This window comes from Sylvia atricapilla, chromosome 11 (genome assembly GCF_009819655.1).
Source record: "Sylvia atricapilla isolate bSylAtr1 chromosome 11, bSylAtr1.pri, whole genome shotgun sequence".
NCBI lineage: Eukaryota > Metazoa > Chordata > Aves > Passeriformes > Sylviidae > Sylvia > Sylvia atricapilla.
This window is the reverse complement of record NC_089150.1, coordinates 5,721,932-5,866,110: the sequence shown is the minus strand read 5'-3', so window position 1 is coordinate 5,866,110 and position 144,179 is coordinate 5,721,932. Positions and strand designations below refer to the sequence as shown.

The 144,179-nt window shown below is 40.0% G+C and overlaps 1 protein-coding gene across 1 annotated transcript; it reads right to left on the bottom strand.

The window, feature by feature from the left end:
- Positions 1 to 27,254: 27,254 nt before the first annotated feature.
- SUCLG2 (succinate-CoA ligase GDP-forming subunit beta) lies at positions 27,255 to 142,184 on the bottom strand. Its single transcript, XM_066327221.1, has 11 exons — positions 142,067 to 142,184; positions 120,610 to 120,751; positions 91,573 to 91,672; positions 91,358 to 91,448; positions 85,147 to 85,299; positions 84,095 to 84,184; positions 81,528 to 81,624; positions 77,985 to 78,146; positions 76,457 to 76,599; positions 36,488 to 36,608; positions 27,255 to 29,213 (listed from the first exon to the last, which is right to left on the bottom strand). The coding sequence occupies exons 1-11, from the start codon at positions 142,148 to 142,150 to the stop codon at positions 29,098 to 29,100; spliced, it is 1,299 nt and encodes a 432-aa protein (XP_066183318.1). The 5' UTR covers positions 142,151 to 142,184; the 3' UTR covers positions 27,255 to 29,097.
- Positions 142,185 to 144,179: the final 1,995 nt, after the last annotated feature.

The following is a 144,179-nucleotide window of genomic DNA, read 5'->3' as shown; positions in this document are numbered from 1 at the left end:
ACAGCTGCCAAAAAAAATGAATTTTAATTAATTCCACAAACCAACTAAGGCAGGCCTACTTTAAGAGTGGGGGAAATGAAACACTGCAGCAGTGTTCCAAACACAGTTTTAGAGGTTTAGCCAGGTAGCTTTTACATCAAAGAAACTTTCCTGAGTAGCAGCTGGATGATCTCTTTGCTCTGTAGAACCTGGGGATGAAAAACTCCACAGAAGGTTGAATCCATTCGTCTCTCTAAGATTACTTCTTGCAGAAACATTAAGTTCTCTTGAGCATAAAAAAAAAAGAGAAGAAAGCAGCACTGGGGTCAAAAGATTCTTTGAAGACTCGTGGAATTCAGACTGAGTGAATTCCTTCTGTTTCTCCTCCTCATGACAACGTTTGTCACAGACACACTCAGCCCACATCTCCCTGGATACTGATCCCTGCAGTGTGAATTTGGTTTGCATTCTAGCAACATGTCCTCAGCAGATATGTCCAACCTTGACTAAACCAAAGGAATCCAACAAATCAGTGGATCTACATCCAACTGATAAAAAATTCTACATTTTTCTTCCCACAGACTGCTTGCAATTGCCACCCACTTTCTAACCTTTCCTGTTTTGAATAAAAAAAAGAGAACACAGCAACCAGAGAATCGTATTACAAAATAGTGAAATAAGTCAGAAAAATGCAAGGCATCAGTCAGAACAGAACATTGTCTGTGACACAGGAGATTTTTGATGCCTTGTTTCCATGACAAAGAATGTGCAATCCTAGAGCCATCCAATGTTTTCACAATGCTCTGGTGAGCTGTGGAACCACCATAATGAGTGCTGGGCACTTCACCTGTCCTCAGACTGGACTTCACACCAGTAACACAAAAAGGGCTATAGCAATTCTGCCAGAAGTAAATTGTTCTCTCTGAAACAAGCACATGGGCAGCAGAGGACAAATCCTTTCCATGTAGAAATCTGTAAACAATAAAACCAAATCAGTCACTCTAAAACTATTTGTGTTTTACATCTGTGTCTAATAGGATCTCAAGTGTTTGTACAAACTGAGCTTATCAGTTTAAAGCATCTTCAACTCAGGAATTCTAGAAATCAATCAGAAACTAACTCAGTCTCTAGGGCAGATAAATCTCAGAGGACGTTTACAGAACTCTGTGCTCTTGAAATAAAATCATTTTATATATCCACATGCCAAAATGGGCCACCATGTATCCAGAGGTAATGAGGTCTTGGTAGACAAGCTGGCATAGGAATATTTTCCAATTAAGATATTTATGTGTATCTTTATCTGATCTTGATAAACAGACATCAGACATTTATATCAGGTATAGTGACAGAGAAACACACCGTAGAATTTTTTAAATGATCCCACTAAAAGTCTTATAACTGCACAGTGTTATGTACATGCCATGCACAGCCTGAACATAAGACATCATCAACACATTCTCTAAAAGTGTCATTTTCAATTTGAAAATAATTACTGGCACTACACTTTATATGATTTTAAATAATTTAGGACATCAGCTAAAACTTCAGTGCTCTCTTAAAAGTTACAGCTCCAGTAATTTCCAATTCATAAAAAAAATCTGAAGGCTTTATTACGCTTTGGGCTCTCAAATACTAGGAATTCCTCCTTGCAGAAGGACTTATAGGGTCTGGGATGAATAAGACATATGTCTGATTTATTGATTTACACAGGTTTTTTTGTAAAATGGAGTTGGCTGCACTGATTGCAGATATGCCAGGCAGATTATTATTCTCAGAGGCATCCCCAGGCCTCCAGGTTAAGAAGGGCAAATGTATTTTTAAATTTCCCAGTGTATTTCTTAGCATTTAGGCCTGCTTTTGGCTACTTGGAATGGCTGTCAGAGAAGGGAATCCTTGAAGGAGCAGTGTGCCAAATCAATGGCCCTGGGAAGGGAATCTCTGATCCTCTCACACAGTCAGTGGCAGGTGCTAATTTGCTCCTGAAAACCTCCCACAACAGAGTTTCTCCAAGGTGGTTTTGCTTTGTTTTGTTCTCCTTCTCTTCCTGATTTGCAGGCTGCCCTGGGATTCACCACAAAGATGTGCACATTGAGCAGAACAACTCCCCCCAACCTGCTGAGGGACTCTGCCCCCTCCCCTCTGCTGGTGCCTGCCAAGGTTACACTGAGCACAGGCAGCCTGGGACATGGGGACAGAGAGCAGCATCCCAAAACTTCCACCAAAGTCTTAATTTTAAAGCCATTTACCGAGTCTTTCACTACAGAAAGTCCAAACTCTTGCCAGTGACTCAACCTGGGAACCCCAAAACACAGAATGACACATACCCCTGGAGAGTGTCAGCCAGGGAGTGCATCATACATGCTCAGAGAAGTCAATGTTCATTGAGGCAATTAAATATCATGCTTTATATTGCTGTCACTTGTAATTTAGTTATGCTGGAAATGAAGAATGGGTTGTCTATGCAATTGCTATCATAAGCATCACGGAGTCTGTGTGGAAAGATTCACAATAAAACACTAAGTTGCCATTATCTCAGTGGCAGGTCTGTCCTCTCACAGAGCAGTAAGTAATAACTCTTTCACATTTGCAAAAGAAAGCAATATTTGCACTGCAAGGATGTGTCCTGTTAGTTTGAAAATAATGTCAATAAGGTGCTCTCCTTAGAAACATCTCCACCATCCAATTGTCTTCCAATCACAATTCATTTACTCAAGGACTGCACTCTGCTAGAGAGTAGGAATGATCCTGCTCTCATAATTACTGCTCCTATGTGCAAACATTGACAGCACAGAGGCAATTCTGGCTGATTTAGCCAAGTGAAAGGTTAATGCTTGGGAGCTGCAGCCAGAATATTTCTTCCAGCAGGGAGACATTCAGTGGGCAATAAAACCTTCTCCCCAGCTCCTGTTAAGCCCTTGTGCCAGGGCTTGGCTAAACACAGCCTTAGAGAGACAGCAAGTGCTGATCCTGAGGCCAGGAGCCTCCCTGGATCATCCACACTGACATTGCACAACCAAAAACCTGCACAGTGAAAATCTTCAACAGTTCTGATTCCCCTTTTTGTGCTGAAATGCACCTTCCTGGCAATGCACCAAGAGGGATTTCAGATAAAAATAATTATGTTTAATCCAGTCCAAGAGGAATTTCGGCCAGAGACAAGATATTTTATCAGTTATTGGTTTGGGTTTGGTTTTTTTTTTTTTTTTTAAACCTGTGGACTCAAATACAGCACTCTCACAGTAACAAGGCAGTTACTGAACACTGGTTTACACCTTTCAAGATGCTCCATCGAAGGAAAAGCACTCAAGGGAGTCATGTTACAAATTTCTTGGTGGACAGTTATTGATCTTTCTCAACTTTTAAGGTCATCATTGTTATGTACAGAGTATTTATCATGTCTGAAACATACTAGAGAAAAAGACTAAATTGAGTGATTTAAAAAAAAAATATAGTAACCAGCTTCTTGTGCTGTCCCAGGCTAGAAATAAATTGAATTAACAGCTATGCAGACAGACAGGTTATGCATCACACACACACTGGCAGCCCTCCCATATCACCTGGTGCAGGTACAGAGTTATTCACACTCACCCTGCAGCTCCATTCACACAAGGCTCACACTGAATTTCAGATGCTGCCTGCCTCGGATGCTACACACAATCCTGTCCTCAGGGAGGTGAAGGATCCACTGGGATTTCATTCTAATCAACATCTTTTCAGGCAATAGGAGATCTCTGGTGCCCCACATGTGATGGTTTGGAGGGGACTGATCTTTAGAGAACATGATCCAGTCCTCTAAAAACCACTTGTGTCGTGTCTCACACTGAGAAGCCAAAAATGGGTAGAGCTTAACACTCCTTACTCCCAGGCTGCATCTTCAAAGAGAGAGGCTAAATCACATCTTGCCTCAGGAAGTTAATTCAGGCTGTTGTAAACCAAAATAAACAAGAAGAGAGCTCTAATATTTTGCCATGTTTATTGAAATTCTCAGCATCTTTCCAAGGAGGTGACGGCACCTTTGATAAAAGGCAACTTTAATTGCAATAGGTGTTAGGTGGCTGTCTGCTGTATCAATTGCTCCATCCTTCTCTAGTGAGATGAAGTGAAGGGAATTGAAGCTGCTAATGATCATGCACATGAATACATTAGGAAACAACTAAGTTACTGCTCATGTGCATGTGCTGTGAGCAAAAAGAGCATTATTTTATTATTATTTTTTTTTTAACAGTAGCCCTATTCACCCATCAGGCCAGTATTTTTTTATCATTCTTCCATAGCCACTGATAATTACCTAATATATTTTGTAAACTGCCAGTCTGTTTTCAGAGCAGAAAAGGCACTTAGGCACAGATTGACTCCAATTGGCCTCGCTGGCTGCTCCACAGAGGAACAGCCATCACAGGACTTTTAATCTCCTATGAAACAAAATGATTAAACTGTCAATATCAGGATGAGCCACCATGACGGCCACCCTGATGGAATGATGCCTCTGAACTGCTCCTAATAATATGTATGCAAGGAATAGATTTTTCTTTATAATGCATGTAATTAGAGTACAGGACAAAATGTTCTGTTCAAATTCATGACATGCACAACTAATAGAGAAGGAGAGAATGAGGCCCTTGGCTATTTATTTGCATGAAAAGGCTCTAATATAGGATATACTTTAGAGAAATTAGTTTTTAATCTAGGTGACTAGATGAGATTTTAACCCTGAACTGGTTTTGAGCTGGCCTGGGAGAATTTATGCAGACATGAATGTGATGCCCTGGCAGCCAGACGGGTGTCACTTTTTCATTAATTTTTGAATATCTTGTGCAGTCAAGGGGAGCGGAAAATCAGTCCTTTTAGAGGCTCACCTTATGTGAATTTGCTCTGGTGAGACTGACTCAAAAAGAAGCAGACAGAAATTTTAGAAGGAACGTATTCTTTGTAAATTTGGGCGTTGGAGGAGTTAGGTGCATTGATTCAGCAGTGATTCCCCCTGCTTGACCTGTACAAAAGCAAAACCTACAGCTGTGGCTTTCTATGAATACATTAAGTAGGGCAAGTTACTCTCCCAGCACAAGTCTATTACAGACACTATTGCTCGGCAATTTTAACATAACTGATCCAACAAGTCCTTGAAGGAGCATTTCAGAACGCAACTGCTGCTTAAACAGCGCTGCTCATTCCATGGCTGATGCAGGAAATGTGTGTTTTCCACTGCAGATTTTGGATCAGGTCAGGGCACACAACTCTCATCCCCTGGGAAAAAGGACTTTGAACACATCTGAAAAGGACCTGCGGCTCCACCACCTCACTCCTTGATGAATCAGTGCTAACAGCATGAAGTAGGGACAACAATAATTTCTACTGTGCCAGACCATTAAACTATTGCCCATTCGGCATCTTATTAGCAACTCTCAGCTTGACTCACATCTTGCAAGTTATTTTTATACAAAAACAATCTTTTAAACAATCAGCAGGGACTTGGGAGGCACCTCAGTCATTGCTGGTGGTGTTTGAGGTCCTGGGCGACCCTGGGCATGCATCAGGGCTGGGATTTCTGCTTTCCTGGTCCTTTTCTCCCAGCAGTGCACACAAGCTCCTGCAAAAACCCAGACTCCAGCAGTTCTAGAAATTCAGCATTTCACTCTTGGGAGTCCATAGCACAGTGCTGGCCACCCCTGGAACCAGCAGCCCAATATTTCAGACAGGGAAGGAGCAACCTAATGAGCACAGAAGCCTCACAGCGGTGAAAGACGTGGAGACATAAATTATTTCTGTAAAAATCAGCACTTTAATTAGGGGGAATGCATAATTTCTTTCTGGTTTTAGGCTTTGAGGAGGGTGGAGAAGAAAGAACCTTTGATGACTGGGGAAAGACAAGGGCAAAGTGTCTTCTAGTGGCTTGATGAATGAACAGGTCACAGCAGCAGGGGGAAAGTCAGAGTTTGTGTGATGAAAAGGGGATTTCTGTGAGCAACTGCAAGGTGGGAGCAGGCCAGAGCCATTTTGGACCTTGCCTAAGGCTTGGGCAGTTTCAAAGACAATCTATCCACAAATTTCTGTGCTAATTGCTAAATCTACTTTTTTTTGGGGAGGCCCAGCTTCTAGGGTGCCATTACTGAAAAGTAATAAAATTTTTTTCCAATATTTGTCTGCTACTGAAAGCTCTTCCAAGTCAAGTTCTTCTGGAGGCTCATATAAATGAATGTTTTCAAAAATTACTGTGAAAATATGTCCAGAAAACTGTGTCAATTCTCATTCACTTTTCCAACTTTATCTTCCAGCATTGCCAAGATCTTTTGTGAACATGCGTATTTTTTATCTTGGAAAATAAAAGCTAATAAAGATGAAAGATAATTAGAGAAGACAATGCAATGATTGATTCCTCATTACACCAGATGAGGAAGGTGAGTCCTGAAAGCATTTTTTCCTTCTTGGAGAACTGAGTCATGGCTTAACTAAGAAAATAAAATCATATAAAGAACCTCAAAAATTACCATGAAAGGAAGATTAAAGACTCTTCCCCCGACACTTTATCTGACCATGTGTAAAGAGAAGGAATAAAATTAAAGTGTGGAATATTGAAACTATGTGAATTCAGAGGGAAAAAATAAAAGAGAAAATAAAAGAGGGAAAGAAAAATACCTGTAAAAGTGTAGTTCAGGTGTTGTGAGACCTATGACTATCCAGAATAAAGCTGACTTAGCCCAGAAAATCCCTGACAGTAGCATCCAGCCCTTCAAGCTGCCTCTCTGGAATTCAGTTTTTATAACAGGTAACCCTTCAAACCTCAGTAGAGCTGAGCAGTTCCATCACCTGGGGAACTCAGGGCTGACATCAGAAAAGGGGCCTCATCACCAGGTCCTTTGCACCTTTGACAATGGCTCTGTATTTGGTGGCTGCATGTTCCTGAGTCAGGGCTCACCCTCTATTGCTCTAGAGAAGAAATGTAAGAAAAAACCAATAAAGTTACTTGTGAGCAAATCCCTATTGTGTAGAAACTGGGAGGCATTTCCCTGTAACCACATGTGCTGCCCTAGCCTGGAAAAAGTGGCCAAAAAATACCTCCTGACTGCTGTGAAGCCCAGAAGCAAGAGAAGAGCAGCTCGAGGGCTCTGCTGAGTGCTGAGCACATCTGCACAGCACCTGGCACATCTGGGAAATTTCCTGCAGTGAGCATGCTTGTGCCACTTGACACAGCTGGATTTTTGTTTTGTGTCTCTATTCTATAATTCTATGATCTTGGCTGCTGGAAATGCTGAACACAGACAGAAATGCTTTTGGAGACTGGCAATGAGGGGCCATAAACGCTTTGCTAACACGGTTCATACACTCCTCGTATCCCCAGCCTTCTTCATGGGCTAATTACTATTCAGGCTGATGGTTTGGTTTCTGAGCACTTGGGAAACTTGTTGGAAGGTGTGTGCTGAAGCTACACTGTCTCATTATGCTGCTTGCTTCCTCGGTTGGAAAAATCATCTCTGACAAGCCACTTTCCTGGGTGCAGAGCTCAAAAGACGCCAAGAGGCTTGGGGCTCGATGAAAGGTATTTGATGCCAATTGCATTTGACATATGCGGGTTTGATATGTTCCTGGCTTCTAAGTGATGCCAAAAATGCAGTTTATGAGAATAATATAAAGGCAGAGGACAGAGATCTAACCTCCTTCAGATAATTGCTCTGAGTTGTTGCAAGGTGACCTTCATCCCCACACAGGCGGCTTGTTGGTGAGAGTGCAAGAACATTTCTCTCTCCCAATTTTCCATGGGTACATAAAAAGCAGCTGGTGCTGTTAAAAAAACGTCTCTGACCCTGTGTGTGCTGTGCAGATGGGTGAGTTGTGGCCTTTATCCAAGCACAAAGGGAGCTGTCCTCTGACTCCCCAAACAATTACTGTCTGGGCTGCCTCCTTGTTCCCTTGGTAAGAACAGAAATTTGGTTTGTAAGGAGAGAGACCTGCAGCATGAAACTTTCCAAAGGTATAAATCCACCTCTCCTGTCAGCTTTGTCCCGTCAGGCAGGTGTGATCTGGGCACTGACAAACGGCCAACAGATCCTTCTTCTGACGTTTTGGGAAGGCTGACCTGAAACAGAGACTGGACAGAGCTGGAGAATAATGTAGATATTTACTGAAAGGCCTCCAGGATCCACATTGGGCAGGACAGGAGCCCGACCAGTGCTACACCCAGGGTGGACCCAAAATGGTCACAAAAATGGACCACTGGTCACGAGGTCTCACACTTTTATAAGTTTTGATCCATTTGCATATTGGGGTTTAATTGTCCAATTCCAGCTTCAGGTTGTGAGATCCCATCCTTCTTGTTTCTCTCAGTCCACTGTTGTTTGTGCTTTTGGGCTTGAAAGTTGTCCTTGGTCTTTAGCAGGAAAAGGATTTGTTTTGTTATTTACTTTGTGAAGGAAGCTTACTAGCACTTAATATGAGGCTCAGAACTGCACCCCTAGGCAGTGCAGAATCTGTAAAACATGAAAGCTAAAACTTAAGGCATCACTTCCTCAAACAAACAAGGAAAAAGGCTGTGAGGGGTGGATCCTGCAGAGCCCTGCTCTGCATCCCCTTCCAAAGGTATGATTTCCCCCAGCTGAGTCCTGAATTGCACCTTGAACTGATTATAATTGAACTCGAGGTGAGACAGGGCATTAATAACATGAAAGCACTCAGTGCCTGTGTGCTGAGCTGGAGGCTCAGCCTCTCCCCTGGCAGTGACGGGCTCACATCACCAGCAAGGGCTCCATCTCCTTGTCCCCAGGGCTGAGGAAACGCTCTGGACATGGAAACAGAAACTGGATCTACCTAATTCCATCACATTATTTGTCTGCTCAGGGGACACACCTTCCCCGTGTCAGCACCTCTCTCCCAAGAGGCAGAGCTGACAACCCACATGATCCCAAACCCACTGCCATGTCTCCAGGGGGAGGGAAGGACCCCAGCTCTCTCCTGCCTGCAGGACTCCATCCTCCTCAGTCCCTGTTGTCTCTGTAGGGCTGGCTGCCACCTCAGCACCTCACCCTGCTCCGAGGAGAGCCCTCCAGGGAGCTTGGACAGCCACACTGACAGCTCTGCAGCTGGAGAGCAGCCTGCTGTAGTCCTCACAGGGGGCACCACTGGTGATGGTTCTGGCTTCTCTTTCTCTGCCAAGGTCGGGATTAACGCACAGGAGTCACAGTTTGTGTTTGGACTCGGATGTTGATTATTTCTCATCTATTTACAGACTCACCAGCCGTGAGCTCTAACTAGCAAGTTAGAGAAATGAGGGAAAATGGAGTGCTTCTAACTCCTCCCAAGGTTATCCAAGTGCCAATTACCCAACAACGAGGTGACACCCACATCATTTACTCTTCTGACCCAAGAATGACCACACAAGGTCCTCAGTGTGGGCCTCTCTCACCTAATCAGAAAAAAAATACCTGAAACCAAGAAGAATAAGAAGAAGGACCCAGACAAAGCCCAAACTCCTCCATATTGCTTCACACACACTACTATACACTAGAACACCAAATTCCCAGTTTCCAGAATTCCAACACCTGAGGAGTGTCCTGAGGATCCTGGCATTGTCTGTTTGAACCTCCCAGTCACACACTGCTGAATTTGCCCTGCTGAGTCCTCAGCTGCCTCCTCTCAGAGTCCCTCCTGCTGTACCTGTGCCCAGGTCAGCCTCAGTCCCATGATGGCAGGAGAGGACAGCGCCCAGAAATCACCCCCAGACCCTTCTCCTGTGGCAGGAAAAGTGATCTCATCCCTGAGGATGAGGCTGAGGAAGGCCAAGAGCTCTGAGTTCCCATTGCCCACCCTGACCCAGCTGAGTGGACACATGTCACTGACACAGTCTTACACGTGGCCAGGGTGTAATGAGCCCCATGAAGATGTTTCAAGTCTGAGAGTTGACCTGCAACTCCCCAAAGTGTCTTAATAATATTGTGAGATGGCTCCTTGGTTTTACTTTGTAAAGCAAAGGTTTTAGTAAATGGTAGAATGACAAGAGATACAGAAATAAAAGAACAAAACCGTGTGCAGGTGCCAGAGAAGCATCTGACACCTGACTAAGATACTCCCAAAAAGCCCTGAGCACCTTTGTGCTCCTTCTTAAATACTTTATGTTTCAGGAGGGACAGTTTGGCTTGCTGCTAATGGAATCTAGCTACATTTCTGAGGAACAGTTAAAAAGACCTATCAGTGTTTTTATCTTGGCGTGAAACCAATTACTGTCAGGACAGCAAAGACGTTTCTGGAACAGCAAGGGGTGAGTCTTAAACCTTTCCCTGTGTGGAAACACCTGCTCAGGTGTGGGGTGCATTCCTACATGTCACAGACTGGGGGAAGCACAGAACCTTCCTGTCTGAACATTTGGACATTTCCACAGCATTTTTCTCCAAGGGAAAAAAGAGCCCTTCACACCATGCTCCCTAATGTAGAAATCAACAGGAAAAACAAGTTCCTCTTTTCCTGATTCATTTTCCTCGGTGTCAAAGCAGCACAGAGCCACAAGTCAGGAATATTAATGATGTTCTGTCTGGGCTGGGCAGCACTGACAGCCCCAGAGCCCCTTCTCAGTACCAAGAGGGAACAGAGAGTGAGTCTGTGCCTGCCTCTGCTCACTGAGCATTTCCACAGGTGTTTTCCTTCTTTCAGCACTCCAAGAGTGACCTCACCTCTCCTCCAGTGTCATCAGCTGCAGTTTGTTCTCAGCAAATTGCTCTGCTGTTTAATCAGGGCAATTTCCATGCTTGCTTAGAGTTTGCATCTCTTACTTTTGGACTCAAAATTAATCTGCCCTTCCTTTGGGAAGAATACCCTCTGCACTTCCTCTGGGAAGAATACTTTCTGTCCTCCAGCTGTCCCTGTTCATGTAGAGCTGCCTGCTGAAAGCCCATCTTACCCTTGTGAGATGCAATTGTTCCCAGAAAAGACACAGAGAATTTAAAGATGTCTTTGAAACCTCGTTCACTTAAGAACTTTGGAAAACTGCTGCCCTAAATCTCACAGCTGGAAGTCATGGATGGAGTCTGGGATGGACCCACAGCTGCTTTTCAAAGCAAAGTGTAAATACCACAGCACACTTCAGAATCAAGGCCTGTGCATCCCAGAAGTGGCACTGCATTCCAGGGATATTTTGCTAAAATCTCCAGAGCAGAAAATCACTGTTTTCTACTATAAAATTCAAAATTCTAGTCTGTTTTTGCAAGCTGCAATTCCCAGCTATTCAAATTCATGTCTTTTACCTATCACTGCAGTATTTTACTGGGAGTATGTATACTTTTAAATGCTATGTCTCATCCAACTGTTCACATTGGGTTTGGGCTAGAAATTACATGTGCACATAAGAAGACATAATCTTGGTTTGAAAGATGCAGACAGATAAATGGTAGGGTACAAAACTCCAAAGTGGAACTGCTGCATACAGTTTATATATTTCACACAGGTCCTCCAGGAGCTGGAAATGCAAACATCTAACCTGGAGATGACTTTTGAAAACACAGGCCAAAGAGAATAAAGAATTTGAATAGAGACATAGAAGGAATTTGCAAGAGCACCAATAATGGGAGCAACATACCTCAAGTGAAATTTAAAATGCTTGTCCTAAAACTCTCCCTGGTACAACATGCACTTTCTTTCTTAGAAGCACTCCAGCTTCTTAAATATCTTTTAATAGCATTAAAAAGAAATAACAGATATGCAGGTGCTTCTATTTATGAGTAAGAAACTTTCTTAGAAGTTCACAAGAACGAAAAAAGCAACGTGTGTTCCCAGGCACAGTAAGATTTCTGAGCCAACCTTTTTTTATTATTCAATTTAAGCACAAGTAAAATATATAGCTGTTTCAGATTTGGTTCCTCTCTGAAACACGCCTTGTAGAACAATGTTCCTCTCCCCCTGTAATTCTGACTCCACAACACCAGTTTTATTTGCCAGGCCTGGCAAACAATGATCTATCCATCCACGTCATGCATATTGTGTCAAATTTATTACGACAGCTTTCCAGCATATTTCCAGCCGAGGTTTCATTCTTCTCACAGATTCTGCAAATGAGCAACAGTTTTAGTTACAAATGCCTCCCCATGAGGCAGCACTCCTGACAATAGAAGGGAACTTACTGTATTTCTTGCAGAATTGTGACACCCATACAACCAATCATTGTGACACACTGCTGAGGAACGCTGTTTTGCTTTGTGGTTGATATATTCCCAACTCAAAATGAACAGGAGGGATACTGGGAGTCATTCAAGCCCTGATTAGTACTTGACTGGATCAAACATACATCTTCACGTCCTGGTAGGAGAGGACAACCCAAAGAACCAGCTGCTCACAACCAAGGGAACTTTGGGAGAGGTTTGACCACAGGACAAAGGGCATTTGTGGAAACAGGACGACCAAACATGCACGGAGCAAACCATGGAGCAGAGAGAGCTGCAAGATGTTCTTGAAAAATGGTGGCAGTGCTCATGAGTGCCTGGACTAAACGATTCTGCTCCCTTTGTGTTGGAAAGCACTTAGAGTTTTACATCAGCTCTGACCCAGCAAAGCTTTAACACCTGCTTAGAGTGAGGCTCATTGACTCAGTGCAGCTAGATAAATGAATCGGGGTTTGGGCAGGAAAATGCCTTGCCTGGTTCTTCCCATCTTTGGGAAGCACCCAGTGTCAGTGGGATATTATTTTCAATCAGGGAAATGAAATTCAGTCCCTGCCTTGCAAAATTCTAAGCTATGGAACGCTGCAGAGACCAGCTCTGAGCTGCACCAGGAATAAAAGAACTGTCAGAGCAGCCCCCCACAACACTTAAAATCCTCTCCTCCCTGCTCACAGCACTTCTTCCCTTTCTGTGCCCAGGAAACCTGGCCATGATGTCACCTCTGCTTTGGTTTTGCCTGCAGAGGAGCCTGGAGCCAGCCCTGGCCACTCCTGTCTGCTGGATGTTGCTGGACAGTTGTGTCCAGGCACCAGGCAAGGGAAGAAATGTTTGGGAAAAGCTCTTTTAGCTTCTGCTGAAGGATTTCCCAACCCTTGCAGCACTGCAAACCTCACAGTCCATGGAAATTGTAACAACCCTGGGATTTCTGTTGGCAGAGGTGCAACAGGGGGCTGAATGCTTGGGAGCATTTATTATCCCTCCCATTCTCTGCTGCCCTGACAAATCTGTATCTCACCAAGACACAGCAATGCTGCATTATCAGCATCAGACCCAGAGAAGAGGATTAATGTGATTAGTCATAAATGGGCAGAGAAAAACTCATTTTGGAGTTTAGAGGAGTTCTGTTGAGAACTTGCAAGTGCAAAGCATCCAATAACTATTTAACCGAGTGTGCCAACATTATTCTGCTTTGGAAGTTTATTCCAGCATCTGAAAAAAGCTGGATTTAAATAGCTGTCAGAGAAACTGAAAAGGCTTCAGAGCTCTAAAGGTCTGAAGGAAATAAATGCAACTACTAAGGGTATTTTTTAAATCATGGAAGAATGACATTGAATAAGCTAACAATGGTGAATTTCATACAGCAGTAAATAGGAGTATCACTCTTCAGCCTTGGGTTTTACAAAAGAAACAAATGTCCCTTGGCAGATAGCAAACTGAGGTACAAAGGAATTAAAAGGGGTTTTGTCCGGGTACCCCAGGGGACCAGCTGGGAGCCACGAACAAAAGGCAGCTCTGCACAGCACCCCAGTGCCTTTCTTAGGAGCAGCACTGCCCATCCACACAGCCTCGCATCTGCTGCTGATGCCCAGGAGCACAGCAGAGCTCAGACCTGAGGGGGCTGAGTGGGGAGAGCCCCTGAGCTCTGGTCCCACTGCAGCTGGGACCCCTCCCTGGTCAGAGCCACTCCAGGGCTGACAGTGGCTACCTCAACCACAGGGCAGCACTAATTTCATCCTCCAAACCCCAGGCATCTCAGGGGCTGGAGCAGATTTTCAGCACAGTGTGGGAGTCACTGAGCCCTGTGGATGTGCTTTGAGGGGTGCCAGAGCACATGGAGTGTTCACAGCTTCAACTTGGAAGGGGATTCCCAGCAGGTCAGATCACCCAGCACTAAGCCAGGGGTGCAGCTTGCCAGAATCAGTTCTCCAGCAAAAACAGCACCAGGATCTAATCCCAAAGCAGCAGTGCTGGGTGACAGCTCTGAGAACCAGGTCCAGGGGGACAAGGGGCTCTCTCAGGCTGGTGTCAGCAATAAACTCCTCTGCAGGTCCCGGTTATCACACAGCTGGAAGTAGGTGAAACCTTAATAAACCCCTGGGAGATAAAAATGAACTAAAAAACCTCATCAGCACCTCTCCATCGCTGCTCAGGGAACACAACTTCTCCTTTCCATCCCTGCTTACAGTAAAGCACAGGCTGAAGTGGTTTCCTGCTGTGGGATGTCTTTGCTGAGCCGGGGCCCGCAGGAGACATTGATCACTTCCACAGATAAACAACTTTGTTTTTCACCAAGCACAGAATACAGGGATACAAAGATGCAGAGGGTTTTGCAGCCAGAAAATTCAGGGAATAATTTAAGTATAAAATTAAAAAGAAAAAAAAGAAGAAAAAACCCCAAACCCAAAAACCCCAAAACCCCCAAAACCACAAAAAACCCAATCCCTCCAAACAACAAAAACAAATACAAACAAAACCCCCTCAAACCAAAACAACAACAACAACAAACAAAAAAACCCAAGAAAACCCAAAAAAGGGGAAAAAAAAAAAGAAAAGAAAAAGAAATATGTTGACCCCCATCTCTCTCTGAAATCCCTTGGAACCTAAGAGCTTCTTTTCCCATAAAGAACACAGAAAGCTTCCAAAATGTAACATCACAAGTTGAGTACAATCCATGCAGCCAAAGTCTTTTTATTGGAACAAAATAACGACAACAGCAAAAAAAAAAAAAAAAAAAAAAAAAAAAAAAAAAAAAGTGTTGGCTCTACCACAGGAAAACTCAGATTTTGCCATATGAATCAATCAAACCCAGGAAAAGATTCCTTTGGTTTCAGTATATACTGTTATTTCCTAACTTTCAGTGAATAACATCCATTCCAAATGGTCATTTATCTTCAAGAGCAAAAAATAAATCTACAACCACAGTACTTCAAGTGCAGATTATTGTCCTCAGAGGGGAAAAAACAAGTCCCTTTGCCAGTCACCTGTGAGTAAAACAATTTGCTTCCTAATTCTAGAAAGGACTCTACTGAGCAGAAGGCTACCTGTGGCTACCAGATCATGGATTTCAGGTGGTTTAAATTGGGTTACTTTGGGTTTTGTTTTTTTTGTTGGTCTTGTTTGTTTGCTTGTTTTTTTTATGTTATAATATTTAATTTTGTGGTCTCTAAATGTGGTGGTATGTAAAAGATCAACATTTTTAATTAAAACCCCCATTAATGGAAAAGCAAATAATTCCAGAGCCAGAAATGACTATAAATTTGCTGAATATGACCAGGATCATACAAAATATTCTCAGTTTCTGAAACAATGGAGAATTCTTCTTGACCCTTCACATGATTTCCCTCTAATGGGATTTTTCTTTTAAATTTTCATATTTTTGGATATTTCCAAGACTGACCAACATTACCCAAAGTATGAGAGCTACAGGAAATCAAGGCTAAGGAAAATCGATTAAATCTATGTTTTCATATAGATTTTTTTTCCTTCAGCTTCAGTGAAAGCAGCAGATTGACCTCTCACTTTAGCAGCCACTGAGTATCTAAGAGACCATCAGGAATTTAACAAGCCAAGTGCTGTATTTATCTCATGATTAAAAGCTGCCCTTCCCAGAGGGCACTCCCTTGAACACATAATTTTTCAAAAATGCATATCAAGATGTTATTTTCTCTTAAATCCCCTTATTACTGTCCCCATCTGTCAGTGGGTGCAAGTCTCTCACACCCTAAGGAAAGGATGTAGCTATGTTTTGGTTATCCCTTGTCACACCAAAACTGCAATGTTTTTAAACAGCAAAACGCTGGGATTTCCTGTTTCCCATGGAAATTGGAACCTGTGCTATTGGAAATTGGAACCACAGCGCCCTGGACAGGAGCTTGGCTGGTTTGTCCTTCCTCTTGGTGCCTCTTCCCCTTTTCTCCTGTGGAGGTGGGGCAAATATGGAGATCAGAAAAAAAAAGCCAAAAACATTTAAAAAAGGGGGAAAAAAACCCCAACTCAGGTTTCTTGAAATAGATTCTGCCTTGCTTTGGGCTGGTTTTGATTGGCTTCTGTATAATTAGGTCTTGCTCACAGTTTCTGTGATAATTGCACTCTCTATTAATTGAGCATACATTGTACTCCATGCAGTCAGCAAGTGATGAAGCTGTCAGTATTTTGTTAGCTATTACACTGCCTGATTCTTATGGGCTGTTTGATATTGGTAACAAATTAGCCAATTTATACGTCATAAATAAGATTCAAAAGCCCTGCTTTCAAAAGCCCCTCAGCTGGAGAGAAAAATACTGTTATCTTGGGTGACAAAATGCTTGTACTAAGATTCCAAGTGCCTTTTGGCAGGAATTCATCAGAGCAGATGTATTCCTTCTATCAGGCACCATTTGGTTCAATTATTCTTAATGTTTAATGGCAGAATAATTGAACCAAATGGTAATATATACCCCCATAAAATACTTTCATCAAATGCTTTAATTGCTGGATCTCTCTAACCGCAGAGGCTGAGCGCTTTATTCTGCTTATTGACACTTGACAGACCATGATGTTAATACATTACTTTCATAAATCTCTTGATGAGCTTTATCAGAGGTGAGCGCTAAACCCATGCAAACAGGTTCTCCCCTGGTGAATAGGCTGGGGAGCAGGAACAAACAGAGGGAAAAGCAAAGTGAAGTGAAGCTGCTTCCTCCCAATCCCAGGCACTCCCGTGCAGACACTCTGCAGGAAGGATGAGGGTGGCCATGCCTGTTCTGTGCCTCCCAAACCTACTCCAGACATCTTCCCCCTTGCTAGGGAGCATCTTGGTGTGAATGGCAAAGCTGTTTCTTGTTTTCTACTTGCTAGGCATTTAAGTGCTTGTGCTCAACAATTCTTCCTCGGGCAGAATCTCCCCAAACCCACAAGAGTTGTGACAGCAATAACGTGGGGTCTGACCCACACTCCATGGACTTGGCAGAGGCTGAGGATGAAAACCATGGTTCAGACCCTCCCTTGGCAATCTGGAACACCTAGACAAAAGCAGCAGGAGGATGCCAGGAGATGGGGTGAGCAGGAAGGGGATGCAGAGCCGGGGGAGAAGTTGCAGGGACGGGGAAGGGGGGGGGTGTCTTTCTGCACTCCCCGCTGGATGCAGGGAATAAACATCTGTAACTAAGGAATAAGCATGATAGGAGGGAAGGTGTTGGAATCCTGGTCGCTGAGAATTTTAGGCTTTGTGTGCTGACAAGCACTGACCCCCAAGGAAACACTGCATTTGACCTGAGGCCTTGGAATAGGCTCCCAAAATTGTAGTTTGAATAGAGGTGTGCAATATCACAGGGTGGAAAACTCAGAGTTTAATGTTTTAGAATATAGTAATATATATATAAAGCAAGATGGAGGATTTAGGGCATAGCATTAGTCCTTCTTTTTCACCTTCTTCCTCATGGGTCTGGGTGGTGTTTTGTAACTGGGTAGAAAAATCTGCATTGCAGGCCACAGGTGGTTGGTTATTGGATTAAAAGTAATAATAATTTAGGTGTCATTTCATAACTGGACAGTTTGTTCTTAAAAGGCTTTGTACAGAGATAGAGACAGAGCCATTTTCTATCTTGTTAGCTAGAACTCACAACTTGTGAGACCGTGCTAGAGATGAGAATTAATAAACATCTGAGTCCGAACACAAAGTCCATCTCTCGAGCATTCAATCCTGGCTCTAAGAGAAGAAAAGAAGATAAAAAATGCACAGGAAGCATTTACAGGTCGGGGAGAAGACTTACAAAGCAGCAGGGAATCTCTGGCTCGCCAAGGCACTGCCTGGCTATAGTGCTGCATGTTTGGCTGCTGCTGACTGCAGTGGTGGTCACTGAGCAGGGCTCCTCGCTGCCAGGCAAAGGATGTGATAATCCAGGTGTTGTGCATCCAGAAATGGCCAGAAGAAGCCACCTTCTGCCTGCTTCTGGGAAATTCCCAGGCTACCAATAGCAACAGATTTCAATATTAAACTGAGGTAAGGGAAAAGCACAGAAATGCCTGCCAGTGTGTCCTGGGTTGTAGTTTAGGATGGATTCTATCACCATCTTCAGTTAATGGCCCATCAATGCCTTGTGCATGACTCACAGATAACTCCATCCTGGGGGTTATCTCTCTTTAATGGGCCATCAAGGACTCATCATATGACTCATCATCCCATTGTGAGATGCTCTGCCCAGGGGGAGGAGCCAAGCATTCTCACCTGGATATAAGCTGGGATTTGGGACAGTAAATGCAGCCCTCCCCCACTGGAATCCCAAAGGACCAGAGCTACCAGACCTTTCTATGGGATCACTGCTTTAGGAAGACCACCTCACCTGGACTGCTTCCATCACCCTGCTCAGGTTGTATTCTGACTTTGTCAGTGGTCTTTTTTGTATTATTGCATTTACTTTATTTTATGTTTTTTTCCCTTTTCTTCTCATTAAATTGTATTTCTGACTTGGAGTCTCTCACTCGGTTTGTTTTCAAACCACAACACAGTGTTACAGGTCCACGTCCTGATCTCCACACCACCAAGATCAATGCAGGCACTGGACCTGGACACACTTGTGCAGGCAGGTGCCATCCCAGCTTGTGCCAAAACAGAGAGAGCCCAGGAGGACAGAGCAGCAGAGAAAACAGCAAGAAATGTGAGTTTCTCCCAGATCCCCAAAGAGCCCCACTCAGCCGAGACACCTGCTTTAGCTGCAGACACTGAGCAAACACAAACATGCTGCAAAATCCCTTGTGAAGAATTCTGCTGGGATTCGGAGAGGATTAAACAGAGCAGAAGGAATGGGGAAGAGATGCATTTTTAAAGCTTCTCAATTAATTCCTAATTGCTGGCATGCAGCCAGCCTGGAGATGCAGGGAAGGGAGGGGAATCAAGGGGCCAAAGCAGCAGCTCCCAGGCCAGAGTTTCCCCAGTGCCAGCAGATTAGAACCACCAGGGCTGCAAGGGCAGCCTTCACCCTGCACGCCTACTTGTGCTTTAAGCCAGAGAAATGAAACATTGCAGTATTATGGATGTATTCACTATTTTGTTTTTACCAGTCTGGGGGTTTTTTCTGGGTGAAGGCAGAATTGAATGAAGATTGAAGGGCTGAAGTCTGTGGAAAAATTCTACCCACTGAAGTTTTCATCATGTTATGGAATTTATGTATACTACACGAAAAAGCCCCTTCTGGTGCCTAAAGGAGGTTACAGGAAAGATAAATGGAACTATTCCTCAGGAAGTGTAGGTTTTAAACAGAAAGATGGAAAATTTAGATCAAATATTGGGAAGAAATTCTTCCCTGTGAGGGTGAGGAGGCTCTTGCACTTGTTGCCCAGAGAAGCTGTCGCTGCTCCATCCCTGGAAGTGTCCAATGCCAAGCTGGATGCTTTCAGCAACCTGGCCTAGTGGAAGGTGGTTGGCAGGGAAGGTTTGACTGGATGATCTTTGAAGGTCCTTTCCAAGCCAAATTGTTCTGTGGTTCTGTGAATGGGAATTATTGCAGACCATTAAAACAGCACCTGCTCTTGAATTGCCAAATGAATGTTTCACTGTGATTCACATATCCAGAGATGGGGATCCTGGGACATCACAGAGACTACACAGCTCTGTCCTGAAGGCTGGGAGTGACACAGGCACTTTCTGAGCCACCTGCTTTTAATACCCATCTTAGATGAGGCTCCAACACAGAGTGTGTGTGGTTCTGTTACTCCAGTAACAGACAGCAGGACAAAAGGAACCGTCCACACAAGCCCTGCAAACGTGGGATTTCCTGCTCTTGCTGCATTTTCTGATCTTTGAAAGATCTGGAAACAACTGGGGAAGAACTTAAGGTGTGATGTGAAAAAAAGCTCAAGCTCAGTCATGAAACCTGGAAGTGAGCTGTTAGAAGGAGGCACTGCTCTGGCAGACCCCTCTGTGTTCCTTTCAAAGGGAGCCCTTTCCAAAGGGCAGCCTCGTGCCACGGAGATGGGAATTTCCTAACATGAAAATCCAATGCACAAGCCACGTTCAGCAGATGGAGCATGACAGTGAGAATCCTTCAGGTTTGAGAGCAGAAATTTCTGTAATGAATATAATCCAGGTGATAGTGGGGAAAAAAAAATGATGACTTCTGTTAGGGGAATCTATAGGACTGAAGTTGGGCATATGGAGAGCTGACAGTGACACTGCTTTGCTGTTGCCCTCAACTGTTTTGTCTTGATGAGGAAGCACTCAGCATTCTGAACACTGGAATGAGAACAGCAGTGTCCTGCTCCTGCCATGGTAAACACAGAAAAAAAAGATTCATTCTTTTGCAAGTGACATTCTGCACGTCTGAGAAAATTTACTTTGTACTCTGAGTATTCTCTGAAGCGAATGTAAGGACTGACTGACAGATGTGGACAAGCTGTGGAGGTGTGTTATGTCAAGCATTCCACCAGGGCTACAAAACAATAGGTATGGAAAATGAAATGCAAAATAATGTATTGCTTCATTTTCCCTGGATTTTGCACACACTTGTTTAGAGCACAGCTCAAGAGGGATTAACATCTTCATATGACATTCCTCCTGCTGTACAATATGGGAAAAATCACTTGGGAAAGCAGCAGAAAAAAACCTCTGGCACTGAGGGCTTTCCAGTACTTCAGGAATACAAGATTTAGGCTGAGCAGTGCTAATCAATGAAGCTGAACTTCCCTGAATGGACAGGATTAAGAAAGTCTAAGAGAAATATTGGGAGTTTGTCTGACTTTGCATTAATACTGGATTCTTTGGGCAAGCCCTTACAATTTCTGTTGACATCAGAAAGGAATGCTGCAACCAGAATTTCTAAAAGGCCCTTTTTCCCATGTCTGCCTCAAAAAATGGAAAAAAACAGAAGGAGCAGAGAGAAAATCACCCCACCAGCTTCACTGTGAGGAGAAAATGGAGGGACAAGTCCACAGCTCATCTTGTCCAAGCATCTCCAGGAGCTCCTTGCACAGACCTGCCAACACCAAGCCACTTCCCTGGCACCCATTTCAGGGGCAAAGTCAAGGCATCCTAACCGCCTGTGCAGAGTCAGAGGATGATGACAAAGAAAAGATTCATGTTGGAACTCTGGAAACTTAGATTTTGGGCTTTTAGTATATAGTAATATATATGGGGCAACATGGAGGATTTTGAGCCTTGCCTAAGTCCTTCTTCTTCACCTTCTTCCTTCTTCTTCATGGGTTTGGGTGGTTTTCTGTAACTGGGTGAAAGAAGTCTGCATTGTGGGCCTTGGGCGGTCATTATTGGGTCAAAAATATAAATAATATAGGTGTCACCTCATTATTGGGTAATTATCACTTAATTAGCCTTGAAAATAGTTAGAAGTATTCCATATTACCTCATTTCTCTAACTTGTTAACTAGAACTCATGGCTCATGAGCCTGTAAATAGATAAGAAATTATAAACATCCAAGTCTGAACACAAAATTTACAGTTCCTGTGTATTCATCCCCACCTTAGCAAGGGAAAAAAAGGAAGCAAGAACCTTCACAGATTCACACCTTCCTAGTAAAGTCTGAGCTTGTCTGTGCGCAGCACAGAGGCCATGAGGGCAGGACAGGGCTGGTCTGCATTCACCACACAAAGCCCATCTCCCCCAGTGCTGGTGGAAGAGGGAGGATGAGGAGGGAGGATGAGCCCTTTGATGCTCAGTGGCAGCTCTGCTGGGGTGCTATTGAAGAGCAGCAGTCCCTCCACAGCTGCAGGGGGTTCTTTGCTCAGGACTGGCTCCCCCCAGCCCAGGATATTACAGCAGTGGGGGGTCAGCTCCAGGCTGCTGCCAATCCCTTTTGAACAAGGTCTCTGGCCCCACACTGCTCAGCCTCAAGGTCAGCTTTGCTGAGCAGGCAGCCAGGTAAGGCAGGGCAGCAAATGCCCTTTGCTCCCTGGACTGTGCTGCCCTCCAGGGTAAGGGCTTTGGAGGGATGCTCAAGGAAGGAGAGTGGTTTTGGGGATTGAGCTGCTGAGTGTTGACCCATGTTCTGGCCACAAAGCCAAATAGAGCAGTGCCCCTGAACTCAATGGCATTTGTTAACCCCCTTTAGTGACCTGTCTGTGCAACAAGGCAGCAACATCCCTCCCAAGGACTTGCTGCAATGCCCTTTCTCTCCTGTTATTTTTTGTTTCTGTTCTGGAGCAGCGGTCGGCACCTGGCTCTAAAGAGACTGCCACATGCAATTACAGAGGGAAGGTCTTGAAGGACACAGGGCTGAAGCAGAGAGACATTTGAAATAAACTTAAAGGGAACAGCTTTGTTTAGCTGTGTGGCCTTTGGCTGCCCTGTAATTCTTTATGTCCATTATAATAGAAAGATCAGATTTCTCATTTTCTCACCTCTGTATCGAGAGAAATGCAAAATTTCTTACACTTGATCTCTCTGAGCCCTCCTTCCCCAGATTTGCTAACCAATACTTTGTCACTGTCACCTCCTTTATGATGACCTGCTTGTATTCATCTGTGCATTCAGAAGAGTTGCTCTGGTAAATACAAAGGTCCCAGTTTCCAAATCCCATCATGCTGCACGTCCCAACAGCACTTAATCCATGGAGCAACCTATTTCTGTCAGTTGCTTCCTTCTCTCCAGGCTTGGCTATGTCTGTTGGATTTCATTAAATATTAGCATAGATTTAATTGTGAATTGAGGGTCAGGATACTCCCCCATCTTTGAAAACACAAAGAGGTCCAGAATGAAGCATCTTCTGTACCAGGGAATACTATCCTCATGGCATTGCTCTTACTTTCTCCTTCTTGATGATGTGTGAGGACTCCAAGTGATGCCTTGGGAATGCTGACCTGAAACAGAGACTGAACAGAGCTGGAGAATAAAGTAGGGATTTATTGAAGGCCTTTAGGGTACACCTTGGGCAGGACAGGGCCTGATACCCAAGGTGGACTAGAATGGTGACAAAATGGCTGACTGGTTATTAGTTCTTACACTTTTATAAGTTTTGGTCCATTTGTATATTGAGGTTTAATTGTCCCATTCCAGCTCCAGGCTGTGAGGTCCCATCCTTCTTGTTCCTCCTTTCAGCCCACCCTTGTTTGTGCTTTTGGGGCTGAAAGTTGTCCTTGGTGTGCAGCAGGAGAAGGATTTGTTTTGTGTCCCTGCTGTGTGCAGAGCTGAGTGACACTGACTGTGAGCTCAGAGCTGCACCCCTGGGCAGCACAGGATCTGGAAATATTGAAAGCTAAAACTTAAGGCATCACAAGGAGGGCAGCTGTGGGAAACCCTCACAATTCCAGTGTGGAAGGTTTTCCTTGCAGGCAGAGTGAGGTAGAGCAGACATGAGAAGCAGAGCCCTTGCCAAGGGGCAGTGAGGATCCTCCTGCCATCCCCACCCAGCTCTGGGAGCTCCCTGCCCTCTGCCTGCCCACAAGGCCCGTGGTGCTTATGAAAGAGAACGTGGCAGAGGGAACCCAGTGGAAGTCTATCCACACACCAGAATGGACACAGGTCCTGTCTGCAGCCTGACACCATCCAAGGTACACAGAAACCCTTTTCCCTCTTCAGTGCTCTCCGTCCTGTGGAAGAGGAATGTTCTCAGGACATGGGGAGCTGATAGAGCCTTGGGGGTGCAGAGTGTAATGAGCCTCCTGAAGATGCATCAGGTCTGAGGGTTGTCTGCAACCTCCCAGAGTGGCTTAATAATAGCAGGACAGCCTCTCGGGACATGCTTTGGGAAAGAAAAGGTTTTAAATAACAATAAACAATGACAAAATGACAAATATTATCGAACAAAAGAAGTAGAAGTCGAACATACTGTAGAGAATATTCTTACACTGCTAAGGCTGTCCAAAAAAAGCAATTGAGCAGTTCTATGCAGTTTTTTTAAGTACTGGGTGGTCCAGGTGGGCTTTTTCACTCTTTGCCCAAAGAAATTTTGAGATTTTGAGGTACATTTCCAAAGCCCAACCAGTGCCTCTGTGCTGGCACTGGGCCAACGCTGATGAAAAGGGCACAGAACTTCCTACTTTGGCTTCCTTATATGTTCCAAGGTAAACCAACCCCCTTTTCCTTATGCAGAATCATTTGCTTGGGTGTGGAAATGCATTTCTACTGGGAGCACCACATGCTGTGCAATGGTCACTGTCCCTGCACCACCCAGCACCCACCAACATGGGCAGAACAAAAAGGCCAAATCCACACATGCACTGGAGACTCTTCTGCAGGTCTTGGATAAGCCAAATCTTACCTCACAGCAGTTCTCTCTGAGGAGCAACATGCAATAATCCATGTATACTTTTATTTTTAATCGGTAGCTGGCACTTCGGGAGACTGAACAAAGACACAGACGTGTGGAGGATTCTACCAAGGGTGCATCTGTCTCCAGATGAAAGGATCCTGACATCAAACCGACTGCAGCTGGGCTGGGAAAAGTTTTAAATCACTGCGCTCAACACAAGTTTTGCACCAAAGTACAAATACACATGCCATGATTTCCTCTGGGTGACAGGCAAATCCTGTTATTCTACTTATGAATGGGCCTCATTAAGTAGGAAAAAAAATTGTTGGTGCAACCTGTTCCTTTTAAAATTAAACATATTAAAGTTGATAGATACCTCTAATTCTCTGCTCAGCCTTTTATGCATTGCAATAACACTGCTCCCATTGTTAGGGAAAGTCTTGAGTTTGCATAATCTGCTTTTCATTTCCCTGGCAGCTGCAGATCATTCTTGGTGGCTAAATTAAAAACAATCTCTTTCAAGAATACACCAGATCTTGTCCTCCTTTTTCTTCCCTGTACCTACAAGTTAGGGAGAAAAAAAGAAAACAGAAACCTTCCCAACAAGCATTAAATCCTATCAAATGAAGCTGGAAGGTCACCTCATCCATCCCTCTGCCCTGAGGCAAAAATCAACTTTCCTTAAGCCATCCCTGGCAGATGCTCACCTAACTCTAAAAAAACATCGATTGATGATTTCACAGCCCATCCCTTGGCTTACCTCATGCCTACAAGTCTGACCCAAATGTCCCTTACCACAGCCAAAGCTCCTCACTGCGTGTCCTGTCCAAACTCAACTTGAGCAGACTATTTCTCCTTGCACAAGAGCAATTCTCACTTTGAGACAGACCTTAACGTGGGTGCCAGCCTTTCCCAGGCTTTTCACTCCTCTCCTTTATTCCAAATGTGTCTGTCTACAGTGTGGTTTCAGAGCCTCAAGTCAAACACTCCTCAGCCCATTCCTGCTCCTGCTTTAATTCCTGTCCCACAGAAGGGAGTGGAGAACACAGGAGCTCGAGGTCTTTGCCTCCTGGGACAGGCACTGAGAGCATTCCAGGATGGATGGATGCAGGAATTCAGGCTGGTGCACCCTGCCACTGGCTCCAGACAGGCTGAGCAGGGCATGCCCAGCTCCCAGGTGGGCAGCTGGGTGCTCACACAACTCCTGCAGCCCCAGGCCAGGCAGCCCAGCCACACAAACCCAGCAAAGCCCAGAGCTGCGGGCTCAGCCAGCCTTGAGGACAGCAGTGAGGAAAACACAGTGTAAGCTGGGTGTGGGGAGAAATGGGGAAAAACCCCAGGAAGGGGAAGGAGAAAGAAGCTGGGTGGTAAATTAAAATGTGTAATGACCATCTTTGCCCCATTTTGGCCGTGCTAGAGCTGGCCTTGACTGCAAAACACACTCCAGTTTCCAGAGAGGCAGCAAAAAGAAAAACAAGGAAAGAAATCTCACAACCAGCTGAGGCTTACAGCAGCACTGAGAACATTCTACACGCCATGTGATAAAGCCCTAAGCCTTGGAGGCTTTGGGGATTTCTGTAAGTTGACAGTTTTTGCTCTAGGACATGGTTTGGCCACTGCCTGGCTCTGTGCAGAGATTTCCTGGCTCTCCCAGCCCAGCCAGGCTGCTCAGTCCTGTGTTTTGGGCCACCCTCAGTGCACTCAGCCAGTCCTGGCTCAGCTCCCAGAACCAGGGAAGCCTCCAGGCCAACCTGACCCATAAAAAACAGGGGATTTGTAGGTGCCTGAAACCCCCAGGCCACCAGGCAGAGCTCAGCTGGGAGCTTGGCATTGTTGCTATACATGACACAAAAGAATTGCACTCACCCGACAGGCTGAAGTGAGGAAAAGAATAAAACAAAAGTTTATTATGGTTTGGGGTTTAAATAGGATTTGGAGTTCAATCAAGGATTGGAGGACAGGGAGGACACCTCTCCGACCCCAGTGGTCAGTTCAGAAGTCTATTACAGGAATGAAAGGAATGAAAACAATCTCCTTGGTTTATGGTACATGCATGAGAATCTCCACTAGAAATATGTAAATAATCATCAGAAGGCTGAAAATCAGGGCAATGTGGCATCTCCTCTGGTGACTGATCTGCCCTGCCACGCTGCCCCAGCCCAGCAGTTCTGCACCACAGCAGTTGCTCTGCCCCACTGACAAATAGGATGGCAAGTGCTCCTTAAGGACATTGCTCCACAACTCCCAGCTGTTGCACTTGGGCTGGGAGAATTTAAAGGTATCTTGTTAAAGATGTAACACAATGTCAGCATTAATGGTTTCCTCCTGTTTTGCCTTCCAAAGTGTTCTGTCCTACGGAGTTTTATTAATACAGGTTGAAATTTCCAGATTTAAAGGCTAATTAAAGCCCACTTAAAGCTTTCACAGAGGGGATTAGCTGGAACTTACCCACTGCTTATGCTGCTGTGTGGTTTGTTTGGGGAAAATGCAACTAAAAAACGCCTTTCCTGGTGAGACCAAACCCAACTTTGCACATTGTGGAGAGAAATGATCCACACAAATAAAAAAAAACCAGTCCACACCACCACAGCAAGCCTCTGGTTATAGCCAGTGCACAGTGCCTGTGAAATACCAAACCTTCAAAGACACCAAATCTTAGGGAATTTTCCATATTATACCTGAAAAATCAGAATTATATTGTTCCATTCTGTCTATGGCTTAAGAGGAATAAAACTTGAATGTATTGTCATTGGACTATATATGAGAAAAGATATATAGAGATAGATAAAATTATCTACATTTGTAGATAAAAGGCAAGTATCTTGGAGTATATCAGTATCACCCAATTGAAACTAAATTCCAGTGCATTTGATTTCACCCACTTGTCACAAAATGCCAAATGGAAGAGCACAGACAAATTAAACATTTTTTTTTATTTTATAGAAAAGACAAAGTCAATCAACCTGTTCATTTTTACATTTATTTGACAAAAAGGTGTACACAGTATTAATCTCTGCAAAATAATAATTGTGTACGCACAGTGGATGGTTTTGAGACCAGAGTTGGGGACACAGTGTGTGACAACATTGCACAGACAGTTCTCCCACGGAATCTTATCTTTCCAGTATTAAAACGTAGAAAATAGGGTGTGACTCTTTTATTTATTGTGGTGAGGTAAACATTTCTTCCTTCAGAGCAGTGTGGCTTTAATGCACCTTCAAGAAAGCTGCCAACGATACCCTTCTTCTTCATTCTGTCAATAACTACAGACTTAGTGGCATATTTATTGCTGTTCTAGTGGTCACACATTTTCTCCTTGAGCAGAGAAAGGAATGGAGAAGGAAAAACCTGCAGGAATTGATGATAGCAACCTATCTGCACTATTTGTGTCAAGAGCCAAAGATTAGTGCAGATAATTTGTTTTGAATGTAACAGTTCTAATGGAAGTGCCAAGAAAAATTTATTTACATTTTTCTAAGCAGAACACAGTATTGATTGGAGCTGCTAAAAAAATAAAATCATAATTAGGAATTTATTTCACAAATTTTTGTATCTCTGCCCATTTACAAGACCAGATCATAATATCCTCTCATTTGTTCACTGTTCAAATTTATTGACGATTTTCAGCACATAATTCCTGGGCAGAGTGAGACTTGTACAAAGTTATTTAGTTACACAAGATCTTTAGTACTGCCTCCTGTTCCCTGAATGAATGGTTTGTGTAACTAACAGCTTGAATTTTGACAAAGGAGTAAATAATCAAAATGAATCTTGGTCAATACCTGAGTACTGAAACATAGGGGATTTTTTTTCCCTTATGCGTATTTTTACTGATGCCTGAGAAGTCAAATACTTTAAAAATTGGCAAGTTCTTTTGTGTTTTATTGCCAATAAATTAGAAATAGTTGTTGGAAGTTAAATCAGCTGAAGAATTCTCTGTGCTCCTGAGAGAAAACTGCTTCAGTTTCTCATCTTACTTTAATACCTCACAGCAGTGACATTCTCACAAGAGGTGATTTTAAAAAGTTAGCAGCCCTTTCCTTAGTGGCAGAAACATCCTCCTGGAGGCCCCTGTATGGCATTGTTACACCTGGAAATACTGCAGGGCATTTCCAAAAACTAGAAAAGAAATGGATCACATTTCAGTGGTTTATAGGCACGGTAAGAGTGGGAGCTCCTTTCAGTACCAGCTACTCAATCCCCTTTGCCCATTGTGAGGTATCCATTGGCATCAACAAAAGAGAATCATCTTAAGGCAAAACCAGTGATTTAAAAAAAAAAAAAAAAAAAGAAAATAAACATCATTCATTTGAATAAAAATAGGATTGTAAGCACAGTTTTTTACATTATTGTAAAAGTCCATAAAAAATATAAACCCACTGCTAGTTCTCTGACTCTTTACAATACAAAAATATGAATGAAAATATTGTGAAACAGGTGACCTAAAAGTGTTTGATTAAAGAACAATTCTGTTGACAGAAGTCAATTATTACTTATTTTGTCTGATCATGAATTTATCAGTGACAATTTTGGAAGGAGAGGCAAAAAAGACCTCTAGGGAGTGAAGTATTACTTATTACAGTTGCGACTAACAAAATTACCAAAATCAAATAATTCATAGAAACTTTTGAAGATTATAGCTGCAAAATTTCTGAAGGCCAGCCTGTGGCCTGGGTTGGCCAAGAATCTCAATGAAGCCCACCAAACCTGATGACTGCTCAGGAGACTCCAAGAATCCTCTGGAACAACAGCAGGAATTCTGCCTGGTGAAACACAGGCGCTTCCCACAAGAATCATCTTCAAGGTGTTATTTTCTGGCCACACTCGCCACTGCCTTCTTGGCTGCATCCTCAAGGTCACTGGCAGATGTGATGGGGAGCCCACTTTCACTCAGAATACGCTGGGCTTCGTGGACATTTGTTCCTAAAAAATAACACCGACTGTAATTAGTGATTAAAATTAATGAATAAATAAACATCTCCTAGCATTGCTCTGAAAAAATCAGGTAATGCCTCAAACTGCACATCATTTCAGTTTAGCAGCAGATTAAAGGAGTGTCTTGGATTGAGCTGAGAAGAGGGAGCTCTTCATCCCAGTGACAATTGTGACAGACAGTGCAATCTGATAATGGCACTTGTGTGCACAACAGGGGCTCTGGGAGGATTAGAGGGTCAATGCAGCATCCCCCAGAGTACCAGCAGGGACATCCAGCAAGAGCACTGGATAATGGACCACGTACCAGGCTCTGTTCAAGGTATTTATTAGCCACAATTAGCTACAGCTAATCAGTGAAGTCAACAAAAACTAAAATTCACCTGTGATAACTGGAAGCTGCTGTTGAAAGGCAAAGATTTGGGTAATCCTGAAAATTTAACCAGGTTTAAGCTGTTCCTGAACATGCTTTTGCATTTTTAGTAAAAACAGGGAATACAAAGGTCTCTGAGGTATTCAGCATGACACTAATCCCTCCTTTATTTATAATTATAAATTATTATAATCCCAGAAACATTTAGGTTGGAAAAGACCCTTAAGATCTTCAAGTATGACTGGAGGCCCAGCACTGCCAAACCCACCAATAAATCAGGTCACTGAGTGCCATGTCCACCCCACCTCAAGGAGAATATCTGATTACAAAGCACAAGGGCTCCACTTTGTATGGAGAAAGCTCAACTTCAGTCAATAGACTAAAGCATAAGAAAGGAAAAAAAAATCCAAAGCTGAAAAAGGTATTTCAGGAAAATACATTTTCTCCACTTTTCACACTTATCTAAAAGACAAGAGCATCACCTTCCCATTTAGTCTGGGATGATAGATCATTCTTTTTGGAAAACTAAGACTAACAGAAAATCTGAATTCTCCAGAGCTTTCTCCAGCAAAGCCAAGTGACACCTTTGATCACTGCTATGCTCTGCACCACAGAAGAACCTGGAGTCAGGCATCCTGCTGAAGAATCCACACTTTGGGTTCACACGCTAGTCACAAGCACCCTGAGCTGATCCTCTTGAGAATCATTTCTATCCTCCTCCTCCTCCTCCATGTCATGTTCCTTGTTCATTTGCCATGTCAAAATGCTTAATTACTTTGTAATTCCTAGACCTAGCAAAATGAATTTTAATTATATTTGGAGCTATACAGTAATTATACCCTTAATTATTAACCAAGCAAGAAGCATGCTCTTTACTGAGCAACTTCCAGAGCGCTCGTTTTAAAGGACGATTTTTAAATTTTCTTCTTTTCTTTAGCAGACTTCAGAAAACATCTGAAACGGCAGCACAGAGGCAGAGCATTTCAAAAGCCTGTTTCATCAGCGTGCTCAAGTCAGGATTCCCACTGAAAGGGACCAAAGACATCCCTGTCACAGCAGTTTGTGATGGGAGAGGCAGGAGCAGGGAGAGGAATGTGGGACCCCATCTGCTCCTTCTGCAAAGGCACTGGCAGAACAGGTCATGCTCCCCATCCTTGTGCAGAGGACACGCTGTAGGGTTTGTGTAGGAAGGTCAGAGACATCTGAAATATTTGACAGAAGGGGGATTTGGTTGCTTAGTAACACCCAGAACTGAACAGAACTTTTTCTACAGTAAAAAAGAAAAGAGCATAATATTTGATTTTTGTTCAAGTATCCTATATAACATAATGTGGAGGCTGCTACTTGTCAGCCCAGCACTGCACAGGGGAGGAAGGAGCTATTCCCAAGGTTCTCTTCTCTTTGGAGACCCTCACATTTGTACAGTGATTCCCAACGTGCCTTAAAGGTTTTGTCTTTCATTTAGATACAAGTGTGATAAACATTTAAACAGTCAAGAATGTACTGATGTCTCAAATAGGATTCTACAAGACAAAGTGTTAAGAGGAGAAAAAACCAAAACCAGAAAGAGGGAAATTTTCCCACACAGAAAAAAAATATTGTGCTGTTTGTGATAGCCATGTATTTAAAACTAACTTTTGCTCTTCACTAAGTGGCCAATATTAATTTACTAAGGGGTCAGAGAGGGAACAATACATTGGATCTGTTCTGCACTGCATTGATTGCTCTCCACACCACTTGTCTAACATGCATTACAAAATCAATACAAAACACAGGCCCCTGAGAAGGGAAGGGGGAGTTTATGCAGGGAAATGAAATGATGAAAGCTGAAAAAAAAAACCAAAACCTCACACCAATCAAAAGTGTATGAGTACATTTTGTATTTCTTAAATAAAATACTTTTATAGGCAGGCCATACAACTAAACACACTTTTCAGCAAGCATTTCCTTTGCTTTAATTCTCTTTTTTTTTAGTGACAGCCTTTTATCTCATTGTGATTAAGTATTTTAGCTATGTGGAGAATATGGAAATTATAATGAGCCTGCTAAAAGCAGAGGTAAAAGATTTAAAATGAAACATTCTGAAAACACTGGAAACATTTAGGAACCTACAAAGAATACCATCTTGTTGCAACAGATGTTAAAATAAACAAATAAAGAATCCCACTTTTCCAGCATTAACCTCCTGCCACTGGATGGTGTCAGAGAACTGTAAACAGAATCCCATATCCAGGCTATCAGAATAATCTGCCCTTCACCTTCCCTGCAGCCAACTGAGAAAAGGTGAAAATTCACAGGGCTGGAGGCTGTGGGGCTTTTGTTCTTGTTGGGTTTTATTGTTTGGGGGTTTTGTGTGTGTGTGGTTTAGTTTGCTTTGGTTTTTTTGAACTGGATTCTGTGAAGAGAATGGCTTTCTAATTAGAAGTTTTTGTCTTCTGACACATAGTACTGTCAACAACACTCCACAGAAAACCTGGAAAGATGTAATTTTATCAGCATGGACCTCCAGGCTTTGTAATCTACATATCTCCCTGCTGAAAAACTGGGTTCTGCAACAACCTCCCAGTCTGTGGAAATGCAGTCTCACACTTACACTTCTGTGGACCTGAAATCCCTGCTACCAGTAGCAAAGCAAATGTGTTCAACTCATTACAAAAAAAAAAAAAAAAAAAAAAAAAAAAAAAAAAAAAAAAAAAAATCTCAATACTAAATATTCTAAGCATGTGTCTGATTACACCAGCACACACTGTGAGAGGGGGAATGAAAATCAAACAAATAAAACACGCCCAGTCACACTCCACATGCAGTATTTGGATTATATTCCCTTATTCACTTGGACTGCCAGAAACCCAGGAATGGGCTAAATGGTCACTGGGTAATGCTGATGGTTAGAGGGGATGCAGGATTCTGCAATGCCATTTCTGGCTGTTCAGGTAAATAAGCTAGAAAGGGCTAAGACACAGTTATATACATTTCCTATGTACTAACAAATAGATAAATAACATTTAAAAAAATACTCTGATGGACCCAAAACATTCTGCTACAATAAGAAATGTCACAGCCTGCAGAATGTCAATTATTATTAGTGACATGAGCAGGTTGTGCCCATGCTACAGCCAGGGGCCAGCTCTGACCTGCTGCAGTGCTGAGTGCACTGAGCCAAATCTCCCCTGGCATGGATCCAGGCAATGCACTCCTGAATCCCCACAGTCTGGAAACCTGTGGCCTCTCAGGTCCCAAACACAGAGACCTACTGGAGAATCAGGCTGGAAGTTCATCTCTAGTCAACCTTCTTCAGCAACATTTGATTTGAGGTTTGGCTGGTGCCAAGCTTTCATTAGTGAGCTTTAGGCAGGGGACATACAAAGTTTTGGTGGCTTTCACATCTCACACCTCTTGGTTCTGCAGTCAAGAATGGACTAACTTCCACTGCCTACCTGTAAGAGACAACTAAACTTTATTCTGTCCACTCCCTTTGCCCTTTCCTACCTTAAACATTCCCCAAAGAATATTTTAATCTCTCCCTCTGCCTCATGTTTACATCCTAACGGGGAAGGGCACATTTAAATTTGTGCTGAATGTTTAAACACAATATGTCTGAATAGGCTGATCTGAATGAAGTTGTAAGTGGGACTTTGCAATATCCCATTCTGCTCTCTTGACAGGCAATTTGGGATACTAAAAATCAAAAAATCAGGCACACATAGTAAATTATACCTGCAAAGCTGGAGCAAAATTTCAATTGTGTGTAAAAGACTTCTGGAGATACTAGAATATTTTAGATTCTGAAGAACACACGAGGTCACTAATCACATGAATGAAAAATATAGAAAAAATTTGCATTCAGACACGTGAATAAAAAGCAACTTGTTTCTATCTGAATGCCAACATATTAAATAGTTATGATTTCTCCCAGTCTTTCTTGCCCTATGACCAGAGAAAGAGAGAATTCATTTTTTGAAAGAGAGAGGATGTAAAATTTCCAGCACAGGAAGTAGATCTCTAATTCACAGTTCTTTTTTATTCTTCCCTCTTTCCATCTAACTCTGAGCTACATAAATGAGAAGCAAGGTTTGGCTTCCCTTCAGCACTCCTAGTCAGTTTTCACAAAATTTAACTGAATTGTATTATAAAGGGAAAAAAAATCCTGCATAAACCCAGCAGCAGTTACTTTTCTATCTGCAGAAGATGAAATCTGGAATATGTGGTTTCTCCATTTGTCCATGAGCTTTTTAAATAAAAATCCTGTGTCTCAGCTGGTGAGTTCTTTACTGATAAGGCAAGCAAACATACGTAATTATAAAGTTACCATTTTCAAAGAGGAGAGTAATCCTTTCTTTATCCACTGGTAAAACGGCTTGTAATTATTATACGACTGAGAACAAAGATTTGTCCACAGAATCCTACTAAATCAAGACAGATTTGACTGATTAAAACTCTAGTCATCAAGACACTTGTAGTACAGTGCATGTGGGCAAAGAGTCTTTAAAGTGCAGGTCACAAATCTGTTAGATTTATGGGAATAATCACAAACCTTCTGCTGGGGAGTGTTCAAAATGGAAACCCAAAAGAGTGCTTGTTCCTTTCTCTCCTTTTGAACTGTAAAATGTTATCAGTGATGTTTTAAAAAAGTCTTGGGTAGTCTTATTACTTCCACAGTACTCATTTTTGATTCAAAATCCTTGTAAGTTTAAATAACCTGGTGTGAGTTCAAAGAACAACAAAGACGATTAAGGATCCAGAGGGATTCATTTCTGAGGCAAGATTAAAAGGACCAAACATACACATATTGCTTGGTTAGGTGATTAGGGAGGCAGAAAAAACAGCAGTGACTTGCTAACAGTTCCAAAGTACAACATCTGAAGGTTGTAAGCATCATGGCTCTTTGTTTAGGCTGAATATGAGGAATAAGAGGAGGAATTAAAAACCTTTGAGATGAAGATTATGTACAAGTGGGAGTTTGCTGTATTATTCTGAGAGAGAGCTTCCTAAAGAAAAAGTGATGCTGCCAGTTCCAGAGCCAGCAATCAGTCTAGGATAAACCTTATTAGAGCTCTAGTAAAGAGTGAGCAATCCTGGCAAGATGGTGACCCAAAGATCTTTGCATTCAAGTCTGTGTTTGACACTCTGAAGATTCAGCTTCCACCTCTGTGGATGGAGCAGCAAATGACTCAAAGGCTGCAGGCACAAGAGGAACAGGGTTTTCACTCTTTCCTCTGTACAATCATGGAATGATCAAAATTACAGGAGAAAGGCCAAGCAAATGCAGTGGCAGACCCAGCAGACTGCAGTTTAAAATGACCAAATTGCTTTTCTTGTTTCTTTTATAATAGTTTCAAATATCACAACAGAAACATCTTGTTCACAGGAAGAATTAATGGCTTTTTCAATATCTTCTCCTAAAAAGCAGCAGTTACAACAGTTGAGAAGTCTCACAGATCTGACAGATAAAGCTTTCTCCCAGCTGTGAAAGACAGGAAAAGTTTTTTGTTTTTTGTTTTTTTTTTTTTTTTTTTTTTTTTTTTTTTTTCTGTGAAAAAAAGTGAAACAACATAGCCTCGAGCTGATAAACAATGAGATTTTATATAATGAGACTTTTCTGCTTCTAAGCAACATCCATCAGTCTCTCCTTCATCCATATTAAACTTTTTACTCAATCTCTTAAGGTGTTGACTGGTGCTGTGCCATCCAAAGAAAATTTTCACTATTTATTTCTAAAATCCATTTTAGGGTATCTAAACTTCCCTGCACTCAGCACAGCAGAAGTCATGCCAGCACGTGCAGTGCAGCATGAGAACGAGGGAGGGGAAAGCTCTTCTTCCTCCTGAAAAACAAAAGGAGCATCCCTCTGAACAAAGGGCTCTGTGGGCAGCCTGCATCCTCAGGAATCTTGGTGAGGGTAATTTTTGAAAAATTACAAAAGCCTGAGTATTCAGAACGTATTTTCCTCCCCCTTCTATCACAATGTGAAAAACCACCTCAGTATTGCATCTCAGGTCCATAAAGGAATGCATTTCCTCCCTTCGTCACCAATGCAGAGGGACAGGATGTTTTATGCTCTTTACACACACACAAACATGAATGTGGATGGTTTTGAGTAAGAGGCGTTAACACTCAGCCACAAATCCCTCTGTTTTCCAAACCTGCTTGGCCAAAAAGAAATATTTTCAGCTTACCAGGGCCGTGTGCTGATTGCAATCAAGGCACTTTTCACTCAGTGGCAGGAGACTCTTCCTCCTTCAGGGCACTTCTCAGAAATTAGAGGCAGAAGCAGAACTCCACACCCACTGCCATTAAAGTCTGTAACTGCCAAAGAGTGCTTGTCCTCCCCTCTCTATGGATTTTTTGTTTCTTGTGAAACAATGCTGGATGCACTAAAGAAAAAAATATTCTTTACCATTACCAAATCTTCTGGATTTTATGGATTTTAGCTGGACTGGGTGTTTTTGGGCAGAGAAACATGTTGCAGTCATTTCTCTCTCAAAAATACTGTTTCTAACATCTTTCTTTTAATTATGGCACTGGTGTAAATTTAAGAAAACTATATTTTGCTGCAGGTTTAGCAATAATAGAATTGCATTCAGTAAAAAAAAAAAAATGAAAAAGAAATACCTTCCAGTAAACAAAAACTTACATCAAAAACAACTCCTATTTGCATTGCAAATCTTACAGGCAAACTCGTAACGCTTCCATTGCAAAATTTCATTGCTTCCAGTACCATCAGGGACCATAAATGAAGAAACATGAGTTTATTGACTTCAGGTTGTGTTATGGCTGAAGAATTGTAGCTATTCTTATTGTGTGGGACCAATCTGCTTTGGAGGAGACGAAATTCTGATTGAATTACTGAGAACCTGAGGGATGATTTTGATGTGAATCCAGCAGCACTCACCTTCCAGCCTGACCACCAGAGGTACTTTCAGCTCCAGCTCTTGGCAGGCTTTGGTGATTCCATTGGCTATGATGGCACAGTTCACAATGCCACCAAATATGTTTACAAGGATTGCTTCAACCTGTAGGGAAGAAACCAAGGAGGAATTGAGTGGGGGCGTGATTATGTTTTGACTTTGTTTTTTAAATAAACACAGGTAAAAGATCCAAACCAGGAAACCAATTCCCCTCTGTCAGGCACATTCTCATTTATGGAAGGTACATGCTTCATCTCTGCACTCAGAGAATTTGAGTCTGAGTCTGTCGTTGCTCCAGTGTACAGCAGTGATAAATTGTCTAGGTCTAAACTGGCATGGTAATTAATGTCATAATTTAAATATTTACAAAAAAGGGGAATTTCTAGATATAAATATAAATATAAATATAAATATAAATACCCTAAACAATCTATAGTTAGATTATTTTTAAAATGTATTGAATAATCATCAGAGATTGGAGCCCAGAAAACACAGGGTATGAATGTGTGATGCACATGCAATGAAATATTCATGTGGATACTTCACAAACCAATCTGGATCTTCACTTCATCACAAGCACGACAGAGGAAAAGGTAATATACTTGCCCTGACTTGATAAAGAGGAGTAAAAATCCCTTCTAATTAACAAGGAGAGGCATGTAATGAAGAGCATTCATTACAACAGGTTAACTGATAACCTCAAAAAGCTGCTATTCTTCAGTTTCTGGGAACTGCAATTTCTCCACTCAGTTTACAATTAAATTGCCCTTCACAACATACAAGACATTAATACATAAAAGATATTAATATGATTTCTTCCCACTTGGTAAAGTAGCATAATATTAACCCAAGCCCATACCCCAGGCTCCCAACCATGCCTTATTGAGGAGGGCACCACAGGGATGCTGCTCCTCATTCCACACTGGGGCTATCCCACAACATTTTTGGGTGCTCTACAAGAAGCTCCACTGGGTGTCACAAACAAGCTCTGCCAGAATTGTGTTGACTCAAACCCCGCCAGGATAAAGAAGGGATTAGGTGTGAAGGAATGAAATATCACTGCACTGGTGCATGATGTCAGCTGCAATTATGCTTAACTCACTGCACCAGAGGGAAGGGTTCACTTTGCCCAGCCCCAGGTAGCCAGGCTCATACCAGCACCAGGAAAATTCCCTGGGGCCACACACGTTTATAGCTCTGCACAATCAGGTTTTATGTCTCTCCACAGACAAAATGTGACAATTAACTCCTGTGATGTGCACTCACACACACGGAGTTCAGCACTGGTAGTAATACTGCCATCCACAGTACAAAAGGAAAACAAAACATCTCAACAAATGCTTTACTTCCCATAAGACAGGGACACCTTTCAGTAGACCAGGTTGGTCAAAAGATGCACCAAGTGCGTTTTGAGTTCATGGAGCCTGTGTATGGCTCATGGAGTGGCTTCCTCATCCCAGGCAGAGCACAGGCACCAGAAGGAAATCTATACCCCAGTCAAACAAGAACATACAATTTAATTGATCTTATAACTCTTGCTTATAGTCATGTTAAATGCACGCATTTCCCAGTTAAGGGTTTTCTGGATTTTCACTTGGTGATGCCATTGCAGTTATTTATTTCACCTTTGTGTCACAAAATCCTTAACTCTGCAGAAGCTATCAAGAGTAAAACTGTAGAAGAACCCTTCTCTGCCCTGTTCCCATTGCTTGTGCACACACAGACATTCCTGGTGTTAGGAAGTAAAACCAAAAAGTAAAACCAGAGCCCTCCCAACTCTTATCCCATTAACCCTTATGGCAGAGGTCTCTCTATGCAAAACACTTTGTTAAAGCATCCTGGTGATGGATTCTAACATTGGGCCACGCCACAGACAGCCCTCCACCCCTTCTAATACATCCTTCTAATTCAGGGACATTGCACCAGACATGTGACAGATCAACTTAACCAAGTGTGTTTACATTATTAGAGATAAGGAGGAGGATTTTATGCCCACTACAGATATTTTAATTCCTAGCACAGACTTTTTCATTTAGGGATCTGCTTTTCAGCTTTCAAGCTGAATTCTAATCATGTCTTCTAATCCATTGGCAGCAAAAGGGAAAAAAAAAAAAAAAAAAACCACGAAGGAAATTAGATGCAGCTTGGATAATTGATGTTTGTGTGCTTGGCTTTAATAAAAATACACTGTTAAATTAGAGAGGAGTCTAAAAGGATTCAATCAATAAGAAACTGAATCAGGTAGGGAATTCGATCTTGGGTTTTATCGTAATCTTCCCAATAAGCCAGAAGATCAGTTCAAATGATGCTGAGATTCACTTTAACTCTGCTGAAATCTGTGAACATTGTTTATATATGCTTCTGTAGCCTGACTAGATCTTGCATTTCCAGCTGAAAGAACTTCAGCATTCAGACACAGTGGATGGATGAAAAGGTTTTCAGTGTTTCATGTGCACAGAGAATGCACTATCTCTGTATTACTTAAGTCTGTGAGAAAACAAACCTCCTGTAGCATATCAGAACCATTATATATCCACAAGCTCAGCATCTAATGCCTGTGGACTATCAGACATATCAAGGAGAGAGCAAACTGCCTGCATACAAGACAGGTTACTAAATAGCATCATTATTCCAATAACCATTTTTACCGACCAGAATGCCTTATAAATGTATTTTGTATTTCAGCAACATTACTAAGGAAACAAAAGGTAGTGGCATATCCATGGGTCAAGCTTTTTTAATGCAGCAAAACAACTGACAGATGTGAAATCCCCACAAAAGGTACTTGCAACTGATTGTGGATTCCTCTGGAGAAATAAGGGAACCCACAATGGCATGGAGACATCTCCACCAGTGTTGGTAAAACCCCACAGTCTCCCAGGTGTCAGCAAATCTGTTAAATCTTTGCAAATACAGGAATAGCCATTAATCCCACAGCTCCTAATTGCTGTATGAAGAGCTGTGCAGACAGAGAGAGTATTTTCTCTATGTATGAAAGTAGATATATTTGTAGATAGCTATATCTATGTAAAATCTATGTCACTTTATTACTAAAATGAATAGTTTTAATTTCCAGTCACTTTTTGGTAACACCAGCCTTGACAAAGCAAGCCTGCTTTGAATGTTTGGCACCAAAAGAAGCCTCAAACTGCAAATAAATGTAACTGTGTAGTAACCAAAGTAATGGTGTTGGAAGATTACTGCTAGAATTGCATTGCATGACCCCCATGATCCACAAGGCTGCCAGGTTCCACAAAACCAAGAGCATTTTAGGTAGAGTAGAAGCAGCTTTAGCATAGCTGGCCACTTTCTAAAATCAGTTAGAGTGAGTGTGCATTTACTGTATTCTCTTCTCATTATTATTTCCTCGAAAAATATTCCCAGCCTCAACAAAACACACACTGGGATGTGACCATCACACGCTCAGGGATGAACAGGGGCAGAACATTCCACCTTCCCACAGCCCATCCATAAATCCACACTGGGGGAATTTGGCTGTCTGCAGCCACTGCTCCTCACCCTGCTGCACCACCCACACCAGCTCTGCATGCAAAAAGAGAGAGGACAAAAGCTTGACACTGGCAAGTTGTTGTTCCTCTTTGATTTCCCACTTTTGCTGTCAGCACAAAACAGCTACAACAGGTGTAGGACTCCAACGTGCTGCTGGACAAACAGCTCCTTCCTACAAGGCAAACTCTGAATCTCACATAAAGCAGACATCCAAACAGGGATGCAGTTGAATTTGATGAGGTTTCATCAGCACTGGGAGATGACTCAAACATGAGCAGCCCCATAAAGAAGTTGTCCTGCTTTCCTTCTCCCTCCCCAGCCCAGAAACCCTTCTCCTGTGCCTCATTTCTAATTTTGAGAACCTTTCTCACAAAACCCTCTCCACATTATCTCATCTGATGACATCAAGGACTTGCAACAGTTTCCAATTATTCACAGCATCCAATGCATGCCTTGAGACTTCGTACACATCTTTTCACACAGATGCATGAACGTCCACAGAGTGAACTATAAATATCATAAAATCACCAGTATAATCTCTGACCCTGCTGGAAATTGTGACTTTGAACTTCAATCCATGTATTTTAGATGAAAACAAGCTATTCAGCAACTGTCAGTAAAACCACATCTGCAGCACATTAAAAGCTGCAGCAGCAAAGAAGGTGCTCACGGTTTGTCTGACTGAAGCCTGAAAAAACCCCCACCTTTTATTTCAAGCAAACTGAATTAATTTATTGACCCCTCCTAACTGTTTCATCAGTTGGAAGTGTACCCAGACAGCATGAAGCAGATTACATATGTCAAGTTTCTTTCTCCAGGATGCCACAGGGCACATCTATGTGAAAGACAGTGGGTTTGCATGGTACAGCTGGCAAACATGCTCCTGCCTGCAGGCTCCTAGCATTTTTTGAGGTTAAAACATGCTTCATGTCTCCCAGTCTTTCTGGTCAGCAGAGTCGTATTTTGTGTCTACAAAAGCACGTTCTTTTACCAAATGAAGTCATTCATTTGCCAGGAAATAAGTAAGAAAAGCAAGCTGGCAGCTCACTGCCAGGGATTTGTTTCTTCCCTCCTCCTCCTCCTCCCTTCAAGAGAATGAACACCAGTGGAAGGTTGATACCTCGGATCACTCAAATGTGTCACAGACTGGGGGATGCTCACGCAGCTGGATGCTGGGACACAAGCAGTGAAGATCCAGATGTGTTCCCAGCCCATGGAGGGAAAGTAGAGGGGCTGGATCCAGACATCCAGAACTGCAAACACCCAGAAACCTGACAATTACGGTCATGTGAAACTTTTATATTCCCATTTTGATTTTCAGAGATGTTTTACACCTCAAATCCCAGAGAATCCCAGTTAAAAGAAGGGCATTGTCTTTTAAGATAGCAATAATAAGAAAAAAATCGAAAGCACTGGGTAAAATGGGATACATAGTTCCTCACTTTGAGTCTAATGTGGTGCATTTAATCCTTTCTACTAGTATTAAACACCGGTGTTTAATATTCATTCATTCATAGTTTATCAAATTTGTTTCAATGTGAAAGAAGTAGATTATATCCAACTCTCAATACAAAGTAAAAAATGTCATAAAAGACACATGCTCACACTTGTGTCATCATTCTTTATCCTTCTGCTTCAACAGATAAGTCAGATGCAAACATTTTTATACATCTCTGTATTATTACAGCTTGGACCACAGGTCAAATGTAACTTTTTCTTATTCAGTTTTGAAATATTACTCTAATCCTCTGTCTTTTTATATCAAAGAACATTTATGGTTCATTTGATAATAAAGATGAAGCTTTCTGTATCTGAGCAGTATGAAAGATTTACAAACACAAAAACATTTGCCTAAAACACCCACTAGAGGACACTGCAATTCAATGTGGAAAAGGGACATAAAAATCTCTTTGGAGAGGAGAGCAGGGTTATTTTTTCTACTTAAAGCCAAACTCTATGATTTAACTTTATAAAAATTATGCAAAATATCATTCTGCCTCTTTGGGATGGAACTTTGAAAGTCTGAAAGTGATAAGTTTAAAGAGGTTGAATCAACAGACAGCAAAGTAGGAAAGCTTGCAGTCAGATGAAGAAATAGTGACACAATGCAGTTTTGAGTGTCTTGCACTATTCTAAAACAGGTCAAGGTTTAAATTTCACAGGCAATGCACCCTGTTGCCCTGGCAGGAAAGGAACCCTGATGAATCTCCAAAACACAATTCAGATTTTTCTGTCTGAGGCACCCCAACTGTTAGGTAGGAAAAGCAGATTAAGGATTTTGTCCAAAGCTGATTTTTGGTCTGTATTCAAAAGGCTGCTGAGCAATGCAAATCTCACTGAGAGAAAAATATCTGGTTCTGCCACATCCCACTGCTGTATTCTTGGCTGGCAGGTGAGAGGGCAGTACCTGGCTGGCACTGGAGAGAAGCCTTTTTTGAAATGCAATTCCTTTAGTGCCATGCTAAGAGTCCCAAATCCCACATTTTTGCGAAGTCAAAACTTTGTAGCTCCAGTTTCTGGCATGCTGAAACAGCCACCTACAGTTTTCAGTCCTTCCTGCTTACAGCAAATCCAGGATCTAGAACAGGAATTTATTGACTTTTGCTTGTCTGAAAACAATTCAGCAACAATCCTCTGCTAACTGACCCAAATTCCAGGTTGTGGCTCTTCCTTGGGGTATGAGAAACAGGCAGACCAGGAGGAGTCTGGAGCAGGGAGAGCCCTGGTAGTCTCCAATACCAAAGATACCCCCCAGAATGGACCACCAGGAACGTCCCCACTGTGGGATTTTGTCTTAATTCTCTGTAGCACTGACACAAAGATAAAACTTCAGGGATCAGAGCTCATTAATGGAATGAGATGAAATGACGACTGGCAAATTACACATCAGAGTACCACAGTGGAAACAGTCCCCAGAGACATTCCTTCATTCCTTTGCCCAGCTCCAAGCAGTGCGTGTTTCGGGAGCAGAAATATTCCAATTTCACACACCAGCCTCCTTCAAACTCCAAAATATCATCTCAGGAATCTCCATTTCGATGAATTTCAGTGGGAAGTCTCACGCCAAGCCTGTTTTGGGAACGTTTCCTCATCCGCAGGACACGCACTCTGCCCACCCTGAGCTCTGACACATCCATCACAATAATCCATCATTCCTGGGCATCCCTTGGTCTGGGATCAACTTGGGATGTATTTAGGAAGCTGCAAACCATTCCCAGTTTCCTATCTTCCCTGTATTTCAGCTGCTCAGGGGTGCAGCTCTGAGCTCACAGTCAGTGTCACTCAGCTCTGCACACAGCAGGGACACAAAACAAATCCTTCTCCTGCTGCACACCAAGGACAACTTTCAGCCCCAAAAGCACAAACAAGGGTGGGCTGAAAGGAGGAATAAGAGGGATGGGACCTCACAGCCTGGAGCTGGAATGGGACAATTAAACCCCAATGTGCAAATGGACCAAAACTTATAAAAGTGTAAGATCTCATGACCAGAGAGCCATTTTGTGACCATTTAGGGTCCACCTTGGGTGTAGCCCTGGTCAGGCTCCTGTCCTGCCCAAGGTGTACCCTAAAGGCCTTTCAATAAATCCCTACTTTATTCTCCAGCTCTGTCCAGTCCCAGTTTCAGGTCAGCCTCCCCAAGGCATCAATCCCACCTGCCCAGGCCTCAGTCAGGTCCTGTCCAGAAGCCACATCCCCCCCACATTAATGAGAGCAGAGTTAATTAATCCCAGCTCATGATCCAGGCAGAGCAGGCGAGTGCCTGCAACCATGCAGGAATGTTCTTTCCCTGAAAGGAAGCACAACCAGCTCCTAAAATAATCCTTATTTATGATAATAAGAGAAAAGAATAAAGAGAATAAAGAGAAAATAAAACGTTGTGATCACAAAGTATCATTCTCAGAAAAAGGACAACAGCCTTTAGTACTGCTTTGGGGACACAATGCAGCAGGTAACTGATAGAAAAATTATATTTTTAGTGTAAATATGGCAGGATCACTTTTCTACCAGATCATGGGTATTTGGAATAAATTTGTTCTGACTCTCCTTTAGATATCTAAGCTTCAATGTGATGAACCCAGGGATGAGCAGAGTAGACTTCAGAACAGTCCAGGGAAGACAAATACCTGAACAATCACATATTGCAAGACTGAAAAAAGCAAACACTATAAGTTCTTGTGTGTCAGATGAGAGCACAGTATTTCAGATTGCCCTTAAATTCCTCTTTGTGCACCCAGAGCTAAGGGCAGATGCATGTTTGAGCCTGATTTGGGAGATAATAATCCAGCAAAACCAAGATGCACCCACACCACCCCTCTTTAGTGCACACTGATCATTAAATACTCAGGGAACTCCTATTGACTGCTCTATATTAGCATGGAAAGTTATAAACACCCTCCAAACCCACTCATCCAAGACAGTTTATACAGCAGCATGACTGCAAGTAGTTCTTCCACAACAGCAAAGTCTATAAAAATTGATCCAATATTTGCTGAATTTTGCCTCTGCACTTCGGATTAATTTCTCAGAGGCACATCATACACTTTCTCTAATGTTTTTACTGCCTGAAGTTTCAATTAGATTTTTTTTTTTTGCTAAGCAATAATCAGCTTTCTGAAAAATAATGCAGCAGTGTCATCATTATTGAAGCATGTGACACAGGACGTAGCAAGGTGTCCCTGTTATTACAACAACATGTTCTGCCCTGGGGTGCCTCTGTGCACAGTTTCATCATCCTTTATGATGTGTTAAAAGGCAAAAAGGTCAGACAAGTTTAAATTGTTTGAACTAAAAAAGGTGCAATGTTCCTCAGAAGGGGGAGCTCCTGGAGAGCATGGATAGAGGATGGAGAGAGGATGGACAGAGGATGGATAGAGGATGGATACAGGATGGAGAGAGGATGGATAGAGGATGGATAGAAGATGGACAGAGGATGGACAGAGGATGGACAGAGGATGGATAGAGGATGGATAGAGGATGGATAGAGGATGGATAGATGATGGATAGAGGAGAGATATAGGGTGGATAGAGGATGAAATGGAGCTGGTGCAGGACACAATCCACAGCGTGGGCTGCTGCCAGATGAGTTCCACAAAGAGTAACTTACACTGGGTGCTGTGTTGTGGCGTGTGGCAGACACCTGGCAAATTGCAAAAGCCAATGCTGTTAAATGGCACAATCATAAATATCCACAACAGGGCTTGACTAAACAGAGCTGCTGATTTGATGGCTTTCTGTGCAAGACTTTCTGTTTAATTCAACAGCCAGTTAAAAATGCATGTAATTATTAATTTGGAGACATTTCAAGGTTTGCCTTCTCTCTTCCTTCTGGTTTGACTTTCTCCTAAGTCCAGAATGTGCCTTGCTCCAGAGAGTTATTTTATAATTCAGGCAACAAAAAGTCCAAACCCAAGCCACCAAAAACCAAAGCCCCACTAAGATCTGAAATCTTGATGTGAATAATATTTGAGGTCTACTAGTGAAATTTATTTCCCTAAATGGAAAGTCACCAGAACCTAACTTTATTTCCTCTCTAGGAATAGCCTCAGAAATACAAATACTATGTTTATTTGGAATATGAAAGTACTAAGTAAAAATACCTATCACATGGGAGGAGAGAGATGAAGAACATTATTCTTGTGCTCTGGAAAGACTTGGGATCTTCCTTTTTGTCACCTGAGAAACATCCCTGACTTCTACTTCCCATGCAGAAATGAATGAAATGCTGTAGAAGCCACTATCTAGGTCAGGCTGCTTTTCTTACAGAGACAATGGAAACTTTTAAAAAGGGATTCTGTACTTCAAGAGGCTTAATTAAAGTACAAAAATGCATTTTCATGGGTACTGCACTGCATATACACATCTGAAATCTCCAAATAATTAAAGCACGTTCTTTTACAGTAATATTGTAGTCATCAAAAATGTGAATTGCTGTTGTCATTAGGTTCCAAATTACTACCACATAAAGATCAGCTCACTTTTAACATATAGTAAACCCAAGCAGGACTAGTAAAACTCAGAAAGGTACTTAGAAGAGTGATAAAGACACTGGACAAGTTTTGTATACAGAATATTCTAAATAAACCACAACTTTCAATCTTAACAAAGGAAACAGAAGGAGGATTCAGAGCCAAGCCTGCAACTAGCAAGGGAAAAAGAGAACCAGGTGCAATTATTTTGTACCTGCCTCCAGGTAGTTTTATTTCTTAGCCCTTAATTCTTGTAATGAGACAGTGAAAATACAAACGAGGGGCTTTTAGTGTTATTTTCAAACACAGCAGACAGCTGTAGTTAGAAACGCTGCCACAGGACATTGGTCATGTCAAAAGCTTAAATGAGTTGAGAACATACAGCAACAAATTCCCGGGAAGAAAACAACCAAAGGCTTGTAAATACAAGAGTATCAAAGATCACTGGGAAACGTCCTCAGACACTTGTCCTCTTCTTGTGCTCCTCTTCACCTGCCTCTGTCTGCTGCTGGAGAAAACATCAGATCAAGACATGTCCAAATCCTACTCAGTGCAGCTACATTCTTCCAGTAACACACAGCTTACATTTCTTTAATTTACCTGTCCAACCCTTTTCCAAATTAAATCACAAAATAGTTGGTGTCTGAGTCATATGCTCCTTTATCAATTTCACTGATTACAAAACTGTCTAATCTCAGCACCTACCACGTAGCATCAATCAGGGACGTGGCACTGGAGAAGTGATTTGTGATTTTGATTATTTCTTTTATTTCAATACAATTCATTTCTTGCTCTTTCCTATCCTTTTGAGGATTGGATTCCAGCCAGAAGAAAATTTCTGATACAATCTGGAAAATTTCTGGGTACAGAAATGAATGCCTATGACTTTGTCCACACATGGAACAAGCTTAAAAAGAGCTTATGTGTCCTATTCCTCTTGCTTCATCCAGCCTCTGGTGCTTAATCAGAGGGGGAAGAGCTTGTTCCTGGGACACACCGAGCTCCAGATGGAATACAGCCTAAGGAGAATTAGGAAATTCTCCTCCCACTTTGCTAAACTCAGCCTGCAACATTCCCTGACCCTCCAGCAGCTCAGGCTTTGCCCAGTGGTCACCAGCAGTTGGTGGCCAGCAGAACTTGCTGCCAGCTCAGCATCAGTGAGAATTTTTGTTACAGAAATGTCTCTTCCAAAGGCTGTCCACTCTGGCATTATGTATTAAAGACATTCAGCACTGGACAGGACTGCTGAAAGACAGATAATGATCTCTATCTTCTGCAAGGTTTATATAAAGGAACTTAAAGAAAAAAAAAAAAAAAAAAAAAAAAAAAGTGACAGTTTAAAAATTAATGACCAGTAATAACATCCCCACAATTAGGATGCTAAGCTAAGAACTGGATTATTGCAAAATGGGATGACTCAGGAGCTGATAAAGTGGTTGTACATACTTTTTTGGATTGTCTTGCTACTTGCAAAATCATAAAATGCAACTTAACATTTTTTCCTTATAGCAAGGGGGGAAAGATTGGCCTGAATCTTTGACAAGTAAAAATCAGTGATGTCACTTCAGACTTCCTTATAATTTAACCTCTCACCTTCACTAAACTTTTTTCACCTATTTTCTGCATTAAGAAGGGAATCACCTTCAGAGAAATAATTATTCGATAATAATCTCCCATCCACTTTTCACGAGTTTATCAAAGTATCTTGTAATAAAACCAGAACTGAACGTTTTAAGCCACAAACCCAAAGTGATATAATCAGCAAATCTGAACTGTGAAAGAAGTTATAGAGCTACATTAAGAAACAGATGGAGTGAGCCTAAAACAATCACAGATAAGCCAGCATAAAGGAACTTAACTTTACATTAATCAAGGTTGAGATGCTCAAGGCAACCATGGGGAGTCAAGCACATTAAAATTAACAGGTGATGCATGCAAATCACAGGCTGCTTCTTATATCTCACTCCAGTTCTGCACAGAACAACACATGGAATTGTAGGTGTCCTGTTAACCATATTCCCTTGCTTTACAAGTGATTTTGCAGTATGGTCAAGGAAAATACCTGTCTCAAAAAATGGCTCTCTTAGACTTGTTAACTTCAAGTAGAATTGGAAAAAGCTTATGAGGATTTAAAAATCCCACATAAAATTGCACAAAGAAAAGTCACAACAAGCCTCAGATACGCTCTCATACCACTCGAAACTAAGCATGATGAAAACAAACAAATAGCCAGCAAATACTCAGTTATACAACCAAGTACTAAATTCAGATTTTCTAAATTCAGATTTTCTGCTGGGTATCGGCAACTTAAATATAGTTCCTTGGTACAGGATTCCAAAGATAAAGAGGCAACTCACAAACAAAAATTAATTCAGAACCAAAATTCAATGGCAATATTTAATGCTAAGCACACAAATCCAGCAGTGTCTCATACCTTTTAATCTCAAAATCAGATATGCAAGTACATCCCAAGTACATGAACAATTTGAGAGCATAAAAGTATTTGTATCTTCTCATGGTGACTTTTTTTTCTTTTTTTTTAATTTCCTGCTGGATGATCCACAAAAAGGAGAAATTCCCATTGTTAGAATTTATTTCCTCACCTGAGAAACACACCTTGTCTTCCAATACACACAGTACCAAGACAAACTTGTGATCTGGGCTAAAACTAGAAGTATTGAAACTAGAAGTGAACTAGAAGTGAATTGAAAGTCTATATTTCAAAAGAAAGCAACGCAAATGGTTATAACCAAGGAAATTATTGCAGGCAGAAACAGTCTAATGCCTGCATTGCATGTAGTTTTAGTTAATTGCTTTTTAAGTACTTATGCACAGTAGTGGCTAAAGAGGAATTACATGAAAGGGAGATTACATAAAAACATTTCCAAGTGGGTGTTTCAAGCTGAGCCACAGTCTGTAATAGCAGTGCTGATTAACCTGGACAGCCTTGGCTTCACTTCCAAGGCCTTTAATGGCCCACCATAATCTCACTCACAGAATGGCTTGGGTCAGAAGGGAACTCAAAGGTTATCTCCTTCCAACTCCTCTGCCACGGCAAGGACACCTTCCACTGTCCCAGGTTGCTCAGAGCCCTGTCCAGCCTGGCCTTGGACACTTCCAGGGATGGCGCAGCCACAGCTTCTCTAGGCAACCTGTGCTAGGGTCTTGCCACCGTCACTAGGACAAATTATTTCTTATATCTGATCTAAAAGTACCATCTCCCAGTTTAAAGCCATTCCCCTTTGTCCTGTCATTCCATGCCCTTGTAGAAAGCCCCTCTCCAGCTCTCTTGGAGCCCCTCTGGGCACTGGAAGGTGCTCTAAGATCTCCTCCTCTCCAGGCTGAACCTCAGCTCTCTGTCTTCATAGCAGGGATGCTCCAGCACTCAGATCCCCTTTGTGGCCCTCCTCTGCACTTTCTCACCTTTTCTTTTTTCAAGCATCAACAGCATAGATTCCTGCCTAGATTCTGCCTGGCCAGGCGATAACTGAACTGCTTTGCTACAAGTCTCTGTTCCAGATGCCTTTTGGTGTTTTTTTGCATGGAAAACATCACAAATGCATTTGTGAGAGACATCAGCCCAAAGAGCTCTGCCACACTTTGGGCAACCAACACACAGTCAAGGAACTGGAGCTGAAAAAGGGTTTCCTGAATTTGTTGTTTGCTTTGATAAAGCCATCTCCCAATGAAATGTGGACTGCTCCACTACAAACCTCAAGCTGAGCACTCTTCAAAGCCAAGATACCCTGCAGCACTCTCGACAGCTCTCACCTCAGTGACACCTTCGAGTGTTTACAAAGAGCAAACAAAAGGACTCTGGTTTGCTTCTGCCTAATTAAAATGTTTTAAAGGAATTTAATTATAAAATGCCAAACTACACAAATGCAAAGATCTTTCCTACAGAGAATTAGTGATGAATTGAATGATTTTTTTTTTTTAATCAAACTGTTGGCAAGCGGTGTGGGTTTCCTGTTTGTAAACAACCATATGAAAGCTGAACATATTTATTCACAACTTGACACGAAATACAGCTCTGTAATTAATCATTTCCCTATCTAAGTCAGAAAAAATAAACCCCCAAACTTGTACCCCCTCTTATTATGAAACAGTCAGCTACACATAAATGAATAATTATCTGAATTATCAACTATCTACAGATGTGCAGCTCTTTTCAGCCCAGACAATGGCATTCCCCTGATGCAAACTGCTATTCCCACACACATTCTCTTATTCTTTGTTTAAAGTGAGAAAATCTCCTTACTTATTAAATACACTCAATCATGGGCTATTAAAACTATTGTTTCAGGTTATCTATTAATTGCAGGCTTCCCTGTCTGTATTCACTGCTAAGATGCCACCCCTCTTTTAAATTGAAAAATGCCTGCCTGAGTGGGTAAAATGTTAAAGGCCATGGGTTAAGACTAATTCTGGGAAAAAAAGGGTAACTCTTTAGCTGTGAAAAGGTGTCATGGGAATTAACTGCTTGAAATCCTGTCTTATTTTGAAAGGCGGAGTTTCAGATAAAAGAACCTAGTAGAACTTATTTAATTCCAGATTTAAATAATTTGTAAGAGTATTTTGTTTTCTGTATCAACAAGATGCCTAGATTTGAAAGGCTGGATGATTGCATTCCCTGTCAACCTTACTTTAATCTTCTGAAATGCCAACAATTAGCAGTCAATATGAAGACAGAGGAAATCATATTGCTCATGGGAAAAGACTAAACTCTTTGTGGGAATATTACATTAATCCAAAATAGACCAGAAATGTAATCTGTTGCTTGAATATGGTTCTGAATGTAATAACAGCATTTGTATGCTTTTTTTTCTCTCCACTTCAATAGGAAGAATAAATCTTCAAGATCTTTACAGGCTCAGAACATTCAAATGGAATAAAAGTAATACGCAGTCATAGTGACCAAGTGAGATCTTTGACAGATAAAAAAAAATGCTGGTAAAATAAACAAACAAAAAAATCTACAACTGACACAGTGCAGGTCATGGAAGATGTGCCAAGATCTAGACTAGAGCAGCATGATGCTACCTACTTCTAAAAGATCTTTTTCATTAAAATTAACCTTGGACTAATAAAACACCAAATTTCTTACAGACTTAACGTGAGATTGCTCCAGAAATTTAATACAGTAACTTAAAGATCAATGATTTTGTTTAGATACCTGTAACTCATGTACAGCATTGCCTTGGGTTATGGGAAGAGAAGTGGGAAAGGTGGAGAAACAATTTAACTTTATAATCCATGAAGTCAACAAGAATGATTCTTGAATAACAACAGATAATAAAACATTCATTATCAAAGTTTCACTTTGTCGTTTGTCTTCAGTGTCTGCAGCTGACAGATACACACATTTATAATCCTCTGCCAGTTGCAAACTGGCAAAAGTTTTGAATTAGTACCTTGACTTGAGCCTGGGAATTTAATTGTTTCCACAAACAACTGGGAAATGTTTCAAGACTTTGCTTCAAGACACCCAAAAACTCCTATATTGTACCTAACAGAAAAATGAACATAGTGTTCCCTGGCATTTCCTGGAATGTTCTGTTCAGAATTAAACACAACCTGGAAGAAAAAAATTTAAGAAGTATCAAAAGTAATGTATGAAGAAAATCTCTTTTCCCAAAAAACTTGACTAGTTCCAATTTTAATCCAAGTTAGAAACATATCTAAACCTCCAAGGACTTCCATTAAGTAGTCAAAAAAAATTCTATGTGTGTTTAAATCTGATCTACTGTATGTAATTCACCAGAAATACTTTAAACAGAGTGAAAACTGCTGTTCATATCAATGAAGAAAAATGTTCTTGTCAATTTTGTTACAAAACTAGGAGTGAAACACCACTTAAACTGCATAAAGAAGAATTTATACTTACACAGAAAAAAAACCCCACCAAATTAAAGGCAAGGTAAATGGTACAGTGATTACTGCATTGCTCCTTTCATTTGGGACTATTCTAATCATATGGAATTAAACACATTGTTCACAAAATCCTCTGTGAGCACATGATCAAAGCTATCTCAGAAACACGATGATTACCAATCACAACTCCAGGAAACACATTGCTCCAGACAAAATTTGTGTAAATCAGAGATGAAAAGCACTGGAAAAATGTGATAGGTCCTTGTTGAAACAGTCAGTACATCCCTCATAAATACTCAAATACTTTATAGCCATTATTTCTTGATTTTTCAACCAGATAACAAACCCCAAACACTTGATTAACAATATATCAAGAGGCCTTGGAATTCAGAATTAAAGAATGAACTGTGTCAGCAAATCATGGCCACTCATTATGCATTATGATTGAAATGCACAAGCATTTGTAAAGGGCTCTTTGCAAGAGGTTGCCAAAGGAGTAACTCCATGTGGAAGCAATAGATTGGCCAGAGATTAAGAATAAGACAAGCTGGATTTGGAAAGCAAAGTGCAAAATGAAAAGGGTCATTTTTCATCTTGGCAAATATCTACCAGTCAATGTCTCAAAGTTTAATTTAAAATATGTAAAACTTCTCTAGAATGGTGAGGGCTGATACAACCAGTGGTCTGAAGAAAACAAATTAACTGATTATAGTTGATGGAAAACAGAAGGAACAACAATACAGTGATATTTAAATGATCTCATTTACCAGTTCCTGCACTATTTCACCTGTGAAATAATTCCTCTGCTCAAGTAGAGCAGTGAGATTAATGTACATGGGAGTGGTTTACTCATCCTGTCAAAAAACCAAAACCTGCTCAAAGCTCAGATAATTAAGTTTGGATAACAAAGCACCAAAATACACATGTAAAATTCTTCATTTTTCTATAGGTTTACAAATATTCAGTTCAGCAGAGATAAGAAAAAATCTCACGCAGAATTTCTTTGCAATGGGTTCAAATATAAACAGAGCCAACATCATGAATATACTTCTATTTCATTAATCCTTATTCAATGAATATATTCACTCATTCACATAAAGAGAACATTTTTTAATAGCCACCAGTATCAAGGGTACAGAGATATATGAAACAATTTAAAATAAGCCATTGCTATTAAATTATAATCTTACATCCATCTTTATGAATATATTTTACCACTCCAAGCATACTGATTTTATAATTGAAAAGTCAACACATTTTAGTAAATTAAAAAAATATTTCAGGAAATCAGAATAGGATGTTTTTATTTTTGGTTTGTTATTGGCTCTTCAAGGGTTTCTTTAACCAATCTCTTTTAATTAGCCATCTGTTAAAGGTTATCATCAGAGACATAATAAGTAGTAGAGGTGATAATTCTGATCCAAATTTTCAATATTTTAGCTCATGCCCTGTGTTTATCAGTTCTGTATTCTCTTCCTTCAAGGATGGGCATTTGGAGTACCTCAGACTCACAGAATTGGTGTTTCAAAGGAGGTTTAGCCAGCATCACTGTTTAATGCAAATTGCCAAGGCAAGCCCAAGGACTTGACAGTTGGCTGTCACCAGGATGTTTGGATTCTTGGTTTAAATACTTACACCTCAAACTGGCCATTGCTTTTTGCACTAACTTACAAAGAGCCCTCATTCAATGTCATGACCTCAGTTATTTTCTGACCTGGACTTCCAAGTTTCCATAAAATCTCCCTTCCTACAAGACAACTATGGTTCAGTTAATCAGCACCATAGCCAACCTCTATTATTATCTGCTAGGCTTTGATTACCAGGACTTCAGCAAATCCAATATCCCTGATTTTCTCTTATGGCTGCAGCTGTGATAATGATTTCTGGAGAACACTGGAACTGGCAGAAAGTGCCAAAGCAGTTCTGCACTGAGAGCTTTCTGCTCTCCCTCTGGTATAAAATTCACACACAAGTTACAAAGGTCCTTCTGAAATAATTGTCCACTCTTCAGGCCTTGAAATCAAAACCCAGCAAGTCCTTCTTGTGTTTGCCCCAAGCCTTCCACCCCACCTGAGGAATTACACTGAGGAATTACAATATTACTTTATGCCCCACATTTTTTATTTGACAGATGAACTCCACAAACCGAGGTAATGGCAAAACTGTGAATGCTCGCAATTAATAATGCTTCATGTGAGGAACGAACTGGAATTCTTCAAACATTCTACAGCCAAACAAACAAGAATTTACTTATTGTTAAATTACAAACCATACAACTCCTTGGTCAGGATCTACATTTAGCTACAGCCATTGGTTGCAGTGTAGGCAGGACACTGTGTTTTAAAGCACAGAATAATGCAACAGTTCAGCCTGTATATTTCTGAATGTGGATGTCACCAGGATGTTTGGATTTTTACTTCACTCACTGGTTATTTTCAGGCCTTCCCATGTATAGCAAGCATTTGTAAGCATTCTTCTAAAAGCATGTTAGTCCATTAAAAAAAAAAAAAAAAAAGGTAAAAAAAAATGTATGAACACTGTTCAACACTGCAGACAGCTGCAAGTGGTAAAGGCTTAAATGTGCACAAACCCTCAAAGAAACAAAGCCCATTTTATTGATTTCTGGATAGCTATTTTGGTTTTCCCAATTATGGAAAAGCTACAGGTAGCAGTTTTCAGTATAACGTGATGCAGCAGTTGTCGCCTGTTTCTCATTAATTTTTCATTTCTACAAGAAAAAGTCTTTCCTGGGAGCACTAAGTGTCAGTGCAAGTCTGTTTCATTCACTTTTCAACACCAGACACGTATTTATTCCTAAGTTTTCAATTCCATTGCATAGCTTGCTATGCAACTTGCACACATCAACCCCAGCAGCAGACAGCTTTTCACCAAAAACTTGTAACTTGACATATACCTTGTCTTGCCTTAGGCTTAAATTGATTAATTCATCTTTCACTTGAGGTAAAGTCTCCCATTTAAAATGTTTTAGTGGGAAAAGGCAGATTTTACAAACTGAACCAGAAAAAGGACTTTCAGCATCTTTGTCACACTTTCAAATGTGATATTATGCACAGCTGTTAAGGAAGACTTTACCTTAATTTTGCTGTTGCTATCTACATGAAGTTTCTGCTTCCCAGATACTCCTTCCTGTGCAAAATATGAGGACTACAAAGCAATGATTGTCTCAGTCTTTTCTCCTCTTAGAATTCAATTTAAGTCTCACATTGTCAGATTTTTGGCAAGAAAATGGAGTCAGAGGAGTTACTCAGAATATCAAAAACTCACTTAAGAAACTCATTCTATTACATCACTGAGTGGAACAGCACAAAGTAACTTTTGACAGGAGACAGCTAATACTTCAGAAGGTAACAACACACTACAATAGGTTAACTATGGAAAAGCTTCCAGGAATTTATCTGGTATCTGCCTAAACAAATGATGAAGATTGAGAAATTCTTCTTTAAAAAATTATGCTAATTCAATCACAGAACTCTGACCTCAAGGCAGAGATTTTTGGTCAACTGTTTGTGGGAAGTGAGACCAGATGATCTTAAAGGTCTTTCCTGATCTTCCAGTCTGTCTCAAGGAGCACACACAGATTTGGGGTTGTATAACCTCGAGGTACTTCAACATTTCTGCCACATTACTGACACGAATTTGTTTTAACTCTGGAGTAACAGAGTAGCTGATCATAAGAATATCCATCAGCTGCTCCCTTGACAGTTCATTTTGATGGCAGGACACAAGATAAGAGCAAGGGAGTTCAACCTGGAAAAGAAATTAAAAGTATGTGGAAAGCTGTGCTGAAAGAGAGGAAGAATCCTCTGCCCCAAATGTTTTGCTCCAGAATTTGCTCAGTTTTGTAACCCTACCAAAGATAAAGATGAGCTGACTTTCATCTGACATTTCCCCTTTAATAGCATAAACACTCCTCATGTGCTGGATTTGGGACAAAGAGCACATAAAAGCAGTGCATTTGGGAGATTGCTGGAAAGAATCATTTCCAGGTTATACCACAAACGTGCATCCATGCTTCCAGGTGTCACTGTTCTCTGTCCTGCAGCTGAAGGCAAGGAATTGTGAACAGCAGCAGGATTTTCACTTGTATTTGAGGCACACAGGTTACTTTGAGCCCTCTTCATCCACACAGCAAAGCTGGACTTGCAGCAAATGAAATGCTACATCACGTTATTCTGTGAAGAACTGCTGAGAATAACACTGCTGAGCACTTAAATCAAGGAAAGGTACATCCTTTGGCAGGGAACTAAGACACAGGTATGTACCTACCATGTGGCTGAACAGGGGAAGGGGCTGCAGAACAAAGGGGTTTAATGGAAGCCACAACATCTCCTTTAAATGTGAAAACAATGTCAGAAGCACAATTACATGGCCAGTTCTCTGACCACACAGCTGTACACACCCTACTGTCACATTTCTACAACTGTATTTATCCTGATGTTATGGATTTTACAGCTGAATTAGTGAATAATAATAAAAAAATAATAATAAAAAAGCAATCTCAGCAGTGAAAAATCAAAACTATTATCAATCCTGTAGACTAATAATGACTGTCCACCTACAATGACATATGATAGAAGGAGAGCTACTAAACCATTCAAACCATATATTTTAAAAGTCTGTATAATCCTTCCTCTGTCCCCCTCCTCAAATATTTATTTTCCATAGCAATAATGACCTCAGTATTCAAGGCAGCCTTTGAAGATTAATGACCAGTGGAGGTTAATGGTCCTCAGCTATTCTTCAAACCATCAACTCCTCCCAGCCAGTCATTAATCCACAAGAAATGCCTTAATGCTTCACTTATTACTGCTTAAGCATCAAGCCTGTAAATTTTCAGGGCATTAAATCTCAAAAAGTAACCTTTTTCTCTTCACAGACCTCTATTTCAACAAAGCGGACAGATGAGATGAAAGCGACTTCGTTTTACAGTGGATTCTCCTCAGCTTTACCAAAGAATAGCATTTATTTGGGTCTATCTGTTTTGGGCACTAAAAAAATAACATCTCCTTTCCTGTCAAACTATGGATACCAAACCTTCTTCAGCCAGCATGTCTTTGATACCTCTATAAATACATGTTCTCCCTCAGCTCAGCCCAGCAGGAGACCACAGTGGAGGATGTGACACTGCCCAACACAGGTCACACAACCTGGTTTCTAACACTCCAGCAGCTCTGCCTCCAGCTCCTGGGTAACTTGGGGGAGCATTGCCACCTCCGGAGAACTTTTCCCTTTCAATCTTCACCTGTTTGGCTTAAACTGGTTAAGGAAAGGAAGAGTTCTGCTGTAGGATGAGGACGGAGAGACCTCAATTTCAGCCCAGCTTTCTATCCCATACCTCAACATAAACAATCACAACAAAACTCTCCCAAGAGGCCATTAAACTCAGCATTCCCCTGTACATAATTTTTTACACTGAATTGCTACAGCACATAAAAATCATTGAATCACAGAATGCTTTGGGTTGGAGGGACTTGAAAGCTCACCTAGTGCCATGGGCAGGGACATCTTCCATTATCCCAGGGTACTCCAAGCCCTGTCCAACCTGACCTTGGACACTTCCAGGGATCCAGGGGCAGCCACAGCTTCTCTGGGCACCCAGTGCCAGGGTCACCCCACTCTCACACCCATCACAGCTCATCACCTTTCCTCCACACCATTTATTAGTCTTTTAAAATGTCATGACAAATGATTTGCTTTATTGTTCCTGGACGCTAACAGAATAAGCCATCAAAAATGGCAAAAAAATCCAGTCTTTCTTTAAATAGTGAAATTTAAAGAAAGACTCCATCAATCACACAATCTATAACCATTCAGAAGGTCAATTATACAGCAGTATCTAATTTAGACATATTTGACCTAGACAGCCTATCAATCATTTAAAGGGTAGCCTTTCTTTACCCTTTTCTTTCTCTTTTTCTTTTAAATGGACATCAAGTTTTACATTCTTTCCTTATTGTAATGCTCTAGCTAATAAGATGTATTTTACAAACCGTTCTCAACTCTGATGTGCACAAGAAAATAAGAAATTCTTTGTAGGGTTCAGTGTCATATGACAAACACAGTAAGATTTCATTATTCCTCAATCATTTTCATTGAGGAAAACACCAGACCACAACAAAGTCAGAAAAATGTTGACAATAAATTTAGAAAAAGACTAGACATAATATCAGACTATTATCATGCTCATTTATATTGGCACTCAACGAGCATTACTTATGAAGGCAGCAGGGCTGGCTGTCAAATGTGAGCAAATTGACAAGCTATTAGAGTGCCAACTGGAGGGATTCAATTAGAATATTTACTCCAGCACCAGCAAAGCTTTGCTTTTAAGATAAGGCAGAAATGTGGCGTGTGTTGACCGGGAAATAAAGTTAGAAAATTAATAGGCATAGACAGAAATGTATCACTTCCCTTCTGCTATAAAAGCAACAAACAAAGAGATTAACTTGAAAACATTAACTCCAAAAAAGGTAATATCCAACACAAAGGCAAACAGTGTGGGCAAGTGTGTGTCATGGTTCTGTCCCAGAGACTGACAAGCTCTGATGCCCTCAAAGCTACTTAGAGATCCCAATCTGGGGACCCTTCAGCCTTGATGCTTTGACACTGACTTTTCCCTAAAGTATTAAATAAATTTCAAGAAGAGCTGAGGAGTTTTTAACAATGCTTTAAGACAAAACAACATAAAAAAGCACAACCCAAACCTGACCAAACCTCCCCCAGACACATCTTCCCAGAATATTCTGAGTTGTAAGGGACCCACAAGGATCACTGAGTCCAACTCAAGCGAATGGACTGAACCCCTGATACTGGCAATAATGACACCATTCCCATTTCCTCACTCATCTTTTCAGAGTCTCTGCTTTCTCCACCAGCAAGGTGTTCAACAGAGATGTACTTGGTTGCCACTTCCTACCAGGGGGGTGGATTTGGCTCTGTGTTCAGAAAGGCCACTGCAAACCAGGGCACAGGGAAAGGACAACCCATACATGAGGAATGGAAAGATGTTAGGAATACAAATTCGCACATGGGAAAGGAAGAAGACTCAGAAGAGGGAGGAACTGTACAAGTGACTCCTGCAAAAGTTTGGGCATACTGAGAGGGCATATTTGAAGCCAGATCCTGATTCCAGATGCACATCTGGAATTATACCACAGCCTATGGAAACAGCATTTACCACCTGCTGTTTTCTGTGCATGCAACCAGATCACTAACCCCAAAAATACCTGCAAGGAGTTATGAATGAAATCTCTTTCCTTTTTCAGCCTACCTACTTTTAAAGTTTTCCAGGTAGATGGTTTGTACTGCACTTCAAATATGAAGTGATTTTTGGCAGGACTCTGCAGACAGAAATGCAGAATAAATAAGGGAAGAACTTACTCAGCAGACTCCTTGTCTCATCAGGAAGGGCACACACCGAGCTAATTTCAGGATCAAAGTCTCACACTACAGCTCCTGCTGATAGGATTTTGTTTTTTTTAATGATATTCACTTCTCTTTGTTTTAAAAAATGATTAGTTCCAGTTTTACTAAGATTAAATAATTATACTGCCTCCTTCATGTTTACACCTTTTATACACTTCAAAATGCTCAGCGTGTCCCTCCTCCCAGGGAGTATAATTTTTTACCACTTCCCTATAACCCTTTCACCCCCTGCCTCCATTATTGTTGATGTTTTCTTTGATTTAGTCAGACACAGAAGTTTGACAGAGGAACAAAACAAAGGTATTTATGCCAGGTCAAATTTATCACAATCTACACAGGAATTATTTCAAATGGAAATGAAAATTTTCCCTTTTCACATATTTACAAAATGCAGTCAAAATTCACAAAAATCCTTTAAAAATATTAAAAAGGAAAAAAAGAGAGAACACTTATTGTAGCTCAGGATAGGAAAGGTACACTAGAGCTTTAAAAACCCTGGAATGGAGAACAGCAGCAAGATAAGGGAAGTTTGCTTGAAACTGTTATGATAAAAATGTGTATGAAGCATGCATGGAAAACTGGTGTGTGTGATAGGGCAAAAAAAGGGACGAAAAATTAATAGGAGATGGTGTGGGAGCCTCTAAATGTTTCTCTGCTGTGAGCTTGAAGTGACAACGTCTCTAATGGGTGCCAGAGATAGGAATGTCCTACATGGATTTTCCCCCCATGAGTGACAATAATCATAAAGATAGAGCATCTGCACCATCACATTCTATTTCATGCCATTTATTTGATTTTGGCTTTTTGATGTTGGTCTTTGGAGGAAATCAGTTTCTGTGGAAACAATTTTGTCACTGATGCAGCAGGTGAAAAGTTGTGTCAGTGAAAAGTTAGTTTATGAACCATTTTGAAATCTGAAGAGTGGTTGGGTAAAAAAACAACATAAACTGTACTGAAATGTGTGTTTTGCACCAACTGCCCTGACCCAGTGGACAATCAGTGCTTCACTGCATTGCATCCAACACATGGAGAAACCTGCTCCCTTCACTGTGCAGGCAGCCAGCAGCTGAGGAAGAACAGTAACTCAAACAATTTCCAACTCCAGCAGAATTTGGACCTTTCAGACACAGTCTCAAGGAAAGGATTCTGTCTTAGCACCCCACCTTATGGAAGAGGAGAATCCTGCCTTCAACAAGTCCTTTGCCTTCATCCTGTCTCAAAAAACAGATCATCCCCATCTCACCTATTCCTGATGATATTTCTAAGCTGAATGTGATTTCTTAGGGAGGCTGACCTGAAACAGAGACTGGACAGAGCCAGAGAATAAAGTAGCTGTTTACTGAAATGCCCTTAGAGTACACCTTAGGCAGGACAGGGCCTGGCCAAGGCTACACCCAAGATGGACTAAAAATGATCACAAAATGGCTGACCAGTCATGAGAGCTTACATTTTAAAAAATTTTGGTCCATTTGCATATTGAGGTTGAATTGTCCAATTACAGCTTCAGGCTGTGAGGTCCCATCCTTCTTGTGCCTCTCTTCAGCCCACCCTTGTTGTGCTTTTGGGGCTGAAAGTTGTCCTTGGTGTGCAGCAGGAAAAGGATTTGTTTTGTCTACCTATCCTGTGAATAGAGCTTACTGTTACTTAATATGAGGCTCGAAACTGCACCCCTGGGCAGCACAGAATCTGAAAAACATGAAAGCTCAAACTTAAGGCATCAAATGAAATTACTCCTGTTTTTCTTGTAAGCTGAGACAGCTCCTCCTGTATTCCTAGAATGATTTTCCAAGAAGTGATGCTACAGAGCTGTTGTGACCATAGGAACTGTGTTGTGTTAAAATGAATCTCAGAATGGGCTGGAAAGAACCTTAAAACTCATCTCATTCCACCTCCTGACATGGGCACAGGCACCTTCCACTATCCCAGGCTGCTCCAAGACCCATCCAGCCTGGCCTTGGACACTTGGCTGCACACAGTGAACACTGCTTGGCTCTGTGCATGTGAGTAACTGCACAGATGCTTTAACTAGGGGAAAAAATCAGTTTAATTCACACTGCACCGAAAAGAACTAAACAGGCATTAAGGACGCAATATGATCTTAGTAGATTAACGCAAACCAGCACTAACACTCTGGTACCAGGAGATTTATAAGTAATAGAAATATCTCACTCAGGAGACAATCAGACCTTGATTGCTCGTGGACATGAAACTTTTTCTCTCCTTATGGCAGTTTTGAAATTTCATCTCCAACTCTGGAAATAGAAATTTCAAAATTATTCTCAGTTAAATCCATAGAAGCACCGACCTTCAGTATCTGTAATGTTCAAAGAAAAAGACACTTGCACTTGTGATTGACAGATCCATTGCAAACACAGTCTCAGCAGCTCCAGTGTGAGCGTTGAGAAATGCAACCTGAGCATCTACAACTCACTCATTCCAACTTATTGAAGCAGTTTTTCCTTGTCAGGAGAATTGCACAATTCAAGATTCAGTCCTACAGATAGCAGTAATCAGGAAACCACTCTCATGTATGAAGTGGAGTGACAAAATAAAGTGTATCTTCCTATAAAATTCCACATCAACAGGAAAGTGCCTGCTTTCAATTAAAATCTTGAATTATCCTTTGTATTTACTGCTTGGAGAATCCATAAACAATTTCGGGAAAAAACTTATACTGAAAAAGCCCCTTACACCTTAAAATAAACTTTGAGCTGCAAATTAGGCAAACCTCAACTCAATGGCTAAGCCAAGTGTGGTTGCAAAAGATAAATTTATTTTGTTCATTCTGGAGAACAGTTTTCTACCATAGAAACTCTTCCTGGGAGAGACTTTCCTTGGTTCTTTCCTGCTTGAGATTCCACAAGTGATTCCTGGAAGCCTTGACATCCCAGCCCCCACACAGACCACATAGCACCAGCACAAGTGAAAACTAAGGCACATAAATGTCACAGCCCCTGTCCTGTGCTCCTCAGAGCAGCCCCCAAATTAACCCAAAATCACAAAAAAATCCGAGTTTCCTTAAAAGCTAGGGATTAAGAAAGAAACATGGTATTACCTGCCTCCATTTATTTTAAGTGAAAAGGACTGAAAAATACTTGGAGAATTGCCTTAAAACCTTTCCAGAACTGGAAAATATTGTTACAGCTTTAAGTGCTTTTGCGTCCAACCCTTCCAGACCCTCTGCTATCTAAATTGTTAGATAATGCCTCAGTGGGTTACCAAGTTAAACCCCCTCGTTCAGGGCTGAAAAAGCTCTTGAATACATGAGCAAGATCAAAGCAGGTAAGCTCAATAAACTGTGTAGTCCCTGTTTAGGGACCCGAGGAGCATCACTTCCCCAGCATGTTGGAAGTAATTTTCTCTGGTGACATGCTATGTTTTGTCTTAGGGAACATTTAACCTCTAGATCTGGACAGCACACATTTGGCACCAGCACATTTCTTTAGGGAACACCAGAGTGGTTACTTCAAGTGACAGTTTTCTAATTATTCTGTCAAGCATCAATCTGTGAAGTTCCCAGTTCCTCAGCACCCTGATTGACAGGGCAATCAGCACTTTACTTAAAGCCTCTAGAGCTGTTCTGGCCTAACAAATTCTTTAAAAAAACCCCAGAAAAACAACCAACTCAACCAGCCCCTCCTCCCCAGTGTGAGAATGGAGTGGAATATTTGACTTCCTAAATAAATTTCCACTTTCTGCAAATACGATTCCCCAAAGTAACAAAAAAAAAGTTGCATTAGCATATTAAATGTACCTCTAGAGAAGGAGGAGCTGACCAAAACAGTATTTTCTTCTGTATTACAATAATTCCCTTGCAGCATTTTATTGTGGAGCAAATCAGCTGATGAAAATATATCAAAACCTGAGAAAGAACTGAGACAGCTCAATCATATTCACTGAAGTTTTCCTTCTCTTGAGAGAGAGAAAAGAGCCCCACTTTTGAAGCACTTTTAGCTTAATTCCAAGTTCCCTTGATTTCTGATAAACATCATCTTCCTCTGCTGAGGGTGATGTTGTGACTCTGGGGCCTTACAGCACTTCTGACTGTAAGAAGTGAGAAAATGAGGGACTTGGTGAGTGATTAACAATTATCCCTGTACCAAGTTCAGGGAATAGTAAAAGCTATTTAGTAGTCATGACCACGTTTTCCTAAAAAACATGAAAGTACTTCATGCTCTTGATCTACCATGTAATTAAATTCAGCACCAGGGCTGAGATTTTGACCAAGAAGTTGGCACTAGAATTACACAGGGTTTGATTTATAAGCCAAGAGGCTGCACCTGAGAATTCATGAGTGGAGCTGCTCTTCTTGGCTTGCTGGGACAATCTTGTATTTGTATTGTTCAACTTCTTACAAAGGGAATCTCTCTCACCACACAGAACTGCAGCACCAATTCCAGCAAAATACCAATAATAGTTTCTACTGAAATCTTCTGCCAGATTTTCTCCTTTGGTTTGACATGGCAAATTATGAATCATGGAAGTTCAGTGGCCACCTTTTTCTGGTGAGTGCTCTGGAGTGCTGTGTGGTCAAACACATTGAACTCAGCAAGGCCAAAATATAAATGAAATACCAAATCAGCTGTCAAACAAAAGGTGGAAGAGGGCAGCACATTTTATCCCTAATAAGAGTGAGCTGCAGAAAATATCTCTATAGATTTAATCCTTTTTTGTGGACACTAAATATGAAAACATATTTCCCACCCCCCCACCCCTTTTTCCTTGGATTTGGGAAAAAAACCCCAAACAACCTCCTAATAGTTCTTGACTAAAGGGAATGACAGAGCTGACCAAGTGGCAGAAGGAAGTTCTTTGATGAAAAGCCTCACACTGCAGTGGTCAGAAGGTGGAAGCTCTTCCACTGCTCAGGGGCAAGGCTGAACTCATTTGCTTTTCTATGGAAGTTCAACAGATGTTCAGCACAACTGAGAGAATTAAAGGAATGTTGCTGATATGTAGACACCATCCTTCTAATTGTTTTTATCTTTTCAGTTCAATTACTTCCACAGTTGTTATGACTAAGTGAAAACAAAAATGTATTGGAGATTCTCTCAAAGTAATACATACAAAAATCCCAGAACAACTGTACAGAGCCCCATGGAAGTTTTGATTAAAGGCAAATCCTTCACAATTCAGAGAGCACATACTCAATCAGTGGTTGAAGAGGAAAACCTCCAGGGAGCAGCAGGAACTAAACAATTCTGATAAGATTCCTGTGACTTTTGAGCAAATAGTAATTTGCTCCTTCATATTTCTTCAATGAGAAGTCAAGCATTGCAGTCCCAAACCTTTAAATCAAATGATTTGCTGGGCATCAGGCATTCAACTTTCACCAACTACTATAAAATATTGACTCTGCACATTCATTCATTTCTACCCAATAATTGATTCTTCCTTTTTTTGCCTGTTTCAGGCCCATAACAGTATTCTGGGAAGTTGACTTAATCAAGATTTAGTTAAGAAAAAAGAAATCCTCAGCGTTTTCAAGTTTTAATCTTGTCTAGATTAAAGCTTGCACCACACAAGCATGTCTGTAATCTATTTTCTAAATGAGATGTTTTCACTCTTTTCCCGTGTTATCACTATTAATTCCAAATCTACCATTCACAAGTGCCATCCATAGTTTATACAAAGATTCCTGCTTTAATCACAGGGTTGGCATCACTCTGCCACAGGACAGAGTTTTATGCACACTTCTGCTGAACAGGGCCCTGTCTGAAGGTGCAGATTTCATTATTCCCTTTTCTGGCAAAGTGAATACTGACTTCCACAGTCAGCTCACCTGTCAGCCACCCAGAAATCCAATTTTAGGGCACTGATAGCAGGATTGCTGTTTCCTGCACTGAGGCACTGCAGAGTTCTCTGGGGGAGGATGACAGGGTATGTGGGAGCCACAGCAGCTCCAGCTCCTCTGCCCTGAGCAGGTTTTTTACAGCAAGGGAGGCTCCTTCTCCCCCACGTTCCCAGGGAATGAACATCTGGTGCTCTGCAGCTCTTTGGTTACTCAGGCTTACCCTTAAATAATTAGAAATGGTTTCTAAAGTACAGCAACAGCCAGCACTGCATACAAAACAGGCTGTGGAAATGTGCACAAAGTGCTGCCAGAGCAGCAGCCAGGTCTAGATCTGCAGATTTACTCACCTTCACCATAGCAAACTGCAGGTAAAAATTAAAAAAGAAAGTTCTCTTTTCCCTCTACTTATTTGATGAGTAAAATGTGTATGCAAATGAGAAAGAATATGACAGCCATAGCAGAAGATTCAGGGTGAAAATGGTTTTGTAAAAGCAGTCAAATGTTTTTTAAATTCATTTGTAATAGCTGCAGTAGTACAATGCCTACTCCATCCTGGCTAAAAAGAAGAAATTATATGACTATTTGCAACAAGTAAGGCTACCTTATTCCTAATCAACTCCTCTAATTGCCCAAAAAAAAAAATCTTTAAAATGTTTGGAATTTTTCTGCTGAAAACATCTGAATCATTTTTGTAATTTCAGAAAAATCTATTTGGTAAGACATTACCCACCTGTCTTTCCACACACAGGCGCTGTCTTTTATCTGGAATTTTCCCAGTAATTTGGCTCAAAATGGTTTAACCTTTTTCCATAAAAAAATATTATGAAAACCCAAGCTTTTAGCTCTTCTCCTTGGGACACTTCTCTTCCCCTGAAATGTGTGGTTGTCTACCAACCCCAAGGAAAATCAACAGTTTCCATTAAAATGATTTCAGATTTCCAAAGAAAACCTTTCAGTTAAAGGGACAGTTGCTCTGAACATTCAGGTACTACCCTTGGGAAAACACAACAAACCAAAACAAAACAGATTTCATTTCTATTCTGCTTTACAATAGAGACATAGGAAAATGCTGGAAAATGCTTAGGACTTGGGACCCTGTTTTCCTTGACAAGCAGAGCCTGTGTAGGATCCCAGCCATGTAACCTACGCCAAAAGGCAGCAGGATCCCAGTTTGTACCTTCAAGCCCCCATGGCCACCTGCTGCCTCCTCCCAGATGTTTTCCCTTCCTTGGGCACCCACAAGCTCCCAGATGTTATCCCATCAATGGGTTTTCTGTCCACATTTCAGCAAGGAATCCACATTGCCATTTTAATAATGGAGAGGGAATGCATTCTTTAAATACAGGTATTTGTGACTATTTTCCCCACTAGTGCTTTTAAAGGTACCCATATGGCAAGCAAGAGTTCAATTCTGTTGAACAAAGGGGACAGAGAAAAAAACCTCCTTTTGAGTTGTCACAAAAGGAGTGGAAAAATAGGGCAGCAAAAATGTCCCCTTTTCTGCTCACCAGAGTTAAACCAGAATTTGCTAGGGTGTTTGGGACAGAGAAACAAATGTAAGGACGTTTAATATAGAGAGAAAAGCTTCCAAAACAAATGAGTATTTCTCTCCCCAAATGTATGAGGTAGAACCAAAAAGAAAATTCAAAAAGTTGATTAAGCTCAGGGCTATAAATACATAATTATACAATAATATACATTACATTTACATTTCAAGCCAAAGTCACTGAAAGATCAAGAGGCTGACATGTGCTTCCTGCACCTGACACAAACAGCACATAATGTGCTTTTTGTCCAGGGTAGTTCAGGTTTGATGCGTGGTCATAACTGCGTGATACCCACAAAATCCAGTATATCCACAGAGACAGTCCCCAGGCTTTGCTCAGCTCTCATTGAGGTGGCTTTCTGCAGTCTCATCCCTCACATTGCTTTACACAGACTCTACACTTCACTATTCCTTACTCACAGTTTGCACAACTGTTGGAGCCACCCAATCAGAGGAACAACTGAAGGATCTGTGGGAAGATGCCCAGGAGTCTGTTGGGACTATTCCTACACACACCTCAGACTACAGACATGAACCAACTGGCCACTGGGAGATGGAGCTGGAAAAACTCCTGCTTTCTGCAGTCTGCTATCGGAATTAGGAGCACTAAAAGAAATAAACTGTTCACTTTTCACACCACTCTAAAGAAAACACTTGACTGTAGAGACTGTTGAGTGTGGCAGGTACAAAAAAATGCAACATCTTTTGAGAAACAGGGCCAAGTTTATCTTCCTATGACAGGGCAGGGTTTTTTATTAGAAGATGAAGTGAAACCTGAAGCAAAAAGACTAAGAGCTCATTTGTGGTAGATGTGGACTTGGTTTGCCAACTACTTAAGCAGATGATAAGCTTTAAAAGTGAATAGACTCATTTATTTCAGCTTTATCAATCCACTCAGAATAATGGATAATAAAATATTAAAACTTGAAACAGGCTTGATTCTTGTTAAATTTGAGCATGAATATGAAGCTGTGAAATAATTCAATCCTACCTGAAGCAAAACAGAGATTCAAGAGAAATAGCTTTTGTCCTTTTTCATTAAGCTGTATTTCAAAAAAATTTTGTCTTTTCCAAAACTTTTCCATCACTCAACGATACCTTAAAAAAAAAAAAGATGTATCTTCACTCTAAAAATCTTGGCAATATCAGGCCCTTCTGTCATTAAAAGATAATTTTATGACTGAAAAATGCTTATTAATTTTGTCATAGTTTATCGGTTTTTTTCCCCAAATTGAGTCTTATCGATAAGAAAAATATGAAGTCCTATCTACCTGTGCTCCATCCATCCAGGGTGCTTCTGAAATGATAAGTAAAACCAGTTGTTATTTATTTCACTGTTACAAGAGTGTGTCTAACCCAGCACAAATGGCAGAAAGCACCTACCCAAGATACACATTTCATCATCTGGGCCAGTTTATCAGGAACAGATGGAGGCAAGGTGATTAAATTTCTTCATTTTGATTGAAAGAACAAACACTTTCCTGGTCTGCTACAACACCCACTTAAAAATAATGAGAATTAAAATGTGATTTTCTCTACAGAAGAGTTTAAGTAAGGACACGTACAACTTTTCTTTTAATACACTATTTCCTACCTGTATTATCAGAATATTTGTCTTTCATTCTCCTGTATGTGTGCTAGATAGATGATCTAAAAGTAGATCCATAATAAATTACTCATCTCACCAACATGAATTACCAAATTGACTTTCCCAAAATATCTTCTCTTTTTATCCTTGCTAATTGGGAAATGAGTCATATAAATTTTCAAAATTTAATCAATTTGGATGTCCCAGTGAAGTATTAACCACTTTTCTGTATTTTATTCTTTTTTCTATTTTATTCTTTATTCTATTTTTCTGTATTTTATTTTATTCTGTATTTGATGTATTTTATATGGCATTTCCTTTTACTGGGCAAACCCAAGACATGCAGCTTTATCTGCACATTCTATTGCACACTCTGGACATGACATCAGGCCTTTGGCAGTCAGGGATGCTGGGAAGATGTTCAGGATGGAGATTTACTGCCTGGATCCATCACCTTCCACCTGAGGCCCTGGTTTGGTGTGTGAGATGGTGACACCAGGCTGTGACATTCTTGGTTTGGAAAGTCAGGTGTCTTCCAGGGAAAGCTGGAGCTTCCTTTGCAATGGAGAATGTAAAACCCTTTCCTCCAAATTATTATAGTTTTGCAATTAAGGGGCTTTCAGGCAAAGATATGGGAATAGGAATAACAGTTCTTGGAATATTAAAAATACCAATGTATTAGTATGAAAAAAGCCCCAAGCAAACAAAAAAATCCTAGAAACACTGAATATGAGTCAGAATAAGACCTGACACCCTGTGAGACAGGGTGTTGGAAGCAGTACAGAATAAGTTCTCCAAAATGAGTAACAGATGTGGTTCTGTTGGACTAGAGATGATCCTGTAGAAAGGGTGCAGTGATGGTGAGATGGGTCCAGTCTTCCTCTGGAATCCAGTGAAAACAGGCTGCCTTGGAGTTCAGAATTGCAGGTGTTATCCAGGTAGGAATGGTCGGCTCCTCCCCCTGGGTGGAGCATCTCCCAGTGGGATGATGTAATTGTATCAGTCATTCAGTGAGCCTCGATGGCCCATTAACAGCAGATATCCCCTGCAGGGAGGATGGGTTGTGGAAGAGATAAGGAACATTGCTCCACCTGGGTTTAACAGCTGCCCATTGACAGAAGGCACCTGCTGTCTTCCCCCAGGAGGTAAAGAAAACCATTTTCAACAGATTGGGAATAGAATACATCTTGCATTGCAAACCAAGATGCATTATAAGAAACAGGTCCCATAGCCATTATTCCCATGTCCTTCCCAAACACTTCCCACAAGCTCAGCCATCTCAGCTCACTAATGGATACCTCAGAAAAGTCCACATTCTCCAACCCCAAGCATTACCAACCAAAGCCAGTAACAAAATCCCCTCTCACTTTGATTACTAATCAAGCACACCTTCAAACAAGCAGGAAAATGCACCAAGCTTTGTCCACAGAGCAGCTGTCTCAGGAGGGTGATGCCATTTGTGCTCCAAGGAAATGGAAATTCCTGCTCTTCTTTCCCTGTTCTAGAAGGGACAACACTACAGAAAGGATAATAAGCCCAAAACCACTTCAAGTTCCATCCCAACCAAACAGCTCAGTTTGTTGTGGTTCTTCCACAAATTTGCCAGCTTTCACTATCTATGAAAACACTTGTGAATTTTCCCTATTCTGCTGCGAAGGAAACAATTGCAAAATCACTGCAAGTTTTCCTCTCACTTAAAAATTTTATTTTCATATCCAGTTTGTGGGATTAATTATAGCCTGCTGTAAAATGCCAAAAAGGCATTCAACTTGTCAGTGCCCATAAATAATGGCAGATTCATATTAAAGTATATTTACATATCAATTACTTAGGACTCAATACTACACACGCTCTTGAAAAATATTTTACTTTTGCTTATAAATCAAGACAATTCAATTATGCATTTTAAATGCATAATTGTCCTCCCATTTTCATAAATATTGTCAATATGCTATCAGTCTGTAAAAGTGCCTCAGTGAAATGAAAGAATGACTTTTCTGTATTTAAAGTGTTTTAAAAGATGAATAGTCATTTCATATTAATTCTGAAAAACTGCAAAGGCACATCAGAAAAGAATCCTTGCTATAGTTCTATTAGTCTGTATTTTCTCACCAATGCAGAGCTAATTAAAAATGTGGGGACATTCCTAAACTACTCCTATAAACTCAAAAGCTACAGTGTCTTTAAAAGAACCATGAGCTGCTTCATTATCTAAAGGCAAAACACTTGTACAAATTTCTGAGACAAAAAACACAATATGCCTTTGTGAACTTTACCCAGCTTTTCAAGATATTTCTGCACCCTAATAGGTATTCTCTACCTCCACAAATTCCCATTTTATGGGAATAATCTTAAACTTCCAGAGTCAAGACATTATTGCTCCCACAAAATTACCAATCACAGCTTTATGTTTAGAGCTGTTCTCTGAAACACAGAAAGGGAGCTCCAGACCATCCACTTCCTGGATAATTGCTTGTTTAGCTTAGTCCCTGAAAACTTGTGGTGCTGGATATTGTACGAATTCCTAAAATAAACTGCTGTAGGACTCATCTATCTTTTTTGTTTGCAATGTTTTCAGAACAGTTACCCTATACAGCCACATTTCTTTGGTGCTCTTAACCCCTATTTCCTGCCTGAGGCAGACACTGACCTGCAGCACCAGGCAGATTGCTCAGGTTAACTGAAGGCTCCTTCACCTTTCTGTGTCTGATTCCTCTTTCAACCCTTGAATCATTTGTATATGTGAAATCACAGAAAAGTTGGTCTCTACCTGCCTGTTTACTCCCCCTCAAAACAAAGATGCTCCTCTGTTGGGCTAATAGAAGATGATACTAAGGTGATGTAGCAAGATCCAGCTTCCAAACAGTATGTGGAATTGACTGATCAGACAACATCCTACAGAAATGTCAAAATTTCTAGCAAAAAATACGACAGGTTTATTGATTATGATTTTCTTTTTAAAAATTTAATATTGCGCTTCTACAAAACCAGTGTAGAGCACTAAACTTCCAGGAGGAGAGGGCTCTGTAACGAGTAGTGAAGGAACAGTGATAACTTTTATCATTTTCATAGCACTTAACTTCTTTAACAAGCTATTTAATTTTTGATCAATGTTTGTAGAGGGTAGATGAGCATCACAACCCACAGTTCACACAGAGGGGTAAAAACAGCAGCCAGAGCCTCGACTTCCAAAAGTGTTCACTAAATTCAAGTGTCACCATTCTGAGATCCCCAGCTGGAGCTGTGAGGGCCATGCAGAGTGTGGGCACTGCAGCAGCAGTTTACACCTGTGGAACAGAGCAGTGCAGCACACAGATAACTGCATTAGAGTGGCTCTTCAGCTACAGGGTTTGAGAGTGCTCAAACCAGCATAGGATGCTTCACTCTCTTGTGTGAATCAGAAAAACACACAAGGTGTAAAGAATTTTCATGCTGTGTAAGGCAGAGCTGGGTAATGAAGTGAGTAAAAGGTGCATGATATGTGAATGAGAAAGCAAAAAGATTCCTAACGAGTCTGTAAGAACAGGGTTCCTCTAAATTGTCTGAAATGACATGAAATCTGACAATTTAAACAGATTCAGTGCTAACACTCTATTTTATGTCCACAATTGAATCTTATTTACATTTCCCTTTTTTCTCCAAAATTATATGCACACTGACATAGGCTGCATGTGTGATAGGGAAGGTTATCAGTTCCTACTGATTTATGGGTTTGCTTTATTGTAACACTGAGAAATCCACTTCTGACCATCAGTTAAATGCAGCAAACTGTCCACAGCCGTGCTCTAACCGTGAGGAAGTTCCCAATCACAGAAATGTGGCATTTGGAATGCTTGTATTTTTAAAATTTTTCCCCTTGAGCAGGTCACTGTTTAAAGTAGCAGAGTGAGAGCAAACAGTCCAGAAACACACAATTATAGTTATTATATCCCAATCTGCCTGAGTGTTTGGAGATGTTTTGAATGGTCTGAACTGAACTAGCCCACTCAATTTAAAATTAATTACTTAAAATAAAGACCAAATACATTATTCATGGCAACTTTATTTTTTTTTCTGAAATCTAAGAAAAGAATATCCCAAATTTTTCCTCTTAGTATAATGCTATTCCTTCTGTTGCCACATAACAGACTGCAAATGTTAAGAAAGCTAATACTAAAACCCCTGAAGCCTAAAGGATAAACTGGTGATAAAAATGTCTTGTATAATAAGGATGTATAAACTCTATTACTTTCACACCAAACACAGCTGGAAAAGAAGTGAATTACAAAGTTATGGTATAATGATATCCATTTTCAGAATTCTGGTCACTCTCTCAGATGCCTGGAAAACAAAAGCCCCAAAACCTCTCTGCTTGACACACATCAGTGCCAATTACGTGGTGGGCACAGAGAAAAATCTGAACATCAACAGGCAAAGCAAGGTGACAGGAATGATTGTCTATTCCATATAATTAAGACAATAATCAGAATTTGGACTAGATAAAAACATAAAGTCTTGTGTGTGTTTGATATTAATTATTAACAGATGTCAATACAGAATATTTTTTTCCCCGAGAAACGTTTGTCTTTCTGTCAAAAGTTTTTTGCCTAAATATCAAGCCAACAGTTGTTAACATCAATTGATTTGGTGAGTCTTTAGTAATATCATCAATGACAGGCCTCAGAAAAGGTTTTCAAAGGAACTTTAGTGGGAAAAGGAGAAAAAGAACAACAAACCATGTTGGCCTTTAACTGCCACACTTTTTAATAGGAGTCCATTGCTAAAATCAGGGCTGGAGTGTGCTGATGGTAAAACAAACCTGCTTACAGCTTAGCTGGCTTTTGTATGAGTTTGTGAGGCCAGGTTCTGGCAGCAGGGGACAAGGGGTGGTTTCTGTGAGGAGCTTCCAGACACCTCCCCTGTGTCTGATGGAGCTGATGCCATCAGCTCTGAAATGGAGCCTGGGCCCACCAGGGACAGTGGCATCACCTCTGGGATAGCAGAGCTCAGAAGGGCTCAGAAAACTGCAAAACAGCAGCTGGAGAGAGGAGTGAGAACAGGAGAGGAACAGCCCTGCAGACAGCAGGGTCAGTGGAACTGCCCCAGGTGCCAGGGCTGAGATTCCCCTGCCAAGCCCTTGGAGATCCAGGAGGGAGCAGAGAGTTTTTCAGCTTCAGCCTGTCCAAAAAAACCTTGTTGAATCCTACAAACAGTCATCCTGTGGTAACCAGGATGAGCAAAAACAGGCAGCTGTGGAGCTTGGCAAGGATGTGAGAGTACTCAGGAGTGAGGACCTTGTGGGGATGCCTGGAGCAGGAATTCACACATGCAGAGGAGAGCCAGGCACCACCCAGAACCTCAGAAATACCAAAAGAAACAACCCCTTCTGCTTCACTGTGGGACAAAAGGGCAGAAATGAAGCTCCTGCAGTGTCTCCCAGCAGCTTGAACTGCCAGAGCTGAGCTGTCTTTCCCTTTCCTGCCAGTATCTAAAAACAGGGAAGACTGTACATTTCCTGCCAGAGCAGATGCACAGCACAAACTTATACACACAAGACAGGCAGGAAGAAGGAAAAGAAAAGAAGATAGAAAGAAAAAAAAAAAGGCAATTGGAATTTAGACAGTGAATAGAAAGGAATTCAGAACCATTGCAGTGACCTGTCTAACCTAGGAAGTATTGGATATGGCAGACAGCAAACAAAACCAGCAGAGTGTAAAAAGGGTCACTGGCTCCAGGGACAGCATTTCCATCCAAAAGCCAGTGGATCACCTTTTGCAACAAAAACCCTCACACTTTTTTTTTTTTTTTTTTTTCTACAAGAATTACAGATAGCTGACAGATTGAAGCAGCAGGAAACCACCAGCCCAAATCTTCACTTTTCCTGAAAACAACCTCAGCTTCACTAAATCAAATCATGGCATATCTTGATTTGTTTATTTTGTTTGTCTAGGGGGGAGGAGGGGGGAGTGTGTGGTTTTTTGGTTTGTTTAGGGTTGGACTTTTTTTCTTTTTGTTTTGTTTCGGGTTTTTTTGTTCTGTTTTTTTGTTGTTGTTGTTGTTGTGGTGGTTTTTTTTCTTTAATATAAATAGACATTTTAAAGACAAATAAAGAGAGAGAAAGGGATCTTTTCCAAAGTTCAGTTGAACCTTTCCTTCTGGAAAATTTCATCTCCAGCAATGTCCTTAACTCTGCCAGCATAAATAAAAACCAGCAAGTATCACAGCCCTGAAAAACATTTTTTTTTCTTTACTCTCCAGACATTTGTATATTTACAAAATTTAACTGAATCTCAAGTTCCCAAGAACAAATTTTTATCTTATCAAACCAGGTGAGAATCAAGTTAAAGTCACAGGGAAATGACTGACCACACACAACCTGTGAATGCTGAATTAGCCACAAAGACTCTTGGGACTGAAACCCTCCCATTAGTTAAGAAAAGAGAGGATACATTCAATTTTCTGATTATATATTGAGCTAATGGTGTATTAGGAGAGGAAATAACAGACATTTGCTGTATTTTCTGAACAGAATGAAATAAAACATGAAATGCTTTGCCTTCTGCATCTTCAGCCAGTCAATGCCAGGAATGGCACAGCCCCAGCACAAATGCCCAATCCAGGCCCTTTCCATGCTCCCTTTTTGCTTTCTCTCACTGGCAGAGCTTCACTAGCCCTGGTGTATGCAGTCAGAAATAGTTAAGCAGTAACATATAAGCAGAATGTATAATAGAAGGATATAACTACAAGTCAAATGTTGGGCACGCAGATGTTCTGTAGCTGAGAGCTACTGGAATGCCTTTTTGCTTTAAAATTGTTTAAACTCAGTAAGCTTCATCACCAAAATTAATACCTGCTGTTTGTGCTGCAGCAGACAGTGGAAACTACTTAGCACAGTGATAATCACCAGCTAAGTTGTGTATCTGAGACTTTACTGCACCTGCTTCTCTGCCACTAACACAAGTTTCAGAATTAAATTCCATCTCAGGCAAACCCAGATCATCACGCGGAGCACGCGCTGCAGAGCAACTCAAACAAACAACTCAAACAACAAACACTTGAGACATCAAGGTACCAGGTGCTTAAAAAATATGCAGGGAGAGTTACAACTGCAAAGAGCTTGCAATGTGAAGTTGACCTGTGCTTATTTTGTACTCTAAATTTTCTTCCTCGTTTTGCTTTGAAATTTTGCTGCGAACAACATCCACCTCTATTTGAAAAGCCACAACATTTTGTCACTTACTGCTGCACAGAGCATGCAATTACAGCACTGTAATTGTCACAGGAAAGGTGGCATTTAGAAGCTAGCATCACATCACAATGAACACGAGGAAGATGACTGGAATCACAGAAAAAGTGAGATAAAGGAGATGAAGCCAGATCCACAAAAAGAAGCAATATGTTGAGACAGGGACTTCAGCTGTGATGCTTAGGTGCAGGAGATGGGAAAGATGATCAAAGCCCTCCGACAGATTTCCATTAGTAAAAATATCAACAGCAACAAAGTTCTGGCTGCACACAAAAGCAGAACTCCACGTTGGCAGGATGGGCAGCTGGCATTGCTCCAAAGCCCACGCCTGATCAATCTTCTCTCAGCAGATACTCTAGCTCTGTCGGCACAGAGGACCAATGACCTCAACACACATCTCTAGAAATAACTTCTACTCAGTACACACAGACTAATGCCTTCTCCTCTTGTTCAAAAAAGAAAAGAGCAACTGCAGCTCCATCTGCAAAAGGAAGTGTCAGAACGTTCCAGGCTATGATTCCAGCCTGGGAATGTTAATTAAATACAGATTATCCTGCAGTGCAGAGTCAGATATTTTAGAAACCTTGAGTTAAAGAGTACTATTCAGCCCTTAGAATTGGCTATTTGCTTAATTTCCCCATTTCTCTCTTCAGTTTACTATTAGGAATGATATTTTAAGCCTCTAAGTCTGACAAATTCCATTTTAGAAGTGAGATGTCTGAGTCCAGCACTGCAATGCCCAGCATTAACACATCTGCACTGCTGTGTTGAACTGCCTTGAGAAAGTTCCCACTCACAACTCACCAGCAACCCTGAGTATGGATCAGGAACAGCAAAGTCTGTCCAGTGGTTCATACTGACATTGTTTTCCTCCCAGATCAGCCCTTTAGGAACTCACTCTCAGTGTTCTCACCATGATCTGTTTTTTTCTCTGCACTGTTCATGGTCCTGCTCAGCCCTATTACTGCACAGGGAAGCTCCCAGTCCAAACCCAACATTCTTACCTTTGGATCAGCAGTCAGCAGCTTGAATGCTTGATAGACTTGTGCTTCTTTCACACCTCCACCCAGATCCAAGAAGTTGGCTGGCTTTCCACCATTCAGGGATATTATATCACACGTTGCCATTGCAAGTCCAGCTCCATTGACTGTAATTGCAAACATCAAGGGCTTATAAATCACATGGATAAGATTTGTGAGAAGGCTTCAAATGTATCAACACAACCCCAGAACAGGGCTCAAAATGTTACATAGCAATTATTTCTAAATACTAGCAGCTATTGAAGGATATCCAATGCAATGAATAATTCAAAATCTGGTGCAAACACACCAACATTTAGATTTTTTTAGAGTTTAGATGTGCACCTTCCTTTAAGCGTTCTAATTGTGGCAATGTGGAACCTTCTGATTTTATTAAAAATACAAAGACATAAAAATTTCTGGGAAGAGTGATGTGAAGGACAAATTGACTCTTTAAGCTCCTCTCCCATCACTCTGATAGCAGCAGATGCTTTGTATCACAGATAACTCAGTTTTGGGGACAGACCTCAGATGCTCCTGAAACTGCCTATTATTTTAGATTTGCACCCATCTAGAAGCATTTCCATGGGAAGGAAGATCTAAACTGGGAAAAGTGAGGAGAATTATGTGTCCCCTTTACATTGCTCCTGTTGGACAAAGACTCCTGTGTCACCCAGAATACAGACTACTAAAAAAATAGCACAATGTAGTCAATTATTATTAGAGTTTTGGAATCTTTTGGTTGTTTTTTTTAATATTGAGATTGAAGTCTCACTGTCACTTGCAACACATTATCAGAATCTTCCAGATTTGTGTTTGGAATACACATCTGAGCCAATAGAAATGCTGGGCATTTTCTCATCAAGTTGAAAAGAAATACCTAATTTAATTAGATTAATAATAAAATGTTGTATTGACTAAAAGAATTTGTACAAAATGAAAATTATTTAGAGCAGAGCTGACTTTTCTACTTATCTCTTCTAAACAGCAGAGTAATTTCTGTTCTATAGAAACTTCAGGAAAATAAAAAACCTGACATTTCCAGGCAGATTCTTTAGCAGCTTTCATAAATGGAAATGGAGTTTAATATCAATTGTAACTGGGAATGTCACGTTTATACAAACATACTTTTCAAGTGTCTTTTAAGTAACACACTCTTTTTTTTTTTAAATGAATGATGAGATTTTGATGACTTTTTTTTTGTTTTGTTTTAATTACTGGAAAGACCAATTACATCATGTTAAAAGCTCAGAAATTGGAACTGCTCAGCCTGCCTCCTCTCTGACACCACTCCTGCTCTATTTCTGTGCTGTGGCCATCAGCACAGTTCCCACACAATTTCAGTTTCATTCCTGCAAGACCTTGTAGAAGGACAGACAACACTGCAGAAATACTCGGTAAAACAGACTGAAAATCTGCCAAGGGTGGCCTGAATGTCAGATGTAAACAAATTATATACACTGAACAACCGTAAATTTGTTTTCAAATGCCTTTTGGATGTATTTGTTCTTACCAAAGCAAGCAATGTTTCCATCCAGTCCTATATATTTTAAGTCATATTTGGCAGCTTCATTCTCTATGGGCTCATTCTCAGACTTGTCATCCATGGCAAATATTTCTTTTTGCCTAAATTCTGCGTTGTCATCAAAGTTTATCTTGGCATCGAAGCAAACAACTGGAGGAGAAAATAAAACAACACTCAGGGCATTTAGAGTTTACAGTCAGCCAGAGCTTCTGAAATGTTACAGCTACTCCAGAGGTTGATTTGGGAATGATGCTGCCTCCAATATGAGAGCAGCTGAAGTCCTAGCACTGAGTCCAGCAGGAAAGGGACAGGTTCTCCATAAATCCTTTATTGAGAAGAGGCACAGCAAGATCTCCACACCACACAGAAAGATCTTCTCCGTTTTTTTACAAACTTCTCTGTTTTTTGCTACAAACAAAATTCCTGTAGGTTATGAGGGCAGTTTTTGTGATGTGGACAGGTGGACTGCAGCCATGATAGAGGAGAGCTTATCTTCCATATTTTGAAAGAATTACAGATCAAACAGGCAACACCAACCCAAAGCCACGTGTGGTAACATGCAGTAATTCAGAGTTGAGCACCACAAAAGGCTTTCCTTAGCCATATTTTGAATTTCTGATGTTACTAACTATACATACATTATTTCGTTAAAGAGCTCAAAAAACCTGAAGCCAAATACGTTAAAAATGACCAAAAGATTACTTTTAAATCAAGGAAATTAAGAAAGTAAATACAAACCTTCTCATCAATATCAACATCCACTATGGTTGTAAAAACAAATTAAGAAGTTGCTAAATCTGACTCCATTTTAAATAAAAGACACAAAGGACTGGCTAGCAGCCACAATATTCACATAAACACACCAGTAACAGAAATGCCTGTAGAGTGTTATTTGCCTATTTTCTGACTCATTATTTCTATGGGTTTGCATAGGCAAATGCCTCATTAGATTAAAATGTTCTAAGTAAATGTAAGACTATACACTTATCATATTACTATGCAAGTAATTTCCCTTGTACTATGTTCAGATTATAATTACTGACCTAAGCATAATTGATTTCTCAAGGCAAACCAATCAAATTTAAGTGCTTTTAAATGCTGTGTCCATAAAAATCTCTAAGTTTTTTCTGTCTGCTGGTGTTTTTTATTCCCATTGCCATTGGGACATGTCCATGGGCACGTGTTTATGAGCATTGCACACATCTGGAGGTCAATGACAATTAAGAGGAAAATTTTAGTCTTTGCTATAAATACACATCAATTAAAATAACAAAACACACAACCTTGTTTGGTGGAAATGTAACTGTTTAATATATAGTTTCTTAACTTAGGAAGAAATAGCTAAGGAAACAGCAAACCAAACATTTACACAAATAGGAGAGTCTCAACTGTATGTTTTGATTTGCATTGGGTTTTCTTGTTTTGGTCTTTTGATGTTGATTCTTTCTAATTTTTTTTATAATATTTGACTTGCAACTGATAACGGATTAAATTAAAACTATCAAAATTCACTTCACTGACTGCAGTTTCAGGAAATTGTTCATAAGTGTGTATAATAAATCTCTTGGAAGAGTCCAGATCTTACCTGGTCAATCATCATGTGGGAATGTGCCAGAAGCAGAAATATCTGCAGTTCCTAACTTCCTTCTAATGCACTAGAGCTGCTTTAATTATTTTTTTAGCAAAATGAAATAAGATATTTTTTCTTCTTCAAGCTTTCAGGTGCTTTAAATTGCTAAACCCACTCAAAGCTAGAGTACAACTGCAGTTTCAGAGCTCTGTTTACCTTACAAACATCCTCCATGTCACATTAATAGAAACTCATTTCTACAGAACATTCATCTTTAACAAAGGCCATGCTGTAGAAAGTAGCAGCAAAAACATGTATTAATATTTATCAAACCATTTTCACTACCAAAAGCACATTGTTACATGCATGATAGATTATACAAACGGATTTTTTTTCCCAAACAAATATCAAAGAATGCTCCAACACTTATATTCATGAAGTACTTCTGTTGTTTTTGTTAGCAGTGTAGGATTTTTGTCATCTGCCAATTCAACAGTTTACACTGAGAGCAAACAAAACAAAACCAAACAAACAACAAAAAAAGGGAAGTTTCAGGCTTCTGACCCACTAGTGTTATCAAAGAATTTACTAGGATATTAAACAAGGGATGCATACAACCTGACGGAAATCCACACAAGTGATAAAAACAAAACACAGCAAGAAATAAATCCATCTTATCCATTACTTGGACAAGAAAAATGGGCTTCATACAGAGACTTATATTTTATCATTAGGAAGAGCTGCATTAAGCTAGGCAAATGTTCTTCCATTTATTTTATCTTTGTTCTCCTTTAAGATATTTCAAATGGAGAAACTGCTAGCAAAACAGGAATAAGCACAGGAAGACTCTTGTGCATTTCTGAGAGCAAGATGGGTTTCACAGCTTGAAACCCACTCTGTTTCTGCCCCTCAGCTTCCTGGATGCCAAACACAAGGGGAAAAACCTTGGGGAAAACAACACAAAACCTCTCACCATCCCTCAGATTAAGCCCTTCTGACTAAACACGCACAGCCATGCCAGAAGAGCTAACTTGATAACTCATCCAAATCTTTATTTTCATAGTGCCACCTGGCAGGACTCCAGCAAGGATCCAAAGTGAGCACCACCATGGCTCTTTCCAATCTTTAAGGACCGTATTTTATTTCCTCTCATTACTTACTGTCCTCTCCCTCACTTGCCTCTACTTGCACACCAATTTCCCCTCCTGGTACCCACCAAATAAGCCTTCAGCACCTCAGTGAAATGGAACAGGGAGGAGGGAACTGTGATCCCCCTGGATCAGCCCTACTGTATCTCAATATCCCACAGGCACCTTTAGTTCCTCCTTTCCTCACCTCTGTCCAAGTCCCTTGGACAAAAATGACAAGCAGAAGGAAAGGTTTTAGCTGGAATATCAAGTATTACAATGAGGTGAAAGCTAATTCAGCTCCTCAGCCCTGTAGTCATGGTGCAGGAAGATTCAGTGACCCTTTTTCTTCCCAAAGGATGAAGCCAAGTGTCTGTTTCAGCTGAAATTTGGCCTGTGCTCTAGCAGACTGCAGAGTCATGCACTTTAAAATTTAAATTACCCATATGAATGCAAACATAGAACAAGTTTCTTTCCACACAATCTCAGTAATTCTAGCAGCATTAATGCACACAAAAAAAAAACCTTCAAAAAAACTCCCAAAAAAACAAAATTAAGAAAACCCCAACTTTGTACATAAGCAGAAGGGCAGAAAATGTTGCTGTCTTTCACCAGGCAAAACATGTAGAAGCCAACACTTTCAGTATTGGGATGAAACAACAAAAGGTATTGAAATATAAAATCTGCCAAGGGAATATTTATGAATGTTGTTTAAATTATATTACAAAATGAAATTAATGCAAAGCTGCTGCTACATCTTTCTATGCAATTTAATTTATATTTTGCATAAATAAATAATTATAATTAATTCATTTGTTTCCTTCAATTTCTTACCTTGCCCTTCTGGAGTTTCACCAAAGGGATTGACTTCAACCTGAGTGGCATCAATTTTCAAGAAAAGATTATACAGCTTCTTAATTTGATCTGCTGCCTGAATGTGATCAAATGATTTAGAATTACCACACAGAAAAATAAAAGCTCATGTTTTCAAGGCAAAGGAAAACCATTATCGATTATTTTTTAATGTATTACATTGCAGAGTAATTCTAGATAATTACCACTTTTATTTCTGTTTATTTAACCACATTCATATAGTCTCTTACATTGTTATAAAGTAGCATTATGCTACTATTTAACATTTAGCAAAGGTGTATTTAAAGACTACATGAACTGGAGATTTCCTACCAAACAGTGCAATTACTATGGGCAGTTTAATTTGGGAAGTGCCTGGGAGGCACCAGCACAGTGAAGCATTCTCTGGTATGCTGAGGTCTGAGCTGCATCCACATTCATCAGTCCAAAGTCACAAACCAAAAAGTAGCTTGTGCACTCTGGTGACTTCAGCAAAAAATATCTATTTCTCCTTCCCACAACAATCTGAAATGTTTTCTTGAAGAACTTAGGTTTGAAGCATGCTTGTTTACTCGTTACAAGATACTCCTGCTTGTTCCCCATACTCATCACCATCTATCTCCATGCCTCATTCTGTGGCTGAACATTCCACCACTGACAACTGATTTCCAAGTCTTTTGTTCTTGTAATGTTTTTCCACTGATAGAACTACTTTAAAAACAGCAACATGAACGTGTATTAAAAAATCCCTTTGAGTCATTACACCCTGTGAACCCATTTAGCTGAAATAAGTTTGCAGATGAAGTGCACTAACAAAGAACCACTGAATTTTTTCCCTCTCGTTACTGATCAGCTAACTGAAGTACACAACCCAAAAATACTTGGGACCTTTCCTGATAAGTAAAATGAATTAGAATAAAGAAAGCATAAGTCAGCTTTCCCCTACAAGGTCAGTCATGCAAAAGAAAACATTACAACTGGAAAGACTCAGCCCCAATCCCAGTTTTGCCAGAGAGGTTGTGGAGATCCCATTCGTGGAAGAGTTCAAGGCTAGGCTGGATGGGCCTTTGAGTGACCTGATCTAGTGGAAGCTGCCCCTGCCCAGGGCAAGGAGGCTGAAACTGGATTTAAGGTCTTTAAGGTCCCTTCCAACCTAAACCATTCTGTGATTCTGTGACAAGATTCTTTAAAGAGCCGCAGTTGGGAAGCAGCACAAATTGCTTAGGAAGCCTTTCCTGCTCAAGAGTTATCAGTTGAAGCATTCTCAGTGGGTTTGACTTAAGAATAATAAAAAAAAGCAGTTGTAAATGTGGAGCAGCTTCCTTGGCACAAACCCTCAGGAGAGCACAGGGGTGAGGCTCTCAGCAGGACCCTGGGCAGGCAGCCCCACCACGAACCCACACTGACTCTGGGACACCTGAAAAGCTGCTGCTGCCAGAGTTCCTCTGCTGCAACTGCACCACAACACCAGAATCACTTCACTTTTATTAAGGGCTGCCCCATCTTTCAGCACCTCTCTGAATCAGGCAGCTTAATGTCAACACTTCTCTTTCTCAGGGTCTGTAAGAACTGAGCCTCTTCAAGCAGAAAATCCCAGCCTAGAACTAGAGAATGTAAAAGTAAATACTAGGATTTGTCTGGATAAAAACTATGTCCCTATGCTTCAGTAAATTCCTTTTAGTGGAAAGCATGAGGAAAGACATGCATTCCTGCAGCATTATTTAAATGTGTTGTTTAAAAGTCCATACATATTTGCTGTTAATTATTAAGTACCAGAACTCTTCAAGGGTTGAAAGGTTCTACATAATCATTCCTCCTCATTAGAGATACAGCTAAATCTTCAAATGTGTGTTAATCAACTTAATCATTATGCATTTGTTAATTGCGTGTTAGGATAGAAAATAATTAAAACTGCTGAATTAAAAATAAAGGAGTTCTACAAAAATGACAGTTTGATACTACAGAAAAAACACCCAGGCCAGCTAAAATAGGCTCTCTACTCTTGTCTCCAAAACGATGCATAAAGGCAAATAGATACATTCAAAATACATATACATAGAGGAAAGAGACACTGAAAAAACAACACACTGGCAGCCTTTTGGTTTTTAGTTGAAGAATAAAAAAAATTTCAAAGGTTTCAATCTCTTTCGTTTCTCCCTATATTAAGAGCCAATTTTCAAAACCAGCTCTACCCATGCCATTCATTCATGGAGCTCCAGTGGAATTCTAATGAAAGCAAAGGAATCCCACACAGTGGAACTGCATTCTGCCATTGACTGCTTCAAAGACTAGGGACTCTCACTTGAAAACTATCAATTTTGACTAATTTATAAAAAATATTATATATAGTATAATATAGTAAAACTATAACCTATTTTGAATTTATTCAAAATGCTAAAGCCTAATGGCAATTACACAGGCGCAATTTAGTATTTAAAATGATCCTGATTTAATGGACACTTGGCCTTTCCTGCCTATTGGAAAACATTTAAAATAAAGCTGGGCTAAAAAGGTCTTCAGCCTAAACCCACGGAATGGAGTCAAGTTACCTGCTGCTGCAGAGCTCCTTGGAATCCCAAATTTTTTGCCATCTGCAAGGCCTGACGATCCTTTATGCCTTCAAAAATATCTATTTCCTCCTGCAACAGTAACGTGCGTAAACATAACCAAATATTCAGTCTGAATGGAGGTTTATAACTTCAAAAGGAAAACACTTAGCATACATGTGCAAATTAGTAATTAAAGCCTGGCTGTTTGCCAAGGCTCCCCGAGACTGAGGCTATAGCAGGTGCCTATAGGGGATGTTATAATTACCACACTGACTGTGAAACAGCCCTTCCAAAAAATATATAATTCTTCAGGGTGGCACGCTGACAAGACAATGTGACACCAGTTTTCACTTTTAATTACTGTACAGATGGCATTGACGAATATTTAGTCTGTTAATTTTTATGACATATTCTGGAATATTTTCAAGGCAATGAGTGTCACTGCCCGGTAACACTGTGAAGTTTATATATAATTTTTAAATGCACATTAAATATTTTTACAATTTTTTGAATAATTAGACTTGATTGTATCAATTATTTTCTCAGCTGAATAGCTTGTCCACTCATTATCTTGCCACAGTAACTTAAGAAAATACTTCAGTGTAGTCATCCTTTAAAAAGTAATAACAGCAGTTGTATTTAAGATGCAAAAGTCTTGCAGGTACAAAAAATAATTAACAGCTCTGTCAATTAGAGAAAAACAGCCACAGAAACAATAAGTCTATTGGCACCAACCCACCTGTGAGAAAACTGTGTACCTTCCTGAAAGTGAAACTCACTCATAAAACGTTTCAGGTATGAAGTTTAACATATCACATAACAGCCAGATTTAAGATCTTTTTCTAACTGAAAAATTCTAGTAAAATCAGATGTTAAATATGCTTCATTTACTAGATGACAGGAATCATCCTGTATTTGATGAAACACTATTTTATAGTTCTTCCTGTCTCCTTTTTACATGTAAGAAGGAAAAGCGGGAGGAGAAAGGAGGAAAAATATTCTTTTGGATAACTGACAAGGAAAATTGCTATTGTTAAAAATTATTTCAATACCTTAAAGATAAGTTCTGGGCTAGTTACTGCAACTTCTTCTATGTCCACACCACCCTGGGGACTGCCAACCATGACAGGTCCATTGCAAGCTCTGTCCATCAGAATGGCAAAGTATGTTTCCCTGGAAATATCCAGTGCTTCTGCAACCATCACCTAAAAATGGAGAGAGGGAAGAAACGAAAACATCAGTGGTCCTGACTGGTCCTTCTGCTTTGCCTTAAAATGCAGCAGTTTGGTACTTGCTATCCTGAAAAGAAACATTGGTTTCCCTGCTACAACACTGGGATCTTCTTCCCAAGAAATGCTCTCTCCTTAAGTAAGAGACTCCTCTAATGCTGCTCTTCACACTGGGGCATGCAGCCAGCAATGGCAGCCAGGAACACCCCAGTTTTGGAGTTTTCCCAAGAGTTTTTCCTCTATGTTACCTTTTTATCCCAATAATTTGGGATAATTCTTGATTATCAAGAATTCTTGTCCCCAGAAAGACTCGAGTCACAAAGGGCTCAGTGTGCAGATCACATAGATAAAAGGACTGGCACGTTGGCTTTTGGATGCATCTCACCAGCAAATCCTCAGCTTTTTACCCTTGTAATTACCCTTGTAATCTCTGCACTGAACTCCTGCCCTGCCCAAGTGTTTCCTAAGAAAAATTTCCCAAGAAAAAAAAGGTAAGAAAATGAGTTTACAGGTAATTCTGCCATCCAGCTTTTTACTTTCAGTTTAGAGAGTCAAGCATGTGTGCGTCCTTCAGATACTGGCACAATCTAGAAACACAGATATTTATTTTTCCAAAGAGCTACTACTTCCTATTTATTACTATAAGCTACAGAGCCATTTTGTACCAGTATCTGACAGACACCACAGCACAAAACAGAAAGATGATTCAAATCCCATATTTGGAATCTACAATTAGGACATTAAAAGTGACAGAAATTTGCCCACATAAAGTCTTTGCTACATTTTTTTCCTCCTCCCAAAAACAAGACAAGGTCCTTTCCATTTTAGTCTTACAATAACTGGATCTTCCTCCCCACCTGAACTGCCTGGTTTTGCAATAATTTAACAGTAGCTATTGAAGCAATTTCAGAGACTGAGTAGTTTCACACTTGCAAAGGACTCACAAAACCGTTTTGCTATAAGAATACAAAATTTCCCCAAATATTCTTAATTTTAGGAAAAAAATCTGCATACGATCATTAATAATTCTTGCCTGTGATCATAACAGATGCCATAATCAAAGTTGCAAAGACTGTAGTTCTGCTCTGCACTTCAGTCTTGCTTTTCAATCTCAAAGTGAAGCAGCCACTGCTGCAATTTAATTAGCATTACAGTCTTCCTGAAGAGAGCTACTATTTCCCATCTTTCAGTGGAAGTGGTAGAAATAAGGAAAATCACTCCCCAAATATTAATATAATTAAGAAGGATTAGGTGGCAACATCTTTCTAACACGGTCTGTTTATGAAGTGACATGAAGTGACAGTTTTGAACAATGACTGCAGACAAAGATCATCACTGAATATACCACCAGGAGAAATTCCTTCTCTCAGTCAGCAGATCCAAGAGGCAGTTTTATACCTGCAGCCTTAAAACTCTGCCCACCTGGCACAAGGTGCTCCATCAAATGAGTATTCCTTGGGTTTTCATAGTTCAAGGACTATAAACAAGAAAGATGCACTACACTTTCACCCAAGTCACATTTTTGACAGTCAGTTCCAGAGCACATAAGAAAGAATGTAAGGACTTTCTGCCAGGCAGTAGGCATGAGAGAAGAGGAAAAAAATAATGTAAAAAACAAGGAATCAAATAAAGCCATCAGTGCTCAGAATTGAAGGAAAGGTGAAATTTCTTTATGGCCTTTTTGACTTGGAGGAAATCTGCTTCATAGTAATTTTGTTTCCTTCTACTTTTACCTCACTTTATTCACACAACACAGGGGGATGTAAAGGAATAGTTCAAATAAGTGACTGTTCAAAAGGAAAATAAAGCAAGCCAGGGTGAAGGAGAGAACCAAAAATACAGAAAACTACTACTTAAAAGCATCTGCCTATTTTAGTCTACTACAGAGGGATGCTAAAAGACAACTTCAGAGACATAGCTTGGCTACCTGCCAAGATTTGTCAAATTAACAAGCAGGGGTAGGGAAAGCATCTTTGATTTGCTACTATTTTTACCTGCATCCATGTTTTCACCTTCTTACATATCCTGCATCAATGTATCTGAAAAATGCGAGTCAGTTGCTTTAGACATAAGTCAGATAAAACCAACTGGATAAGACCTACTGGATCTTGTCAGAACTGTTCAGTTTCCACAGAGCCCAGGGTCAGGGCCAGGCTTAGGATGGGAATACACTCAACAAGTTTTGAGGAATACATTTGCAGGCACAGCAGGTGGAACTAACATTATTAAATCAGGTATCTTCAGCTGCGACTTCCAACCGGAGTGATTGTCCTCACTGTTCCTAATTAACAATGTCAACATCATCAGATACTTCTCTTGTCTTAATTCACAAAACTACTGAGAGTCTACTTTGCAGTAGGCAACCTTAGAGCAGAAATTTCAGATTCTGAAGCATCTCTAATTTCTCCCAACAAAATAACTTTCCTTCAGCATCCTCCCTGCTTGATGCAGAGAAAAGCCAAGGAAATTTGTGTTCCAGGTCTTTAAATATCATTTAAGTCTACCTATCACTCACATGACAGAACTAATGCAAACACACTGATGAACAGTTAAGAATAGTGAAATTGAATCTACAGACTGCTGACTCTTCTCACATTTTGTCTGTTTTGCTTTTGATAAAGAATATGACACCTCATTATCTGTTTACCATATCATATTTATATTTAAAATGGCCTGGGGAACAATCAGTTTCCATTAAAACTTCCTGACAACTTCAAGCTTTCCTTCTCTGTAACAAATCGTTACCTAAAAGTTTAAGTCACGCATCTAATGTCATCAGGGTAACTGTAACAGCTTTTTTTAAACAGAATCAAATATGCAAAATGTTCATTCTGTTATTGCTTGGAGAGAAAAAACACAGGTAGTGCATTCTCAGGTTGTCATGAGAAGAGAAGAGTGTCATCACAGACAGCCAGGCTCTCCAAATTCCAAACTGCCACAAGAGGATTTTATGTAAACTCACAAAACAGGTTCCAACTTAGGAGGGAATTGAAGAGATTGCTATTAATTTCAGAAACATCAATCTGAAGAGGCACAAACACACTTTAGATTCTGTAGCAGGTGCACAAGCTGAGAAAGAAAGCTGAAACCACCATTTTCTGTTCCGTAATTATTCTAATTGTAGAAAATTTCTACCTTTTCTACCTTCCTTACAAATACATGTAAAAGGTACGTGACATTCACTCCCTGACTTGACACTAGCTCACTGATTGCCCCACAAAAAATGACATAACAACTATTTGCCTTCTGAAAAATGCTTATTACTTGAATTTTTTAAAACATAGGAGTATTTTAAACCACTCAAACTTTCCAGAACACTGAAAAGTTTAAAAAGCACAAATCCAAAAAACATGCCTTTTCTTTTCTTCCTGAAATGTAATTTTCCTTCAGTACATGTAGAACACAAATTCTTCCACACATGCAGAGAGAAAGCATGTGCCTTGAAATAGAAAATAAAAATGCCAGTGTTTTGTTCTCATTTTCCCCACTGCCCTTAGCAAGCCGAAAGAGTCTGCCTGGCATTTTCAGTGCATTAAATTTCCACTGCATTAAATGCTATCTCACAGCTAAAATTTATATGTTTAATAATATTACTGTAGTTTGCCCCTTGATTAAAATTTCAGTATGTGATTTTGCAGTCCTGACACTACAAGCCTGAGCTCCTCAGCTCCTCTAACTCCCTTGAAGATCCCAATGTAAGCTAACTTTGTAAATGAGAAATTCTTTCTATAAAAAACATAATTTTGCTGGGAAATAGTTTTTGATGAACAAGTGCATAATCTTAAACATGCTTTCTTCACTATCTAATAAGCATAACACTGGGCAAATTGCTACAAAATGAATTAATTTAAAGCAGGGTGTATGCTCTTACTATTAATTACTAAGAATCAAGAACTCAATACCGAAAAATATAAAACATACTAGCTAAAAGCCAATGTTATGATCAGAATGATAGTCTATGACAGCAGATGATCAGCTTCTCCCAGTGAAAAACATCACATTGGTTTATCATGCATCAACAGGAAAATACCAGTTTTACTGGTATTTTATTTACTGGTATTTTAGATACTGGTATACTGGTACTTTTCCCTGGAACTATAGAGCAAAGGAAAAATACACTGTCATCAAGGCTGTTAACAATCTTGTACCACTAAAACAAATATCTGAAGTTCAGCAGTGCCAACTTCACCTTAAACTTCATCTCTGCCTCAGCTGCTTAATTCCTGCCCACTGTTCATCCACACAAACAACACATGGAGGGGGAGAAAGGAACCACAAGTTAAATATTCTGTAGCTACATGGAACAAAAGTCATCCTAATATAAATCCTTTGAATAATCCATGTCAAAACCCCCTCAACACCCATACCCTTCTTCCATTTCTATCAATTTCAAAGAAAATTAGAAGTTTCTTTTTCAGTACTGAATCTGTCAATGATGAACAGGCTTGCACTCTGACAAGAGTAGAATTTCTGTATGGATATATTCAAGGCAGGCCAACTAGGGCAGAAGTATAAAAACAAAGAACTTAGAAAAGAAAGCTGCTTTTACAATGTTAATTTTCCCAAGCTGAGTGACTTAATATGGGAAAGGTGTATCCCTTCTTATATCCTTAGTATTAACAGGCTCTCTGACAGACATGCTGTAATGGTAATACTGAGTCTCTTATTTTAATATATAGTATTTCTTTTTAAGAACAACCCCGAGGAGTGATGGTAATCTGCTCTCCTTGCTCCCCAAGAGAACAACTGCCTGAACACCTTCCTCCAGCCCTCATTAGACAGGATCTTTGCAGACAGGTGTTCCTTCCCCTTCTATGCTAATACACCAAGCTGTTCACAGGATATTAAATGTGAACTGCAGCTCCTTCAGCTCATGCCAAATTATTTCCTGGCACAGATGCAGTGTGGCTCTTGACTACTTACCTGTATGAGGATTCTTGCTCAGTCAAACAAAGCAAGAGATAAAAACAGATCCAGCAGATAGGTAATTGTCAGGATTTCCTGACTCACAGAATTTTATTAATTTGAAGGAGAATCTTGCTACTTCTTTGCTTCTCTTATTTAGGCTAACACAGAACAAATAATTTATGCTGAAGTGAATCTTGGTGCCTTGCAGAAAGCACCATCATTGGAAAATTGTTCATTTTCCATGTTCATTTGGTACCTCAACCCCTACCATGAACATATTTTTAGGATCTATCTGCAAAAAGTAGAAAAAAATCCTCTGTTCAGACACTTTTTTTTCCAAATGAGGAAAAAATCTCATGCCAACCTTTCAATACTTAACAGGGGCTTACAATAAAGATTAGGACAAACTCTTTAGTGAGGACTGCTGCAATAAGTCAAGGTGGCTCTAAACTAAAGAAGACAGATTGTGACTACATATAAGAAAGGATTTTTTTTTTTTCAATGAGGGTGATGAGGCACTGGCACAGGTTGCCCAGAGCAGTGGTGGATGCCCCATCCCTGGAAACATTCCTGGCCAGTTTGGATGGTGCTCTGAACAGCCTGATCTAGTTGAAGATGCCCCTGCTCATTGCAGAGGGTTGGACTGAAGGAATTTTAAAGATCCCTTTCAACTCAAACGATTCTGTGATTCATCCGTCACTCTATTAAGCCTTCCCCAGACCTGAGGGTGACTGAAATACAGATAATATTATCACCAAAGGGAACCGTGTCTCTACTGTTTCTGTAAACAGAATGTCAATGAGCATGTACAGCTAATGCTATAATGCACTTTTATCACCATTTAGGATGTATTTGATGAAAGATGAGCCTATGACAAAAGGATTCCTTTCAATATACACTGCAGAAATCAATTTGTTTTCCATCAGTGGGTATGCCAAAATTGACGAACAAAATATATACACAAACTGAAGAAGTAACATTTTTCTCTTTCTTTTTTTATCCATTAGATGTAATCAATCAGGAATTGGAAAAGGATCGAAAGAAAATCGATGCTGCACGTCCCAGTTTATTAATGCAAAATTGCAGCTGAACATAGTTTTCAACTTTCAAGAGGCCAAAATCTTACCTTTTTAACTGTCACACCATCCTTTGGAGTTTGCTTGGTTGACAGATTGTACCCAATCATCTGTTTAGCAAGCTGTTCAACAGTCCTAGGGCTACAAACAAAGGAAAAATGTTAGTTTACTGAAAAATATTAAAAGAAACAGTCCATAGCTGTTGTAAACAGCCTAAATATTATGCAAGGAATAATTTATGTTTTTTTCAATTGAAAGTACTTACTCTTTAGTTAGATGAACTCCTCCTTTCAATCCACTATTGAAAATACCTTTCCCTCTCCCTCCAGCCAGAATCTGTGCCTTCAGAACAATTTCCTTTGCCTCTGTAAAAGAAAAACACATTGCAATTCTGTGGTTTGTCAATTATTGAGCTTGTTAGTATGAGATCAAAAAGCATTTCCAGATTGGACTCTTTAAAACAACAAGAAGCTGTTCATAACTAGTGGGCAATAAAACAAGGGTAAATTCATCATTTCTATAAAGCAACCTTGCAAAAAAAGAATTGCTGAAGGAAGTTAAGGGATACACAGCTTATTAAAGTGATAAATAAGTCATTGCAGAGATCAGAACCGTGCTGTTAATGCTGCATGGCCAGCACAGCAAACCACACAGCCAGCCCAGCTCCGTGCCTGACACATTAGCTAAGTTTACAGACATAAATCAGATCATATTTTGTCCTGAATGCACAACAAAACAATGCTCATCAAGGGAAATTAATTCCATTCCTTGCTCTGTGGTTCTTCAAGAAGAAATCCCTGTGTCCAAAGGGCAGGTGAGTGCAGAGCAAGGGCAGGAGCTGTGAAAACTTTTCATCTGTCTGGGAGACATCACTTGGATCTTGGGCAATTTGAGTGTAACAGTCTCTTAGTAACACCAAAGTGCAGCAAGACAGTGACAAAAACAATTGCACCAGGTCCTACATTGCAAACAAAAGCAATCCTGACATCCTTACAGAGTCACACAGTGGGGGAAAAAAGGAAAAGAAAACAACCAAACCATCACTCATCATCTCTGCAGCTCGGGATCACAGCCTTCTCCTGAACCACGAACACCTCCCAGGTGCCTTTAAGATGTTTATTAACACCAGCTACTGTCACTTTGCACATTTATCATAATAGTGCTTTGCAAAGTCTGAGATGCTAATGCTAACAGATCATTCAGTGTGCCTAGAGAAGGCTCCTTGCCACCCTCTCCTGCAGTCTGGAAATCTCTAATTTCAGTGGTGTTTGGATAAGGTCACACCTCGGACAATATTTTATCTAAGTATCAATAAAACATAAGAATTTGTTGTTAAATTGACAAATTTACTGTTTACTTGGCACAGAGGGTACACACACACATTCAAGCACACACAGGCTTTCTAGGCTGTAAAAGCATTTTACAGATTATTAAATGTAAGTTCAGAGGTGCAGGAATTTTTTGGTGCAGGCAAACTGACACAGCATCATTTCAAAAATCCTCTATAATAAATTTCAGCAGCTACAAAAAAAAGTTGAACCTCAGAACAGTATAAACATTATGAAACAAACATTCTATTTAACACAGGCATTGTACTGAAACACAATAGTAGTAGTTACTATTACTATTATTATTATTATTATTATTAATTATTTTTAACACAGATACTATACTAAGAAATGCTTAATTACCAAGCTTCTTGAGGCTAAAATCTCTCCATATGTTTATTCATTCAGTAACATTTGACACACATCGCTCTGAACCTTAAAAGCACTCTCCTTGAAAATATTTCATGCATCCCAATATATTCATGTTCTGGGCTCTCTATCACTCATGCCACTGCCGGGCAGATAACAAGGAAATTTAAATGCAACAAAAAGTTTTATATCAAATGTTTCCTAAGCACACAAATTAAGATGAATTAAAACTATAAATCACTTTTCAACCTGCAGAAGCAAACTCTAAAAATCACAGTAGCTGCTGTGATAAACAATCTAACATGGTACTGTCAATGGATGCTGCAAGCATTTAATTAAATCAATTTTAGCTTCCAACCATCCCGACAAGGAGAGCTTTGATTGTCAGTGATGGGTGGTATCAGTTCTGGGAGTGATCATCACCCTCATTCCCAACCACCACGTTCCATGAGCACCAATTATCTCCACTGGGCTCCAACAAATGGAGTTAGAGAAAGGAATTAATGTGTACATTTTTATAATCCACCAGAGGACTATCAAGGCAATGGAGTAACTTCAGAAGAACAACTCTCAAACCCATAAACAGACAGACACGAAAGCGAGCACAGCCACGTAAAGATTAGACCTGAAGAAATAATCAATGCAGCAGCTCAGCAGAGCACAGTACAGCAGGTTCTTCATGCCCTGCAGGAAACCAACAGGAAGCAATTGAAATCCTTAATTATTTGCCCAAAGTCTGTAAAATGAAATAAACCATCCAGATCTCATTTTACAGTAACTAGGCTTGATCATTCAGTACCTACCAAGCTGATTCACTACTTAATGTCAGTCACCGTCTTATTTAGAGAGTTGATTTCTAGAAATGCTCCAAGTTTTTGTTTGTTCCTGCCTGAATCCCCAAATTATGTTATGAAAGACAATGTCAAAACAACAAAGTTGGATTAGCTAGAATATTTGAAGTAATTCAACTTTACCTGCACGTTTAAAGAAAAAAAAAAAAAAAAAAGTAAAAAAAAGGTACCTGAAGTCAGTATTAAACCCATTAAAACCAGAAAGGTGTAACTAATTTCTATTAATACTCTTCCAAACTGTTCTAGAAACACTGGAAAAAATGTTTAAGCAGGACTGTGCAGTTACACATAAAGGATTTGAAGAAAACCCATCAGAAACAACATGTCTTTACACCACCCTAAAGTACAGTACAGCATTTTCAACAGCATTAAGGCTTCGACTACCTTCAGTGTATGGCCACTGACTGACCAGTCCTGTGTAAATTAAAACACAAAAAACAAACACAAAAACTCCGAAGAAAACCAAATAACAAACCAGCCTGCTTCTTAAGTGCACATATGTGGGTTTTTAGTCACAGATTTATAGTTTTCTTTATCATTAGAAACAATACAAAAAACCCCGACAGCTTTTAAGTGTCACTAATTTAGCAACAAATAGCTGCAAACTGCTCCGTGCAGAATAATGACGCATTGCTGGTAACAGCATGTGTTCTTAACTAATTATAACCTGAATACATTAATATCTCAGACTGAGCAGCTCTTGTATTTGCCTTTTTTTTACATTAATCTATGGAAAAAAGAGAGAGGGGCAGGTGTGGTGTTAAGAGATAGGTTCAAGTGCTGGACCTGGAAGGATTTGATTAAATGGCTGGATTTGGTGATCTTAGGGATCACTTCCAAGCCAAGTGATTCTATGATTTCTAAAGAATCCTTTAAAAAAAAAATGGAACCAAAATACAGCTGGTCCCTAATCACATGCCAATAAATAAGCAAGACCTTTACTCCTCAGAAGAATACGCAGAATTCAAAATTTCACAACTGTGTCTGGCTCCATGTTTCCAATAAACTTTACTCTAACCATAGGAAAAAAAGCCTTAATTTTTCTTATTTGAAAAGAGAAAAGCTTATTTTTCTGTAATGAATTCAGATGTTTCAGCAGCGCAGAATAGAACACTGAGGGACAAACAGCCTCTACACTGCATCCAACAAAACCTCTCCTTGCCTCAGTCAGCACTGTGAATACAAACAGCAGTGATATTCCTTGCAATTGGAATAAGCTCAGTGCTATAATGAAAGCCTATTTAAAATCAATAAAATCAGTCCTGCTTTTGGGAGCTATGATTACTCTGGTCCACTGGTACTGCTTGCAGCAAAAATGAACAGCTTGTTCTCAGCCCACTGCTGTGTATATTTAACTACTGAATTCTTGATCGTGAAACAATATACAGAGTTCTGCTGGTGATATGCTATGCTAATTTATTACCTGTGAACAACTTTCCATTATTATTGATACGACTGTGTGGCTGCAAATTAGGCATGTTAACAATTACATATAAAATGTGCCGTAGCTTATCAAAAATAAACTGCTCTAAAGAACACACGATGTACTCCTGCACAGGAACAGGTCTCACACACTCCTCTGTTTATGAACAAAAGGCTTTCTACCAGAGAGAACTCAGGACTGCTTTGACAAGACCTCCCACACTAAAGAATTAGAGCTTGGGACAAAGGGAGGAGGTCTCACATGAATTCCTAATCAAATTTGTCTCACCGTGGAACTTTCAGTGGTCTGGCCTCTCTATCTGCAGGGGCTCTGTGTAAATTAATTACTGTCTGCACCTCCTTTAAAAATGCACCATCCCACTATGACATCAGTGTGTTTTACCCCAGGGTAAGGCAGCTGAGCACAGAAGGGTCCACTGCAAACCCCTGGCTCCAATGTAAGAACTGCAGCAGCAGCAAAGTGTCCCTGGAACATGCCCTGGTCTATCTGGGAATGGGCTCAGCACACATTGCAGAGTAGATGAGAGCAACCCACTGTCACGGGAGCTGCACAATGAAAACAAAGTCAGGACATGCCTAATCCAGGTTTTACAGAAGCCCTGTCTCATCACTGACCACACACTGAGTATATAAACGCCCAGGAGCCGTGTCCATGAAGGCAGCTGGGATGCCAGGATACACAGGAGGAACCCCCCTTAGCCCGAAGCCTTAAGTTTTACCCTTCATGTATTTCAGATTCTGTACTGCCCAGGGGTGCAGCTCTGAGCTCACAGTCAGTGAAGGACTGGCCAGGAATCTCACTGGATAACCAATTCCACCTCCCAAGCACTTAAGCTTAACACTGTTTTCCTAGAAGCAGAAGTAAATTCAGTGCTTCCTTTCCCAAAGCAAGGGGTTTTCCCCCATTCTGCTTAATAGTTTTGCTTTCATAGCATGAGATTGGAGGAAAACAAGGCAGACATTACAGACACTTTCTGACAGCAATTATTCCTTATTTTGGATAACACAAGAACTATAAAGACACCAACAAACCCCAGAACACCTACATGACAATCCTACTTGTTTCCTCACTAGTGTTGATGCAAACCCACAAAAGCTCAAGTGTCCTGTAAGGGTTATAAATAATCTCTCCCAAACTGCATCTCTGCAGCTCAGAGCCTTTCCTCCAAAACCAAGGGTTCCCCTTACAAGCTTTAAAAGGGTCCAGTTTGGATTGATTTTAAGTTTTACTACTCACATCTAGCTGATCCAACAGTAGGGACATCAACTTTTTTGGGGTCTTATCTGTCCTGTTTTGTTACTGTAGCTTCTTTCTTATCAATGCCACCCCTACCACCTGAGTTTCCAACTTCCCTTTGGGCATGATGGGCTGTAATTAATTTCCCAAATTTCAGCCACCCTCTTACACTGCTCAGGCATGACCCTGTCAGGCTTTTACTACCTTTCAGCAACACTCCAGACCAGAGACATTCTGTAGATTACTCCAGCAAGGAAAGAAGGGAGAAGAATAAAAGCAATAAGGAAGACCATAACAAGCATAATAAAATAATAGAAAAACTGTAGTTAAACTGAATCTTAAAGCTGTGACAATAACTTTTCACATTTGCGTTTCTTTACACCAACTTGGTCTGAAATTTGAGACAGCTTTTCCCAAGTATTGCTGCCACTTCCACTGCTGCCCATCTTCTGAGAACTGCAGGGATGCAGCATTCCCACTCTGCCAAGTGAGCAGATTGAGATGAAAAAGAAGCTGTCCACAAGATACCTCCCACATCTACAAAACTATTGTTGTGCTTAAAGACCTTCTGAATGAAGATAAACAATGATTTCCCCCCCCCTTTAATTTTAATTTAAACTCTCTTCCTCTGTTATTTTCACCCTTCTGCTCCATAAGACCAAGAAGAATTATGTTCTTACAAGCTTACTTTCCAGAACCTTTAGTTTGCAGACTAGTTTAGAATTAAAGTTAAATAAATCATCCTTTTTATAATTCCATACTTTTGAATATATTGTATATTTATTGCTAGATTATAAGCCTCATTAAAATCTATAATGATAAATTAGCCAGTCTCTTGATTCTGTCACTACTATTATTAATTGCTTTCATAGCCATTACTACACACTTCACCAGTGATAAAAATTTTAGGGCTAGATAAAATCAGCTAAGCTCAAGCTCACTCTCAATACTGCAGTCTTAAACCTTCCCAGAGTAAAAGTAATCAAGTATTCACACATCCTACATTTAAGTTAAACCTGATAAATTACTTATACAGCAAACGGAGCCTCACTAGATCCAGCAGCACCACTATAATGCATGGAAAAATATGCACATTAAGGCAGGGATCCAAAAGAAACAGTTCTCATCTTGAAACTGTTCATTGTATGTGCTTGTTTAAAACTCCATGGGATATCTTATTTCTGATATTTTTCAGCCTTTAACAGCTTCTTTTTTCAACGGAACTTCTCATTATTTTTTACATAAATTTCATCTGTAACAGACAAAGGGCTTAGAAAAATGGCTGTTTTCACATCTGCTTACAAACCTGAGAGCAGACGTGGTTTAAAAACTCAATCAGGAAAGAAACAAGTTTGTCCTTTTGTGGAAGAGCACTGAAGTTCACTGACAAGAGAGAAAAATCTCTTTCTGCCAGCTCTAAAGGAGCATCCATTCTATGGGCAAAACAGAGAAAGGCAATTTCTGTAATCTGCAGAGTCTCCCTGGCATCCTGAAGCATATAAATAGTAAATACCAGACAAAAATAGAAAAAAATCCATGCAAAGGGATCCAGGGTTCTTCTATCATTATAACCAACAGGTCCATTCTTGCTACATTTAGACTTAAAAATATTCTTTATTTTATGCCCAAACCAATATTATTTTTCTCCTCCTCAAGTGATTTCACTTTAAGAGGCTGCATAAAGCAAGCAAAGAAGACTTTCTTTCTGTACTAGTCACAATCTCTATGACCTGACAATACCACCACAGAAGCCTCTCAGGATATTCTGTTAATGACTGAGAAATACAAAAGGGATTGGACTGGGGATGCAAAATCATATGCTTCAGTAGACCTGCTTTCCTTATAAGTATAAAATACATCTATAAATCACCAGACTTGATTTCTAAACTGGTCATTCAAAAATTTGTCAGTTTTAACAGATTCTTACCAAGCCATTTCTCTCTATCCTTCCCATTTCCCTAAACCACAAAAAACCCCCCAAAAAAACCCCCAAACCCTCCCCCCCCCAAAAAAAAAATTATTACAAGTTTTCCCTGCCAAAACAACATGCAAACCTTCTTGACACCCCCCCCACTTCCCCCCCAAGTAAAATATATTTTAAAGTTAGTAGACTCAGGCAGATCAACTGTGCCCTAAATTCTTGACTGCATACCATAACACAATTTGTTTCAATACAGTTCAGGGAACAGGCTTTATGCAATCTGTAGTGTTGAAGTCAAGCAGCCATTAGGAACAAACACTGTTCTCGCCCCTTGCTGCAACAATACACACACCTGCTTTCCTGGAACGTGTTCAAAATTTCATTCTTTCTGATTATATGTAAGGCACAAAAGACACAAAGCCTTCTCTGACTGATTCTAATTCTTTTATCCATTATTGAACTGCAGAGATGATTTTGAAAAAAAAAATAAATGTATGTTGTGTAGAATACATAAAAACCGAGGCACATATATTAGTTTTTTTCACACTTCACTTTTAATCATAAAGGAGTTGCTGTAGTTGGAGATAGTCTCAAAAATGGGGCATGAAATAAAAAACCTAAGCAAGGAACCTAAGGGAGGTCACATGCTAAAAAAACAAGTTAATATCAATTGTAGAATCATAAATGGTTTGGCTTGGAAGGGACGTTAAAGCCCATCTCATTCCAAGCCCTCCCATGGGCAGGGACACCTTCCACTGTCCCAGGCTGCTCCAAGCCCTGTCCAACCTGGCCTTGGACACTTCCAGGGATGGGGCAGCCACAGCTTCCCCTGATGCCTTAAGTTTGAGCTTTCATGTATTTCAGATTCTGTGCTGCCCAGGGTGCAGTTCTGAGCCTCATATTAAGTCTCAGTCACTTTTCACAGTGTAAGGAGACAAAACAAATCCTTGTCCTGCTGCACACCAAGGACAACTTTCAGGCCAAAGGCACAAACAAGGGTGGGCTGGAGGGAGGAACAAGAAGGATGGGACCTCACAGCCTGGAGCTGGAATTGGACAATTAAACCCCAATATTCATATGGACCAAAACTTATAACATTTTAGACCTTGTGACTGGCTGGGCTTTTTGTGACCATTCTAAGTCCACCTTGGGTGTAGCCCTGGTCAGGCTTTGTCCTGTCCATGGTGAATCCTAAGGACCTTGCAATAAATACCTACTTTATTCTCTGTCTCTGTCCAGTCTCTGTGTCTGGTCAGTCTTCCCAAGGCATCACCCCAAGGAACCATTGTTCCCTGATGATAAGGAATGTTTTTCCTGATACAAAATCTAAACTTTCTCTCTGTCATATATGACAATATGCAGAGAGTAAAGACAACTGTAATGTTACCACCATTACTTAAGAAGTGTTAACAAATCCATAAAGTGACAGGTGAACCCTGTTCAAGTAGAGACCTCACAATTAACCCTTCACCAAGCACAGTCGTTCCATACAGGTCTGCCATGCCCAGCAGGATCCTTAAAAATAAGCATTAAAATACTTAAAGAAACGTGGAGGACATCACACATTCCCAAAATGCACAGGACACATTTCCTTGGCAGATCTTCCAGTCAAAACCAAGCTGGAATGTTTCTAGAAAGAGACAGTAACTGTGAGATGTAGTCACTACCACCATCCCTACATCTACATACAATTTAAAAGACATTTTTGTTACATTAACATCTCATAGGAAGCAAGAGAACATAAAATGTTTTTCTGCAGAAGACATCTTTCAAAGAGCAAAATAACACATAATATTTGTAGTCTGCATATAAATACCTTAAGTCATTAAATAATGTGTCAGATAAAAAACCAAAAGCATTCTTAGACAGTTGTGCATTTTGGGAGTGGAGGCTGGGCAACCAAGAGCCTTTGAAAGAGCAAGGAACAGGCCACAGGCTCAAAGGGAGAAATCTCAGCGTGCATCAGCTTTAAAGCAAATTTCTGCAAGGCCAAGACCAAATTCCTTCAAAGGCTTTCATCATCTCTCGCTGCCTTGTAAAAGCTGGGACAAAGTGAACTAGTGTTACTAGTGGACACGAAAGAAATCACGCTCACCCATCAGGATGTGAGATGAGAAAAGAAGGACCTTATTTTTGGGTTCAGGGTTTAAATAGGACTTTGACCAGCGACTGGGGGACAAGGTTAACACCCCTTTGACCCCACTGGTCAAGCCAGAAGTCTATCACAGAGAGGAATGGGAGAACAATCTACTTTGTTTATGTTACAAGTGTGAGAACTCCAGTACAAGAATGTAAAAACATTAGAAAGCTGAAAAATCAGGGCGACACCCATGTGCATGCACTGCCCCACTTCAAGGCCTCTCACTTCTTTACTCACCACCACAGAAGTAATTTCTCTTCTTTCCAACAATTTACAGTGACACAATACAGATGCTTTCATCAAACAGACACTTATCTGCTTAATTCTAAGCACACTCTGATGGCAGCTTGGCATTTGGGTGCCTGCATAAATATTTCCCTCAGTGGGGCTTTGACACATTTCATGAAGAACTTCTTAATGAAGCTCCAAACCTAAACCTCATCTACAGTTTGCATTTTTACCCAAAGCAATGAAAATACTGAGCAGCTCTCAGCTGAAAATTTACATTTTTAAAAAAATTAACATTTCTCTCCCAGAGACAGCTCTTGTTATACAATTCTGCTCTAGCTCTTAGCCTTGTATCCCTTAGCTTTTGTTTCATTGTGTAGGGCTGCATTAGATAGTACACATTGTGCAGTTTAGACCATAAATAAATCAATCCACATCCAAAACTAGAAACATACAAAAGAATAGCAAATCTGGCAGTATTTTGATCTGAGCCAAGCCCAGTAGGATTGAAATGTCCTCCAGTAGCATGATTCATTATCCAAGTTACTCAGTGGAATTAAGTACAAAGTTTTCAATGTATTGCTGAAGTAATTTATTGAGCCTCTGAAGAGAATCATGCTAGACTGGTCATTATCAGGGAAACATCTGGATGGGAAAATGATCACATTGAAGAACTTATGTCTGCCTCAGTGGTGCTAAAGACAGAAAGTTGAAAAGTATTACTTTGGAGTGGTTATTCTACATATGCCCTTGATTCCTTGCCCTGATTTTGAAGCAAGACACTGGCTTGCAACAAAACTAACTTTTCCCTGCCAAAACTAACCAAGAATACTTGACTTCCTCCTTCCCACAACCAATGATCACCACCATTACCTTCCCAACCTTTTTCACTGCTTACAGACAGGAATCACATACTGAAAAGAGGACATTTTTAAGATCTCAGTATTGACCACTGAGATGTAGCCTCATTTACTGAAGTATTTTCTATTTGAAGAATAAAATCAGACTCCACAAAATAAAATAAACACTATGTCAATTTAAAGAAAGAATCTTTTTCCAGCACAGCCTCTAACAGACACCTGACATCAGGTAAAAGCCAGCTGGAGAAGGAAAATCCAGCAACTGAGACACTGGGGTGAGGGTTTGCACAAATATGACATTCAAGTTCTTTTGCAGATAAAAGCAGGACTAAAATGATGAACAAGTATGGCTCTGGCCATCTGGAATAGCAATCAATTTTACCTAGAGTGAAAAGAAAATCCAAGGAGAAGGAACAGAGTTGCTCCTAAGGTTTCCATCTTGTCAAGTGGAGTTTAACTAAGTAAAGACTCTGGGTAAAAGCTCATTTATTTCCAGAGCTCCAGATCTAGAAAACAGAGCTATCCAAGTATGAAACAGACAGATAAACCTCACCACATGAAGGTGTAAGGAATGCAGGAGAGAATGGAATACAAAAATGAATTGAGAATTATCTATTTAAAACACAGAAACACTGCAACCCAAACAGGCACCATATTTACTGCTAGAGATATTTTCCTGCTTAAAAACCTTCTAAGGATTCCTGTTGTTAGATTTCATGGTATCTAGCTTTTAACCATATTAAAATATCCTACTACATTAAGCAGCATTAAAAGAAGTATTTTAGTCCTCTGGCAATTGGTAAATATTAACTGCTGTAGACAGATGAAGTTTTAGTTGTGGTGAGCACCTGAGTTTAGAACTTAATGTCAGATAACACCAATAATCACTGAGCCCAAGTAATAAGGGATGCACTACTATCCTCCTCTTGCTTTTGTTTATTCATCATATATGTGAAATAGAAGCAATTGCCAAAATAATCTAATAATGGAAAAAGGTTAAGAGAAGACCTATTATGGGAATCTTTAATATCTAATTCAGTATTTCAGACTTAATTATTCCATTAAAAGGCCATCTCACTGATCAATGATACACTGGTTAATTTAGATTCATTGCCAAAAAATTTTTGTTTAGAACATAGTTTCAAATCTTTATTACCTGAACAATGCTCTTTTTACAGCTTTATAAAATTACCCAACCCATACAATTCCCTCTCACACATACAGTCAAGACATTCAACATAAACTCATTCAGAACACATCCCTAACACTGCATCACTGCCAATATTAATTAGCCTTCTATGAAAAAAAAAAAACAAAAACATTTCTTTTGGCTATTTTTTCTAGATTTCTTTTTTATTCTGTGATATTTTTCTTAGTATCACATCATCTGCAGACACTTTTCAAAAATGCTGAAGAAAGGCACTTTAGGGAATGTTCCAGATAAGGGGAGAAAAAAAGTCCTGCTGTGCTTTTCATAGCTTGGTAATTTTTACAGACATTCTTCTTGTGATGTATTCTTTTTGCACACCATTGTATTAAAAGTCTTCAATTTTGAATGTTTGGTGGAAACAAGATAATGCAAACTTTACCGTTTCAGCTACGAAAACTCACTGCCAGGACAGGTTAAGAGAGAAAAAAAAAATAGATTTAAAGTGTTTCCATTACTTATTGAACGCTAAACCACAAAAAAAAGCACAGAACTTTGAACAACTTAGTTGGGTGGACCAGAGAGGTTTCTGCTTGAAAGATGAAAATAAAAAAAAAAAAAATGGGACAAGAGACTTTTATCTTGAGATGAGCTTTTAATTCATAAACCACCTAGGAGAAAATATTAATTATTTCAAAAACACGGTAAAGCAACTGTCAAAATACATGTTGTATCCTTGATTTTCACCAGTAGCTTGTTAGCTGAGCCATTCATGAACATGCCCAGTGCCAACACATGCAGCTTCTTGGCTCAGCCTCTCTCTGCCACTTCATTTTCTCAGTGGTTATATAAGGATTTGCTTTTTTATTATATATGCAGCTACAACATGATCTGCATGAGGACACTGGACAAGCTGTTAGCTCCATTAACTTAATAATAGATCTCTGAGTGTGATTTCCTATTAATTTCATTTTCCTCATTCCATGAGAAGCCAAAATTACAGACAGCCATATGGTGCTTCATAAACAACAATTAAAAGTTATTTTCTGATTTTTAGGGACTAAAAAAAAAGCCCATAAAAATACATATGGTTGGAAAGAAATAAAGGAAATTATGCTTTGGAATGTCTGCATATGTCTAAGATGCTCCAAACACTTCCTCAGCCTTTTTCCCATTCACACACTTCTGGTCCTTGCCAGCCACTGGAGGTTACAATTAATCACAGTGCATGCTTCAAAGATCACAATTAAGATTTTTCTTCTAGAAATGGAACTTCACAACACCAGCTTGTATGAACTGTGTAGCACAAGTTGTGTTGTGACTCTGACTCTTCACCTTTACCCACTGCATGGATTTGCTAACAGGATGGTTCCTGCCCAGCCAGAAGCACCTGGCAGAGCTCTGCCAGTCAGAGAAATGAAATCCATGGGTTGGAGACTGGACTGGGAACCTGTCAGCTCATTAGAGGCTCCCAGTAATGTAAATTACCTTGTTGTTTTGCAGGGACTAAGAATTCCCAGTACCCAACACAGCAGCTGAAAAACCAGCCTACTCCAAATCATTGCAAGCTGCTCCTCTGAACGACTTCAGAACAGCCACCTTCTTCTCCTCTGCCCTTTATTACATCTTGTGTATGTGCTGATTGTGGAGAGCAATTTGGTCTGAGAGTCCCATCTGAGTACCTGAAGTTACATAAACCCTTAAAGACTCTTACTGTAAAATGGAAATAAAAAACTACCTGCATCATCGGAATGGTTTTTCTACTAAAACATCTGTAATGGGAGAAATTTCCTTAAAAGCACCAGGGATAACTGCTTTTACTGCTGTCCACTGCAAGTCAAGCTGACAGGCAGAGTTTTTGACGTACATTCATACATACATATATATATATACACATATACTTACAGGGCAAAGCCAGGATCTGTAACACTTTTTGGTTGCTAGCACAGTCCCAAGTAAAAAAGAACAAGAAAATCCCAGTGGCTGAGTTTTAAAAGTTCCACAGTAAAAATAAAAAGTGCTTCTTCCTTAGAAAATCTAAATGTTAACTAATAGGAGGTTAAAGGGACATTATTATCCTTATCGATGTTTTAACTCTTAACAAGTACTGAAAAGCAGCATTTAACCTTTACAGAACAGTGCTGGTAAAGTTGTCCATCTTGGTGCTCATTTATCCCAGAGTGACAAGGATATTGCAGTAATTATCAGCCACACTCATAATTTTCCTATTTTTTCCCCTAAGACAGATTATGTCTAGCACATGTCCTAAACAAAGCTACATGAATCAATCTAAACCATTCCTTATTTTCTTCTTGTGCACTTTCTTATCACAGTCTATTTCTTTTTTCTTTGTATGTACAAATTTCTTTGTTTCACAAGGAAAGACCTTTTCAAATTCATCACAAAAGTCACTGTTGTGATATTAATAGATTTTACTTCAAAGTAAATCAGATGCAAAGCCTCTGGACTAGAGTTTTAAAGCCAAGTATTGTGGATATATGAGAAATGAAATCTGATAATGCACATAATAATTTTCTTCTACTTTATTACCACTGATCTGAAACTGAAGATCCACAATCATGTCTTTTCTTTCAGTTGACTAACACAGAAGTGCTTTTCTGACATTACCTCGGCTGATTTCTGCAGAAGCAAGTCTGCATTTCTTAAAGGACTAAACTGAGGGTAGGTCCTGCTCACTTGCAGCCTGTAGAGAGGTTGAAATGGAAACAACATCCTGAGTTTTCAGCATGGGAAGCATTAGGAAGAAAAAAGATTAAAAAAAAAAACAACCAGCATGTTACAGAACAATGGCCTGAGTAAAATGGGCAGCCTGTGTGGAACCCTCCAGGGCCAAGCCAAAAGACAAAACAAGGCACAGACGTCCCCCATCCACTGTCCCCAATCCAAGCACTGTCACTGTGCTTGTAGCCCTGGAAAACTGCAGGGGGACACGAGACCTGGCAGCACGAGAGGAGTATCAGGGATGAACAGGAACGTTGGTGTGAAATCAAATAATTTCCCCCAGGAGTGGGTTGTTCCACAGCTCTGTCCAGGGCAGCTCTGGAGATGCTCCAGGCAGCAATGCAGGAGAGGTGTTGATGGAGAGAACAAGACATCCCAGGCTCTGACCTTGGCCAACCCATTCAGCCACGTGTGCTCTGTGCAATGAAGGTTCTCATAAAGCTCTCAGCTGCCCCAGACTAATGAAAGAAGAAGCAGGACAACAAATAAAAGTGAAAATGGAGAGGGCATTACTTTCAGCAGAGAGCTACAGCCAACCTCTGCTCTCCTGTCAAAGAAGTGAAGTGATAAAGCACCACAATGACACTTCCATGGCACTGCAGACTGAGCAGGTGGAGCTGCCAGTTTTCTGCCAACATCTCCCAGGAACTCTCCTGTTACACAATTAATTAATGAAAAGACAAAGAAAAATCTTGTAAATGAGCAGAGTTAAAAAATCAGGCTCATTTCATTACTATCAATAATTTTCCGACATGGCTTCTTATCACTCACCTAATTCCGAGCACTTTGTCATCACAAATTAAGATTTAACTGCACAATAAACAAGCTGCAAGCAGTTTGAAGTGCCTCAAAACCTACACAGATCAAACATACAGACCTATTTTCATTGATTATGTAATATTGACATCAGCCTTACAATGCTATTACCCAGGCACACAAATGTAAGGCCTTAAATCAATGGATTTGCTTTCAAAACTTTCCTTGGACATAGCTGATGGGAACGGGGAGGTCTTGGAGCTAATCAGTGTTCAAGGAGAAAAAAAAATAAATCATAGGCTTAAACTTTATAAATCACTGGTCATTTGTGCCCATCATCTGGAGGCATGGTCTACAGCTTCTGTTTTTCAAGTGCTACGGTGCAGAGTGCCTTTCCCTGGAAGCACTCACCAAAGTCCCCGAGCTGCCAGCCACAGTCGCTGCTTTTGAAACTTGGGACCATCTGTATTTGAAATGAACATTCTGTACATAGTTATTTGCATCCCTACCATGGCAAGGCACGCCAAACACAGAGTCCCAGATGTAAATGCATTCTGCCTGCATGGGTAAAGACCCAACACACTGATACAACATGCAGACAAAAATGCTTTCCTGCAAAGGTGTGTCTTGAGTCAGATGCAGCCTGTTTATTTTGAACTTGTAATATCCATTGAATTAACAATTAATACAAAATTGATGTCTACACAATAATTCTCTCAAAGAAGCGAAAATACATTAAAATCAAATACTTTTATAATGATTTTCAACTTTTTACATATATGCAAAAGATAATTAATACACTTCATAAAAGCACTTCAAGCTGTTTTTAAGTTTGGGGTGCTTTTCATTTGTGTGTTTTAAAGAGTTTTCACACTCCTCCTTTCTGTTTTTCCAACTGACACTTTAATCTCCTCCTCTTGTAAATATGAGCTTATAACAATAAATCATGTTTTATTTATTAAAGATATAAACAGGAATCAATACAAAGCAGAAATCCCAATCTCCATAAAGTTTCTCTCCACACTGACTGAAATCAGTTTTCATATGAAGATTTAAATATGCATCTGGTTGGCATTTAAGCAAAACCAAAAATATCATGATTCAAAAAAAAAAAAAAAGTACTGGCTTTGGCCAGTTCTAGTGAAGTAAAATAAGTAAAATCAATGACAATTCTTTAAAACATAAGCATTATGCAATGAGGAACCTGACACATCGGAGAACTGTTGCCTAAATTAGCACCAAAGAACTCCAGAAACTGTAATATAAAGCAGAGGGTTTTTACTTTTATACTCAGGTCACTTTTAGACACAACATTGTTTATTAGAAGATTAAAAAAAAAAAAAAAGAAGATACCCTTGATTCTTCTGTAAATATATTCTCCTCGGAAAAGTGCCTGTATGAAGCACACCAGGGAACAGGAGTGCAAGCAGCCCACATCACCCTGCCCTTTGTTTGGATTGTCAGTTTTTCCTTTTGATCTTTCTTTGCAGTTGAGAAACCAAAAATTGATTTTCCCACTTGAACTAAGGTAGAAAAAGGACAATGTTTTATTTAAGATCCTTCACTCCTGCACATAAGCCTATTTCTTTCTTTATATACAAAAGAAACTGTCTTTTTGTTCTTGTAAAAAAATATTTCCAAGTGGGGAATGGTCTCAGTGTTCTGACTCTGGATTAATAACAGGAGGAAGGTGTTTAAAAATCCAAATACTGGCCTCCTGCAGAGAAACACACCTCAGGAGCCTTCTAGAGGTACAGAAGCTGAGCTTCAGGGAAGCAGGTCACACTTGTTAGATGTCTGCATAAACCTAAGCCACGAGCAATGTTACACTCAAAACCTTGTTTATGGGCAAAGAGAAAGAACAATTTACATATTTAGACACATATAAAGCCAAGACTATATTGCAAATATACCCAAGAGATCAACAATGTAGTTGTTTTTTTTAATTTTATTTTTTTTATTTTATTCCAGACTTACTTGTTATAAGAATGAGAATAAATGCTTATATGTGGGGAAAAAGAAAACCCTCTATAATAATGTAGTTAAAATTGTTACACAACTATTTCCTAATTGCTACCTCTTTTTTTACTGGTGTTATGCTCATCCTTCCACTGCACATCTGGGTCCAAAGGTGGACAGTTTCATTTGGATCTAGGGCTGTTCTTTGTTGGAAGAAATATATTTGTTTTGGCTCCTTTTATCTCACTTTTTTAAAATGGGCTTTTTCTTCCCACTGCTCCCCTCACTTTACTGTATATATAGTGAGTAGTAGGGAATTAGATACCAGAGACACATTGTAACCCACTGTGAGACCAAAATTATTGAATTCACTAATTAATTCCTTTGATTTTTTTTGTTGTCACAATTTTTATTGCAGAAAGCGTGTTGATATTGGCAGAAACCAACATTCCCTGACACCTGAAGGTATTACTGGTACTCCTGGACCACAAATTTCCTGAGTTATTTGCACAAATTTTTATTAAGTCCTTGAAGAAATTTGAGCTCACAAGCTGCTGACCTGCTCTTGAACCTCACAGGTTGAAGGACACAAAAATACCCTCTGAGAAGCACAAGAACCTCATGCCAACTGCAGGTTTCCCTTGACTACTCCAGTCTTTTTAATCTTTTTTTTTTTTTTTTTTTTTTTTGTGTGTGAGCTTTGCCCAAGCATTTCATTTGGATCAATTCAGCACCTAGCTTGTCACACAGGACCCTGTTCAGAGCAGTCTGCTGGACAGCACAGCAAATCCTGTGTAATTACGACCCAACAGGCTGCAGTGATGCCAACCACTAAACTGAAACCCAAGGAATGCAATTTGTGGTTCTCCTTAAGATATATGATCAGCTTTTAGAACTTGGGAAGAACAGGGAGGCTACATAAGAAAAGCAATTTCTAGTATTCAATAAAGAACTTTGCAGTTAAAGACAGAGAGCAGTACCTACATCCACATGGCACAAGGCTCAATTATTGATAGCACTGCCCTGCTTAATTAGAAGCCTACAGGCCTTTCTCACATACCAGCACTTTGAGGGAACACAAACATGCTACTCCCCTAGTTGTGACTTTTCTGAAGTTTCTGACAGCTTGGCTTTTGTCCCTCAAGCTCCAATCACCACCTCAGCAGAAAAATATAACTATATACATTAAATTTCATGTTTTACAGGTTTTGTAACATTAAATTAGCCTAGAAAAATGAATATAAAAGCAAGAAAGAGGCATTAGCCTTTGGTTTGGTAATCAGTATTTGCAGGAAAGGATGTATCTCAACGTGATGTGGAAACCAGCAAAGCTGTTTCATTTAGGCTTCCTGCAAGTTGAGCTCTGTGGGGATTTTGAAGACAGATATTATGCTTAGAAATTGAACTCTACATATTTTAATGAAATTGCACACTCTAAACACCACAATAAGTGAGAAGTCGTATCAAACACCGGAATTTGGAGCTTTCTCAATTACTCACATACAAATGGTAACTTTGCTGGGTAAAGATGTAAAACTCGAATAAACACCAACTTCACAAAGAAATAAACACCTTTTGCAAAGGAGGAGAATGTGCAGCTGATTTAAGTGCCTTGAACCTGTGTTGAACCTATAAAGGGACTGACACAACAGGTGAGTAAGGACATCCCAAATGGTCACATCCTTCATTCGTGCTGTTCAGCACCTTCTCAGCTTCAGACAAGCAGGACCATGGATCAGATGTGTCAGCAGCAGCAGATCACATCTGCACGCCAGCTTTATAACCCTGAGTGTGTAGGTTCAACCACTCTGCCATGGAAAGGAAAGGTATGTGACCTAAGCACCCTCCCAGTGACCCTCCTATGAATCCTCAAAAGCAGATGCTCTTGTGTCATCCTGCCAAATGTTTAGCACTGGTTAATATTTCATTAACTTATGGTCAGCAAGCTGCTTTACCACATCAGAAAGGCCACTTCTCAGCTTCTGCAGAGTCGTATAATCATGTCTGCCTGGTTTACAAATCAGATGAGGTAACAGCTGAAAATAAACCTACAGTAGATTACTCCTTCTCTCTGGGCTGCTGAAAAGAGCTCCAGATTTTACTGAAGTGTCAGATATACAATAGGGCAATCTTTCTTTAAAGGCAACACTTTTGCATGATGTTTTGTTCATGCTTCTGCCATTTCTTACATTCCAAACTTCTCACTTCAAGGTCAAGTTCAGAACTGGTGTCTAAGGCAGTATAAATCACACGTGTATAAATTGTAGTCACAGTTTACTCTCAGAAAGTCTCTTTCAGTATAATGTACTTAATAGTAGTAAAGAAGTAGGCTCTAAATAGCTAAAAAAATTCATTGAGACAAAAGAACATATAATTAATGTTGTCCTACCTGCTGTTAACTGCACTAATTGCATCCTTTCTGCACAACTGAAAATCCTGACACAGAGACATCTTCAGTGATATGCAACTCGTGTTCAATTACCCCTGAACCTTGGCCCTTACAAGTCTTTCTCTAGTATTTAATTTGACTGGCTTATTTTGTTTCTTCATCAGCAGAGAGATTTCTGAAGGAATGCTTAGTCCAGTCTGTGGAAGTCCAGACATCTCACTATTCACAGGACATGAGAAATTCAATGTAAAACCCAGCCATAAATTGGAACCCATAAATCAAAACTGTGAAAATAGTCACAAAGCTGCATAAGCTCAACGACACAGGAGTCTTATCTTGTAAAGCAACAACATAAAATATGAAAATACATGACATTTTTTCATCTTAAAATTGTAAAATAACTTTTCCATACAAACATCTTTAAGTAGCTAACTTGGCTTCTTATGGATCAAAGAAACAACTAAATAAATACTATATGCACATGCACTTCAAACAGGAATGTCACTCAGAAGATAAAATAAGCAAATTATTTATAGTATATATTAATCATCATATTTAAATGGCATATTACTTCATGGTATGAGACATAAGCCTGTATTTAATTGGGGGGAGGGAAGATTGCATAGGAATAGTTTTTCCTAAGCTAGCCAGATTTGCAATAATGAGCCTCAAGTCTCTCTTGTTCCACTTTTATTCCAAAATATCCAAGCAAAAGCTGTATTATACTGAAGGCAAAATGTGGAAAGGCCAGTAAGAAAATCAGCCACATAGAACATCTAGTGAGCTAAACCAAAAACCTGGATACAAGATTACGCTGTGGGAACAAGAACAAGAGGAGGTGTTGGACGTGCAGACGTGGCATCAGGACTAATAATCCTCAGTGGGGACAAAGCACAACACACCAAGATCAGGAAAACTGCCACTGAACTCTACAGGTGAACAACTGGAGGAGCACAGGGGTCAAAGACTTGGCAGGGAGTAGAGGGAAGTGCAGTGCAGCAGTGGCGAATCTTCCCAGTGAATTTATATTATTAACTGTTTATACAGCAAACTCTTCTTGGTTGCCTTTCTCTTCTCTTTCTCCAAAACCCCTGGGGCTGTTCTTAAGTATTTAGAACAATAAATACATTTAAGATTTATAGCCTGAAGTTTAGCCATATTCATCTTACTCAGGTGAGCAGTCCAACTAAGCCCAGGGGAGGCGCAAGAAAAATGTTCCCCTTCATAATGATGCAAGGAAGAAAAGCTGACTTTAACTGTAGGACCAGTGAGAGTATAACACACAGAGGTAAAACTGTCAACTTCAGATTTTTCTTAATAAAACAAAAATCACTTAAAATAAGAGCATAGCTAACTTCTGGAACTAGCCTGAACATGATTCTCACTAAATGTTTTTTTGTGGTGACATTCTCAAGGGTTAGAGCATCATTTAAAATATACTGTGATGCAGAGAGACAGATAATATCTCCCATTTGAATCCAGCAGGGTTACAAAGACACATTTTGTATTCATAAATGTGTTGAAATATTTTACTTTTCTTGAACCGCAAATATTTGAAGAAATGTAGACAAACATATTTAAAATTCACAGCACTTTCTCAAATATGAAGTAGCAGATTAACAAAATGTCAGAACATCCTTAGCTTCAAAAACTGCTCTACCATTTTAGGTAGAGATTATCTACCAGAAAAAAAAAAATAAATCACAGCCTCTTATGATCATACTTCTCAATTGCTGATATATTCAACTTGTAAATTACTCCCATCTCTAAAGATAAAACAAGCTCTTGCAAGTCATCCTAACCTCTGTAAAATACCAGTTAATATTATCTCATTGACTGGAAGAGGCTGAGGAGGAAATAGGGGATGGGAATCATGGTATGGAGGCTGGATGCTGGCTGTTCTCTGAGCTCCACATGAGTTGAAAAGTCAGTTGTGAGACATTCAAAACCGGTTCAAAAACTTGGTTCAAAACCGTGTGCTTTTATAGTAAATGTGCAAGTAAATACTCATCAATCCAGCCCATCCTAAGCTTCCACCTGGTCCATAAAGACAAAAAGTGTAATAAATTAAACAGAAACAACTGAGAAATGGAAAAACCCCCCAACTTTTCCAAAGAAATTATATATAGCAAATGAATAATCAACAATATCTTCCTGCTGTACCCTGTGTCCTTTGGGGGACACTACATCAGGGAAATTATGACAAAATCAATTATAAACTATTCTATCTTAGGACTGCCATCATTCCTTCTTAGATTTCATTCAACATAATCGTGCTACTAGTCCTTCCACTGAGAAGTTTAAATGAAAAACAGGCATAAGCATCAATTTTGTATTTGATACCCCTATACAGGGGATTATCCACTGGGACTGGTCACACAGAAGATGCAGCATTACACAGCACAGAGTTACAAACAAGGAAAAGAAGAAAGAAAACCAGAGAAGAATGAAACTTGCTTTCAGTAATCAGCCCCTGAATATTTAGAAGTTGATGGGCATCTAGAGAGTGCAGAAGGAGCGATTTCTCTCCCTTACACAGCTGCTAGTGCTACAGAGAAAACATTGTTGTTTAGTATTTCATACCTTATACATAAAGTGTGTCTAATGGTTCTGACTTTATGCATAAAAAAATGAAAATTTCATGCAGCTGCTTCTCAATTACGCATCTGGTTATTGTTCTGCAGCTGCAAAAGTACCTTGAAGAACCATAAAATACGGTGTGACAAGAGTGGAATAAATACCAGCAGTCATCTTGTACCCTCCTTGTAAAACTTTGCATTTTTTACCACCTGATAAAATTCCTGAATCATAACTATAACTTCTGTTGCCTTCTTCTTTTATGAACAAAAATCCAGTAGTGTAGTTAACACAACTGAAATTTGCAAATGCCCACACTCTGTGGCACAGATTGTGTGTTGAATTCAGTACCCCATTTCCAGAGCATTTTTGACTTTGTGTTTTACTTTCAAGCAGCTATTTTGGAAATTTGATCAGAAATCCAACACAGAGAACAATAAGTCAGCTCAACATTAGTGTCAAACATCTGAAATGAGATTTTGATTTGTTAGCCCCCAAGCCATTACTCATATTACTATAAATCTATTGAATATGAAGACATTTGGTGACAAAGAATGGTTATAAAATATCCAACTAATGTAAGCAGTCTCAAGCTTGCATTTACTGACTCACACTCAGCATGTTATTCTCTAATGAAGGGAACAGATAAGAAAAACAAAACAATTTGTTTTTCATAACAATACATTTCAAATTAACTATTTCTGTAATTCCTCAGGAGACAGAGAGTCCACAGAATTTCCATATCTAAAATATTTTAAAAAGCCACAATTTGTTGTTAACTGGAAACAGAAAGGTTCAACTTGAAACAAAACAATACCCAGTGGTGAGCTTTGACAAAATCTATTATTAACTTTCTTTGAAAAAGAATAAAACCCAAACTCCCAGTTAGAGGAGATGGAAGTTTCTCTACCTGTTTTTTTCTGGCATGCAGGATGCAAAACATGCAGCCCTTAGCAACAAATGCATGTGTGGTTCCACAGCTGCTTGGTTTTCCCACAGAAAACACAGAGGTGCCAGGGCTTTATGTGGAAAAACATCACTGAGCTGCAGAGGTGGGATGAGAGCAGCAGGAAAACAAAGGCAGAGAGCCCTTGCAGGGTGTACCAAGGATGTTGAATTGCTTAAATACTACTGCACATAAAAGTTTGTCACTTCTCTGCCACCTCTGGGAAAGAGTTTCTCAGCATGAGACACAGAGTGAGGAGGGAAGCAAAAAGGGAAGGAGCACAAGAAGGATGACAAGATTCAAACCCAACCAACTCACCTACACAGAGGAGAAAGCAGCACAACTTCAGGGCTCCTATCCAGGGGAAAGGTCCTGTAGCACCAACAGCCACTGAGTGCGAAACTCAAATGAAATCCTAATTCTACCTTGGCTGTGCCTTGTGCAGTTCAGCTTCCAAGGCAGACTAAGCTAAAGCCCCAAAAGCAACGTGTGAGGAAATGAAGAATATCCATAGAAGGAACTACTATGCACAGGTGCTTTACCCCTGGTTTGCCCTGTAGCTGTATCACAGCAAATTCCCCAGGACTTCCTAACAAACTCCCTGGCATAGCACATTTGGTGAATAAAACCCTGGAACACCTTTCCCAGCTCCTCTGATTTTCCATGACTGATCTTTTTCACCCAGTAGATGAGGTAAATAAATTGGGTCACTGACATATTGATTGCCAAGCCTCCAACGAAGGATTACTTTAACTGCAGCAAACAACCTGTTGCCTTCATAATTTTTACTCTATTATATTCAGCAAATGAGAATCTTAAAGTTGGTTGCACAACCACAATATTTGGGGATTTTTTTTACAAAAATCAAATCACTGTAACATGGACAAATGTGGGAAAACACCTAATATTTGCAATATTATTTGTTAATATTTAAATATCATTTAAACCATGCTTAGCAATCAGTATTTGTCTTTAGATCATATACTTTCTATGACTGCCAAGTCAAGCAAATGTGTGTCTGAGCAAAGCACTTCAGCAAGCAAAAACCAGTATGCACACAAATGGCTTTTAGCAGTACACAACTGCTAAATATGTGCTCTAACTATGCTAAATAGGGTAACATAGACTATTTAGCACCCCCAAAAAAAAAAAAAAAGAGAGAGAAGAGGATTTTTTCAATCAGAACTCATAAGGTGGGAGAAGAGCTGAGAGGAAATGAGCAAGTGGGCACAGGGAGGAGAGGGCTACAAGAAAAAACACAGAACTGAACAAGGGACAGAAAGTGGATAAAACCACAGACACTGACAAATTTTGTGGGGCTTTGAATTGATGCATTCAAGGGATGTCTATGAAGACTGCAAATAATGGAGTATTAACAGGTATTTTCTATCACTGAGAAGTGGCTGGAAAATGTAGATTCACTCTAATCTTCGATTTCATCCTTCTGACAAGGCAAAATCCATTAAGTGGAACAGAGAAATACTCATGCTCAGTAACACTGAACGTGGTCCAAATGCAGCTCATCCACCACCAGTTTTCTATTAAATTTAAAAGATTGTTTTCTAAATACTTACCCATCTGAGAATAGGATCATATTAGTCAATAACTTACAGCATTATTTTGCCTGAAAGAACAGTTTCAGAAAGCTATAATTTAAGTCTAAGGAACTTTAATAAAAGCTGTCAGAGAAAATAAGAGGACTTGTGGGAGAGCTGTTCCTCACCAGCGAGCAAGTTCTCTGTGTACAGCTCCCTGGAATGTTATTGCAGCAACACATGGGTTTTTTTCAACATATGCAGAAAAGGATAACCTGGGTGGCTTTAAAAAATAACTAGTTATAACCACTAAGTACATGAGGGTTTTTGATAAATAACTTATTATGCACAGGTGAAAAATTATTACTTCACAGTGAAGCACAGAATGGAAAGAAATACGGGGATCAAAGAAATGCTGAAAGAAGCAATTCTGCTCCCTGTCCTGATGGGGAGAAACAGAGAGGAAATTAAATCACATAAGCAACCCCATGATGACAGTAAAAAAAAGATCAGCTAAGGAGCCAAGTTTCTCAAATAAAACTTTATATGGAAGGCCACTCTGTACAGAATACTCATACAAAAGCTCTTCCTGGTTTAACAAAAAAAGACCTCAATTCACATTTCAAATATCCTCAGAAAAATCAGATTCAAGGATGCTTTTAATTTTCCCCAGCATAAAAGCTTAGATTAAATGCAGACAGCATTATCAGCAACAAATTCTTCATGATCTACACAAAAAGGACACTACCAACCTAAAGGTCAATTTTTGATCTTTTCTAAACGTAAATTGCTTTCAAGTGGTTTTCACAACTAGTACTAGAGAGGGGAATTTTCAGATAAAGGATCTAAAACAGCATCTAAAAATGCAGTCCTCCCTTTAAATTAAAACGCCACAGGAAGAAAAAACTTCAGGAGCTGAGGTAGGAAGGAGAGTGGTGCTCACATGACCAAGAACTCTTTCAATATTCTAAAAAATGGTGAATAATAGGTGACAGGTAAATGACCTCATGAAAAGATGCTTCAATAAACCTTTTCTGTTCTTTATAAAATACATGTTTACCTCTCCAGCCTGATATAAAAAGCACGCCTTCAGTCCAAAGCCGAATTTTATGAGTTCCCTCATGCATAAGCAATGGAAATAGGACATGCAGAGGCTATATTTTGTTTTATTTTATTTTTTTTTTTTTGAAATGTGAATAAAAACCTTGCACTCAATTGAACCGCATTTCTCCGTGACAGAGTGTGAACACTGCACCTGACTGATTCCTAAACGTAATGAAACACTCTAAGTGGCTATTGCTTTTGTTAAAATTCAGAAAGAGGAACGCGTGCCAAGTTCCCGCCGTCAATTCAGGACTGCCAGCAGCGCCAGCCACCTCTGAGTCCTCTGCTGATTCCAAGAGCCAAATGACAGTGCCCAACAACCTCCTCCAGCACAATCACAACCCCTCTCAGCCCTGCCCACCTCCAGTTTGAAATGATGGGTCCCTTAATAACTCCTCCATCAGGCAGAGCACAAAGAGCAGAGCACCAGACTCGAGGGCTTCTGCTGGAGGAAATGATGGCCCTGGAATGATGCACAGAGCAGGCAGTGGCTGTGCACACACAGCAGATACAGGGATTATTTCCTTAGGTATTGATGCTACAGCACAAGGAAAAGAAACAGCAAACAAGGAAAAGCCTTCTCTGGCTAAACAAGCCCTAAATGAAGTGAGAATTAGATCAGAAGACTTGTGAGTTAATACAAAAACAGCCACTTGAGCTTCTATTCCAGAAAAAAAACTTGGCTCCCAATTATTTATTTATTTTCTATTAAATAGTTGCACTGGAATTGAAGAACTCGTTTACAAATTAAGTTTCTTCAGAGAGCAGACCAAGCAACACCATACTGTGCAGCAAAACAGGATAATGTCTTTCTTTCTTCTCCTGAAAACCAAGGAATTTTAACACAAACCAGAAAACTATTGTGACTGAATTTCTTGGCACTCGGTAAATATTGCCTTCTCTACAAAAGTTACACCTGAAAATTGCTTAGCACATAGAAGGCAATGAATTCCTTGGGGCTTAATTCTGTATTCTTTATTGTGTACAGCTTCTTTTGAAGTCAATATTAGTGATGTCATGTTAATTTTCCTTACATCTGCCATTCTTATCTTAGAAAGGGGAAAAAAAAATCAGTCCTTTAGTTCCATTAAAAAATTCCTAGTAGACTGCCTTTTGTGCTGTTGTTAAGTTTTGAAAGCATCTGAGAAAATTAACATTCAGCATACATATTAATAAAAATAGAGAGAAACAGAGGAAATGAGCAAAGTGTAACAAAACTGCTGATAGTGGATAAAGGCAAACCCTTTCAAGAAGACATGCATTAACACCTTCCTGACAAGTGAAGACAGCAGCAAAAATCATCTAATCTCATCTCTTTCCATTGCATCAACAGGAAATCCAACAATAGCAGAACTGGTGAGCACAGGCCCTGCAGCAGTAAAGACAGCTCTGTCAAGCACAAAACAGTTGGTGAAATTGTGGCATTAAATTGTGAATTAGGGACTTTCTGCAGATTTTCATGACAGAAATTCCTATCCCCTGATCTGATCCCTTTTGTCACACACACAGACCCACGTTAGTGATGTAATGCTGTAAGACTATAAAGGAAATTTCTTGTTTCTCTTGTATTCCTCAGGGCTGTAGAAAGAATTTCACAAGAACCATACTGAACCTCTGAGTTTCAAGCTTTGAGAACTTTACCCTATTTTTATCTTCAAAGAATGCTGACAAGCACCTTTTCTTGTTTGAAGAAGCCAAAGTGAAGGACAGCTGCAACGTGGCACACAGCACCTAAAACATCAAATTTTTGAGCAGGACTTGGCAGGGGAGGTTGGCCTCTCCCCATATTCCACTGCAGAATGCCTGTCTAATAAACAAAATTCCCAAACTGCCTTCACTAGTTATTTTATTTCATAATATCTTGTGCCTCCTGTAGGCTGAAGTTTCCTGTTTTCCCATATCTTTTTACTTTGCGTGGTTGCATATTCAGCTGCAAATTGTGCAGATAAACCTGAGTGACAGACACAATATTAATCAGAGGCATCATAAAGAACACAAACCCAGCAAAATCTTGGAGCAACAATAACCAGAGTAGCAAAACTGATGTTCTTGGTTCTTAGTTTTCAAAGTGCATGTTAGATGTACAAGGACAGCACACCACCAGAATGATAACGAGGATGTTGTTAATTATTAAGTGGATCAATGGAGTGTCAGTCATTCCAACATGAAATAGATTCCACACCATAAACCACAATTCTTTCAGCTCAGTAGTGCACCATGGCTGAATGCAACTACATCAAATGAAGACTGGTACCACTAATTTCCACTTTCTGAAGTGCTGACAAGCCCACACAATTAAAATAAAATTTACCTGATAAAGTTGCATGAGCAAACGTTTTTTGCTTCTGGATTTTACTTTTGGTTATTTAAACACAGTTTGTTTGTTTTTAATGGATGGATATTTTTGCGATTTGCAAAGCAAGCAAGCTACAGAAGATATTTAAAATAAACTTAGCATCATAAAACAGAGAAGGTTCAATGCCTTTAATGGAGTAATTTATACCTCCAAATAGTCACAGAGATCAAGAATAGCAATAGTTTTGGACAGGCCAATCCATTTATGAGTTCAATCATGAAGAGGAGAGTTTAAGTGCTGTAAGACTGGTGATAAACCTGCCACAGCTTCAGTTAGCAATCCTTGATTTTCTCAGACATCCAGACACGAGGAAACATTCCAATTTTATGTGCTTTGCTTTATGTCCAACTTTTCCAGTTTGTACTGCTCAATGACCAAAACACTTGCATTTAATTTTTTGTTTCAGATATATTTTCAAATATACTGATTGCCATAAGAAGGTTTTGATCACTGAAAAATGAATCACCTTAATGAAGTTCTGGAGATTGAACAAGCCATTATGCTAATGCTACTCAGCTACTCGAGCTCTGATGAGATCTTGGATATGTGCAAGTTGAGTTAATTTACCTTCCAGAGTGCAAAATTGAAATGCATTTAACTAAGTGGCCTGTGCATTATGTAAAGCATAAACCAAAGAAACCTTCCTGTTACTACACAATTAGACTACAATAATGTCTGGCCTCTGGCATTTTGATGTTTGATACACTAACAAAAGCTAAATGGAAAGAGGAAAACTACGACTTTAAAAAGTAGAAAAACTATTTCAGTTAGAACAGATTGACAAAGTACTTCAACACTTTCTCTCTGAGAGAAAAGCCATTACATCAATTCATTTCTGACCCACATTATCATTTTTTGTTCACCACACCAGAATGAGGATGTTGTCAGAGAAACAAAATAAAGCTCCAGAAGCAGGGTCTTCTCTTTGAGCCACTGTCATGTCCTTTTGTGATGGAACTCAATTCACCTTTGCTATTTCTTCATTTGGACACATACTTTAACAAATATCCAAGCAGCTTTTAAAATGGAGAGGCCACAACCTTTTCCTTCCTTTGCTTTTTAATAGAACAAATTTTTGTTTGAAAACAGCTTTTTACACAAGTTCATTTATTGCATATCCTTAAATTATATCAAGTATACAAAAAAAAAATTCTTCAGCAACTATTCATGACATTCTGTATTATTAAAATGTTAATTAAAGAATTCAAATTACATTTGAGAAATAAAGTTCTAAGTATTGCCGCTATAAACTTGTTCAGATATATAAAATTAAGCCTGTATTTATGGCCTGGATGAAATATCAAAGCTTTTCAGTAAGCATGAATTTAAAGACTGTTTAAACTTATTAGAAAACAATTTATTTTCCAGATTGCTACCAAGTGAACCAGAGTCCTCCCATTATCAGTCAACTTACTCAGTCTCTGAGCAGCCTCCAGGGCATCATTTGCAGAATCAGCTACAAAGAATCTCTGAACTGTAACCCCATGGTCTGCCATTATTTTTTTGCTTTGGTACTCCTGCAAGTTGAGCCATCGTCTGGGGGTTAATTGAACAGTCTGGAAAAAAAACAAGAGGGGAAAATAACATAATGCTCATTAAGAACAGTTCATGAGACAGCCCACTGAGCTCTTCCACCTTATGGCTATCTCAAACCAGCAGTTAAACGACACCCAGAGAAAAGGTAAAATACATATTGATTTACCTAAGTGCCTTTTCTTAACATTTGTGCATCCCAAGTACTCTGAAAGCTACAGATATTTTTTTAAAAGCTACACAAGGCTTACTTGGCCAGACAAAATGTCTTGCATTTAATATCAAGGCAAATTTGGCTTGAACTCCAAAGTCTATTAATATTTTCATGTTATCCTCTGCTATAAAAATAGTAACAGACTCTTACATTAAAACAAATTCAGTTTCATGTAAAATATCCTCATTATATAATATTTCATCTAACTCCTCTCTACAAAATTATTCCAGTGATTCTGTGCATTTGTTGAAGCCTATCTGAGAAGAAAAACAACTGACATGGAATTATTCTGTAAGAAACTGTACACTAATACATGTCTTTTCAGTGGTCTGCTGTCTCTGCTTTGCTCATTGTGCTTCTTAAGCAGGTTTTGTTGTTGAGGACACCAGCACAGCCATGCCAGGCCAACAACAGCTGGACAATAATTCCCTCCTCATTCCCAACGTGCCAGTTTGGATGCCCCAGTGGGAATACAACAATATCAACACTCCATGGGTACAAAGACACAACAACCTCACACACACACAAACACACCACATTTGCTTGTCCTGGCAGGAAACCTTGAGACTCTACAGAAGTCACAGGATCTTCACTGAATGGTTTTAAGAAAGGACACGTCCTCCACACAGGATAAATTGCTCCGCACAAAAGCAATAATTAAGGAGCTGGAGCTGACTCCTGGCAATGGGATGATCCCATTTTGTGCCAACCAAAGATGCTTTTCCCACATGGAGAGACAAACTGCTGTCCTCCTGGCAGCCAGCCACAATCAGCTCTTGGTTTCTCCTGAAGGAAGAACACAGCATGAAAGCCAGTGCTACGTATTTAGAAAAGTTGGACAAAGAGGATTATTTACTATACTTCTACTTTCATCTCTAACAGCATGATAAAAAAAATTATTAACCTAATGCAACTTCATACTGAAAACAAAAACCCTCCATGCTAAAGTCTTTTAATAACCTGCCCTCTCACAATACTCAAGGTTTACAGGCTGAGTAGTCTCAAAAGCAAACTCCCATCTGTTATATTCTCTTTGAAACACTGCACAAAAGATTGATGCATAAAGAAAACAAACCCATCTTTTATAGTATAAAACTGCATGTTTTCTGTAAAAGTGACTCCCACTGAACTCCAACAGTTACAAATAGCTCAGGATGACATTTTAAATCCTTTTATGCATAACCTGATTAACATATTTTAGAGGAACAAAATGGCCTTGTCAGTTTGCTCTATGGCTCTCTCTAATTCTACACATCATACAGACACCTCACATGATTTATATTCTTCCATTCTATTCACAGGCAATATGTTATTAGAGTTATGCTATACTTCAAATGGAGGGTCAAAATTTAAAGTCCCTTTCATAATTGTTGACATTTAATTTGTTTTCCTATTATAAATTCCCTGCTAAGCCCTAACAAATATCACTTCAGGATCATTTTCACAAAGGGATTAACATTAGGAGCCAGGAGGAACCCTTCTGGTTTATCTAAAAATTTCTACAGGTCACTAATACAGCTAATAAAGTTTTGGTCACTGGTTTTATAATTTAAGACCAAGTCTTCAAAAGAGCCTTTTATTCATAACCTGGAACAATAAATCAGTTTCACATGTAGGTATTACTAAGCTGAGCTAAATCAAATAAATAAGAAAAAAAATTCTTTCCGGGGAAGACTTTTGTGGTTGTTGCTTGATGGGAACTGCAGTGACCTCTGCTCCCAAATACCCTCTCAGCACCTCACAGGTGCTTTTGGGATATACAACAACTTTACAACTCAAAAATATAACTCAAAATATCCCACAGAGATACTCCACCAATTAGACGCTAAAAACCTTATTACATATGCACAAACTGTAGACATACATACATAAGTACAGGGGACACACCATTCTCTTATAAAAATCAGACAATTAAGATATCATGACAATATTTTCCCTAAATTATGAACCAGACCAGTCTGAGGAACACAGAAAGGAAAGAAGAGAATAATTCCTTTGAAAAGAGTTTTAGCAATCCTAAGGGTGATGAAACAAAGGTCTGCTCAATAACACGTGGCACAGAACAGCAAAGCCCACAAACTCCAGGTTAGTGAGCACCTTTTACCCCCTGATGTATTATATAATTCTAAAAGAGACCATCTTACTGAGTGCCAGCTGAGGACTTTCAATCAAGTCTTTGCACAAAAGAAAAACTCCTGGTTGTGAATGAACTGCTTGATAAAATTAATAAGTATCTGAAGTCTCTACCAAAAGCTCTGAAGAGTGAGGAACATGAAAAACTTGCTTTAAAGCACTTGCAGGATACACACCATATGTCATGAGGACAGCAGGAAAACTAAAGCAGCTACAAGAGATGAAATAAAGCACAAGCTTTGAATCTGTAAAGGTGATGGCTCTTTCAAGACCATCTGGAAAAATTGAACCAGTTGTGGACATGCATTTTAGGGTGAAGACAAAAAAAATGTGACCAGGAAACCCCTGAAACATGAGTAAACAGATGCTTCTTTGAACCAATTTCCAGTCCAAGATGCTTTGGTTGCAATAAATCTGAATTTATACAAGAACCTTGAATCTCTGCTTTCCAAATACATTTATACCAAGCATCCTCAGAAATTTCAGATGGGCTTCAAATGGCCTAAATTCTTGGGCATCATAAACTTTCATGCATTCCAGAGATAAATCCACACATGAGACTGACAGTAAGAAAGCCTCAAAACTCCAGGGAAGAGCCTGCAAAGGTTTGAGAGGAAGCATTTTCCCAGTCTTCTACAGGCAGCCATAATCCAACCCTTCCCCCTGACAGTTATTAGAAGCAGATTTTAATCCGGCACAGAACACAACTCTGCCATCACAGGACTTTGTTTTACCAATTCTCCTGGTTTACAGCTGTTCCATTGCTTGCAGCAGCAGCAAACAGCGCTGTGAGATTTGCCAATTCAGTTCCAGCTCTCAACAAAGACAGACTAAAGAATTAGATGATAAATCAGCATCAGAAAAATAATCTCAATCTGAAAGAGGGAATGGGGAGAGCGACTAAAAGAGAACCTAAAACACAGGAAAGCAGAGTCGAGCTTTTAGTCATTTCTGTTCATTATTGATTCTCATCACCTTCTAGTCACAGCTTATCCCCACTTGAATATTTTACCCCCTCCCCCCACACATAAATCAGAAAACACATCAGAAAACAGCAGAGATCTCTCAGATTTTTCCATGAAGCTCAGCTGGCACCCAGTATGTTCCAGGGGCTGAAGATGTGCCTGTGTTTGATCTCTTTATTACAAAGTTGGGCTGGAGTACAAGGAGTAGATCCTGTCCCACCAACCTGTGAGGAAGAGACTGGAAATTGTGTGTGGATTTTAGCAAACCCTCGCTTGACATCTCATCTTTCATCCCCATAAGATGACAGACAAAGAACAAGAAAATTTTCCACTGGTGGCATTTCTCTGTTTTCCTTTCATGTGGGAGCTTTGTGTTGTGTATTGATGTACACACTGAAGATGCAGAGTGGCCCTTATTTGAGATTCAGATCTGCCTGGTAAATCAAAAGGTGTTGTTTATTTTTAAACCACAAATAAGGTTTAAAAATAAACCAGTTTATAAAACTAAGAAAACATTACTAGCAGCACACAGAAAATAAAATGTTGTTATTTAAAATAATAAAGCTTTAAAGAGGAACTAAATTCATCCTAATAAGATATTTCTTAAGATTAAATTTCTAATGTAAGTGCTTATCAAAGAGATTAATATACTTAAATAGGGCTCTTTTACAATTGGTAACATTTCCTGAGAGGCTGACAACAACATCAAAAATCACAAAACTCAAGTAAGTGGAACAAAAGGCCTCAACTGAGCAGTAACATGAAGTGAGATGAAGGCAGAATTATTTAATCAAGTACAAATTTCAAACCAGATTTTCTCCTGCTGACTAGAATTATTTGGCATTTTCCAAAAGCACAAAGTATTGGTTGGATTTCACCTCTAATCTCCCTTCCCTTCGCCAATCTCCACGATTTTTGTTACCTGTCAGAATCACACTAATGCAGACCAGAAGTATATAGAGTGAGAAGGATTTAGAAAACCACTGTTACTGGGAATTGTGTATTTTGTTCTGAACAAGCTTTGTGTTCAAAGTTCCTTCTTTATATAAGCAGAGACCATATTTGGTCCCACAGCATGATTAAATGAGCAGCACACACATGAAGAAATCAAATATTTCTTTTTGATCATCTTAACAAGGTCAGGTTTTGCAGAATTGTATCTGTGGTTTATTGACTACTGCTAGAGAAAAAAATTGATTCTTCATATAACCTGCATAGCCTCGTATTTACCACCTTTTTGTTTGGTGGGGATATTTTGATAGAATACTAAAGGCTCTGCACAAACAATGTATTTGTGGAGCAGTTGCATTTATTCTTCCACTATTCCATTTGCCAATTCTTTAGCTGTCACATGACAGGGAAAAATTGTATTATTTAAATAACGAGGGCTAAAAAACTAAATTGGAGTGGAACTACGAGTACATTTTCTAGCAGAAATTTGCTTCAATATAAAAAACTCCAACTAAACAAAAACTGTACAAACAAAAATTAAACACCTCCCCGCAAAACACAAAAAAAACCAAAGGAAAAAAACAACAAAAAAGCCCCCCCTCCAAAAAAACCAACCCAAACAGATTTAGAAAACACTGCAACAGAGATATCGTTGTTATATATGCAGCATTAACTACTCTGATGTAAAACATCTTTCAGATGACCCAGGAGGTATCTTTTGAGTGTTTGCTTTTGGAAAAAGAAAACACACACACATAAAACCAGAAGAAACTGTCTTAACACATTCATCAAGAAGTCTGCAAGTTGCATGTTAACTACTTCAGCAAAACTCTGCTCGAAAAGAAATGTTTCATATAAGCACAAAACAGGGGCAGCATCAGTAATCCCAAACTCCATCAGATTATGTCACTGATTATTTCTGACCTGAGCCTATATGCTCAGTATAAGCTTTTCTCATTCTTTGGCCTCCCAGGTAACACATCCAAGGCTGACTTTTCCAAACAGAACAAACAGAATAGAAAGAATCACTTAAGTCTGTTCTGTAACAAGTTTATGAAGAAGCTGTCAGAAAGAATAACTGAAAGGTCAAGTCTGACAAACAACTGAAGATTCAAGTTATATCCTCTATTACAACTGAGGCCTCTTGGTCTTAAAACCATCAAATTTTAAAAAATTTAGTGGCATTTCATGCCTAATTCCTCATGGAACTACCTTGGCTAACCATCCACAACTAAGTATTTCACCTTATCAAGTCCAGTGCTCATGTGTAGATCATTTCCCCAAAAAAAGCCCTAAACATAAGTATTTATTTTCTCTTAGTAGTTGACTACTAAGATGACTAAAAATGACTCCACTTTTGTAAAATGTCAAATTATTCCAGCTTGGGGAAGAGAACCCAGTGTTAATCAACGCTATCAAAGAAAACAAAACCACCACTAAGCAAATTTCTAGAATAATTAAACATCCCTTGACACACCTATGTAATTTGAGCAGCTCTACTGTTTTCATTAGCATAGCTTAATGCATTTTACTGCATGAGTGTTCAAAGGAAGACACACTTTAACATCCAACATTCCCTTTTCATTCACAGCATTAATGAAAACCAGTATTAATATCACAAATCAAAGATGGACTTCTTAAAAGCACCTGGCAGTAAAGGTGGTCCAAAAAATGCCCACTTCTTTCTTCCCTCTTTGTTGCCCTACTGAAGCCAAGTAGCTGTAACTGTGCTCATAAACCCTGTGCCAGTATGGAACACCTCTAACAACAGAAATTAGCTCTGCATGAATGCAAATTATTTCTCAAATATATAAAGCATCAAGTTTTATAAACTTGGACTTTATTGTAATGGTTGTATTGGAGGTAAGTCAATTGGGAAGAAAAACCATGGTGTTTTTGAGGAGGTGAGGAGATATATTTTGTATCTGAAATTAAAAGGAGATGTATTTAGTGCATGATCAAAAAGAAATGTCTGTCACCAAAAAAATCTATTTGCTTAGCCAACATTCTACAGCATTCCAGTTTATTCAATCTGTGCACTCTGACCTGTAATGCAATTCCAAGCACATATGAAGGAAAGCAGATACACAAAGATGACAGTAATGAAAGAGCAGACCATTCATCAATATGAGGCATAAACCTTTATTATATTTATTGACATACAGTCTCTGTAATTGACAAAGATGTAGAAGTTTCTCTCAAAAAGTAACCATCAGAAATAAACTAAACTGAATATCCTCATATAAACCCACTGCAGGAATAGACACATTTTATTAGGTCATGTACTTAAAATATACCACATAGGCCACTGAAAACAAACTAAAGCACTTATTTCAGTTTGCTGGCAGTGCCCACAAAATGAGTAGGTCAACCCGAAGAGAAACAAAAATTTAGTAAAACGGCACCACACTAAAGAGAAGTTTATCACAAATATAAAAAAAGCAAAAATATGCACTGTAGCAAAGCAATCTTCCAAGCACAGAAAATGGCAAGAGTCATGGTAAAGCTGATGGGTTATAAGCTGTCCCATGGACACACCAGACATCCCCTTCTCTCCATGGATGGCCAACGCTGCAAACCTGGGGGCACATTATGGAAAACAGGACAGAAAATGTCCTTCCCAACTAATGTCCTGTTGGCTGCCACAAACCAGCAATTTTAATCTTCCAAAGCAGGAGCTACATCCAGGTCATCTTATTCAAAAGCCATAGAGGAAACTGTCTTCCATCAAGATCCCAAATTGCCCACTTTAGCTGGGATGCCATATGGCAGCAAGGTCCCTCTGGTACCAGCAGAGTCCAGCAGCATCATCCAACACTGAGCATTATCATCAAAGTCTCAATCCAGACCTCTGTGAGATATTTATGAGGGATAAAATTGATTCTGTGAGCTACTTTAGGAAGAAGTCTTCACAAAAACAATTTCCATACTTTTGTTCACAGCAGTTAGGAATTGCTAATTTTTTAGTCTGATTCAAAGCACCATTAGCAGACCAGGCCTCAAACAAGAGCATTTGGTTTTAAAATCTACAGGTACAGCTGAAGACCTTTTAACATTCCATTACTTATTCCTACAAATGGGAATTCATTTTAACTGACTAAAAACCAACACACAAACTCTAGTTAACAGCTTTAGGCCTTTTAGTTCCATATTCCTGAAAATATAGCACACAAAGTATCTTGAGCAGTAAAATACACAGAAAAAAACCCTAAAAAACCTATCACATTTCCCAGTTTTCTAAAGGTTAAGGTATTTCGATCCATAAACTGCAGGGGCAATTTACTGTTTTATACCAATGAACCATATACTCACTTTTCAGAACAAGTGAGATCTGTCCATGCAACAAAGGTTCATGGAACCTGACTTCAAATAAAATAAAAAACATCCTACATTTTTGTTCAGTAAATCTGGACTGCCTGTTCTGGTGGATAATTACCACTATTCCTAACACTTATGACTCTCTGAAACAAGATGCCTCTGTTAAATAACAAAATGATTTTCTTCATATACTCAAAAAATACAGAGAAAAGAAATGGGGGCTTGTTTAAAAAAGGAGCTCACAGTTACTATAATTATTAGATTGCTATTGTTAAATTGTTTAAAAAATTGGACTCAAACAGTTGAGAGGGTGGCCAAGAGTTTGGAAAGCATAAATTTTAAATATTCCAAGTTGAAATACTTCAGAGGAGTGAAACAGGCCACCACCTCTGCTCAAAAGCTCTCATTTACTGAAAATGACACTGCACTGCCTGCTGCAAACCAAGCCTGGGGAGGACAGCAGGAAACTACCTGCTCAGGATCATTTCTCCTTCTAAAGCAGTTATTCATCCTCACTGCAATGCACTGTCCACAACTTCAGAAATCTAGTTTGAAACAATCACAGGGGTTTTTTTATTACTATATTAGGTGTTTGTGTCACCGTTTAGCTCCAGTCGATGCAATCAAAAGAAGTGCTTATTTAAATCTTCCCCTGAATACCTTCCCACAGTTCAAGGAAAAGCCGATTTCTCTTGCCACACAATGCAAGATTCTTTTTAAGAGGAGCCACGGCAAACAAGAAAGGAATCACAGTGCATCACAGCAGGAAAAAAAAGATGGTGACAAACATGAAAGAAACAATGGGAAGAGCTTTGTTAAACTAGTAACAAGTCAGTTTTAGAGAAGGAAGCTATTTTAACTGAAAAGCTAAAGAGGGTATATTTAGGAATTTCATCCTGTTTAGTTAAGAGAAACTACTTTTCTCCCACCACCAGGCAGCAGTGATTATTCTAATACAGCCTAATAAAGCACAGATATCAACCACAGATTACCTACCTGTAGGTAACAAAGCACACTAAACTAATTGATGCCAGTTGACATGACTCATCTGTTGAGAAACAGGCAGTCACCAATTACTAACAGAACAATAATTTGTTTGTTTAATGAATATGCTAATTTACTGAACTCTCATTAGACAGACACACAGGCAATATTGATGAGTTCCACAAGGCATTATGAAGTATGGCTGAATTATTTCAAAGCAAATTAAAGCAGAAAAGACTGTACACTATTTAATGGAATAATAAAAGCCTGGTAGCAAGTGAATCCTCTGGGTGAGCTCTCTGAAAAAGGCACAAATTCTCAGAAGTGCATGGATCTAAACACCTCCTACTACTGATGCCTTGTTGGGACTACCTAAAAACAGAGGGTAGACAAAACTAAGAGAATAAAAAGCAGTTATATTTATTGAAGGGTCTTCAGGTACATTTAGGGTAGATGCAGCTCCTCCAAGGCCTACACCCAAAAATGGATGATGGGTCATGGGTTTTCATGCTTTTATAAGTTTGGTCCATTTGTATTTTGTATATTTGGGTTAATCTTCCAATTACAGCTTTAGGTAATGAAGTCATTTACCCCAAGTTTGCTCCCCCTCAACTCACTTCTGTTGACATTTCTCAGGGTCTGAGACAGTGAGGTGTCCTTGGCTCGCAGGCCTGGAGAGGAATTGTTGTGTCTTGACCAGAATGGGAGAACAGTTGCTAACACTCTGTATGGTTTTTTGAGTTATACACTGATGAACTGCAGGATTACAAATACATGAAAAAAATAAAAGCTAAAACCCTAAGGCATCACCACACCTGGGAATTCACCCCCAGGGATTTGGATGCTCCTGGACTCAGGTGAGAGACCTGTGCAATGCCAGAGCTCTCCAAACCCCTGCACAGGCTCGTGCTGAACCAGGACAAAAACTGTGCAGGGGATGCACCGAGCCCCCAGGACTGAGGGACTCCCAGCAGGGACACTGGAGAACTTTGCATTTACCATACAACCTCCTGCAGTACCTCTGTTATTAATAAATCCTCTGTAAAAGCTGGCTCATCTGCAGATGTAGTGCAATGCACCACGGCCCTGGAAACAAAAGAAGTTATTAAATTTTCAATCCATAGTTCGTTTCGCTTGTGTTAGGGCTGCATCTAGCTTCTCTTTTTCTCTCTTAATAATTTTAAGTTCCTAAATTAAGAAGGAAATAGAAATTGGTTTTTCACTCAAGAAAGGAATCACTACAAGCAATATCTGTCAATTTGTAATCATTTATTCATACACAATTTAAATGAGAAACAATATTAAGTTCTCCTTTGAATTTCAGTTTTACCAAAGGAGTTTTATTTCAATAATACCACAGAAATTTCTATCAAATAAACACCTATAAAATATCCTCTACATGATACAGCCAAATAGGCTGTATTTCTGCTTTTTAAAAAGAAAATACAAAGTCAGACTCAAGGGACTGCAGCAGGAAGCCCTTTTAGGCAGAGTAGAAAGGTCTGACATTTTTGTGTAATACAGGACAGTTCAAAGTAGCAAGATCCTGCAGAAACCAATTATAAAAAGAACAGTTTCAGCCTCAACCTGAACAGCCTACCAGAATGTTAAAATTAACCTGGGAAAGTGAATGATTTAACTAAAGAAATAAGCCTACTGAATTTGACCCCAAAGTCAAGTCATGAATCAAACTCCCTCACTCTCCCCCGATCTGCTCACTGAAGTGGGAGAACCTTCCCAAAACTCGCTCACTAGCTGAACTGCCAACTTTCCAAGGTAACTGAATCTAAAAATATGTGGCTCTATCAAAATTTTTTCACATTTAAATTAAAATTATACCATTACTGGGGGGGTTTAAACATTTCATTCACTACCCACTGCCCCAAAACTAATTCATTAATAAATACATGAAATATTCATGAGGATTTACCTCTTCCCCCTTTAAAGCAACATTCCCTTCCACTAAAGGCTATATCAAACTGCAATGACATATCAATCAATATTTATCAGGAAACAAATAATGATACTTCAACATCCCTCTTTATTTTTGACTCAGTGCTTCCTTCCCTCTCTCAGTGGTGGAATCCCTCAGCTGGGAAAGGGGAACATCAGGACTGTGTCCATCATTTCTGAAGTGGCTGGATGCTGGTCAGGCTTTCTCTGCTTCATTAAACCCCACCTTCTAAATCTTTCACAGTAGCTCTAAAAGAAAACAGTACAATTTTGCTGTGCTTTAACAAATGTCACAGAAACAGAAGAGGATTTCAGAAGACAGCACCTATCCCTTTCACAATTCTGAAATTTAGATTACAAAACCATATAGACTGGATTAAAAAACCTGAACAGTATCTATTAATGAATCCTTCCCTTTAAACAAAACCATAGCTATATGCACATAAAAACCATAAAGTTTTAGAAACATCTCAGTTATGTCTTGGATATTTCACAGCACTGCAGACGAAATGGTGAGGACAGTAAATGTACTCAGGGTGGAAGTGGGACTGAAAATCCTGACTGCATCCTTAACAAAATGTCACGACTCCCTTACCAGTTCTCCTGAATGCTCCTGTTCGTTGTCTACTGCAAGAAACCTTTTCACTTCAAGGTGAATGAATGCCTGCCCTACAATGTTCTTTTTTTGACTTGATCTTGTCCTTCTATAATCAGTCTGATTGCAAACTGATTGATCCCAGGCTTTACCTCTGCCCTCTCTGGACATGATGGAGCGTGGTGTGATGTTCTTCCACTGTAGGGCTCAGTCGGGTCATTAGCTCCAGAAAACACAAAGGAAACTACACAATTCTCTCCCAATGTGCCTTTATATCTTCCAGCATGCCTATATATGTACAAACTCAGTTTTCTAATTTATCCTTCTGTTTACTTCTTATGCAAGGAAGCAGATCTTGAAGCAAGTCCTTCACTCATTGCAGATTTAAAGTCTTCAGTAACGATTACACTTTATAGACTTATTTACAGCTTGCTTACACTCAAGGATTTTGACAGTTATTCTGTAAATACATTCTCCTACCCACTAAGCTCCATTGTAAACTACCAGGAACATGCATGGGGTCAGACTTGAGTTCCTTCAGTCATTCTTATTCTCCTTATCTCAGAAAACCAGAATCTGAGCCTACATCCTTCGTGCTCTACAAGGCAGATCCAAGCAGCCATCACCTGCATGATCCTTTTGGGTGTCTGCATGTATGGGTTTGTGAGGACTACAGTCCTCAAAAGCAAAACAGGAAGGGCTGGGAGGAGTGTCCTCTTGAACAGTAAGACCCTGACCTCTCTTCTCCATTTCCCACACCTTGTTCAGCAGCTGTTTCAGTCAGGCTGCTACACAGACTGACCTCCAAATAAAGCAGGACATCACCAAATCCCTGACAACTGCATCCTGCTGCCCACCCAGGGGAGTATTCAGGACTCTCTTTATATATCTGCAATCAGCAAAATAAAATGTCTGCAAATTAAGTGACAGCACCCTCATGACCCTGAGAAGTTCTGGGATGCATTTTGGTTATTGTGGACACCCCAACCCATGAACCTTCACCTGAACAGGGAACCATTAGCAGCTTCCAAAAACCCTGAAACAGGACAGGATCCTTACCCTGTGGGATTGCATAAAAACTGTCTGGTTCAACCACCATGCAGAAGGTCACATCACAAACGGGATGTCACAAAGCAAAGCTGGCTGCCCAAACACCAAGCTGCCCGTTCACTCAAAGGGCTAAAAAATGCCTTCTGTCCTTACTGCAGAAACTGCTGGCAAAATGTTTTTCTTTGCATTTTTAAACCAAATTTCAGCCTAATAAAACAGTATTCAAATTACTTATTGTACATCCACGTGTGCCCACAGAGCAAGCATGTCTACAGAAGCTTTACACCTCTGGAATCGATTTTCAGAGCCTTTGCTTGGGTAAAGGTAGAACACAAATTCCCAGATTCAATTTCTGCTTTTGTCAATGTCCTCACCATCAGAGGTTCTGCTTTGCATTAGTAATTAATTTTAGTCAAATTATGTTCATTTTGCTTATTTTGAACTTCAAAGCTTTAAGAGAAGCATACTTTCCTGACCTAAAAAGTAAGGCTTTGAAGTATCTGATGAAAATAAACTCACGACCATACACAACTGCATAATCAGTTGCAGAAAATACTGTAACACAGCCCCTGCCTTGGCAAATGAAAGATTGTTGGTGAGATGCACAACACATTCAAAAAGTGAAATAAGCCATCTTCTCCACATAAATCAGAAATATTCTTTTATTTTAAGCATCTTGAGGGGAAATTTTATATTCTTGTTCTGATCTTTTAAAAGTGCTTTAATTTTTACAAGATTAAAATGATATTTTTATGCAACTGTGAAGAAATGCTCTAAACAGTAAACACAGACAGGAAAGAAATAATTCTAAAACTATTGTATGGCCAAACATGACCCAAAGTAGCCACTATCAATTTTTTCTTTCCTGCCTGCAAATTCTTCTTCCTATTTTATTACAAAACTCAAAGCATATTCAATAAGATGAACAGAAATGTTTCTGTATTCATATCTCAAGTAATCATATCTATCAAAGAAGCGTTTCACGCCTACCATACCCTGGAAGAATGCTTTTTCAAGTGTTAGAAGTCACTGATATTTTAAGAAAAACACCGATAAAATGCCAATTTAGACAGTTTGAGCTCTATTTTTCATAACAGAGAAGGAAATATGAAACATAATCACAGGTTTTTTGTTCCAGTTCTTTAATATTGAAGTCAAATCATGATAATTTCCACGCTACCCGACTATGTCATCACAGAATATGACTTTGAGCACTAAGCAACATAACACCTCCAAGCAACAAAAACGCAAATGCCCATGGTAGTAAAAAAAAAGAAATATAGAAAATTATCTACAGATACAGTTTCACTGCAGGCTTAAGTCATATCTGGTTTATAAAACCAGTCCAGAATGATCTGTACAAATTTTTTCCTGGAAGCAGCAAGAAAAGAAAAGACTGGTACCCATTTTTTGTTTCAATCTGAATGCTACACACCCTTTATTGTTAATAAGTCTTGGTTTTAATTAGACCATTTAGACTGACATGAAGCACACTCTAAGAAACAAGGATACATGAGGCAGAGAGCTTCAGCTACTTGGGCAGAGCTGGGGAAAAACTAGAAGCTGCCCAGAATAATCAGTGAAAGCCAGCTTTTAACAGGACAACAGCCAAACATTAAGAATATTTTTCCTTCCTTTGCAGATAATTTCTTTATTAATATTTCTCCACTGTTTATACCTAATTATATTAATTCACTCTGCTGCCATTCTCAAATCTCAGTGCATGTATTGATGCCTTAAGTTTTAGCTTTCATGTTTTCCAAATTCTGTGCTGCCCAGGGGGCAGTTCTGAGCCTCACATTCAGTGTCACTCAGCTCTTCACAGTGTCGGAAGACAAAACAAACCCTTTTCCTGCTGGAGACCAAGGACAATGACTACAATTTTCAGGCCCAAAACCATAAACAATGGTGGACCAAAGAGAGAAACGAGAAGGATGGGACCTCACAACCTGAAGCTGGAATTGGACAATTAAACCCAATTAAATGAAAATGGCTTAAAACTTATAAAAGTTTAGACCTTGTGACAGGCTGGGCATTTTGTGACCATTCTAAGACCACCTTGGGTGTAGCCCTGGTCAGGCTCTGTCCTGCCCAAGGTGTATCCTAAAGGCCGTTCAATAAATACCTACATTATTCTCCAGCTCTGTCCAGTCTCTGTGTCAGGTCAGCCTCCCCAAGGCATCAGTATCATGTCTACAGTCTGAAGCAAAGCTTAGGACACTGCAAGAAGCATCATCTCATCATCTTTAGAGACTTTGACCTTAAGGCAGATTTCTACATTTCTGACTGTATGAAGAGCAAGATAAACTTTAACCCACAACTGAAACAGCCCTTCCAAGCCCAAAGCATGATGGCATTACTCCACTGGTTAAGGAAATTGGGACTATGCCCAGCCCTGTTTCTTGTGTCTTACTGCAGCCCATGCTGTGCTCAGAAACAAACAACATTAGAAATAAACCACAGCCACTGTTCTTCCCTCAGCTTCTCCCCAGAGGGAGCTGCCAGAGCCCTGCCCAGTTCTTGTTCCCACATGGGAGGTCCAGTTCTCCTGTTGTCAGCTCCTCAGACATCTGCATTTGGAAGCTGTTATCAGAGCTCTCCAGAAACCTCCTGGAACTCTCGATTACGTGTTCCCTGCTGTGCTGTCACTCCAGCAGAACCTGGAGGGAATGAAGTCCTCGGTGAGGACCAGGGGCTGCTGACTGAAGCCTCCCCAGCTGTCTGCAGCTTCGTCTGGTCTCGCTGATGGAGGTGCCTGCAGCAGAAATGGACAATAACCCTGTCAGTGATGCTGCTGTGCCCACAAACCCTGAGCCCTGGGCTCTCAGCTGGGTCACCAACCCTCCCTAGATGGAGCTCCAGCACTCCAGCTGCTCTGGAATCCTGTTTAATCAGCTCGCATCATGTTTAAAGCAAGCTCTAAATATCTGTTCCTCTACGTCCAAAATTTATGGCATTACTTCAGACTATTTTAATCTGAGCCATTTAACTGAAAAACAAATCTAGACTGAAACTCTGCATGAAAGAATTCAATTAAATAGACTCACTGTTTCCAATGTGTTTGGAGTGACAGAATTGAAGACGATAGAAAATTTAAGGGAAAATACATTTTTATGCCATCTTCAGACCTCAGCAAGTACCAGCTTGACAATAAAAAGGTTCCTTTTAATAGGCTTTTCATCTTTAATTATCATGAATAACTCTTATGTTTTGCTCTACCCATCAATGTTATGTACCATTGGCACATACAACTCCTCCAATAATTGGAATTTTCCTGACATTTTAATACCAATTCTCTGTATGAACAACTTTTTTTTTTTTTTTTTTTTTTTTTTACACAAGGCAGAAACTGCTTTCTTGGCTGCTATAAAATTAGCAGATGTCAAATGAAACTGTCCTTTTGTCCACAGATCCTTCAGAGGAAGATATCAAAAGATGATGAAGCCTTCTATTAGTAATTCGTGTCTGGTTTTTAATTTGCAGTTTCATATTTTTCAGTCAAGCCTCAGACAAGCAGGCAAACCTACCAAACACGATCAAAAAATCTCGCTTAATTTTTCATTTCTCTTGACAATTCTTACAAAACTTTTGCATCTCATGAAGAATTTAGGTGGACAAGAGTTAAGACATCAAAGAAAAACTACAGTAGGAGTGATTCTCTCTCCTCCTGACACAAACTGAGGCTGTTTCTCCCAGCTTACTTTGCTCAGACTCCAACCCAACCCAGACTGTGATTCTATGACACACAAAATAAAGACAAACAGGGTAGACAGAAATTGATCTGTCACTAAGTGCTACCCATATGTAAGGTAAGTAAACACAAATTAATAATGATGTATCACAAAATATCTTAGAAAGTCTTTTCTTAAATGAAACATTCTTTGAGTTAAATACCCCCACCCACATTCAAGCCCAACAGTGTTGTGAGTGCCTAGGGCTTTATGATTTTGGAGTCAAAGCTGATAAACTCTTAGATCATCATAGAAACAAAATAAAATTTAATTCAATTTTGGGATACAAACTCTTACAGTGTGGGGAAACCCACAAGCAATTAAAAAGAGACCAGAGAGAGCACAGGAAGGAAAAAGCTCATGGGCAAATCTGCTCAAAGCAGCAAATTTTAAACAAAACAAAACTTGCATTTATTGAATATATTTTGAGCTATCTGTATAAAGTGTTGACTGAGGAATTAAAAAAAGATGTTCCAACAAGTAAGTGGAAAAATAGCAAGTCTTTAAATTCCTTCACAGTTAACATTTAGCCACTAATTATACAAAAACATCACCATCAGCATAATGTCACAAACAAACTAAAACACCAATCTAGGGTTTTCATTTTCATTACCACATTAAAGGATGGCTTCAGCTTGCAGTTTAGAATCTGTTTCAAGTCTCACTCACGCAACAAAGAATTCAGCAGCACAGCATAACTCCACTATTAAGGGATTTTTCACAATAGTCAATCTTAACTTTTATTTCATACCCACTCCTGCTATCTGTTATCTAGTTAAAATAAAATCAATAGCCAGCTACTAATCATGGATCAATGTTTAATTACCAGTTCCAAAGTTACTGTCATATGCATTTGGACAGGTAATATGACTTCTCTGTCCTGTGTTTTATTGAAGTGCTACGGAAGAAATAAGCTGAGTCACAGATTGTTAGAAATTGCTTTTAGAGGAGGAAATTTGTATTGTATTAGAGGAGGAAATTTTCTGGAGAAAGTCCTCAGAGTACATGCTGAAAGCTATAGACGATAGTCACAGTCACAAATATGCATAGAAAAACGGGACTGGCCAAGGCAATAATGAGCTGAGCTATTCACTATAGGTGTGGCCAACAATACAAATTATCAGCTGAGGTTAAATCACCTTGGAATGAACGAGTCCCCAAAACAGAGAGGAAGACAATCTCATCTCTGTGCATTAAATGAGGACATTGCCCATTTTTGTGAAAATGAACCTTCCAAACAAGAGAAATGATAAAATAGCAGAAAAATTAACTACTTCTAAGAAACAACTATACCCCAACTGTGTCTAAACCTTCATCTCACTTCTCTGTATTCCCAAAAGAATCTCAGTAGCTTCACACATTTCAGATAAAATCCCTGCTGGCAGTCATCAGCCACATAGACCAAATGAAAGATGACTTTAAAAAAAAAAAAAAAAAGGAAAATTACCACACACACTGACATTTCCAGAGAAAAACAACAGGAAACAATCATTTAAGGTAACTGTAAAGAAAACACACTTTATCTATTGACAGTTTATCTAGTGCCTTAGGAGGTAGATCAATGAAAAAAAAAACTACTTGCTTTTATATAAAAGAACTTTGACCAATCCTAAACATGGCCAAGGAATGTAAGGAGCCTCTGGGTAAACTGGTTGGAGTTCAGATGGAGGGTCAGGACGAAGGATTTGTTCATTCACAGCCAAGTTTAAGACCACAGACGTGGCTAATTCTCCATCTAATGTCATATTCATGAAGGCTGTCTCTTCTTTACCTAATTAGCCCTATCCCCTGATTCTACCTCCATGAGGTACAAAGGAAGGTAAATCAATGCAGCAAAGTGCAGCTTTTCTACTTCAAGACAGAGCTGTGAATATCTGTGTCAAAGCCAGATTGCTCCCAGGGTAGAAGTTCCACTAGTATAAAACTAGCTGGGGAAAAAAAGCCCCCACAGTCTGAGGTTATATTTATGTTTTCATTTCCTTCTTTCATCTCAGAATAGGATTCCATAACCATGTGTTTAATGGAACTGTCGGGGAGGAGTGGGCCAAACATCTGCTCCACTTTGGCATTTCAGTTTTGTCTAGAGTTTGAAGAGGGCTTTCCTGTCATTTGGATGAGGTGCCTGTAGAAAAAGCTGTTTGTGAAAGTCTGTAGGCTCATGTATTTCCTGCCTCTAAATGTAAAACCTTGAAAATACAGCAAAACTGCCAACCAGGAAAAGCCAAATAGGGAAGCAGTCCAAAGAAATTTTCAAGAACACCAAAGAAAACTATGAAAGAAAGAAGAATTCAACATTAAAGTAGCTTCTGAAGCCATAAATTGAAGTATTGAAGTTTTTTTTTTTCAATAATGTTTTGTGTCACCAGGAAGATCAGCTATTACAGCTGATAGTTTCTTAGAAAAGGCAGAAGTTTCTCTGTTCAACATTAATGAGGTTTTATAGATATACAAGTCTAGGAACTGAAAGCATCCGCAGTGAGCAACCTTGCAGTTCCCCGGTTTGTAACACCTATAGGTTCCAGCAGGTTTTTTTAACAGAAATATTAAGTTCATCTTCCCCTCCTTCCTTTTTTTTTCCCTTTTTTTTCAATATTTTCAACACATGTGGAGTCTGAATGTATTCTGGCAGGACTGAGGCCCATTTTGAAGGCTGGGACAAGGCTCATAACACACCAACCAACCTGCTCACTCTATTAGAATACTGGAGAGTTACCTTAAGCATTTTTTTTTTAATGATTCTGATTTAATTGTTCCTCATTTATATTCATCGCTGAATTTCACTGCATCTGAAGCTATTTTGAAAACACAGCATTCTCCCAAAGGGCCCAATCCAACTCCCATTCAAATAAACAGCCTTCAATGGAGCCTATTTGTTGCCAGCCAACAAGATTGAATTCTGCTGCCGAGTGGTCCCTGGAGCGTTTGTCACAGCTCTCTACAAATATTGCTCCAGCAAGAGCAGGCCTGAATGCTCCTGTCCACACACACTGCAGACAACCCAAATCTATCCTTTATCTTGTAACACTTGCTCAGATTTAAAACTCCAGCAGCACGAAGAATTGAATCTACCAGGGATATAAATGGCAAAAGGAGTAAAAAATGTTTAACAGTTATAAAAAAGTACAGGGAAAGCAAAAGGATGATAAAATAATTTTCATGTGATAGGATCAACTCGCATTTACTCAACCCCTAAAATGAAGCTACACAGGAAAATGCGTGCAGATTACAATGACAGTAATAAAACCAAATTTTACAGCTACAGTTTTGAAATAAGAAGAAATTTTGCTACAAAGTGTAGAAACATCACTCCAGCAGTAAGTCACAAGGGTTATGAAGAAAGATTCTAAATCTCACACAGGGTTACCAGAACAACAAAGCTTAAGACTGGTATTTCTTGATCACATTCGCACCATATGGAAGACCCTCATCTGTGAAAGAAACACTGTGATGGGCTTTGAGGACAGGTTTTGGTGGTTTAGGCTAAATAAAGTAACAGTGCAACTTCTCATCTGAGCAACAGAATGAATGATACAAATGAGAAAACCCTTCAATGGAAGGGCTCTTACTCTCAGATCCTTTTTCCTATTTTGTAGCACAGAAATCCAGACTCTGGCTGATCAACTTATTTGTAGCTTAAAGTCTGAGACAGTGGAAGATTAGGAGACTGTTTAGATGGGAATTCTACAATACAACATTGCAAAATTGAAGACCCTTATAAAGGAGAGTGGTTTGCCTTGAAATTAAGGACTTGATTTGTTGTTATACAGTATTGATGTGGTTCTTGAAAATAGCCTACTTGGAAAGCACAGATTTTAGGAGACGCTCTCAGTATCTGTCAGAGCTCAGAAACAGAATAACAAAATGTGATTTATAATACAAGTTCAACACCTCTAGTTCAAAAATAATGCACAAAAGAAAGGCTTTTTTTTAAAAAAAATTGGCCACCTCGATACCCTAAGAATACTTTTGAGAATCTGAGCTGATACCAAATTATTTCAATGGGGTAATTTACAGAGAGCCTCCATGCTTTGAGAGATGGCAGAATAGAGCATGAGCTCCGAATTTCCACCTGTATCTCAAATCCCCACTGCAGCACCAGATAGAGACAGGGCTTGAAACCAACCAAAGCAGCTCAACCAGAACACCTTCTACGTTCACACCAAGATGACTCTTTACAGAGAATGCTCCCTACTCCAGCCTTTCCAAGCCCTCCATGTCACACCCTACAAAGGATGTTACCTCTGAATTCCTTATTGTAGGATCAGACTCACCTAAGCCTTGATGGCAGGAACACATCTTCAACCACACAATGCATTCTCCCCAAACACTGTTGTGACTGACAGCATTGCCCATCCACACTAATGAGATTAAAGATGTATGTATACAGATAAATGTATGTATATAGATATCACTGTATGTGTATATCATAAACATAAACAGTCCCTGTTTATGCGTGTATACATGAAATGGACGAACGCTAAATCAACAAATCAATTGCACCGAGTTCTCAAATACGCAGCATTCCAACAGGAAAGTTGGGCACAAAAGATTCCAGATTTACAGCCGAGGCGGGTAACTTCCTTCAGGTTAAAAGATAAACCAGACAGCAGCAGTTGTGCAACACAAGTTCAGCTCAACCCCCACAGCACCCTTTACCCCAGAGCCCCGCACCTGCCGCCAGGAGCATCCCCAGAGCGGCGCCTGCGGACAGAACGGGACACAAACGCGCCTGGTTTGCTCCAGGGGCTTTGCTTTGGGGAAAACACAGGTGTGGACCAAAGTAAGATTCTCATGCAGCTGCTCATGATGTAAAGGTAAAATAATAGAGCTGGCGGCCAAAGGCAGGATGTCTGAAACGTGCGTATCTCATTTTATCTCGGCGTGGCTGCTTGAGGTGAATAATGAACTCACGCTACGCCTCAAGAGAGCCCCTGAGCCCTTCCAGGAGGCTCATCTACTCCTTCCCATCGCCCTGCCGAGGTTCAGGCCCACCGGGAAGCCTGAGCTTGGATCGATTCCCCAGCAGAGACACCCAGGCATCTTCACCCCAGCCTGACCTCAGCCAGCCGCGCTGAGCCACACCAGCGCGATGCTGCCCCCCGAAACGTGTTCAGAGCGCCGGCATCGCTTCGTGCACAGCGTCACCCAGCTCTGCTGCCGAAAGAACTCAGAGTTCTCTTGGGCGTGGGGGCACCCGGGTCAGCCCTGGCCTGCCCAGCCCAGAGCGGGCACAGCTTCGCCCCGACCCCTCAAACGCCGGGGCTGCAGGCTGGATCATCCTCCGGCCCGAGCATCCGCGGCCGGCGGCAGGGGAAAGCTCTCCCCGCTGCCGGGAGGCTGCGAGCGGAGCCGCGCCGGCCGCGGGGCTCGGGCGGGCACAGCGAGGGGGCCGCAGGCTGGCGGCAGCGGGGCACGGGGCCGGGCTCGCTCACTCACTCACTCACCGGGAATTCGCCCCGCAGGCGGGCGGATCGCAGCGCCAGGTCCCGCAGCACGGCCCCCGCCCGCCCGGCCAAGGGCGCCGCCATCTTACCCGCTGTCCCCGCCCTGCCCCGCGCCCCGGGCGGAAACCCCGGCGGGGGCGGAGAGGGGCAGGCCGGCCTCGGGAGCGCCCTGTGCTCTGAGGGGCCGCGGGAGGCCGGGGCTGTGGGGCCCGCACCGCGGGGAAGGCACGGCGGGGGCGGAGAGGGGCTGGGAATGCCCCCGGAGTGCCCCGGGGTGCGATGCGCTGTGAGAGGCCCGGGCGGTGCGGTCGGCACCTTGGCAGGGCTGTACGCCCGTGTGAGGCAAGGTGCAGTGTCTCTCCGGCGAGGAAAAGCCGAGGGAGTTTCTCATCCTCGAGAAGAGATGACTTGAGAGGGGACTTCGTTGATGTACATAACTGTGTTAAGGTTACGAGAAGATGGACTGGGCTCTGCTCGGTGCTGGGCAGCGATAGCACAAAGGCAATGGACAGAAACTGACGCCGGGAAGTTCTGCCTGAACATGAGGAACCTTCTCGCTGTGACTGACCCATCTCGGGAACAGATTTCAGAGAGGCTGTGGAGTCTCCCTCGCTGGAGATGCTCCAGAGCTGTCTGGACACGATCCCTGTGCTCTGGGATGACTCGGCTTGAGCAGAGAGGTCGGACCAGAGGAACCACCGTGGTCCCTTCCAGCCCGACCCCTTCGGTGACCCCAAGAAAATGTGTTTGGGATTGCTGTGCCCGGGAGGCCGGGTTTGGGACTGGGACCCTGAGGTGGCCAGAGCAGGAAAGGGCTCTGTGGAGGAGAGAACATGGGAACACGCAGGCAGCCGTGAGTGCAGGAGCTGGGAAGTCTGACCTGGCAGCCTTGAGCTGCTGGAGGCTGGTCTGACTTCTTTTTTCATGACTAAAAGGTCTTTGGGTTTTTAATAGGAAATATCAAATGTACCCAAGCTAATAAACCCTACAAAGTCCTGCTGGGATCCAGCTGACTTTTCATAGGCACTTTAATCTGAACTCCACAAAAGACCTCTGTTCTTAATCCACTGGTAAAATGTGTCGATGTCAGGTTGAACGTCAGGAGGAATTTTTTCACAGAAAGGGTTGTCAGACATTAGAATCAGTGGTGGAGTCACCATCCCTGGAAGTTTTTAACAAAAGACTGGATGCGGCACTCCGTGTTGTGGTCTGTTTGACAAAGTGGTGATTGGTCACAGGTTGGACTTCAATATCTCAGTGGTGTCGTCCAACCTAAATGATTCTGGGAAACTTGTGGATTAATGCCAGACCTGAGACACCAAACTCAGGCCCGCTTGGGAGATGGAGCAGAAGAGCAGAGCCCAGGTAGCTTTATGTCCATCACATGGACTTAAAATCTGTCATGAGTTCACAGTCTGAGCAGAGGTTTCATGAAAGTGAGTCCCAGAAGCCAGATTTGTGCAAATTGTTCCATCCATCAGGAATGACTTTGGGGCTGGTGTGGACACAGGTGAATCATGTCTACAGAGTGAAGCAAACTCAGCAGTCAGATGGCCTGGTCTTTGCAGATACACTCACTGTGTGCCCCAGTTGAGCATTTCCTTATCTCTTTCTGTCTAGTGCCCACTTTGGATAATCCTCCTACAAGTAACAGAGAATTAACCAAATAGCTCACACAAATTGCCCATTTGCAATCATGGTTTGAAAAAAAATAAAAGCTAAAATTGAGTGGTGGCTGAGATGCCCTTGCAATTTTACAACAGTTCATATTAAATTCACCTATATTGAAGCATGCAGAGCTAGCATTATATGGAGGCATTATTTATGCTGAACATTATTTATTCAGTGGTTTATGATGAAGTAGTTGGATAAACACTTAAATCCTCATCTTCCAGTCCAGGATGTGAGTGGGAACAAAGGAAAATGCTCCTGTCAGGGCTTAGAACTTACACTCCCAAACGTGTTTTTTAAAAAATCAGGACTGAACAACTCCTTTATTGGAATTTAATCAGCAAATATATTATACGTCTAATAGAGGAAAAAATCTGCAATTTCATAAAAACTGAGGTGCTAGAAAAGTCTGAAATTGAACAGTTTTGTCTTTGTCATGACA

What these genes read in the sequence shown, in the direction of transcription:
- SUCLG2 (XM_066327221.1), bottom strand. Translation starts at nt 142,150, where the DNA reads ATGGCGGCGCCCTTGGCCGGGCGGGCGGGGGCCGTGCTGCGGGACCTG. An exon ending in AAGGAGCTCTGCAGCAGCAG is followed by an intron (nt 81,625 to 84,094) that starts GTAACTTGACTC and finishes GATCACATTCAG; the next exon opens with GCAGCAGATCAAATTAAGAA. An exon ending in TGGAAACATTGCTTGCTTTG is followed by an intron (nt 76,600 to 77,984) that starts GTAAGAACAAAT and finishes TTGCAATTACAG; the next exon opens with TCAATGGAGCTGGACTTGCA.